Source organism: Camelus dromedarius, chromosome 21 (assembly GCF_036321535.1).
Source record: "Camelus dromedarius isolate mCamDro1 chromosome 21, mCamDro1.pat, whole genome shotgun sequence".
Lineage (NCBI taxonomy): Eukaryota > Metazoa > Chordata > Mammalia > Artiodactyla > Camelidae > Camelus > Camelus dromedarius.
In genome coordinates this window covers 34249351-34376164 of record NC_087456.1, presented here as the reverse complement: position 1 = coordinate 34376164, position 126814 = coordinate 34249351, and the positions used below count along the sequence as shown (strand labels likewise).

General features: G+C 39.4%; 2 protein-coding genes and 1 long non-coding RNA gene across 7 annotated transcripts; 2 read left to right on the top strand and 1 right to left on the bottom strand.

Annotated features, from left to right (window-relative positions):
* The first annotated feature begins 27197 nt into the window (after positions 1 to 27197).
* ZBTB41 (zinc finger and BTB domain containing 41) lies at positions 27198 to 63326 on the top strand. 2 transcript variants are annotated; one of them, XM_031438350.2, is made up of 11 exons: positions 27198 to 27289; positions 27846 to 29085; positions 37673 to 37880; positions 38585 to 38654; positions 40439 to 40586; positions 42536 to 42665; positions 44312 to 44407; positions 45768 to 45874; positions 47480 to 47585; positions 49813 to 49901; positions 57138 to 63326. In XM_031438350.2, the coding sequence occupies exons 2-11, from the start codon at positions 27963 to 27965 to the stop codon at positions 57791 to 57793; spliced, it is 2733 nt and encodes a 910-aa protein (XP_031294210.1). In that variant the 5' UTR covers positions 27198 to 27289; positions 27846 to 27962; the 3' UTR covers positions 57794 to 63326. The 2 variants fall into 2 exon arrangements, with proteins under 2 accessions (XP_031294210.1, XP_010980487.1); XM_010982185.3 differs by lacking the exon at positions 27198 to 27289 and adding an exon at positions 27336 to 27652.
* Positions 43314 to 68027, bottom strand: LOC135318804 (uncharacterized). Of its 3 annotated transcripts, XR_010377178.1 has the most exons (4): positions 67832 to 68027; positions 63969 to 64177; positions 56062 to 56315; positions 47582 to 48419 (listed from the first exon to the last, which is right to left on the bottom strand). It is a non-coding gene; the product is annotated as an uncharacterized LOC135318804 (long non-coding RNA). The 3 variants fall into 3 exon arrangements; XR_010377180.1 differs by lacking the exons at positions 47582 to 48419; positions 56062 to 56315 and adding an exon at positions 43314 to 43709 and having other exon boundaries at positions 67832 to 68026; XR_010377179.1 differs by lacking the exon at positions 56062 to 56315 and having other exon boundaries at positions 67832 to 68026.
* A 146-nt stretch (positions 68028 to 68173) lies between these two features.
* ASPM (assembly factor for spindle microtubules) lies at positions 68174 to 119584 on the top strand. 2 transcript variants are annotated; one of them, XM_031438351.2, is made up of 28 exons: positions 68174 to 68618; positions 75001 to 75144; positions 75303 to 76797; positions 80024 to 80128; positions 80562 to 80708; positions 81650 to 81895; positions 82137 to 82204; positions 84236 to 84377; positions 85858 to 85988; positions 86499 to 86674; positions 87193 to 87338; positions 87423 to 87508; positions 87951 to 88172; positions 89407 to 89614; positions 89719 to 89861; positions 89971 to 90099; positions 95707 to 95901; positions 100164 to 104432; positions 106739 to 106905; positions 108280 to 108376; positions 109465 to 109647; positions 110891 to 111043; positions 111936 to 112127; positions 112596 to 112788; positions 112917 to 113071; positions 114492 to 114668; positions 115357 to 115526; positions 119304 to 119584. In XM_031438351.2, exons 1-28 carry the CDS (start codon positions 68322 to 68324, stop codon positions 119404 to 119406), a joined length of 9939 nt encoding a protein of 3312 aa, XP_031294211.2. In that variant the 5' UTR covers positions 68174 to 68321; the 3' UTR covers positions 119407 to 119584. The 2 variants fall into 2 exon arrangements, with proteins under 2 accessions (XP_031294211.2, XP_031294212.2); XM_031438352.2 differs by lacking the exon at positions 109465 to 109647 and having other exon boundaries at positions 68175 to 68618.
* The last annotated feature ends 7230 nt before the right edge of the window (positions 119585 to 126814 follow it).

Here is a 126814-nt window from a genome sequence, read left to right as displayed (position 1 = left end):
TTCTGGTAACTGTCTTGGCCCACAATTATTATAATCTGGCAACTCTCAAAGGAACACCCTCTTTTTCTGTCTGTTTACTCTCATCTTCAGAACACGGTTCACAGACGGGTCAATTTCTTCATTCATAAACATACTCTCACAACTCAGATTATGGTTGTTGATAAAACGGACAGAGTTCTGGAGATTATTTAGGGGCAGTTTTTCTTCATAAACCTAGAGCCCGTTTTTAATCCTGTTCATGAATGAAATTTATATCTCCAGGGATTTCTTGAATTTTCACTTTACTGTAATTGAATGCAATTATGTTTGCTTATTTTTACATATACTTAAGGTAAATACTACAATATTTTTCTTCAGATTAAATTGATCCAAGCCCTTAAGACTGGATAATCCTTGGACGCTTCAAGGAAACATCTGTTAGTGAACATCAGATGCCTTATTCTCTCGGGCTAGTGCTGGACCTGGCCTTCCTCTGCTGTTAAAACTGGTTACTTGTTACCCTTTAAATAAGCAATTTACATTTCAGATTTTGTTTAAAACCTGAGCGCTCTCCAGGCTGAGTGAGTGACAATGCCTAGGCCACTTGATAGACTTGGGAGGATGTGAACAGCTCCCGGTACAGAATCGGACGGTATCAGGAAACTTTCTGTAAAGTTGTGTTAGTTATGAGTGTCACAAATTAAAGAGAAAATGAGAGGTTTTCCAAAGACAAAAGTATCAAAGATAATAAGTGGCTGGGAAAACATATTCAGCAAGGAATGGCTGAAGAAACTATATGCTGAGCTTGACAACAGGAGAATAAACAGACAGAGTATCGAATACATGGGTGAACAGGCGCTGCCACGCGTCAGACTTGGGGTATTTGTTGGAGGAAACCTTTACAGAAGACCTAACATTTAAGCTGGATGTTCGGGTGTGAGCACAACAAATACACAGAGGGACCATGGCGTCTAAGGGCTTCTTAAGAAAAGGGAGTGTGCACAGGAATAGAGGCCTACAGTGGTTGGCAGATGAAGGAACTGAAAATATTCTGATGTTGCAGAAATACGAGTCTGAACGGGGCGACGTCAGCACATAAAACTCCGTAAACCACAAGATCAAGGGACTTTAACTCTTAACATGAAGAAAGGAAACCACTTACAGGTTCTGAACAGTGAATCAGCATAATTAGATTTGCATCTGGGAAGGAAGCTCCGGGGTCCTGTGGCAGTGGTTGGAGAGGGCCGACGAGAAGCATGGACACCAGTGGAAAGGGCACTGTTGGAGCCCACAAGAGAGGTGATGGGGCCCGAACTAAATCAGACAGTGGGGACAGCAATCAAAAATGGAATGAAAATAAACCAGACAGATCGAAAGGACCGGGGTAGAGAACCACGCAGCAGGAAAGCTGTCCTTTTCCAGCTCAGGCACTTGGACGGACAGTAATGTGCCCACAGAAGTGGAGACCACAGACAAGGGCTTCCAAGCGAGCAGCAGCAAGCGCTCTCCCCAAGCCAAACACATTGAAACACACGCATTTAGATAAAACACAACTTCTGTAAAAATACATAGGTAAGCTCCAAAAAACGAAAAATAAAGAGAGGAAGATATCCAATTGGGATAGAAATCTCCTGCCCACTCTATTGTTTAATACTCACAGAATCTCTGCAAAATATATGAAGTTATCCTGATTTGACAAGTGGCAAAAGAGAAATTAAGAGATCCAGATTAAATATATAATAAGTGATAGACTCAGATTCAAACTCAGTTTCGTCATTCTGCCGTCCTTAATCCTTGTTATGATGGTGCTTACTTTTAATCATACAAGTAAATTATAAATGCATTCTTGTAAAAATACTCTAAAAAATCTTTGATGAATACCAGTCTCACACTCCACCTCAGAAGTGACCGTTGTTACTGTTGGTGAAGATTGTTTGATACCATTCTAGACTATAGGTTGACAGATAAATAGCAGACGGAGAGATAGAGAATAGAAAAATTCTTCAGCTTCTTTTCATTTTTCCTTTTTAAAGGATGATATCATGCTATGCGTATTACTGTATTACTATGCAACGTGTGTTCCTCCCCCAGCATCATGTCCTGGGTGTCCCGGCACACTGTTATATCTGTCTGGCTCGCATGTTTAGTGGCACATGGTATTCTGGAATTTGGATGTACCACTGTTTCTTTCTTTTCTTCTGGGCATCAGTGTTGTTTCCAATTTTCTTTATGCAAACAATGATTTAACAATAATCATTTTACACACTTTTTTGTACAAATGCACATCAGTTTCTCTAGGATAAATACTAAAGGCAGTAATTTGGGGGGTTTGATTATGTTCATTTTTAACTTTAACAGATACTTCACAAAACGAGGTAACCAATTTCAACTCTTCTCAGCTGTGTGTGAAGGAACCTGTTTCTCCACATTTTCCCCAGTATTTGATAACATCAAAGGGTAAAACGTACCTAAGTCTCAGTGGGGAGGGGAGAGAACATATGAAACAAGATTGGCCATTTGTTGATGAATTTTGAAGCCGACTATTGGGTATGTAAATGTTCATCATACCATTTTATTCTACTTTTACATAGGTTTTTAAAATTCATAATCAAAATTTGAAATCTTTAATTTGAATATTTTTCATACTTAAAAAGATTGAGCATCTTCTGAATATCTGTGTTTTCTCTTCAGTGATTTGCCAACTCATATTTGGTTCACTTTTTTACTAGCTTTTTAAAAATTTTATTTAATTGTAGAATGTCTTTATAAACTTGGCTCTTAATTCTTACTCTCCTGTAAGTGTTGAAAATACTTCTTCCAAAATGATTCTTTTAATTTTGCTTATAGTTTTCCTTTATGAAGTTTTAAAAATGTATCTGTCTTACACATGTTTATTTATCTTATTTTTTATGACCTTTCATTTTTGTCTTATTGAAGAAACGACTACAGGCTTATTAATGTAGGATTTGGTGTCTTATTCCAACATTTATTTTTACTTTTAAAAAATAAGTTTATTAAAAAATTTTTTCTTTTATGACTTTAATTTGTATACAATCCATTTTTATGAATGTGTAACTTATAAATTTAATTTGATTCTGACATAGCCAATGGTCCAAAAAACTCCCATTAAATTTCAAATTTGAAACCATGTATAAAACTCCCATCTGAACATGAATCTGCTTTATTTCACTGTTCTTGTGTGTATTTCTTTGCCCGTGAACTGAGTTAAAGTTAAAATAAGTCTAGTATGTGGTCTGGTAAGCCTGCTTGAGTCTTTCTTTTCAAAATTTTGCCTTTTCTTGCACAATCTCTCTTCCAGGTTAATTCTATAAGCATCTTGTCAATTTCCATTCAGCGGTCCCTGTTTGGATTTTCATGGGGATTGCATTCATTGTATAAGTTAATTGACGGATAATTTATATCTTTTCAATATTGAATCACCCCATATCTGAATAACCACAGAACATTTAACAACAGTATGTCACTATTATATGTCAAACACTTTCTCAGGCCTTTGTATATATTTTTTCTTTTAATCTTCATCATAGCACTATAAGGTGGATTCTAATTTCTGCCTTTATACAGATGATAAAGACACAGATTCACCTCGCGTCAGGGGTCACAGTCACTCTGGAAGAGAAGAGAACGTAAAGTAAGAAGGGGGAAGGCCAATACGCCAATGTGTAATGATTAGAGGGTAAGTCAGAGATTTAAGAGGAAAACCAGGAGAACGTAGGGCAAAGGGAGCAAAGACAGGAAAGAGGATCAGGAGGGGGAGATGGTGGACAGTGAAAATGCTGCAGGAAAGCTAAGAGGACCCGAACTTGCCAGTTGGCTGCAGCAGTAAGGAGATTTTTATTGACCTTGGTGAGAAGAAGGTCAATGGGGAATTGGGACAGAATTCAATTCTCACTTATTTTTACGAGCAAGTTGAAAGTTAGAAAGTAGGGATAGTGAATGCAAGCTACACTTTTCAAAAATCTGGTTGTGGACAGTGTTGTGAAAGAGAAACAGAGACAAAGCACTATTAATTACTAAACTAGGGCACACCCAGTACCAATGCCAAGGCTTTCTCCTTATTTGGTACATTAAATCATATGGGAAGCATTGTCAAATGAGCGGTGATAAACCTTCTTAGCTTATATTGTATGGGTAAATGCTATTAATATAAATATTCTAGAAATTATATGAAATTCATAAAATTCAGATATGCCCTAGTGTAAGTCAGAATTTTAGTTATCTTAAAATACTGCATGTCACAAAAATAACCAAATTTCTTTGTCAATTGCATTGTAATCAGATCTCTAACCATGCCTTTTTAAGTCTTTTGTCATTTATAGACCATTATTATTTTACTCTAATGCTTTGGCAAAAATACTTCATCTACAAGAAGATTCATTGAAAGGATTTTTTGACAAGCACTGGTTCCTGATAACCTTCACATCACAGCTGGGTATGCACTGGGTAACCAGCTAAAGAATCCTAATGAAAAACCAGATGGCTTCATAAACTGCTTACAAAAGATCAAGATTGACAAGGATTAGTTACCTAGGGCTGGGTAACAATTTTTATGACTTTATGTCTCAAATATTAGTGGCTTTAATCTTTGTTTTCCAGATATAAGAAAACCTTTCCCCTTAAGCTAATGATGACTTGCAGCAATTTGGTAAATTATACCTTGGTAAGAAAAATTGAAGCATTTATCTTTCTCTCTATCTGATCCCTCCAGAATTTGGAAACTCTGAGCACTTATCCTTATTTTAATGGCAATATACTTATTTGGGTAAGCCCAGTATGTTCTTATAACAGGACATAATGGGAAGCAGGGGCTTTGACTGGAATGTCTTATTTGAGAATATGCCTAGACTTAGATATGACCAGACAGCTTTAAAGAACTAAGGTGGACTTCATGGAGCCATAAAGCCTCTTGAAAAAACAACCTGGTACCTTGCTTACAGGGTTCCCAGGAGCCTCACCAGGTAAATAAAGAAGGTCTCTTCCTGGCAAATGCAGGAATCTCAAAATATCTTGAGGACTCCCTATTGAAGAGAGGGCCCACCACAAAATTACTGAATACATTAAAATGTACTGATGGGTGTTGCTGAGTTCTGCAAAAGTTTGAGTGAGAGACATTTTCTAGAATGGCAGAGAGAACCCAAATATAAATTTGAGAAGTCACATTTAATAAGATAGAGGCAATTACTTAATTAATTTATTGGCAGATATGAACTTATTTATTCAAACCCTGTAATTGCCTTGAGAAATTATTACACTTCATAAAGATACATAAAGACATCTTCTTAAAAACTGATTTACTGAGTTCAGGTGGCAGTTCTGGTTCTACTTAATCTGTGTCCCTCCTCAGAAATTGAAACAGATGAGGCCTTTTTGCTCCCTCTCCTCATTCACTCATCACCACCACAGGAAAGTAGAAATAATGACAGAGCCCGGGATTTGAGTAGGAGAGATACTATGAGAAAAAAAATTCTGTTCCCATCATAAATCATTCTGACGCCACTAAGAAAAGACCACGGACCATTCTGAGAAGTTGTTGCCACTGACATCAATACTAATTTCTAAAATCTTGGCAGACCAAAGCCTTTAGCACCCTATGGTAGTTTTTTCCTATCTCTTGCTGTAAATAACAACTGCAGAGAATTTTGTGTGCATCGCTCATGACAAGCGGGGACAAGGAGGGCAGAGGGATTCCTGTCTGTCCCTGGTCCTCAAGGGGCCCGGGTCACATCCCAAGTTAATGGTCCTAAGGTCCAGGAGCCTGCCGTCACCAGACAGCTTTTTATCAAACACAAATGCCCAGGCTTTCTCCCCATTAACTATGTTTATATCTGTAAATCAATGTTTCTGCTTCCTGTAGAGGGGGAGATATTTTTGAACAGGGAGGCTGACGAAAGCACAGTGGAAACTCAGAGTTTGGAGCCGTGGTCACCCACAACTTTTCCACCATCAGCGTCTCTAGGACATTCGGGGTGAGCTCTGAGAATATTTCTGTACATAAGTACTGGAAAAAAACTCCCCAAACCTCAGATCTACGATTCCAACTTGACTGTAAGTGGTAGCAGAAGCTACCAGCACAAAGGGCTGTTCACTCGTCACAATCTTGATAGTTTTAGCAAATGAAAGTATAGCCTTAAAAATTCAAATCTGCTAAGAAAAAATTCAAGACACATTTGAGTAATTTTAGTTTGCCAAGTGAATCTTCGCTTTGCGAAAGGATAAACTCATATACTGTTTTCCTTCTAAAAGTGTTATATATCTTTTTTTTTCCTTCCTTAATAAAACATATTTTGTGTCAAGTGTGACAGATGGGAACACTCAAATCTACTTCTGTTGTCATAGTATTCAGAATCATTTGTCAAGTCCCAAACATACACCAGGTTTTAGGAAAACAAAGATAAACTAACCCAGTTGCTTACGTTAAGAGCACATAATAAGGAGGGAGGGTACAGCTCAGTGGTAGAGTGCATGCTTAGCATGTACAAGGTCCGGGGTTCAATCCCCAGTACCTCCGTTAAAAATAAATAAATAAACCTAATTAACTCCCCTGACTAAAAAACAACACAAGAGCACATATTGGTGTAGGCAACCACGAATTAGAACATAATGAGATAAATGTTTTAAAACATGTTCAAAGTGCTATGAAAGCATGAATGCAAAAGTGACGAATTCTGCCTGAAAATTCCAAGACAACTTCCTGGAAGAGATGCCAATTTAGATGGACTTCTTAAGAGCAGGTAAAAGTATGCCAAGAAACAAAGGTATTTAAGACCCAAGAGAGGGCAGAATATATGAATGCATTTGTGGAATCAGCGAACAACTGAGACTGGCCTGACCAAGGGATGCTGAGAGGGAAAGACTGCAAGGTGTGTCTGGGAGAACTTGTGACCTGGAATGTCATGTCAAGCAGTCTGGAGAGTCGAGGGAGGATCACAAGGAAGGGAGCAATATAATCAGATGAGCGGCTAAAATTTAAGGGTGATAATTCCAGATGTGCTGTGACGAATAAAATGGGACCACCTGGATAACAGGGGCTGTGGTCATCTGAAGCAGGAAAAGGGGGGGTTCAAACCATGGTCTGTAGACCAACTCTAAACAGCTGCCTATTTTTATATCACCTGCAAGCTAAGAATGGGTTTTTACATTTTTAAATAGTTGAACACTCTTAATAGAATAATATCTAACATCTAAAATGTAAAGATTATATGAAATTCAAATTTCTGTGTCCGTAAATAAAGTTTTATTGGAGCACAGCCATGCTCATACGGTGGAAGAGTTGAGAATTTACCACAGAGACCATAAACTCCACAAAAACCTAAATTATTGATGACCTAGCCTTTTACTGAAAAAGTCTCCTAACTTTTGGTCTAGAATGTGAACAAACTGGATGGCTAGGTCTGATAAGAGTTATGTTCAGAGAGACTCTACCAGCATCCCCCTAAAAATATTCATGGTTTTGGATATTAACCTAGTTCAATTTCTGGTGACTGATAAGCACCCTGAATAGAGAAAAATACCACGAGAGAATATTGGGTAAGCTGGCAATAAGCAGATAACCTAACTCCTTTTTCCCAACATCACAGAACCAACTGAAATAATTTTTTGTTAAAAAAATTAAAATATTAGAAAACCCCATACTGCACTGAAAGTGTGGGGAGGAAGCTAGTTCTATGAGACAAACTTCAAGGAATTTCTAACAGAATGTTGGGGTTTTTTTAATTGAAGTATAGTCAGTTATAATGTGTCAATTTCTGGTATACAGCATAATGTCCCAGTCATGCATATACATACATACATTCATTTTCATGTTTTCATTAAAGGTTATTATGAGATATTGAATATGGTTCCCTGTGCTAGACAGAAGAAGTCTGTTTTCTATATATTTTTATATATAGTGGCTAACATTTGCAAATCTCAAATTCCCAAATTTATCCCTTGCCACCCACTTTCTCCCAGCAGCCATAAGATTGTTTACTATGTCTGTGAGTCTATTACAGAATGTTTCAAAAATGAGGCTAAAAAGGTAGCCAGGGAGAGTCAAGCACACAACTTCCATTCTGGAGAAAGGGGCTATTTGTCAGCAAATAAGTAGAAGAGATATTTTGAGGAATCGTGATTAAAAGCACAAGGCTTGATATCAGCCAGTCCTGTCTGTAACTCCATCTCTGTGACTTCATTCATTCAATGTATATTTAATGCGTTCTGATTGTATACCAGGCAATTACCTGATATTGTCCAAGCTTAACATCTCTCAGCCTGTCTCTTAAACAGGCACCTTATAGGTTTACTGTAAAATAAAACAACAGCATCCCCGGCACTCTACAACAGGGATGACAACGAACACTCCTCCGGTGCTGCCCGTGTGCTCAGCCTTGCCCCAAGCATGTCAACATATGAATTTGGGAGAACACAATTCACCCAGAACACCTGCCTAAATCAGAGCCTCCTCTTTATAGTCTTTCCTCAGATACCAGGAAAATACTCCTCTCCTCTGTCCCATCATCAGAGATGGACTTTTTACAGTTGTATGTGCTATTGTTTTATTAATCTCAACCTTCTGTACAAAACTGTAAGCACAATCAAAACTGAAATTAACTCAGTGGCAAGTGGAACATCATTCGTTTGCCCACTCAGTGGGTAGTTTCTCTGTGCAATGAATGGCCTGGGTTAGGTGTCAAGTATCGAGCAGCATGCAAGTCAGATGCAGTCCTTACCCTCGTGGACCAGGCATTTTACTAGAGAAGCAGAGGACAGATGCGTAGATACACAGATACACAGACACGGAGTAGACAGATACCTAGGTGCACAGACTGATGAGAGAGAGAGGCCATGAATGCCAAGTACAGGGACAAGAGACGCACTGCTGAACAATGCTAGCAAGTCCATTTTACTTTCTGCCCGAGTTTTTCCTTTTGCCCTATAAACATTTAATTCCTGGCTCCTCCAGCCTTTGCTCCTTGCAGGCTTAGGCGCTAATTAACAGTCAGCAATGAAAGTCAAGGTTATTGGTACACTGGAAGCTGTCTCTGTCTCTGTCTCTGTCTCCCCACCAGCCCCCTCCACTGTGTAGTGAGATCCAGCACTAACTTTCTGTTTCTAAATTCAATCTCCGGTTAAAATGTATGATCCGAGTATTTAATGGAATGCTAAAGAACTCTTTTAAAAAGGATAAAAATTACTTATGAACGTGATCATAAAATTCTCCAAAAGATATTGTGAAAAAGCAATGTGGAAAATAGTGTGTATAGTAAGCAGGTAACATTTGTGTTACAAAAAGAAGAGATTGTAATCACATGTGTCTACTTAAATATGCATAAAATATCATTAGAAGAATTAAAAAGAAAAATCAGTAACTTTATTTCACTTTGGGAAGGACACCTAGGTGTCCGGGGGACAGGAGTGAGCCAGGGATTTTTTTATAACGTGTTTTTTTATGGTTACATTTTTAAATTTTGAAATTGGTTAACTATAGTACTTATTTAAAAACTAGATTAAGAAAAAGTTTCATGATTTCTGTGGCTTTTAATCACGTTTTGTTTAAAAAGTAACATTTTGTTTTAATCCTGTACCGGAGCTTAATTGTGGTGAAGACACTTCAAATCAATAATAAAGATATAAATTACAGTTTAAATGTACCTATCTGCAGGGATCTCCTGAATTTGCAAACATGTAGACAATGCTGACTGTACCATAATTTAATCTTTACCTGATTTTTTTCACCATTTATTTTACTGTCGTTTTCAGAAACATTAAAATGTAAGATAATAATAAATTTATTACAAGAGATAGAGCTTTTTTAAGGCTTAGCCCAAGTGTCCCCTCCAGGGGGCTTTTACATGTCTCACTGAATTCCTTCTTATCATTTGGTGTTTCTGTTTTTGCTTTGTTTTGTATTTGAAATATTTACCACACAACCGAGAGTTGGCTACAATAATCACCATTTATCTAACCCTCATCCCGACCCTGTATGTCACCATTTTCCTACTTTACAGATAAGCAGACTGAGGCCCAGAGTAGCTAAACAATTAAAAGAATTCAAAATCACGTAAGTCTGACTCCAGAGCCTGGATGCTTCCCACTCAGTTATATTTTGTTTTCTGTAATTTCTAATGATTTCATTTGCTAATTTTGTAACAAGTTAGCAGTGAGCTTTCTGCAGATGGGAAAACTGTCAGTGCTCAGTTTTGCCCTTCACAGCACCAAGCAAAACTCTAGGAACTGAACTACTCTTCATAAAACGCTTTTACATGCTGAGGGCATATTTTGTAGAAAATTGTGACATCTGGGAAGAGTCATTAAATACACATATATAATTAAAATGTGAAAATATCTTTCCAGGCTTCAAATATATGCAATTTTGATTGATATGAATGCAGTAATCCTTTGGGTATCACAATATTTAAAATTTTATACTTAAATTATACTTGTATTTAAAAATGGCAATATTTCCAAGAAGTGACAACATTTCTAACTACTAGATAGTCTGTAGCAGCATATTCCCCTGTGCTTACAGGTTAAAGTTGACCTAAGCACCCACTCACGGTCACTTAGATTACCTGAGGTCCAGATTCATGTGATGACTGCTTTTCCTGAGTTCCAAAGTTTAAGCTGGTTTTCTTTAGCGTGCAAACTTCCCCTGAGCATTCTGCATTTTACAGACCAAACAAACTGGTTCCAAGCAGACACTGGCTATCCTCGGGGGAGCTCCTGAAAGCAATGGTGTGTGGTACAGCTCTGCTTACTTTTGATGAATTCCTCCATGAAGAACATGTTTTCCCTCCCTTGCCTGCACCCGATACCACCAGGGAGCAATTCCACTGTCACTGATGAATGCTAGCTAGGTCAGACCTTGTCAGCGCAGATGAAAGTCTTGTGATTAGTATTCTGTACCTTCTTACTAATGAACCTTCTAATCAGGAAATCTGTCTGCACTTAGAATCCTCTTCTAACTGCTAAGTGCCCTTGAAAGGTTAGACAAGTGGGAAATAGTAGCATTGTTTTGGTTCGTTTTGTTTTTTCTTGCAACATGTCTTTCAAAATTAGTTATGATTCTGAGGATTAGAGTTGGTTGACTTTGTGACAGTCACAGCCTTGGTTATACCATTCCAACACACAAACAGAAGTTACAAAAGACACAAAAATTATGTATAATCACAATGAGAAACTTTTCTGCAAATATTCAAGTTTTGAGGGGAACATTTTGACAGTAGAAAAAATATTTGAGTATTTGTACCACACTTTGCTAGAAGAACATTTAATTGGAAAAGTTATATGTGAAAAAGATTTTGCACTAAGAAGCATAAAAAAAGGAGTGACTTCGAGCTCAGTGTTAAAGGAAAAGTTACTCAGCATAACCTGAGTAGCTTTTGGCTTAAATGCAATAAGGTATATGGTCTTAACGGCACGAGGATGCACTTGTGACTGCTTCGGATCAATCATACACCTCATTCAATCTGACAGCAGCAGCTAGAATGTGCATCATTATTTTATGTATCTCCAAGAAGAAAAATGCTGCCAGTCTAACTATGACAAGGTATTGATTGCAAGTCACATCAGAGATGTTAAAATGTAGGGAAAATATATTTCTTAGAACTGATGAAATAAGTACTGTGAAATATTAAGTATGTAAAAAGCACACAGCCCGAGTGCAGGAGTGCAGGAACCCTTGTATACTAGCACCGTCTTTGCTAACCAACATTTCAGCCAAACCTGTGTTCAACAGGGCCCACACCTGAGCAGAGTCCGTCTGAACTTACACATTCTTCCTTCTCTGTTTTGATTGAGGAGGTTCTCAACACAGCTCTGTCAATAAAATTCTAGTAATTCATTTTGCTATGTGATCCAGAGGTCAGCAACTTTTATGACGGATCAGATGTGAAATATTTTAGGGTTTTTGAACCATACATAGTTTCAGATGCAACTACTCACCCTTGGCCACTGTAGCCCCAAAAGCAGCCATGAACAATTAAAATTTTATTTACAGACACTGAATTTTAAATTTCACGTAGTTCTCATGTGTCATGAAATTTTATTCTTCTTTTGCTCTTTTTTCAGTCACTTAACAATCTAAAAATATTCTTGGGGCCTCTTTCAGGAAAATGGGATAGAACTATATTGTCCTTGTCCTTCTGAATTACAACTCAAACCCCTGGACATCATGTATATAAAGCAGACATAAGGAGACACTGGAAGACAGAAGACAGCAGACTGGCTCGTGGATTCAGGGCTCAAGAAACGAAACGATGATGAGCTCTTTGGGTGTTTTTTGTTGTTGTTGTTGTTCTTTTGGCCTTTTACATCCCAGACATACACCCAAAGAAGCCAGAGACTCAGAAATGCTGAAGGGTGCGGACAAAGGTCCAGCAAAAGCCTGCTCTCTTCAGTCAACGGTCCAGAAAAGAGGCAACCTAGCAAGGCAGACATGTCACGACTGATCAGACGGCCAATAAAAAGGAGTTCCATGCACAGCTCTGTGCCCACCAATGTGGTAACTTAGATAAAATGGGCCATTTCCTTTAGAGACACAAAATTCAAAATCCACACACGAAATAATAAATACTCTGAACAGGCCTATATGTATTAAAGAAATTGAATCAATAATCTCTAATAATAATCTTCAAAAAATAAAAGCACTATGATCAGACTGCTCTACTGGTAAATTCTACCAAACATTCAACAAAGAAATGATGCCATCTCTCTACAGTCTTGGCCAGAGAATAGGAAACAAGTCTAACACCTAACTCATTCTACGAGGCCAACCCTACACAGTGTCTAAACCAGGCATAAACATTAGGGGAAATGAAAACCACAGGCCAATATCTCTCATCAGCATAGATGCAAAAAACTTCAATGCTAGCAAATTGAATCAAAGATTACAAAGGTAAGATTTATACAACACGACCACAAGGGGTTGGTTCCACATATGCAACCCTGTCTCAACATTTGAAAATCAATGTAATCCACTATATTAAAAGGCTTTAAAGAAAAAAAAATCACGTGGGCCTATCATTAGATGCAAAAAAAGCCCTTGACAAAATGTAACTCCAGTGCGTGATAGAATCGCTTAGAAAAATAGGGACGGAGGGAAACGCCTTTGACTTGGTAAAGAGCCTCTGCAAAAACCGCACCGCTAACACGACCCTTAATGATGGAAGATGGAACGCTTTCACCGTGAGATCAGGAACAATTTCAGGAGGTTCACTCTTATATCTCTTATTCACCACGGTGCTAAAAGACTGAGCCAGTGTGATGAGACAATAAAAGAAATATAAGCCGTACAGATCACACCTGCACAAGGGGTACCGGGCTGCTTCTCAAGTTCCCCTCACAACACACAAGGTTATCATCACAGCCGTGTTTCTGTCCGTGATGCGTCTACACAAGAGCCCCTAAGAACACAACTAGGTGAAAAGGCTGAGGAGTCCACGCGGAGCCAAAGCTAGAACCAGGGCATGGCTTCAGGCTTAGCCTCACACAAAAGAGGAAAAGTCATCCTGAGAGTCACCAGAAGGGTAGACGAGAAAAGGATTTTATTCAGAAACTCCAGTAATTAATAAATGTCTGTTTTTATTGAAAGGCTCTTTGGATCAGGTAACATCTGAGAAGAAGGGATGGCTCAGTAGCCTGGTTTCTAAAGCCCTTCTCCTTGCAAGTTACTTCTTGTATCCAGACTCTCACTACTTAACAAACTACTTTAAAACGTAGGTACTGAGACACCAGAAATTGACAAACATTGTAACCTGCCTATACTTCAATAATAAAACATTTTTTAAAGATTAAAAAAAAACCTTAAACTCTCAAAAAATAAAATTAAATTTTAATTAGAATAACAATCATTGATTTAACTTGCAAGCCCGTGGTCTGAACCCCTCGGCTTCTCTTCTGGCCAGCTCGTGCCTCCTCTGCACTCAGCTGGCGGTTTGGCTGGTGGGTCAAAGCTAAGATCGTCTCACTCATATGTCTGACGTTTGGCGGCTCACCCACTGGGGTTGGCGTGGGTAACCGGGCCGTGTGTCTGTCATCACAGCAGGTTAACATCGGCTTTGTCACGTGGTGTTCACAGGATTCCAAAACAGCAGGTGAGCCAGCCACAATGCAGGAGCGAGTCTGAAACCTCTGAAGCCCAGCCTTTGCTTGGTGATCAGGTCTAATCACCACATCAAGATGCTGACGGCTCTCCCTGCCTTCTTGCCCCCTACCATGAGAAATCCAAATGCCCAGCAGGCAACGGCAGCTTAGAGTTAATGAGACCCAAAGGAAATGATTCGCTCTTTGAAATGAGGTCCTCAAAACACCCTTCTAAGTCGCAGAGTTGCAGGGACAGAAAGCACAAGTCCTGTCCCAACGGGGTCTCCACAAGGCAGGCAGGTCGGGCCACACATGCTTCCACCTCTTGGTTCCGCCAGATTTGCCCAGTTGGGGACACAGGACCACATACTCTCACTGATTCCAATTGTGCACTGTGTTCTCTGGGAAGAGGCTCCACTCTTGCATTGTAGATAAGCTCACTTCTGAGCTGTGCTTTTGGGAGACTTTCCCATCATTCTGTCAGGCCAGCGGCTGCTCAGTGACACAGGGCGTGATGTAACCGGTATGACCTGTGGATTCCAAGGGCACACGCCCCTCCTGCCCCACAGGGGAAAGGCCTGCGTAGGTTCCTCAGAGAAGGTTTCAGCGCTGTTCCCACCGCCGTCAGCTGGACCTCCAGGGGCAGCAGCACTGGACTGATGAGCCTCGGTGAATGAACTCACCTTTCCCACCTTTACTTCCCTCATTCGTTCTTCCCGCTCCCCGTGTGTCTTCCCCTAGGTGTCTTCACTGTTTGTTTGCCGCTTCTCCCAGTTTTAGGCCATTTTGAAAGGATCTGATCTGAGAAGGTGGGAGAGGAGCAGAGCCAGCTAGAGGCTCTCTCTGTCCGGCTCCCCTCCTGAGGTCACAGCTGCGAGTGGCTGGACTCGCGGTGAGAGGTGAAGTGAGGGGGGGTCAGAAATGGAAACTGCCACCCCGTGCTCATCTTCCCTTTGACCGAAAGCTGGCTGCCTGACCCCGGAGGGCTGGACTAAGAGATGCAGAGGCTTCCACTTTGTGGGGAAGGACTCCCACTCCTCGCAGACCAGGCTGGGTCTGCCCTGGCCCAGGAAGACACTCCGCGGACCCGCTTTATGCCTTGGGATCCTGCTGCCACAGGACAGCCGAGCAAGTCCAGACCTCGTATACATTTCGGAGTCAGCTCACAAAAGTTTTAAGTATCATATTTGTATCATTTTATGAGTTTATAAATGCATGATTTTAAAAGGATACGCTGGGAATTGTAATCTAATTATTCAGTATTTGAGATAGAATCTGAAACCTCTTTTATAAAAACATTTTATAAATGTCCTGTGTTTGTCTTGGTATGGGAACCAGTTCTAAACTGTTGACAGTGTATACATTTTACACTACCTCCTGTCCATACTGGAAAAAAAATCTAATTAATAGCAGCTAACAATTATCTAACACTTAATAGTGTGCAAAACACTGCCACTTTTATCATTTGATCCTCGTGACACTTTTATAGAAGACATTAGCTAATTTTACTCATTAAAAACTTGATCCTCCCAGAGGTGAAGTAACACATCCAAGTTTTCTTGTTAACGAATTGCAGAACCAAGATTTGACCTAGCTCTCCTGACACTACAGTCCATGATCTCTACAGGTTTACTGATACCTTTCACTTGGCTACATGATTTTGGTCAATTTTTTGGTCATCTGGACCTTATTTTTCTCTGCAAAACTACAGGGAGTTTTTAATTGATTTTAAAGGATATTACCAGCCCTATGTATCATTTTAACTAGTCTTGGCAGACATGGAACTGGATAATTCTTTTTTAACCTACAGGACCAACCATAAGTGAAGAGAACTAGATATAATCAACACCTGATCAGATTGAGTTCATTTGTCACATGGTGATTCTTTCCCAAGACTGAATCTAAACCTGAGTTATAACATCTATCCTAACACTTATATATATTGAGGTCATAGAAAAATAGAAAAAAATAATTTTTTAATAACTACTGTGAATGTTTCCTTTGGAAATCATCTTAGTAAAAAAAAGAATTAAAAATCTAAAATTATTCAATATTAAATTATTCTAACACTAATTCAAAAAGATACATGCATCCCAATGTTCACAGCAGCATTAGTCATAATTGCCAAGATATGGAAACAACCTAAGTGTCCATCAACAGATAACTGGGTAAATAAGAGGCATATATATATATATACACACACACACACACATATATGCATACCGTGGAATACTACTCAGCCATGAAAAAGAATGAAAATTTGCCATTTGCAGCAACATAGATGGACTTGGAGGGCATTATGCTGAATGAAATAAGTCAGAGAAAGACAAGTACTGTATCATATCACTTATATGTGGAATCTAAAAAATACAACAAACTAGTGAATATAACAAAAAAGAAGCAGACTCACAGACATAGGGAACAGACCAGTGGATCTCAGTGGGGAGAAGGAAGAAGAGAGAGGTGCGGGGTAGGGGTCAAAGAGCACAGGTCCCAGTCCTGACACCTCCACTTTACTGAGTGACCCTGAGCAAGTTATTTAATATCATGATTCAGTCCCCTCAACCATAAATTAGTACCTCTCAGCACGCTGAAGAACTGAATGACTTAAATGACTTAATACATACAAACCACTAAAGCACTGTGCCAAATACATCATAAGTGCTCTGTGTCAGATGGCATTATTAATAACCATATTATGTTGCTATTGTTATTATTACACGTGGCAAAGCCTTAAAATCTGTATGATAGTCTATCTCCCATAGACCTTTGCTCATCTTCTAATCTAGAGTAAAGTGTTATGTATTTTTATCCCCAGACCTTGATTAAACCACAGGGAAAGCCCTTAAAACAAACCTCATTTAGTCTTTTCCCCTAAAATGAGAGGCAAGTAGCAAGTTTAAGGAGTTGTCAGCAGAATTTAGGCTTGAGTCTGAGCAAAGAGGAAATGCCTGGAAACTGGGAAGTTTGGGAGTTTCTTTATAGAAAATGGATTTTTTTTCTGTGTTATCCACATTCTTTACTGCAAAATCATGTTACTCATCTCATAAAAATACTTTTTAACTTATTGGACCTCAAGAAGAGTACACCACAGTACTCTTCTTGGGCACAAAAAGGGAAATGCCATCTGGCACAAAGTAAAATATTTTAAATAACCGACAACATAAAATCAAGTCATAAGTTATTACTTGAGGAGAATGAGTTCCACAATCAATTTTAAACCATAGGTAGAAATGATCTTTAAGGAAATGACGGTGTAGGATGAAGCAAACATGTTATCACCAGCTCAGTTAAACATTCACAGTGAAAGCAGCCTGAAAGGGTCGTTGATGGCCTCACGGTAGGGTCACACCTAAAGGCTGAGGTCTGGTGTTGACTGAGGATCAAAAGATACACAACACGGGCTTTTAAACCTTGTAAAAATCTATAACTGTGATTGTGATCAAAGGCAGCTGCAAAACAGAGGCTTACGGGACACCGAAGTCCCTTCGCTCTCCTGCTCTGTCACCCTGTCGTCTCTCCTCAGGGTCCAGAAGGGTGGCTTGAGCTCCAGCTGCTCTTCAAGTCAGCACCGCAGGCAGGAGGAGAGAGTGAGGAGGAGTAGGTGACACAGGTCACAGGCCTGATTTCTTAGACTCCCTGGAAGCCCTGCCCAACACTTACTCTTAACACTTCACTGCCCGCTGGGTTACGTAGCAGAGCGTACTTGAGAGCGCACGAGACCAGACAATGGAGTCTTTTTTTTCCCCCACATTATTTTTAATTAAAGTCTAGTTGATTTACATGTTGTATTAGTTTCTGGTGTGCAGCACAGTGATTCACATATACACACACACACACACACACACAAACACACACACACACACACACACACACACATATACTCTTTTTCATTACCGGTTACTACAAGCCGTTGAATATATATTTGTTGAGGTTGTTGTGAGGATTAAATAAGTTAAAAATGGAAAGTTAATCTCTGCAGAACTCTGCTGAGACCCAGTTGGTGTTCAATAAATATTGGCTACTATTATAATTTATGTATTATTAGTGTTACATCTAAGGCACACATTATCTAATAGACTTCACACTATACAAAGGTATATAATAAAAACAAAAAATTCAGTTAAATGTATATATTATTTTATGCTAATTAAATTTGCATTTAATTTAGATCACACATTTTTACTGTGTGTAGAGTCTAAATGATCTATATTTTATAGAGTATTTTAAATAAATATAGACTGCTATAGAACACAACTGCAAAAACTTCATAATAATATAAGCAGATTGTATTTCCTTTTATTATGAATTGTTTGCATATATTTTTGCAGTATTAATAACCAAGAAATCATACATAGTATGGAAAAAAGAGAACAGAAGAATAAAATACACTTAGCTTAAAAATCATTTGATCCTAATTAAATCGTAAGTATATTATAGAATAAAGCCCAGATTCCCATTAGTGAAATTTCATTTATTTAAAGTTTCATAAAATCTACTCAGCATTCTACATTAGTGACTTGGAAATAATTAGCTCTCTGATATTATTTGTAAAGTACACTCATGAGAGGAAATGTGGAAATATTGATATATTGATGAATTGCACCCTCCAGTGGGGGAAAAAATGTTTATCCGTAAAAACTTAGTGTGTTTCTGCATTGCAGGTTTAATATATTCAAACATGCTTTTACCTACAAATTTCACTGTAATTATGTTTTAGGACCTGCACTAGTGCATATCTACTGCCATTTATTTCTTCTGCGTCCCCAGGAAGCTGCTCTTAGTTTCAGAGTTTATTATGTACACAGGACATTTATGTTGGGAAAGTAAAATAGCTTTAAAGGAAAAATTTAAAAAGAAAGGTAAAAGATAAAGTTGGACATGCACATGCATATATTGAATATTTTCTAAAAGAATAGCATTTACTCTGTCTTTGATGTAGAAATATTTTAGATATATTATACCATGTCATCAGGCAAATGTTTCATTCTACCTCAAAATACATATTATTTTTTCAATGTGACAAATGTGAATTCACTGCTAGTAAAATCAGTTTTCCGAAAGAACTGAAAGACTGAGCACATCTCCATGCTTTTCACTCTAATCTGAGAAGCATAAGAGCAGACAAAAACAGGATGTAAGAGGTATGTTTTGAACACAAATCAGTTTGACTCCAAAACTGAACTCCTTGCCCAGCGTATGTGACATGCTCTGACTTTGGAGTCTAAAGTCTGTAAGAGTCTGTAAGTACTAGGACATTGTCTGACACCTTTTCTTTATGGTAATTTATTTCATTTTACTTTTCCTCATTATAAAAATATGTGTTCATTCCCTCATATCATTCACAAAAATAAACTCAAAATGGCTTCAAGACTTAAAGATAAGACAAGACACAATAAACCTCCCAGAAGAAAACATAGGCAAAACATTCTCTGACGTGAATCTTAGCGATGTTCTCCTAGGGCAGTCTACTCAGGCAATAGAAATAGAAGCAAAAATAAACAAATGTGACCTAATTAAACTTATAAGCTTTTGCACAGCAAAGGAAACCATAAGCAAAACAAAACAACAACCTATGGAACGGGAGAAAATATTTGCAAATGATGCAACTGACAAAGGTTTAATTTCCAGAATGTATAAACAGCTCATACAACTTAATAACAAAAAACAAACAACCCAATCCAAAAATATGTAGAAGACCTAAGCAATTCTCCAAATAGGACATACAAACGGCCAATAAGCACATGAAAAAATGCTCAATACCACTAATTATCAGAGAAATGCAAATCAAAACTGCAATGAGGTACCAGCTCACCCCAGTCAGAATGGCCATCATTCAAAAGTCCACAAATGACAAATGCTGGAGAGGCTATGGAGAAAAGGGACCCCCTCCTACACTGCTGGTGGGAATGCAGTTTGGTGTAGCCACTGTGGAAAACACTATGGAGATTCCTTAAAAAACTGAAAATAGACTTACCACATGATCCAGCAATCCCACTCCTGGCATGTATCTGGAGGGAACTCTAATTCAAAAAGATACATGCACCCTAGTGTTCACAGCAGCACTATTTTCAATAGCCAAGACATGGAAGCAACCTAAATGTCCATCAATAGATGAGTGGATAAAGAAGTTGTGGTCTATTTATATAATGGAATACTACTCAGCCATTAAAAATAATTAAATAATGCCGTTTGCAGCAACATGGATGGACCTAGAGATCGTCATTCTAAGTGAAATAAGCCAGAAAGAGAAAGAAAAATACCATGTGATATCACTCATATGTGGAATCTTAAAAAAAAAAAAAGAAAGAAAGAAAAAAGAGGACAGTAATGAATTCATCTACAAAACAGAAACAGACTCACAGAGATAGTAAACAATCTTATGGTTACCGGGGGAAAGAGGGTAGGAAGGGAGTTTGAGATCTGTAAATGTTAGCTACTATATATAAAAGTAGATAAAAAAAAAACAATTTTCTTCTGTATAGCATGGGAACTATACTCAATATCTTGTAATAACCTTTAATGAAAAAGAATATGAAAATGAATATATGTATGTATTTGCATGACTGGGACATTGTGCTGTACACCAGTAGTGACACATTGTACCTGATTATACTTCAATTTTAAAAAAAAGTTATTACCAAAAAAAACCCAAGAAACCTTAAAAAAATACATGCTTATAATAGAAGAGTTGAAATATTTTTTTGAAAATTAAAGAAAACATTACATCACCCCCCAAACTAGAGAGAATTTCTGTTAATAATTTGGTGCAACGTTTTCCAATCTTAACGTGGTATAATTTTTTTATACATGTGACCATATCATATGAACAGAAAGTACTCTTTTACACATTAAAATTATTATAGAAGCATTTTCTATGCTACTACAATTACAAAATGAACATATCACTTTTATTGAGGTATAACCCATGTAACAAAAAGTTTACCATTTTAAAACATAAACGTCAACGATTTTTAAGTGTATTCACAACATTGTAAACTATTACCACCATCTAATTTTAGAACCGTTTCCTTACCCCAAAAGGAACCCTGTCCCCATTAGCAGGCAATCCCCATCCCCCTTTTCCCTAGCCCCTTACAGCTACTAATGTACTTTCTGTGTCTGTGAATTCCCTATTCACTTCATATAAACGGAATCATACAATGTGGTCATTTATATTGCACATCTTCCTTAGCATAATTTTCAAGATTCATCCATGTTGTTACCTCTATCAGTACTCTATTCTCTTTCATGGAAGAATAATATTTAACTGTATGAATATACCAGATCTTATTTATCTATCAGCTAATGGACATTTGGGTTGTTTCCACCTTCTGACTATTATGAATCATGCTGCCATAAACATTTGTGTACAAGTTTTTGTGTGAACATGTGTTTTCAGTTCTCTAGGATATATACCTAGGTGTGGAATTGCTGTGCCCTACGGTAGCTCTGTGTTTAACTTTTTGAGAAACTGACAAAATGTTTTCCAAAGTAGGTGCCCCATTTTATGTTCCCATCAGCAAGGTATGAAGGTTCCAGCATCTCCACACCCTTGCCAACGCTTGCTGTTATCCGTCTTTTTCATTATGAACATCCTAATCGGTGTGAAGTGGTAGGTATGTAAGTGTGGTTTTGATTTGCATTTCCATTCATTCTATGACGCTGAACATCTTCCAGTGTGTTCATTGGCCTTTATATATCTTCTTTGGAGAAATGTCTATTCAAATCCAATGCCCATTTTTAAAAAACTGGGTTATTGTGTTTTATTTTTTACTCATAAGATTTAAAAATACACTCTGTATACTAGATCCTTATCAAATTCATCATATGCAAATATTTTCTCCCATTCTGGGACTGTCTTTTCACTTTATTGACAGTGTCCTTTCTTTTTCAGTACTTTTATGAGATGGAGGGCTTGAATGTCACCTTCCAATCATACTTTTCTTACTTTCTTTAAATCTTCTCTGTTGTTTCCTGCAGAAACTAACGGAGCCTGACTACCAGGCTGAGCTCCAGCCCCAGCATCATAATGCAGAATTCTGCAAGGTGGACTTGAAGTCAATGGAAAATAATAAATGGCACATAGGAAGGTAAGAGTTCCTATAGGTTTATCAGTTATATGTTTGTTTGTTTCTTATAGAAATAACTTTTGAAACTGTTGAATCTCTCTATTAAGTGGTTGTTTTCCCATTTTATTGATACTTGTTCTCTGTTGTCTCCAGTCTTCTAATCTCTTTGGAATTTGGGGGAGGAGTAATTTCTTCAAATTAATTCATAGATCAAGGATTTTCAGTCTTCCTTCATTCCTAGTCTAAGCATTTAAAGTTGAAATTGCCTTCTAAACATGATTTTAGCTGGATCACATTGTTTCGATATTTTTTTTTTATTATTCAGTTCAAAATATTTTCTAAATTTTATTGTGATTATTTTCTTTTCTCTTGGGCTACTTACCTATTGGCTACCCACATACTAATGGATTTCCAAACATTTGGGGTTTTCAGGTTATCTTTTTGCACTAATATGTATTATAATAATGTTATATTTAATGTATAAAACATTATACAATAGTTTATCTTTTAATGTAAGTAAACAAAATAGTATATAATATGCACACACCTATAGATAGAAATTCATAAACATATAAAATATATACATAATTTAGTTCAGGCGTACATATTGGGAATTGTTGCATCTTCTTCACAGAATGCAAACTGTATTATTGAGACATCCTTCTACCTCAAATAACTCATTTTATGTTAAAATCTACTTTAATATTAATATAGGTGCAACAATCTTTGATTAGGATTTGCATAGTGCATCATTTCCCAAATATTAACATTTACCTTTTCTTTAAATTTAATTTTTGTCTGTAATAAGTTTTTGTAGTAATCAATTCTATACTAGCAAGTTTTTGTCTTTTTATCATCCAGTCTGTCAATCACTGTTTTTTTAATCGAATGATTTGGTCAATTTACAGTTAAGTAATTAATTGCTACATTTGGTTTTAAACCTATCTTACTATATTTTTCTATTTGTTTCACATGCTTTGTTTCTTTTTCTCTCCTTTTCTTCTTCTGGATTCTTTTTTCAATGTTCAATTCCCTCCCCCTCCACACTAGCCTGTTTATCAAACGTTTGTTTAATTTTGATTTTAGTAGTTACCCTAGAGATTACAACAAACACCCTTGAGTTATTAAACTTGTGTAAGTTAGAACTTTTAACATGCTGGACAACACAGGACCTTAGAAACTCTTTAATTCCATTCAATATATCTTGCTTTTTGTTATTATTTTGTTAACCCCACAGTCATTTTTATCACTATTTTCACAGTAAATATTTATTTAGATGTATTCATGTTATTTTTTATTCTTTCTTTCAATACATTGCCTCTATCTTATGATCATTTTTTCCTTTTCCTAAAAGTCTCTACTTAGTATTTCTGGAACTGTGAGTCTTCAGTTAATGAATTCTCTTGGCTTATTTCAACAGGTTTTTACTTTTGCTTCTTATTTGAAGGATCTGTTCACTGGATACTAATTCTAGTTATTTCCTCTGAACATCATTAAGATATAATGAAGATGTTTCTTGATTTCCAAGGCTTCCAATGGGAAGTCAGCTCCGGTCTAATTTTGCTCCTCTAATGCCAATACTCTTTTTTTCCCTATGGATGCTTTAAAATGTTTTTCCTTATCTCCAAACTTCAGCAGTTTTACTGTGACAAACCCAATTTTACTTTTCTTTGAATTTATCCTGATTGGAGTTCCTGGTGTTTCTTGAATCTTTCATCAACGGGAAATTCTCAGCTGCTGTATTTTAAAATACTGTCTCCTCCTCATTCTCCTCTCCTGCTGCTGTGGTTCTATTGAGATTTATGTTTTGTCTTTTTCGGTGTTCTACATATTTTTCTCTTTTCTGTATTATCCATTCTTTTCCTCTTTGTGTTTCATTTTGGATATTTCTTCTGATTTATCTTTTAATTCAATAGTTTCCCTTCAGCTCTTCCTAATCTTATGTTAAAGACATCCATTCTTCCTAATTTCACCTACTCTATTTTCCTGTTCAAGAATTTCTATTTGATTTTCACTTCTTTGTTGAAACTTTCAATATTCTGTCAATTCCTTGAACATATTACTCATAGAGTATTGGTCCAGTAACTTCACCTTCTTGATTTCCTGTGGATCTGTTTTGTCTGTCTGTTTTGTCTCTTACTCTCGGAAATGTCCTTTGTGTTTGTGTGTTTGATGCTAGATACTGTGTATTAGAAATTAATGAGTTAAAGAGTCTGGATGATGTCATCTTAAGACAGAATTTGGTTTTGCTTCTGGCAGGCAGCTTGGCTAAGAGAAGCAGCAATTCCTGATTGCCTTTCTCAAATGAGGAATAAAAATGTTAAGGGGTTCAGTGTTATGGTGGGCAGTTTATTTCTGGTCCATTCTTACTCACTGGTGAGGACTTTCAGAGTCCCAGCCAAAACATGGGGTGTTTATTAGGGCCCTTCCTTGTTTGGGGTTCTTCCATTTCAGTGTTTATCTCCCTGCCTCATCCCATCGGCCTCTCAGTTGCTTTTTTCCAATCAGTAACTGCTTTTAGGCAGAAGGCCTCTGCTCCCCACCCTACACCTGCCCCCAAAGCCAGGATCATCTGTTTGAGCCTCTTTTTCTTGCAGATCATGAATTCCTCACACACAACCTTGGTAGCTATGCCATGCATTCAAAACAGAAGCTTTTGTTAAAAAAAAAAATTAGTGCTAGCTGATCACAGCAGGAGAATTGGTTCAAGCTACTTAATATACACCATTGCTGATACTGGAATTCCTCCACGCAAAAAATTTTAAAGTTTATATGGTTGATTTAACAATTTTTTCCCCTTAATTGCTTCTGAATTCTGATTCATGGTGAGAGAGACCTTCACCATTTTACTGTTATTTAGAAGTTTGTTTGCCTGTTGTTATAGTTCTGTCATGGTTTCAGTTTTTACACTGAAACTGTTGATCCATTTGGAATTTGCGATTTGCTGAGAAGTTTATATACAACTTACTTTTATTTCTGATGCCCACCTCTTTATCTAGACTGATTTATTGGAATGTCTATCTTTTTGTCACAGACTTGAAAGTTTACCTTTTTAATATAGTAAGTTAACCTGGGAATTTGGATCTCTGAGCTTTCTATTTTTCTGTTGTTTCATTGTATGTTTATGAGTCTGTGACATTTTTTTAAATGACTTTATAAGATTCTCATGCAATACTCGACACATACTTAGAGGATATAATTTGATCAGTTGCAATATACATATACACTACTGAAACTGTCACTACAATCAACTAAAGAAATCAAATCTTCTTGCGCCCTTTTAAAATCTATCACTAACTCTGATGCCACCAGCTGTCACTAAGCAACAGATTGTCATTTTAATGTGCAGTTTCTAGACTTTTGATAAATGGAATCATGTAGAATATGCTCATTTTGTCTTTATTCAACGTGGCTATTTTAAGACTCATCCACATGGTTGCCTTTGGCATTAGTTGGTGCTTTTTTATTGTTAAGTAATAGCATTCTATATCTTTGTTTATACATTCACCTGTTGGCTTTCTGCCTCTTTGCTTTCCTTGTGGGCCTCCACCCCACTAATACTTCCTCTGACAGAAACTTCTGACACCATAGGGGCATGGATGTTGGTGCTTTATGACTGAGGAAAATATAAAGGCATTATTTAGTTTTATTTTCTGACTGTTCATTGCTGGTGTATTAGGGTTCTCCAGAGAAACAGAACCAACAGGACAGATAAAGGACAGACAGATAATTTTAAGGAATAGGTTCACATGATTGATTCTGGGGGCTGGTAAGTTTGAAACCCACAGGGCAAGCCCGCAGGTTGCAAACGCAGGTTAAGAGTTGTTGCTCCAATCTTGAGTCCAAGTACTGCAGGGCAGCAGGATGGAAACTCAGGCAAGAGTTTCTATATTGACGTGTTTGGGAGAACTACTCCCATGGAAAAGCGCAGTCTTTGCTTTTAAGACCTTCAACTGATTGGATGAGGTCTAACAAAGGTTCTTTCCTTGAGAAAACTTTAATCAGGCGCCCCTAAATTCTCTTCTCAAGTAGGCTCGGCTGTGTTTGCCTGTGCATCCCTCAATTTTACCAAGAATCCTGCTACGTCAGTTTAGCCAGAATCCCCCCTCACGACTGTTGTCTCAGTTTTCATCACTGGCACGCCAACATCCCAACCTGCTACCAGGCTATAAAGTCCCACTTCTCCTTGCCTAGAATTGGGCCCAATCTCTCCCCTAGTACGGAACTCCACTGTAGTAGACCCCCATGCATAAAGTTTGCCTTACCGTTCTTTAACAAGTGTCAGGAATACTGTTAACAGGTCCATCCACAGGGGAATGGGGACCGGGTTCACCAATCTGGTCACCCGTCCTACGTGGTTTCAGCCTCTTAGTTTCCTCGTGTCTGCACACTCACAGGACTAGGACCTCGCTACTAAAACGCTGGTCCTCGGAGGCGCAGGATCACCCGGGGCTGTGTCAGAAATGCACAATCTTAGGCACTGGCTCCAAAAGTTATCCTCGTGGGTTTTTTTTTCTTTTTGTTTCGGTTTTCTTTCCTGTCCTACTAGCTGTATACTTATATGTACACTTTTCAACGATTCCTGTGGACAGTAAGAAGTGAAAAAATAATTTCAGGAGCAGCTGCGTTAGCTGTTTAAATCAGAAAAACAACGAGACAGCGCCCAGCGCGCTTCCTCAGAGCAGAGCGGTGTGCGCGGCGCCGCCCGCAAACTGCCGCGCGCCGCGAGGATGCTCCCCGCCGGTGCCGCGGGGCCTCCGCCCGTTCCGACCAAGCTCCGCGTCAGCCTTCCCCGTCCCAGGCCCCGCAAGGCTGCCCGCAAGGCTCCGACCGGCTCGAGCCCGGTGGCCGCGCAGCGGACCCCAGCAAACGGGGCCCCGCGGGCGGGGCGGGTGACGGAGCATGCGCGCGGGGGACGCACATGCGCAGTGGCTGGCGCAGGGCCGCGCCGAGTGTCCCGGCGGCCGCGAGGCTGCGCGCGGTTGACGTGTTCGGTGGCGGCGGCGGCGGCTGCGGCGGCAGCGGCCGGGCGCGGGGAGGGGAAGGGCGGGCCGGGCGGGGGCGGGGGGCTGAACCCGGAAGTGGGTCGGCGCCGGAGCGAGCGCGCCGGATTGGAGCTCGGCGGCCGGGAGCCAGCGGGGAGCCCTGGGTTCCCGGTAATGGATCCGTGCGTGGGGCGTCCGCGCGGGGGAGCGGGTGGGCCGCGCGGCGGGGGTCCCCTCGGCCGGCGGGGCCTGCGGGGTGCCTGCCCCGGGCACCCAGCTCCGGGGCACCCCGCTCTCCTCTCCGCGCCCCTCCTGGGGCCGCCTGCCGGGCGCCTCGGCCCGTGACGCTCGTCGTCCTCGCCCTGCGGAAGCGTGTTGACGGGGACGCGGACTCGGCGGCCGCCAAGGCCTTATTGTCACCCTCCTGGCACCCCGACCCCGCGAAGGTGGCCGCTCCACCTGCGCCCTCGGGCCGCAGGGCGCCGCCCTCCCCGACCCTCCTTCCTCACCCTGCTCCTGAGTCGGGCCTGCAAGGTGCGCGCTGGCTTCCTTTAAAATTATTCTTTTGTTGCCTGTCTTTCCGAACCCGGCCTCCCCGTTCTCCGCCCTGAAACCTTAGCGGCGAATGAGTGCAGGCGGTGACTGTCGCAGTGTCGGCATCCCTCGGGCAGGGTTTGTGGGGTCGCTGTGCCCAGGGGTGTCTTACGTGTTCTTACTCTCTCCGCAGACCATGAAACCCTCGGGCGCGCCCCTTCCCCAGCTGCTGGCCAGGACAGTCTAGTTCTCCGTGGTCCACCCCGTCAGACACTTATGAAGTTTCTTGTTCTGGAACTGTTGTAGTGCAATGAAGAAAAGGAGAAAGGGTACTTCACATCTCGACGAGAAGATCCACCTAGGCTATCATAAAGAGTCTGCAGAGGGACATGTCTCGGTGGAGTGTGGCCCAGTAACCTGTACTCGCTCCACCGAGAGACCGGCTCCCGAGGGTCTTCACTGTTACCAGGAACTGCCTCCCTCTCCGGACCAGAGAAAGCTTTTGAGCTCTTTGCAGTACAATAAGAATTTGCTGAAGTATTTGAACGATGATAGGCAGAAGCAACCGTCTTTCTGTGACTTGCTTATCATAGTGGAAGGGAAGGAATTTAGTGCCCATAAAGTCGTCGTTGCTGTTGGCAGTAGTTACTTTCATGCGTGTTTGAGCAAAAATCCAAGCACTGATGTTGTCACGCTGGATCACGTAACGCACTCAGTTTTTCAGCATTTGCTTGAATTTCTTTACACATCAGAATTTTTTGTGTACAAATATGAAATACCTCTTGTGTTAGAGGCTGCAAAATTTCTGGATATTATAGATGCAGTTAAGCTGCTCAATAACGAAAATGTTGCCCCTTTTCAGTCTGAGCTAATTGAAAAGTCATCACCAGAAGAAACCCTCAGTGAATTGACTGGAAGACTATCAAGTAATCATCAGTGCAAATTCTGTAGTAGACATTTTTGTTATAAAAAGTCTTTGGAGAATCATTTGGCTAAAACCCATAGGTCGCTTTTGTTGGGGAAGAAACATGGGTTAAAAATGCTGGAGAGAAGTTTTTCCACAAGGAGGTCAAAAAGGAATCGGAAGTGCCCCGTGAAGTTTGATGACACCAGCGATGATGAGCAGGAAAGTGGCGACGGGTCCGACAGTTTGAATCAAGGCAGCTTTGAGAAGGACAAGGCAGATAGAAATGATTCTGAGGATCCTGGAAGTGAATATAATGCTGAAGAAGATGAGCTAGAGGAGGAAATGTCAGATGAGTCCTCTGACATTGAAGAACAGAGTGAGAAAGACCAGAATGATGGGGAAGAAGAGCCCGAGGCCAGGGATTCCGTAGGAAGCATTCAGGAGGTGTTGACCCCTGTGGTCATCCAGAACAGGAACAAAAAAATACTGCAGTGTCCCAAGTGTGATAAAACATTTGACCGCATAGGTAAGAAAAGGAGGCTTGTTTCCTGTCTCTTGTAACTTACTCTTCATGGATATTTTAAAGGTGGTAATTAAACACTAACCTTTGAAAGTAACTTTTACCAAGAAAACTTAAGTAGGGAGGATATTTGATTTTCAATATGTATTTTATCCTGTTACTTTAAATTTGTTGATTCCGGAGTTAAGTATTTATATTACCCTTTATTTTCTCTTCGTCACGTCTCAGCAGTAGATGACAGATCATTAGTTCATGTGTTTAGTATGAAAAATTCCAGTGTCAGTAGTTACGAATGTAGAGCTTTGATTTATATGCTAATTTTAATTTCATTGAGTCATTATAGAAAATTGAATTAGGTTATATTAGATATAATTTAATCATTTGTATACTGTTTCCCCTTGAGCATGGTAATATGTGACTTAGTCACTTTTCCAGTATCCAGTACTGTTCAGAATTGGGATATTTCAGATTAGTCTAATATATAGTTAAGAATAAAACTGTCCTAAATGTGATTTCATTCTGTAGGCAGAGACTTTAGGGAGTGTCCTAATAGTATTCTTGGGTTATTATAATAATGAATAAGTCAACTTTTTCTTTATAAAAAAGCATATGTAGGAAATGTCTATACCCTTAAGTTAGAAATTTATCGGTGAATATTTAATTTCAAGAGTTAGTATTTGCTGGTAAGATAATTTTTGGAGGTGTCTTCCATGGACTTTCTAATGTGAGCTTTTAAATGACAACAGTTAAGCTATTTACATATAAATCGAAGTTATGAAATTGGAAAGAGAATTCTACCATCTATGATGATAAAAGGAACAGATAAGTGTAATTCGACCTTGTAAAATTACTTACACAGTTTAATACATCCCCACGTGTCTCGCAGCTTTGAGGTGCTTGTGTTATTGGCACAGGTGGACGTTGGTTATAGGAGGTATTGGTGATCATTTGCTCTCAAAATATTCGATAGTAGGAAGTATGGCAAAGCAGTGGTAACCTCTTTTTGCTTTTTATTATGCCTTTGAATATTTTTCTCTAAATCAAAATACTTTTGGCAATCCAGTTTAATAATTATTTGTACTATTTTTACTGTGCTTGAAGTTCCATACAAATGAGTAAAATAACTTTTTGAGTAACTCAGTCAGTTGGGAGGGCCTGTGTGTACCACTCAGGCTGGGCACGTGCTCTTGTAGAGCTGTGAACATGTACTGGGAGGGTAGAGAGAGGACAGCATTTTTAGATTGAGATGCCTGAGAACATTTCATCTTTCCAATTGATTCTGCTTTTTAAGACTGTAGTCTGAGCATCTTCTTTGTGTATTATGCCTTAATTTGACCTAATTTGACTTGAGATGTGTGAGCAGTGGTTAGTTTGCACATGACATTGATCAAGAAATGTCCTGTTGGACACTAGGTCTGCGAGATGCTACATGAGAAAGGGTTCTGTGTTCAGGTAAGACTGGGAAACTATACACAGTCTGGATTAACGCTGTCAAATTCACTAGTAAAGAAACCTGTTAATTTCAGTTAACTTGGCATTTCCTCAGATAATTTTACTGCAAGACACTTTTGGGGAAACTCCCAGGAGAGTTCTGTGCACGCAGTTGAGGAAAATACTGCTCAAGATTGAAGTCCTGATGGACTGAGAAGGTGTTTTGCAGCTTTTTTAACCGAGGTCAGCTCAGATAATCAGATAATTGTGGGACTCAGTAGGGCACCTTGTAGGCTTATTCCCAGCCTCCCTTCTGAGTGTATTTTACATTATACCCCTCTTATCCAGACCGTCTTTTGCTTAGCCTCCTTGGGGCTGCTGACTTTTCCCCAGTAGAGGGAGAGAGAGTGAGATTGTGATTTTATCACACTGGTTGGAAAGTATGAGCTGGGATGACGTCAGACTGCCTGCATTTTTGAATTCAGGTCTTATGTGAGTTACTTAACCTGATTGTACTTTCATTTCCTCACAGATGGAGTGGGATGATGCTAACAGTACCTCCTCATGGGGGTGATATTGAGGATTAAATGGGATAGTTCTCGTGAATCACTTAAAATATTGTGTGAGATTTGGAAGGTGTGCAAGGAATGCTAGCTGCTGTTAGTAATCACTGGTAATTTGTGAGTGTCTCTACTATACAAATACAAAATGATATATTCTCTGTCCTCAAGAATCTTAGAGATTAATGAGTACATGCAAAAACACAATTATATTACAATAAAGATTATCTTACCAGGATAAGTGCAGAGGACTAGAGTAATTAAGAAAGATTTCACAGAGCAGGTAGCATTTGAGCTGGGACCTAAAGAATCAGGAGGAACTTACTAGGCAGAAGGACCAACAATTGTTGTGCAAAGGCACTGGGGTAGTTGTATTCTGGAAATTGCTAAGGGCAGCGTGATTTCAGGTGGGCAAGGAAGTGAAATGTGAAAGTGACAAGCAGTAAGGATTGGCTAGTAAGCAGAGGTCAAGTTCTGAATGGTTTATATGCAATATGCAGGAGGCTGGATTTTATCCAGTAAGTGATAGAAACGAGAAAACTTTGACAAAGGAAATGGCAGCCTGTAGGAGTTCTAGAAAGGTCACGCTGGCTTCAGTGCAGGGAAGGAAATTGGAGAGGACCAGGGAGTGTAGAGGCTTGGGCAGGGAAAATGAATGCATTGGGAATGGGATGTGGGATGAGGGTGGATCAGAGTTGCACTGAGTGTGGACTGCAGTGGGCTGGTGATGGATACAGTGAAAAGCATGTGCCGATGGCAAAGACCCATGTTTCTTCAGTGTCCTCCTGTATCATCTCTGTCAGAAGTCCTGCTCTTACACAGCTCAAGGCTGCTGTCCAGTCACCCTCATATCACCCACATTCCTTTCATAGGATTTTAAAATGCCCATCTCGATTTTGAATTGTTATTTATCTATTTCATTGTGAGCTTGAAGGTTTTGTATCTCCGTTTTGGTTGGTATCCTTTGTAATACCCCAGGTCATTTCAGAGAGTAAGTTTTAGTTAAACTCTTGTGTGATTGAACTAAGTTGAAAGGTTGACGTCTGACTCTGGACTTAACAAGCCTTAGCTTGCTGTCTCTGAGTGGGTAGATGAGAGATAATCAATAAGCCCTGAGACCTTCTGCTGGAACTATTAGCTCCACAGTATGTATTTTACTAATTTAAGTCCATCACTTTGGATCTTTTATCTTTTCTGGTATATTTAGTAGTTGCTCAGTGAGACTCCTGATCCAGTTATATTTTTCCTTAGGCCACCAGCTGGCCTCCACTCAGCCTATTCTCATGCAGACAGGAGTCCTTTGACCTTTTCCTCTTTTACCAAAAACCTAGTGGGTGAAACGTTGAAATAGGGAGAAGATGACTGTTGGGTAAGAGAAAAAATTTGGATAATTTATCTTTTTTGTCATTCTTACTAGGAATTAAAATCTATCCTTAGATTTCATCTCTTCTAGAGGTAGAAAATGCTTTGTAACTTAAAAAAAAAAATGGGACTCACTACAATATTTTGACAGATTCCACTTGGTTCTGAATCAGGAACAGTTGTTAACAGTGGCATAATTCTCTACTTTAAGGTTAAATATTTTAGTTAAGTATTCTTTAGGGTATGCCAAATTAATAAATTCAAGGTATAATTTAAGATTTATCATGTGAGATATATAATGAGCTAATTTGTAAAAGCTCCATACAGAATCTGATAGTAATTTTGCATGACCCACATGGAATGAAGCAGAAGGTCAAGTTTCTTCATGTGAAAATATTTGTATTTTCTGTCTCCTCATTTGGGACACAGTTCCTGCTGGGACTCCATCCAAAGAAATGCTGTGGATGAAATTTCTTAATATTATGTGTTTTCTATTGGTGATCAAGAATGGTTGGTCATAGTTTAGTATTCTGTGAAGGAATAATGGGTTTCTTTTTTAATTGGAACTTTATTTGATAACTTTGAAGAACGTTTGATTTATACAGTATTGGAATCCCGCGCCCACTCCATAAAAGAAGAAGAAACAGTTGTAGAGGTTTCTTCTGAGAGATGTTTATGCTGAAGAGAGCCCACCCACGTCCCTGCCAGCTGATTTAAACATGAGGTTTCTTTGGACCTTTACCTGACTTTCGGGTTCAGCATTCCCTCAGAAGCTGTGTCTCGTCTGTTGTTCAGAAATTCAGATCCATGTGGATCACAGGCACTACCAAGCCTCTCTGCATGAAATTTGAATTAATAATACAACAAATTTTTTTTTTACTTCAGGGATTCTGAATGTTATAATGAATTATTCAAATTTATGTATTTTCATTGATCTCCTTGAATTTTGCTCTATTTATTTTAAATAATTTTTTTAAATTTTGGCTATTTTGGTTTAAATGTCCGAACATTCTTTTTTTGTTGTCGTTGTTAAATCTTATGAAATCTATTGTTCTGTCAGGAAATGGAAATTTAATAGGCAGAAGTGGTTTTCATTTTTAATTTAACTGCCATTTGATGGTTTTAATTTTCAACTACCTGTAACTTAATTTTTATTTGCAAGCAAGCAAAAATATCTTGACTTTAAATAAAGGGAAAATTCTACTAATTGTTAATTTAGCATCTTTCCAGCAAAGACATTTTTGTAGAAAATAAAAGATTTGGTGAAAAATTTTTTTAATAATTTTAGATTTTTAAGTTCCTCTTCCTGTTCACTTGGGTATAAAAATCAAGAGACTTGTACTTTAGGGAGTTAATAAGTTAGCTTTCAGTCTTGAGATTCTGTGCTAAGCAAACATAGTCAGTCCCCAGGTAAGAGTGGTCCTGTTCAAAAAGTCACTTATAAGTTAGTCACTTAAAAATCGTACTGTATACTCTTGATTTACTTATCATTTCTCCCACAAGTGTGTATGTATCATTTACATCATTTTAAAAACAAGTTTATGAAAAATGTGGAATGTGAAAACTTTCACATTGAAGTAAAACTTTTTTTTTTTTAATTCTATACAGTGACCCCTATCTTTGTCAAGTTAAAATTGTGGGTTATTAGTACATATTGATGATGTTTGGATTCTGTACCTTTTCTCATATCCAGTAGATGTGTAACAGATGTTAAGGAACCCTGTGTAAGCATGCTGTGTTATAACAGAGACTGAAGTCAACTTAGAGAACATTTCTCCAAAGACATTACGTTATAGCAGTGATGGGCTGGTTATACCCTGCAGAAGGTGATAGAAATCAGTGCTTTTCCAACTTTTTTTAGATGATTCAAGGTCAGAAATACATGTAGTATTATGCATATACTTATTTTTATATGTATATGTGCTCATGCATACATTGAAGCAAAGTAATTGCATGAATCCAGTATGAATGCACTCTGATATTTCCTACTCTGTTCTGTTCCCTTTTCCTCCCCAGTGCTAGTTACAACCCAAAGAATTGATTTTATGAACACCAGGGACTTTTAGTTTGTAAAATAGCGATCTAAGCCAGTGTGCAGTTCACTTCTTGTTTTAGAGAACCTACTTGCTATTTGTGGTGTTTGTGAAGAGTCATCACAGACACATGAAAACACCTCTCCCCCAGGGAAGCCCCGTATTAGCTCTGGTCCCTTGCCAGCGGAGAAGGTGGTGGCAAGGTTGGGGTGTACACACACCTGTGTGGATGGCAGTCATGCCCGCAATGGCAGAGAGAGGACGAGGAGATACTGGGCGTTTTTAGCAGTGGCCGGGGACGAAGCCAAGTTGTTGCAGGGTTTGCGGAGAGCTGCAGTGCCAGTTTGATCTGTTACAGCATATTCATAAACCAGGTGTATGCATATTTGCATTTGAGATACAGCTATGTGTCCATCCTGTGGCTAGTAAGCCTAATAATAATGCTAACAACTAGTATTTCCTAGTGCTTGCTATGTGCTGGGGTGTTTTAAGTGTTCTGTGTATATTTATTTGTTACTTCTCACAGCCCTGGAAGTGTTAAGAACTCAGGTAGACAGAGGTTGAATAAACTACTAGCTGGACTGAGATCACACAGCTAATTTAGTAGGTGCCCAAACATTGAGCACGTTGCCTGACTGCATGCATATAAAAGGTGCATAGATCATCAAATGGTCTGTGCGTAAATCCCTAGTGGATTTTTATCGTACTTTTGTTCTTCTTTGCTTATGATTGTCATCCTTCCACCCAACCTTGAAGGGAAGGTTCCCTTCCCTCGGTATTCTGATGTAAGTGCAGTGCAGTTAATTTTTAGATAATATACTATGTGTTTATTAAATTGAATCATATGTAGTTATATACAATAAATTGGTAAATTAATTTATTAAGTAGACGAGTAATTATGATCATCTATTTTTCCTCAGTGGCCTTGGAATATTTTGGGTTTTTTTCTAATCTCCATGGTTTGTATAGGATTTATCTTTTTTTCTTTTAAGTGTATGGCCGAAATGCTATACTTTCACGTTAACTTTGGCCTGAAGAAAAATATATACATTTATTTTTTCAGGACAAAGCAAAGCTAAGCTTTTCATTGAAAACTGCTCTTTATATTATTAGTATTTTTTCTTATTTTTTGTTGCCTTTTACTTCAAAGTTGACATTTTTATTTTAAGCCACTAGATGTGCACGTTCACAACTTTGATGACGGAGTAATAGTAATAGCCAGCGTGAACTGATAGCATGTGATTGGTTAGACACAGTTGTAAGCATTTTATGTGTATTAATTCATTTGTTCTTACAACAATCCTCAGAGGTAAACACTGTTATTTTGCTTTTATTTTTATACATTCTTATTATCCCATTATTATTTTTTCAGATGAGAAAGATTTGAGGCTAAAAAAGGTCACTTGTCCAAGATCACATAGCCCGCAATTTAAAGTCAGAGTTCTTACTCATGTGCCTCGATCCAGGGTCTGTCCCTCTACCTGTGATACTGTTCTGCCTCTGTTATGTAGAAATTTATATTCTAAATAATGGTGTAAAAGAATTTTAGTCTCAGAAGGAATATAAACAAATATTAAACCAAAGTGTATCCTTTTATTTCATTTTTTATTGTAACTTTTCCCTTTGGACAGTTTGTATGAAAATTTTTCTTCTTTTTATGTTTTTATTGAATTGTAGTTGATTTAAAATATTGTGTTTCAGGTGTACAGCAAAGTTATTCAGTTATATGTAATTTTACTTTTTAAGATTCTTTTCCATTATAGGTTATTACAAGATACTGAATATAGTTCTCTGTGCTGTATGGTAAATCCCTCTTGTTCATCTATTTTATATATAGTGGTGCATTTTCTGTTCATCCAATACTCCTAATTTATCCCTCCTCCCACTTTCCCCCTTTGGTAAGTTTGTTTCTTATGTCTGTGAGTCTGTTTCTGTTTTGTAGATAAGTTCATTTGTATTATTTTTTAGATTCCACATTAATGATATCATATAATAGTTGTATTCATCTGATTTGCTTCACTTAGTATGATAGTCTCTAAGTTTATCCATGTTGCTATAAATTTTTTTAAAGGCTGAGTAATATTCCATTGTGTGTTGATACCTACATCTTCTTTATTGATTCATCTGTTGATGGACCCTTAGGTTGCTTCGGTGTCTTGGCTGTTGTAAATAGGGCTGCTGTGAACATTGGGGTGCATGTGTCTTTTCAAATTAGTTTTCGTCTTTTCTGAATATATGCCCAGGAGTGAGATTGCTGGATCATGTGGTAGTTCTATTTTTAGTTTTTTAAGGAACCTCTATACTGTTCTCCGTACAGGTTGCACCAATTTACATTCCCACCAACAGAGTAGGAGGGTTAAAATTCCTTGATTGTCCCCACAGGATATACTTGTAATATTTGTACAGCACTCGGGCATTCAGGACATAATACTGATCTCACATTAGTTAGCCTCTGGGTATCTGTGCATTATCCCTGTTCATTTTGTCCTTTTCCTGCTTTCCTTGGTACTGCCCATATGTGTTGGCTTCAGTGGCTTAGTTTTAAGCATGCAGTCAATATAGGTGACTTACTTGTGTCCTAATGTCTTGTAAGTTGGAGAAGTCTCATGTCAGTGGGCTGTAGTGACATATAAATTTTGTTGAGTATTCTAGATTTGCAGTACCCTTTCCAGATTACTTTCTGTGGGAAGAGAGATGAAAATATGTAAGATACATAACATTATATTGCCTTTTATGATATTTTTAAAAGGCCTTTCAAATCTGAAAATTATTAATTCATGGACATACATGGTGAAAGTAAAATATTAAAATTCTAAATTTTAAATGAAGAGTAGATCTTTTGCTGAAGGTCATTTTTAAATTGGGGTAAAAAAGACATTTCAAAGTCTTATTTAAGTTCAGAGAATTTGCCAACAAAATTTTAAGAAAATTTCCCCAAACTTTTGATTTTTAAACTGTGTAAACATGAATAATTGTTTTTTTAAAATGCCATGTTTTTGAGGAAAAGGTATACTCTGAGCAGTAAGCTCAAAGCAATAAGGTTTTAAGATTTATCAGACAGACAAAGCTAGGTAAACTTTTTTCAAGTTTGGGTGTGGATGTGTCTGTTAAGTATACTATTAATCTTGAGATTTTATTCCACTGTCAAATTTCAGTCACTATGTAGTAAATGTACTGAATTTAATTTTGATTTCTATCTTTTTGTAGGGAAATATGAGAGCCACACACGTGTTCATACAGGTGAGAAGCCCTTTGAGTGTGATATTTGTCACCAGCGCTATTCGACAAAGTCTAACCTAACTGTTCACAGAAAGAAGCACAGTAATGAAACAGAGTTTCATAAGAAGGAGCACAAGTGCCCTTATTGTAATAAACTTCATGCAAGCAAGAAGACTTTAGCCAAGCATGTTAAGAGGCAAGTATTATCTTGCTTCCGTAATATATTTTATTGTGCTTTCTAATTTAAATACATAGTGAGCTGAAAACATCTATGGAGTGCTTGTCTCCAGTTCTTTCTAACATTACTACAGATTTATTAAGAAAAGAACAGCAAATGTTGGTTTGTTCATATTTTTTACAAATGCCTTTGAGAAATGAAGTTTTTTTTGATGTTGAAACAAAAACTATATACTATAGATGTTTAAGGTACAGCCTTTTCATTTCCTCTGTTTTCTGTCTTGGGTTTTGGCAAGTATATTTTCAACAGATACGGTTTTAGAATGCTAGGAAACTTACTCCTCATGCTTAACTTTGCATTTAGTGTTTAAAATTTGTGAAAGAAAATGCTTAGTATGGTATTGCATATTTAACTTTGAGGAATAAATTTACTAAAATGTGGACTAAAACAAATCCAATGAGGATTGTCTGTGAATAGATAGGTCCTGTACATATTTAAAATATGATTACACTTTACTTTGACTATTTCTGCATAACTTCAGGCACACACATTCATATATTAAAATGATACTGATACTTGTGTTCTTAAAGTGCTCACATGTGCCTGTCTCTTTAAGAAAGGAGTCAGTGCCTAATTCTTGTATCACTGTCAACATATCATATGGAGTATTTTCTTAACTAATATGATCTTTTCCTAATAATATTTTAATTTTTCTCTTATAGATTCCATCCTGAAAATGCACAAGAATTTATTTCCATTAAGAAGACTAAGAGTGAAAGTTGGAAATGTGATGTAAGAGATTTTAATTTGTAATAGAAAACCAAATTAAATGTAGTGTGCCCTGTTGGGAAAGTAATTAGATTTTAAAGTAATATAAACTTAGCTTATGTTACTTTTAGAATCTCTCTTTTATACAATGTTATCCTAACATTTTTGTAAATTAAGCCTGATATGAGTTAGTTTTTTGATGATGTACTTGAAAAATAGAAATCTTAGTTTTTTATCTTTATCGTAATCACTATACCGTGGTTTTATATTTGTCTGCATAAACTGTCACATTACTGTTGCACAGAATATAAAATGTTAGAATTTTCCCTGCGTTTCTGGTTATCTGTTGCAGCGTATCACACCACCTCAAAACTTACCAGCCTTAAATAACCATTTCATTGTATCTCATCATCTTGTGAGTCAGGGATATAAATGTGGGCAGGATTTTGCTAGGTAATTCTTCCGTTCCAAGTGGTGTCAGCTGATGGATGGTCTGTGTGATTTGGTCTGGTTTGGAGCTGTTTCCAAAGTGGCTCACTCACGGGGCTGGGAATTTAGTGCTGGTCGACACCTAGGAGCCCAGCAAGGACAGCTGGCTGGGGACCCCTTCCTGGGGCTACCTGAACCTCCTTCGGGCATGGCAGCGAGGTTCTGAGTGAGTGCGTGTTCCAGGAAGCTGAGGGAAACACTGGAAGGCCTTGTATGGCCCAACCACTTCTAACATGGTCTGTTGGTCAGACAAGCCACCCAGCCGGGGAAGATTTAAGGGGAGTGGAATTCGTTTCCATTTTTCAGTGGTAAGAGTAGCAAAGAATTTGCAGATATTTTGATTCTGCCACATCTTCTAAAGCACTTTTTCATTATTTAGGTAAATATTGTTTAAATGAATCACCAGCTGTCATTCTATCTTCCTTACTCCTAGACTTCGATTTATATATGTGGCAAAATTCTTAACCGTTTCTCTGATTTCAGCTTCTAGGAATTGAAGTTAATTATTACTTATTTGGATCTACATAAGGTGGTTTCTTCTCCTTACTAAGTTGCATCATCCTCAGCTGTAAAATGATAATAATCATCATATCAATAATCTGTCTCTGAGGGTTAGTCTGAGAAATAAGTAAAACCCTCTGCGTGTCAAGTTAACGTTGTACCTGGCACGCAGTCTGTGCCGTGTCATCGCAGCAGCCCCTCCTCCCCCTTTCCAAATCTGCTGCCTGCCATATTTCCTTAAAAAGTTGCGTCTTTTCTTTCTGACCACTTCAGGACATAAATTTTTAAGCAATTTTTCTGAAATTTCTCATTCCTATTCCTAATCAGATATATGGCAAGCTTGATAAAACCTTTTATTCATGACATGTAATTGATTTAAAACATAAATTTAATGGATTTAGAAATATTGACTAGGATTAAGATAGGAAGATTACTCTTAGCCTATTAGAAATGTAAAGCATTGAAATTCAGCCTCCTTTAGTACTAATTTCAAATAACTGTTTTAGTTCGTTTGTTTGTGGGGGTAATTAGGTTTATTTATTTTACTTGGGGTACCGGGGATTGAACCCAGGACCTCAAGAATGCCAAGCACATGCTCTGCCACTGAGCTCTCCCTTCCTCCCTAAAATAATTTCTTACTGTGACTTCTCCAAGGCATTTTTTCTACATAATTAGTTGATTACAATTTTGATAAGTTTTCTCTGTTGGGAGAAATTTCTCTGTAATGATTTGAATTTTTGTCTTTATTTCTCATCATGAGCTTTGTATTTTTATTTTAAATTCAGGTTCCCTTATGTTGTGTATGCATTTTCTTTTAGATTTGTAAGAAATCTTTTACTCGGAGACCACACTTGGAGGAACATATGATTCTACATTCTCAAGATAAACCTTTTAAGTGTACCTATTGTGAAGAACATTTCAAATCACGATTTGCACGATTAAAGCATCAAGAAAAGTTCCATCTGGGTAAGCAGATCACTTTTCTAGAGCAGTCATAGCAGTTACTGGTAGTCATGTCAGGCTGCAGGAGGCTGCTGCTGTCGGACCACAGAAGGCAGTTGCGTTAAGTTGGGAGAAGAGCTGGATTTGCTGCCCTTCTTGGAGATGAGTAAATATGGGGGGTTTTTGTTTGTGTTTTTGGTGGCAGGTGTGTTTGTGGTCGTAACTGTATTTACTTACAGTTGATTGTTGGATAGGTTTGTGAGTGGCTGGGAAAGGCGTTTTTGTTTTGGAAAAACTGATTTTTCCGAGAATGTCATGAACTTAGTGTATTTGGAATTCAGTGCTGTATTTGATGAATTCTCTCCCTAATGCCTATGGCCAGGGTGGAGACTTGTGTTCCTAGTGGCAGCACAGTTAGGTTACAGGTATGACAGTTAATCCCAGTAATGAGTTACTGTCATCCCAAGTGGCCTCTTTGCCGTCCTAGTCAGTGTGTTTACGCAGGCCTGCGAATACGATGGATGACATGAAGCTGTGGCAGGGGAAGCTGACGCAGCAGAAAATAAAAAATGTAAAAGAAAAATATTTCTGCACTATTAAAGAAAGTTAAAACAAATTCAGTTAAAATTAATTAACAGTGAATACACAGCTGTACGCGTGGGAATGACCTGATGCTTGGTCTCTGGGGCCGCAGAGCTGCAAGATGGGCAGGTGGACTTATTAACAGCAGGGGCTCCTTAGGCACAGTCTAAGCTAGTAGCGTCACATGACTGACAGAGAATGAGGAAGGTAATTGCCTCGCTGACTTTAAACTGACCTGGAATACTGCGTGCATTTATGGATACCACAGCCGAGATGGATATTGACATGTATTCTAGAGTCAGGGAGTATGGCAACATAGGGCCTTAAAATCGCGGCACCTGGAAAACTTTTGAAGGACCTTGAAATATTTTGTCGGGGAAAAGGAGACAGACCACCTGTCTTCAGATATTTTCAAGGCTCTGTTGTGCAATAAGAAATACAGTTGTCCCTTAGTCTCCATCGGGTATTGGTTCCAGGACCTCCCCAGATAGCAAAATCCAAGGATGTTCAAGTCCCTTATGTAAAATGTGGGGCTGGGGCTGTTTGTATATAACCTCTGCACATACTCCTGTATACTTTAAATCATCTCTCGATTTCTTACAATGCCCGATATGACGTAAATGCTGTTTAAATAGTTGTAAGTACAATGACGTGCTATGTAAATGGTTACCAGTGCAAAGCAAATTCAAGTTTTGCTTTTTGGAACTTTCTGGAATTTTTTTTTCAAATATCTTCTATCTGCATTTGGTTGAATCCACAGATGTGGGGTGGGGCAGGGGGCACAGCAAGCCAACTGTATTTCTTCCACATATCCTTTGCCTTCCTTTCGGTTTGCCCTTGGTAGAACTGTCTTCTCCCCATTGTTTATTTTGTGAAATTATGGTGAAATTTTAAATCCAGCTAATGTCAATATTACTGTGAGAAATCTGTGTTTAATTGTATAAGAGTAAACAGAAATGTGCCACAGCATTTTCAGTCTGGATAGTATCATTAAGAACTTTTATTTGTAAGGAGCAGCAGAACATTGTCAAACTATGACCTCTTTTAAGTCCTCTGTTTACTCTTTGAAAGTTTCTCACTACTTTGCTTCCCCCCAGGTTTGGAGTGTAACACTTTCTACTTTGTCCCAGTCTGATTGCAATTTATGAACTCAGCTTACTCAGCATTTGTTGTATTAGATGCCTGGGGCCACGCTTGGCCCTTGGGATGCAGAGACGATCGTGCCCTGTCTGCTGGGAATAAACAGTCTAGAAGCGAAGAAAAAACTATAAATAAATAGTTGAATGTGTTGTGATATATATTTACTAGCAGTAGTAGGTGTGAGTTTGTCACATACATATTAAATTTGACTTAGTGTCTATTCATAGATGCACACCATTTTTTCCTTTTAGGTCCTTTTCCGTGTGATATATGTGGTCGCCAGTTTAACGACACTGGCAATTTGAAACGCCATATAGAGTGTACCCATGGTGGAAAGAGAAAATGGACTTGCTTTATCTGTGGAAAATCAGTACGGGAAAGGTGAGGAATTATCTAAACATCCAAAAAAATCCTGGTACTGTATGTATAAGTAATTAGTGAATGTATTTTATGGAATTATGCTTTAATTTGAAATTTAAGGCTAAAAGGAATTATGTAAAATGTTACAGAAGGTGATATGAAGTCAGGATTTGCAGATTTAGATGGTGAATTTAACATGGGTATAAACATAACGTAGGCCGGGGAATGGCGACCACAGGATGTCAGTTGTGCAGCGTGTGTCCGTGACGGTATTGGGTCCACACTCGCAGTGGCAGTGACCCAGCATGTGTTGAGGGTTGTTAGTGCTAAGCTCTCTGCTGGTGTGTTTCCTCTGTTAGCTAAGGGACAGAATGCTGGAGTAGGTCTGACGCAAGAGCGTTACGTTTTTACTGTGCTAAGAACACTGAACACAGGAACTACCCCCTTACCGAGTGTGTGAGCACACAGCGCGGTGCTGACGACACAGGCACGGAGTTGTGCGGCGCATCTCTAGAACTTACTCACCTTGCACAACTGAAATTTTTGCCACTGCACACAACTGCCCACTTCCCCCTCCCTGGCCCAAAGTTTCACTGTGTTCTGCGCCCATGCACCGCCTGCATGCTGAAGAGTTTCCTGCTGTGTGCCTGGCTGCTTGGTTTGGCTGAGGATATGCGCTTCATTTCACAAATAGAAATGTTCTTTTTTGATCTACCCGTGAGAAACAGAGGTGGGTCATGGTGCACCTCAAAGCCAAATATACACAGCAGCCTACTCACTTTGGCCCGTCTCTGCCAGACTCCCCGTGCTGGGTCCGCCCCAGCCAGTCAGATGCTCCGGTCATGGTGACCCCCGTGCGGTCGTGGTGACCCCCGTGCGTTGCAGTATTCAGTCAGGACCTGACCCCCTGGCGTGCTGGGAGCACAGGGGAGCTGCAGCCGGGCTGACGGGGAGTCGCTGCTCGTGCCGCCTCGTGGGCCCCTCATCAGTGGTGGGGATGTGGTTGGGTTTGTGCTCGCTACTCAGTCTTTCAAAAACATGCAGCGCATCGTTTAGCGGTATGTACTGTATAGGTCGTAAAACAAAAAAGAAAGGGGATACTTACATAAATGGTTATTTCTGAGAGAGGGCCACGGGGAGGGTGAGATCAGGGAGGAGCAGGTGGAGGTGTTGTGAGGGAAACTGCAAGTATCTGTAAAGTTGTATTTGCCTTAAAACAGTCTTTTAACAAATTTTGAGCACATGTTTGAAAGAAACAGTACTGATAAACTGGATTTCTTATATATTATTAAACTCTCTCCATTAAAATTTACATGAGTTTTACCTAACTCAGTAGTGACAATTGAGCATTTCTCATTTGTACTTTTTTGGACATTTACTTAAGCTATATATTAAATCTTTGAGCAAAACAATAGCAAAGGAGGCCAAAGTTAAATTGTCTGCCTTTTTTAAGGAGTCAGACATAATAAACATGTTTCTGTGCTGGTGCAGATGATCCAATTAAGAGCAAAAACATTGTAGGAAAAAGGGGACAATTGCATAGTTTTCTGTTAGCTTGAACACCTTTCTAGTAAGCTTGCTGGAAATCTGTGTTTAATATGTACATTGGCATTAAAAAATCTGTAGCTAAATATATATATACGTACATATGTTTTTTTTAAATACAGAACTACTTTGAAAGAACACTTGAGAATCCATAGCGGAGAGAAGCCTCATCTTTGTAGTATTTGTGGGCAGAGTTTTCGTCATGGAAGCTCATACAGGTAGATCAAGCCATTTTTAGCCCCTATATTAATTAAGATAAAATTGTATCCCCATTTCAGTTCTGTTTCCTTATCATTGCATTAGTTGTTTGATGAATTAAAACATGTCTTAGACCTTAAGATGAGCAAAGGTGTGCAGAAAACTCTACTGTATAGACTTGCCCCTACATTAGAACGTTTAATATTTTCTTCATTCTGTAGTATAAAATATTTTTAAATCTTTTCTCATCACTAAGTTTGCTGAATGCTTTACTGTCTAAGTCATTGTCATTTAAATATTTACTTCATGACTTTTCTTTGAATCAAAATTCATTAAAACTCCGGTGTTCTAAAGCTGGTGAATTTTTTCAGTGCTAATTATCAAAGAATATTTTGGTATAAAAATATGACAAAATTGAAAATTCTGGGATTCTCAATTTTAAAATGTCTTCTGTGTGTTAGTTGTAAATTACATAATTATTTTTAAAGCTGAATGCTGACCACATTTTCAATCTTTGAAAAGTTTTTAATGAATAGATGACTACTTACTGTTAGTGTACCATTTTAATTTTTATTGTTCTTAAGAATTTAATTTTTAAACTTTCATTTATTATTTACCTCTTTTTAAGATTAAACAGAAAGCTTCCCCTTTAAACGTGTGTAGTCCAGTCCGTTTACTGGTTTCAGTCAGAGTAGAATCGATACCTGTTCTGACACCTTGTATGGGAAGGGTATTTGTTTCTTAGAATATACATATAGATGGAAGTTGTGGGGATAAAAATAATTGAAGTTAAGTGAATTTTAATAATCTGTCCTTTATAATAACCTTTCATAATCTGTCTCTGGGTTACTATAAAATGAGCCACACTTTGTTTGGTTAGTGTGAAGCAGTAAAATAGAATTGTCAGAAGGTTGAGTAGTGATAAAATTGATGTAACTTCTCAACTGTCAGTTTATAAGTGGTATCAGTTGTCCAGAACAGGACTAATTCTTAATAAGTTACTGTCCTCATATGTTCAGTCACTGTGCACTTCCCCCATTTGTGGTTCTGATTCCCCCAACTCCCCCCACCTCCTGCTCCTGCAACACCCCGGTCAGACGGATGACGACCCTAGGCGGTGGGTTCCGCGAAGTAGATTTAGGATCTTAAAAGTCAGGAAGAGTGGGAGCATGTGCCAGATATCAAAGTGCTTTTTTGAAAAAGGTGAGTAGGAATCCTGGAGTCAGGCAGTGAACGTGGGAAGGACCTGAAAGTCAGAAATGAAGTGAATAACAGATGAGCGTGGTTGAGTAAAGGGCCCAGCTCTCGTTACTTAGAGTTAATCAGGTTTTTCCTTCTGTGTCACCAGTGTCAGTTGTCTTCAATTTTTTTTCTTTGTAGACTTCACTTACGAGTACATCATGATGATAAAAGATATGAGTGTGATGAATGTGGGAAAACATTTATTCGTCATGATCACCTTACAAAGCACAAGAAAATACATTCAGGTGAGGCATGTTTTGTAACGATGTTTCCAAAATCCTTTTCAAAAGACCTGAGGATATACCACATCATGTTTATGTTGGCTGTAATTTAAATAATTCAGTATTTGTAATGCTGATTCTAAAAACCTTTTCTTAAAAAAAAGCATCTGAAAGGGACATAATTTTGTGACATGTTTTTTGGACACTGTCATTTTAATCATTTGGTTACCTTTTATAATTACAGACTGTATTTTAAAGTTTGTTTTAATTAAATTCTCCAAATTTGCATTTTGCATATTATGTGGATATGTGCGGTAATTGCCGTTGGCATTTCTCTGAAGGGAGAAGCCAAGACATTTCTCATTTTAATTGGATTTGAAAAAAGTTAGCAAAACTTAGACTTTGAAGAGAATTATCACAATGTGGGTGTTAAAGTTTATGATAGACTAGTGAAGTTTGAAGCCCTGTCTTTGGAAGAGTGCCTTAATAATCCTGATCAATTTCAGATCTTTGTACTGTGTTTATAATTTTTGTACTCTGGGGATTTCTTTCATATTTTCCCCTCAGACTGATGCTCAGGAAGTGCTAAGAGAGCCAGCTCTATGAGCACAATAACGGGAGAGAGCCATCTCTGTGCGTGCGGTAGAACAGGTGATTATTACTATTATTATCGTCAACAGTTTCAATATAGTGTGCAGTGGGTGTGATGTTTTCTCAGATGACCCTAATGAGGCAGGTTGCGGTTGTTGTTACCACTTTTAAGAGATGCTAAAGGCCTGATGATTTTTTTACTGGAATTATGCATTTTCATTTTCAGGAGGAGAATCCTAAATTGCTGATTCTAGAGGTCACATGGTTTAATCGCATTCAGGTATTAAGTTGAGACAGTGGTTTTTAAAGGCCAAGTCTTTGTAACAATATAAGAATAGAAGTGACAAATTGGACTCATCTAGAACTTTCCTTTATATTTGTGTTTTGGCTCATTGCAAATGTAAGAAATCCCCACAGATGAAAAATCTTTTCAAAGTAAAGTACAGGGGGAGGGTTAGCTCAGTGGTAGAGCGTGTGCTTAGCATGCACGAGGTCCTGGGTTCAGTCCCCAGTACCTCCATCACAAAAAATAAATAAATAAGCCTAATTACCCCCCGCAAAAATGTGAAGTACAAAGATCTGAAACTGTTCAGGTCCTTTTTGTAAACAGTACAACAGCCTCATCTTGATTCAGTGTTTTTTCATTGGAGGTGTTTGATATCCAGACTGTGTCTTCCTAAAAAACAGTCCCAAGTTTTGAAGTCCTTTCATTTATCTTACTCTGTTACACTGAAAGTCAAGGTTTGAGGTCTTCAGCAAGAGGCTACTGATTCCTTCTCCAAGTGGGAGATTCCTTTTCCAACATCCATGAAAATAAGTACAGATTCATTGAGGAGGTGTGTGTGTGTGTGTGTGTGTGTGTGTGTGTGTGTGTGTGTGTGTGTGTGTGTGTGTGTGTGTGTGTAGGAATATAAGGCAAACAGCCCAGATAAAGGGTGGCTTTACTTCTACCATGTTGTCTTACTGTTGGATAATTTGTTTTGGGGGGTTAAAAAATACTGAAATGTATATCATAATCAAAATATTTGGGTCTTTAAGGTGAGAAGGCTCATCAGTGTGAAGAATGTGGAAAATGCTTTGGTCGTAGGGATCACCTCACTGTTCATTACAAAAGTGTACACCTCGGAGAGAAAGTGTGGCAGAAGTAAGTGAAGAGGCAGAGTTTCTCATCATTATTACCTTGGATAAGTCTGAGCTGGAGGGAAGTTACAACTTGTCTCATAGTTGATTTTGTTTATCTGGGGGTGGAGTAACCAGTTCCTTCTCCAGCATCTGTCGCTTCCCTGCAGACCGGAAGGAACTGAATGAAGCATATTGTTCATACTTGTTTTCAGTTGATTCAAAGGCTAGGAGGTGGAAGACGTTGAAATGAATGACTGGTATAAAATCTTGGCATTCTTTGGGAATTTCATTTATGTTTGCTTTCAGTGGCTCTTGGGGAGCTAAATATAAATAAATATACAACCTATATGTTATGCTTAGTATGACAGTCATTGGGAAAAGTTTGTAGTCAGAACTTAAATCTCTTTTTAATCACATTAAGCATTTAAAATGAAATGGTGTTTTATTTGAAGGAGGCATGTGTTGTCATTGAACATCAACTTCTTGATACAATTTAGACATCCAGGTTTAACCGAGATTAGTTGTTGAGTGTAAAATATTCAAAGAATTCATGTTCTTGACTAATATTTGGAGCAAATGGTAAATAATAGACATGGTCTGAGGTGCCAAGAAACTGAGTGTAATGATGCCATGATCCACAAAATACACACGGTATCTAAGTGTAGTAAATGGTAGACCCCTTTGAAGAGGAGTAGGGAGTGTTGATTTGTGTTTTTTTTCCATTTTCATGTATTAGTTGATTGCTTCTTTCAGTGATGCACTCATTGAATCAGAGTTCACTGTAGTCACTGAACTCTTGTGTTCATTAGCCGCCAGGAGCGCTGCTCAGAGATGGGGTGGAGAGGCAGGCACGAGGCTGTCGGGGCGGGACAGGAGAAGGCCAGCATTACTGGAAGAGCGGGCGTGAAGTACAGCTGCAGACCCACTTGCTCCAGAGATTCAGTAACTTTTTTCCTCCACCCCTTTATACCCTTTAAAATTATTTAGTACCCCAGGGGCTTTTGTATGTATAAATTATAATATGAAAATTGTATTACTGTTTAAATAAATTACATAATCATATTAGGAATTAAAATGAGAAAAAAACAAGTACTTATTTATTAATTCATTTAAAATAATAGTGTATACATCACATGCTAACATAATAAATAGCAATTTTGTGGAAAGTAACTACAAAACAAAAATAAATATAAAAGAGCAGCATTGTTTGACATTTTTGCAAATCTCTTTAATGGCTTAATAGAAGACAGGTGGATTGTCTTATGTGCTCTTATGTGTTACTTTGTTTGAAGTAAACGAAGAAAATCTAGCTTAGTCAGACACATAGTTGGTAAAAGGAGTGCAGGAGGATCACAATTTTACAGCTTTGTAGAAAATTGTGGATGTGACTCTTTGCTCCTACACCAAAACTAAACAAGGGGTTGTTTCTTCAAGGTAGCTGTAGGCTGGAATCTGAAACAAGATTACTCATGTTTCCCTGATCTGTCACATTCAGCCTGTTGGTCTGTCTTTAGTCTGAAATGGATTTTTAACTTACATATAATATTGTAATATCATGCGTTCGTCATTTGGAAGATACGGGTTCCCTGATTTAGGCAGATTTTCCCCACGTTAGCACATTTCACAATACGGGGTCAGCAAATCACATTTGTTAGTATTACCTTCAGTCCCTCAGAAAGGAGAGTTGGGAGGCTGTCCAGATCACAGGGGCAGATGCAAGTTTTCCAAACTTGTAACGTTAGCTTGAAAACTCAAATTTTATCATGGATGACAGATAATGTCAGTTTTTCCCTTGAAGTGACAGGCTTACTTCATTTAACTTTTGAGAAAATATCTGCCAAACACTCAAGTCTAACTGTACTTTGACGTCCAGTCTTTCAAGTAAAATGGTATTTCATGAAAGGAGGGCCCCTTCAGCTCACAGCTCGGTCTCACAGGCACCTCTGAGACAGTGTCTGGGGTGCAGTAAAAATTCAAAAGTTCAGTGAGTTAAAGCTTAAAATTAAGTGGTTTAGAGTTGAAAATCTAAGGACATCTTTTTATAGATTTGTTTGTTGACTATAACTGGAGGAGGAAGAACCAGAGATAAGGTTGATACTTAAAAAGTATTTCCATGTTCCTTTGGAGCTCTGTGCTTTAATAATGTGAGAATTATATATGAAGTTGTCAATGAAATTGTAACTTATTTTTATTAATGTTATTTACTAAAGTTACATTAAAAAATTTAAACCTTTTTTTTTAATTTTTAGATATAAAGCAACCTTTCATCAATGTGATGTTTGTAAGAAAATTTTTAAAGGCAAATCAAGTCTGGAAATGCATTTTCGGACGCATTCAGGTAAAACCTAATGGGTAGTTTATTATATATTTTTATGTAATTTATTCAAGTAATATATGGACATTTATACTTTATTGTACTTAATGAAATAGTTCTGTTTTTCCCCCAGTAAGATTTTTATTTATTAAAGCTGATATCATGAATGGGCAATATTCTGGTCTTCTCTTTCTTATATAAGCTTCAGTACTTTTGAATATCATTTTGTAGAATTTGAGGAAGATTTTTTCCTTGGGAATTTTTTCAACTTTTAGTTCTCATTTTCCTCTTTTGTGGTTGTTTAGATTCTTCAATATCTGTTTGACTCTCTGAAGACATCTCTTTTATTTTCTCCTTCTTTTTTAAAAGAGTGATTCAAATATGACCTCACTTTCTTGCTTACCAAGTTACCGCTGTGTAGTTTTCCTTTTCACGTGGTCAGTTGTGATTGACAGGTAGTTGCAGCAGAAGGCTTTGCTTCAGCTGCTTATCCAGAAGTTACCGTTTCTAATTGTTTTTCCCCGTGGCAGGGCTGCCATATTTTGAAACGTGGATTGTTGGATTTTTTTTCTTATATGTTGTCATAGTTCTTGTTTGACTTCTCATGTAAATTAACAATTTGTAAAATTTTCTTTCCTTCTTTTTAAGAAAGAAACTCATTTATGCATTTATGACTGCTTTGTTTTATATTTAGTTTGGATTTAGTCAAGCTGTTGTTCTGGAAGAGAAGAATTGATTTCTTAAATAGAATGGGAAATAACTGGATTTGGGCGATTTCAGTAGCAGAGTTGCAGTTAAAAATTTATTACTGATGTAGTACTGCTGTTAAAAATAAAATTACTCCTCCCCTCCAAATGAAAATGTCATAATTTGGGGGGTACATAAATAGGAGTGTAAAATGAGGAAACTATATTAATGCTATTCTCCATATTAGTTGTAAGTAATACGCCTCATAAACTCATGATTTGAAAGTGATGGTGAACTTAAACAAAAGTTAATTGGAGACCACTGATGATTTAAGAATTGTAAAACTATAGGAATTACATTAATCACACCTGGGTTTATAAGTGCATTAAGTTTTTTGAAGACATTGATTTATAGTAAGTAGTTGATGACCAGTGACACTGGAATTTCCATCTCTGGGTAGCTCGCAGTTAGTTGGAATTAGGGACAAGTCCCTCAGCCCATTTAAAATTCAGGAAGTGAGCTCTATTACAGGATAAGACAAAGCTTATGGCAGTTAGGAGAGGGAGAAATTGTTTAAAGCGGGGTCAGCTCATTTTCTCTGGTAAAGGGCTGGTTAGTAAATATTTAAGGCTTTGTGGGTCAGTCTCCATCACAGCCACTCAGCTCTGCTGTTGTAACATGAAGCAGCCATAGACAAGGTGTAAATAAATGAACGTGGCCACATCCCAGCATGTAATTTACCAAAACAGGCAAGAGGCTGTATTTGGCTTTCAGGTCATAGTTTGCAAACTCCTGATTTAAACTGCAGCTGGCTCCCCAGACAGGACTTCACAGAGCGGCTGTTGCAAGAACGGGGTACCATGTCCCCAAGCCCATTCCTGAGGTTTATAGGTCCAGAAGCTCAGGTTTCTATCTGTGCATTGAAAGTCACAAGCCTTGTGACGAGTGCTTCACAGTAACCACTGCAAGCAGACGCGCCATGTCAGCCTGCTGTTTACCACCTGGAGAACGAGCTACTGACTTGTGCTGGCCAAGGTGTTCATTTTGTCTTATCCTGGAAGCAGAGGTGCTAAATGTATTCATGAGAAGGAGAACTGCTAAATGTAGTTACAGGATACAATTAGGTAATGACTATATGGAGTCATTCAGTGAGTAAATAGTGAAGGGTGCCACGCCCTCTTTCCTGCTCCCACGGTGCACCTCTTCGGTGACCAGAATGACCTGGTTCCCCAGGTTCTTTCAGTGTGGATCCCCTGAGTGCACTGTCTGTACTGTGGATTCTTCTTTTGTGGAATCCCCTTAACCAAGCTCCATATGGACTTTTCCCGTTCTTTGAAAGAGGACATACTCCTTTTTAGAAGAGGTACAAATGGATTGGTTTCAGTTTTGGCCAGGTCAGTACCCTTAAGTGTTTCAAATGAGTAGATATGATCAGTGCCTAGCCCAGGACTTGCAAACAGTAGGTGTTTAATAAATGTTCAGTGAATGAATTTATCAAATTTTCCTGTGACTACCCTCTAATCTAGTTTATATTTTCCAACCACACAATTAGAGAAATTCATTGGGAAATGGATATAAGATTTTCTACAAATGCCTTACTCTAGATCATCTCTTACAAGTTTTGCCTGAATGATTCTCAGAGTAGTAATTGAATCTATTCTTCAGCAGTAGTCTTGTTGAGACATAATACATTCAGTTAAAATGAATGTAAATAAAGCTAATACATTTAGGGCTTGATTTTCGACTGGGCGGAATTTTTATGCTGTTTTTATGGATGTGTAACACAGTACACGAGTGAATTTTTATAAATGAGTGCTTCCATGTAAGCACCACTCAGGTCAGGGTGTAGGACGTTACCAGAACTCCGAAAGCACCCTCCCGGGCCTCTCCGGGTCAGCAACCTCCTTGCAAAATCGTCATTATTTTGACTCAATATCATCAATAATTAGTTTTCTTCTTGGAACTTCATATAATAATGGAATCATATAGAATCCACTCTTTTGTCAGGTTTCTTTCAGTAATATCATGTCTGAGATTCATCCATGGAAGTACTTTTTTTAATTTTCATATGAATATATCAAAATTTATTTACCTATTATACTGTGATGGACAATTGGCTTGTGTTACTTGGGTTTGTTATAAATAAAGCTGCTCTAAACATTCTTGTCCGTGATTTTCCATCACGCATGCACTCATTTCTCTTCTGTACATGCCGTTTTTTTCTGTAACCTTCTGAAGATTTATTTTAACTTATGTATTTAGATTATGAACTTTCTCTGATTTATTTTTGTGTTTATTATTAGGTAAATGTCAAAGTTCTTCTGGGTTTGTTTTGTTTTGTTTTGTTTTGTTTTTACTTATCTAATGGCCCCAGCACCACTTCTTGGAAAGATCATCCTTGCCTCACAGCATTTCACTGGTATATTTGTTTTAAATTAAGTGATCACATATGTGTGGTTTGTTTCTGAACTCTCTTCTGTTCCATTGGACTGTTTGTATATCCTTGCACCACTTAAATTACCATGGCTTTGATAACTTGTAGTGTAAGTCCTCCAGCTTTGTTCTTTTTCAGTGTCTTTCTTATTCTTTTTCCTGTAAGTTTTTTTATGAATTTAGAAACAACTTCTTAATTTCCAAACACAGACACTTTCTGGGAATTTTACTAGAACGTCATTGAATCCATAGTTAGTTTTTCCTTAATTGATTGTCTTCACTATATTGAATCCTCCAATCCATGAACACAGTACATCTGTTCACTAATTTAAGTCTTTTAAAATTTTTCTTAAAGATGTTTTGTTTTTAGTGCGGCTATCACACACATCTTTTATTAGATTTGTACCTAGATATTTAGTGTTTTTGTACAAAATTGTGGACTATATTTTTTCTTTCGTTTGTTTTTGATATACAGAAATGAAGTTAAGTTTGTATATTGACTTTTATCCAGTGACTTTGCTAAGTTCTCTTACTAATTTTTATAGGTTAGCTACTTTCAGATTTTCTAAGATACAGACTGGCCATCTGAGCAATCACAGGTTTACTTGCCTCTTTCAAGTCCTCGCATACCCCACCCCACGCCTTACTGCTTTGGTTTGCAGCACAAGTGGTGTATTGATAGTGGAAATCCTTGTCTCCACAGAATAGCTTTCAATATTTCATAACTAAGTATGTATTTTATAGATTTTTGTAGATACTCTTTTTCAGATAAATCACCATCTATTCCTAGTTTATTTACAGGGTTTGTCATGAATAGGTGTTGGATTTTATCAGACTTTTTCTTTGCTTTTATTGAGGTGATCATGTTTCTTTTTATTACTGTAATACACTGATTTTGTTTTTGTTTTGGGTTGTTTTTTTTTTTTTGGTCTATGTTCATGAGACATATTGCCTGTTTGTTTTTCCTCGTTGTGTCCCTGACAGATTTTGTTATCATGACTATGCTGGCATCAAAAAATCATTTGGGAAATAATACATCTCTTTCAGTTAATTGGAGGAATTTATATAACATTGGCATTATTTCCTCATTAATATTTGGAAGAATTCACTGATAAATTCCTCTGAACTTGTTTTCTTTGGAGAAAGGTTTCAATTAAAGATTCTTAAAAAGTTACAGAGCTGTCAGATTTTCAATTCTTGTTTCATTTTTAAGGAATTTTGTTTAGTCTAAAATATCAAGTCTGCTGGCAGAATTAAGAGTATCATATTATTTATATTTTTAAGGATGATAGGATCTTTAATGATGAACTTTTTTCATTCCTATTACTGGTAATTTGTTTTTTCTTTCTGGGAATTTATGGATTTTATTAATATTTTCAAAGAACTACTAGATTTTGTTGATTTTTTTTCTCTTTTATATTTGTTGTATATTTTTTTCCTGTTTTCTCTTTTTTATTCTATTTTATTTGGGTTTAATGTCTGTCTTTCCCTTTCTTCTTTTTATGGATGCCTAATAATTAAATTTGGCATTTCTTATTTCTTACTGTATGTATTTTAAACTTCTAAAGTGTCTCTAAACACTACTTCAGTTACATTTCACACCTCATTTTATATTTTGTTTTTATTATAATTCAGCTAAAAATGTTTTCTAATGTCTTTTCTGATTTTTTCTTTTTATTTGTGATTTATTTTAAATTGTATTGCCCAATTCCTAAATGTTTTGGGATTTTCTTGAGTATTTTTATGTTACTAATGTCTAGAAATTGATTCCACTTTTGTCAGAGAATGTATTTCATTCAGATATTCTGCATTCTTACTGATATTTTTGTCTACTAATTTTGTAAGTTACTGAGAGACCTATGTTAAAATCTCTACCCAGTTTATTGCAAATTATCTATTTTTCCTTTTGAGTTCTTTGTTTTGTGCTCTGTATATTTTGAGGATGTGTTATTAGATATGTACAGATGGTTATATCTTACTGTTGACTGGCCCTTTTCATCACTGTAAAATGTCCCTCTTTATGCTGGCTAAAGACACATAAGCTCTCTTTGGGGTAATATTTATACAGTATATTTTTTCTTTTTACTTTCACTCCTGTGGACCTGTATTTGAGATGTGTGTTTTTGGAGTATTTTTTATTATCTATTATGATATCTCTTTTAATTGGAATGTTTACTTCATTCAAATTTCATGATTTCTCATTTATTTGGGTTTAGATGTATCATGCTGTTTGTTTCCTGATGCTTTTTTTCTTGTCTTCATTTCCTTGTAATCATGAAGTATTTTTATTACCCATTTTTCCTTCAGTTTGCTTGTTAATTCTATGTTCTTTCAGTATTCTTTCAGTAGAGCACAGTGTATGTTCTTAAATTATGAGTCTGTCTTAAATCAGTCCTCCATCCCTTTCTAGACAATGCAAAGACCCTACAACACCCTCACCTCTCTTACTCTTTGTGCATTGTATGAAATTTAATTCTACATATACTTTAAATCACATAAGACAGTATTATTTTGTTTGCTTTAAATAGCCAATATCATTTGTTTTTAACCATTTTTACCCCTCACTCTTCACTCCTTCCTGTGTGACCATTCTTCTACCTCAAGTCATTTTCTTTAGCGTGCATATCTGCCAGCACTAAATTAAATTCTCTTAGGTTTTGATTGTCTGAGAATGTTTTTATTTTACTTTATGGAGAATATTTGGCTGACTGTAGAACTTATATTAGCAGTTATTTTCTGTCTTAGACTTTTAACAGTGTTATTCTAGTGTGCCCAGATGTGCTTTTCTGATCTTTGCTTTAGGTTTTGTTGTTGTATTTGGTGAGGTCTGTAGAAATTACTGCATCTATGACTTGGTGTCTTTCTTTCATTTAGGCAGAGTCTCAGCCATTTTTTCTTTCAAAGACTAATTTTGACCTATCCCCTCTCCTCTTTCTGGGACTGCAGTTATATGTTTACTAGACTATTCACTTGTCCTATGTTATCTTTCCTGCAAGTAGCTTCCCCAGTGCAAGTTTTTGAGGTGACAGCCCTGTGGGTGGGCTGTGTGACACCAGGCACAAACCTCATGTTGGCTGGGCTGCATTTCTTTCAGGAGTCTCCAGGGAGGAATTTGTCTCCTGCTCAGCTGGGTCACTGGTAGACTCCGTTCTTTGAGTTGCTGGACCAGGACCAGGTTCTAGTTTTCTAACTGGTTGTAAGCCGAGAGCTTCCCAGCTTCTGGAGGCTGCCACGCTCCTTGGGTCCTGGCCCCCTTCCATTTTCAGAACCAGCAGGGCGGGGTGGAGTTCTCTCTGGCCCTTTCACCTTCAGTTATCTCTGCTTTTAAAGAGTCATGTGATTAGGTTGGGCCCACCTGGTTAATCTCCCCGCTTGAAGATCTTTCATCTTGATCACATCTGCAAAGTCCCATCACCGCGCAAGGTAACAGAGTCACAGCTTCCGAGGTTAGAAGCTGTACTTACTCTGCTAACTACCATGGCTACTCCAGGAATTTATGGTGTTTCATATGAAAAAAGCGAAAAACAAAACTGCAGTGTGAGAACCTGACTCAGGAAGAATTGAAAACTGGCCCAGATTCCTTAGTCTTGATTTTGACCTCAGGCCAGACATCAGTATTAGTACCTCTTATTCTGATCCAAAGAAATAGTATTTCAGTTTTTACCCTTCTTGGGTAGGAGGAAATCAAATGCTTTGGTTTTACAACTTTTTTAGGGGCAATAGTGGGAGTAATAGCAAGCAATAATAGTAGTAACAGCTTAGTTTTATCAAGTATTTACTGTGTGCCGGAGTGGTGCCAAGCACTATTGCTTCCTTTTCTCATTCAGTCCTTTCACCAGCTCTGTGAGGTAGGTCAATAGTATTACACATTACAGGTGAGGAAACCATGCTTAGAGGTTGGGGAGCTTGCTCGAGGTTGGCTAGTAGCCGGTTTAGCTAGAATCAAACCCAGATCTTTTTGATGATTGAGCCCATTCTCTATACCAGTTACTATACTGTCTCTACTTTGTGACAGCAGATAGTATTACTGCTTTTATTAAGTTCTTGTAAGTATTCACATGGAAAATTTACTACTTAATTAAAAACATTGTCTTACCAAGTAAGTGCATTTTACGCTTAATTTCATTTGTGTTCATACAGGTGAAAAACCATATAAGTGTCAAATCTGCAATCAATCTTTTAGAATTAAGAAAACTTTAACAAAACACCTGGTTATTCATTCTGATGCCCGGCCTTTCAACTGTCAGCACTGTAATGCGACATTCAAGCGGAAAGACAAGCTGAAATACCACATTGACCACGTTCATGGCATAAAATCTCCTGACGATCCTCTCAGTGCTTCTGAGGAGAAACTTGTATCCTTGCCAGCAGAGTACTCATCTGACGATAAAATCTTTCAGGCAGAAACGAAACAATATATGGACCAGCCCAAAGTTTACCAGTCGGAAGCCAAGACCATGTTACAGAACGTGTCTGCTGAAGTGTGTGTCCCAGTAACGCTGGTTCCAGTCCAGATGCCTGACACCCAGAGTGACCTGGTGCGCCACACGACCACTCTCCCGCCACCTCCTCACGAGATTTTGTCCCCACAGCCGCAGTCAGCTGATTACCCACGAGCAGCAGATTTAGCTTTTCTGGAGAAATACACTCTTACTCCTCAGCCTGCAAATATAGTTCATCCAGTCCGACCTGAACAAATGCTAGATCCTAGAGAACAGTCTTACCTTGGAACATTACTGGGCCTTGATAACGCTACTGCTGTACAGAGTATTTCTAACAGCGAGCATCACTCATGAGTAAATCTCACATTCCACAGACTGTTCTGATGGTTATGCACTAATGGTAGCCTAGAGCTGACGGCTTTTAAATTAGTAGGGCTGCTATTTTTTCATTTTCTCTAGTTTCTCAAGTCCTCAGAACCGATTCAAATCAAGAAAAATCTGTATCTGTTTACTGAACAAATGAATATTTGGACACATTTTGAGGTATATTTGAAATGGACATTTTTGTGATTTTTAAAGATTATTTAGTGCTAATTTTAATGGTTTCTCTAACTTTTCAAAACTATTAGCTGTTGACATTTGAGGGTATTTTTTCTTAATCATCAGTGGAAAGTTTTCTTCTTTAGTCTCAAACTCCTCTTTTCTCCCTTTCCCACCTTCCAGACAAGTGTTAAGGACCATGTAGCCCTTAAGAAAGACCATTAAGGGTATCCTGAGAATTGCAGCTGTTCCTTGTCCTGACTTAAGATTCATTATTCTTCTTCTAGATTTTCAAAAGTTGAAATCAGGAATCTGAATTTATAAGAAGGTCTTGGATAGTTCTGTGTTCTTTTTTCATCTGGCCATAATTTTAGCTTATCACTAGCCTTTGGTCTTTTGACAAACTCAAAGCCAGAAAACTAACTAATGTAAGATAAGCTTGTTAAATGAAATGTAGAATTGAAATGATTATCCAAATTACAGGTTTTTGCCTATGTTTCAGTTATTATGATTAAGAAATGCAAATACAGGTCTAGGCATTAAGTTATACAAGTTGAAAATGTGTTAAAAGCAAAACACGACAGATAATCTTTCAAGGTAAGTTCACCCTCTATTTTGCCATTCATTTCAGAAACGTTAACAATATATATCACAGCATCTATCTTCATCTTACTGTGGGGGGACAGTTATTAATGAAAATTTAATTAACAAGCTACTTTTGGTCTCATTTATGTTGGCTGTCTGAAACTCTGGGAAGCAGAACCTAGAGATTTCATATAGAATTGCTTAGAAAAAGTGCCAAATTATAAAATTCATGTCTAATTAAACTTAAATGTTGTTTACTTTAATTAAAGGGAACCACTACTTGTATACAGATTTACATGTAATCTAGATCTTTATTTTTGCTTTACATATAAGCCTAATGTCTAATTATCCTTGATTTTTATTTTTGTATGAGACAAAAGTTGAGGACTTGGTGAAAGGAAACAGCAGTTAGAGCAAAACCTCACTGATTAAAAATAAATGAAAAAAAAGTCAGTCAAAATTGTAAAATACTTTTAAAGATGTGCACTTTCCATATTTTCAAGTCAATTTAAACTTAAACTAGGATAATATTTCCTGGTAGAGCTGCTTGAAGAATTAGAGAATAGGCAGGGTTGATTTACTATTAGCATGTCATTTGTTTGTAAACTACTGGAAAAGAGCAATTTTAAGAGTTTTCTAACAGTTTTGTTTACACTCCTAATTGCTTTAAGCACTTTTTTTGTGTAAACTGTAAAGTCTGGCTCAGCCCTTGTGAAAAAGAATCACAAATAAAATAATGAAGTTTTAGTGAATAAAATTTAACCACTTAATAATGTGGAAACTTGTTTGCTAAAGCACTTAAGAAATGAAGGTACTTTACAGGAACATTCACCACACTAGTGGAAATAAAACAAAAGAAAAACAATGTTGACAGTTGGGGCAGTTAACCAAAGTAGCTCATATAAATAGTAAAACCAACCCAAGTTTTGCCTCATTTATTGAAGTTTGGTTAGAATTATCCTAGGACCAATAGATTCTTACTTTTGTGTGGAAATGTTCTATCTGGGGTACTTACATGATGGAACTTGACTATATGAGGTACTATTAGTCTGTCTTTCAAATTAACTTTTAAAAATACATGTCATTTTTTATCATAAAGACCTACAAAACTTTTAACTAAAAAACTTAGTACAATGAAAAGAAGTCATATTTTAAAATGTACCCTGCCTTGCACATAAACCAATGTAGAAAAGTTTTGACTTATAAAAAGGCAAAGGGTATATACGTGTGTGTGTGTGTGTGTGTGTGTGTGTGTGGTACATGACATGTTTGGTAGCAGAAAAAGGGTGATGCATTTTTACATTGAAAAGAATACTTTGCTTTTTGAAGGTATTGACTTTAGAGTTCTTTTAATAATAATCTCCTAATGCTTTAAACATATGATTTGATTGTAGGAATTGGTTTACAGTATAGAACTTTCCTGGAATACATCTCTTATATAAAGTGAAACATAATTATAATTAGTTATTACTGTACATAACTTAAACTTGAATACTGGTTTACTGTTTTCTAAAATGCTTTCACAGTTATCTCACTAAACCTCATAACCAGCTGAACTAGCGAGGATGTGCTGTATTCCCACGTGAGAGGGAGAGAATCTGAGGTTAAGCCCTCATCGTCAGTAAGTGGCAGAGCGACTAGCGGGGAGGAAGTGGAGCACGAATGAATGCTCACCGTGTGCGGGGTGCTGTGCTTTCTCCTGTAGTCTTACGCAGTCTGGGAGGCAGACAGTGTAATTCCTATGATGAAATAATCTCAGCAGATGAACAAACAAATCTGCTGCCTCTAATTTCCAAATTAGAATAGAAGAAATTTTATAGTTGTGAAAACCTCATGGATTTGGGCAAACTGAATGTATGTACGTTTTTGAAGTGGCACAAAAAATATGAAATGAGGCCTGCTCTTTTCAGTTAACCTTTTGTCATATTTGATTTGGAGTATTTTGGACAAATGCTCCATTAGGTCTAAAATCCATTAATTCTGTAACTGTCCTTAAAATTTTGAATCTTGCAGCTAAGTTTAGCCTCATTCAGAATTTTTTACTTTATAAGCATAATTTATTGTTTTAAATTAATTTTGTAGCTGATAGCAGTTAGCACTTAATATGTAAATTGAATAATTTATCAAATGTAGAAATTTGTTAACATAATCAGTTTTTACTTAAATGCACCAAAGATTTTTAGTAGGTATTAAAATAGTTTAAAAGAATTTAAATTCTTTGTTGTTTGAATAAATATTTGTCCAAAGAAGCACAGTTGAAGTCCTAGGATTATGGATTTTTTTTAAAAAATCATTAGCTTGAATACTAAGATTAAGTGTTTGTGTTTATGTGTGTAAGAATAAGAACAGAAGAAAATACTCTGGGAATAGTCATACTGACAAACCAATTACAAGTAAGCATATGCAGTTTTCCTCAGTTTAATTAATTGAATGTTATCTTTTAAGTGAACACTATTAAATGCTAATTAATAAGCTTATTTCTTACACTACACTGTTAAAATAATTTTGCCTTAGATTTTTTTTTAAAGACAAGTTGAAGATTTCTTTGTAAGAAACTCCGTGTATTTTTTGCAGCCTGAAATACCATTTAAGATTAGAGTTTGTTCTTCATGCCAGCAAGATTTCACCAACAACTGTAAAGGCAGTGATCTTTGCATATTTTTAAGTAATTTAGTCTTTTATTGCTGGGAGAAGACGAGTAGCAAAATAGGGATTTAAACTGGTGCTTTATTAAGTGACTTCCTTTAAAGTAATGGTAGGTCATGAAGTAGGTACACTAATAATTTTCTCTCAGCCTTAAAGTGTCAAAACATCTTTGCACAGTGACTCTAAGCTGTTAGTTAAGGGCTATGATAAGTATTTAAATTTCATTGGTTTTCACTCTAAAATTGCAAACAAATTACAAACACCGTTACCTGTTACGTGTGTGAGTGTGCCTCTCTTCCTAGCAGATCACTCCCATGTGTCCTTGGTCAGACGTGGAGCATCACCTCTTTGACAGCATCCATTTATGTTTGCCCAGTCTTCTCTGGGTTTGATGCTTCGTGCCTTTTCAGTGTGCTGTAGTTGCGTGGAGTTGATGCTGGCTAGATTGTGCTGGTTAATAAATGATTAGGGTTGTTTTGTTGTTGTAATCGGTCTTATGTTTGTGTTGCCTGCTGGTCAGGCAACACTTTTTTTTTTAGGTTGCTTTTTGTTTTTATAGGAAATTAGGCACCAAGTACTAGTGTGAATTTTGTTTTTAGTCTCTGCTACTGTGGCCTTTATAGTTACTGTGAAGCCACACTGGGCCTGTCTCTAGATGCTCATCAGAGGACTCAGACAAATAAAATAAAAGGAATAGTTTGTTTACCTCTCCATCTCCTCCTCCCTTCCCCCCTTTTCTTTTCAATAATCAGCTACCAACCACCCAGCTCTGCATTGAACAACTTCTTTCCCAGTTTGCCTGAAACTGAACCAGAGGTGAGGGTTTCAGATGAGTCTCTCATTAGAAGCAGCAAGACTCAACCAACAGACAACTTGAGTCGATGAACTAGGGAAACATTAGGACTTTTAAAGTCATGTTTGGATTATTCTAAGATTCAATGCCAAATTTAAAGTCACTCAAAATGTATTTTTTAATAAGGAACAAGTAGCATTTCTAAAACTTTTCATAGTGTTACAGTAAATGTTATGTACTGTTAGACTCAGTAATGGGTAACGTGAGAAGAATTTCCTAGTAATTTCTAGGAACCAGAGACAATTCTTTTTAGATCCTCCCCTTTCTTTTGCACATTCCTCAGTCGGTCAAGTCTGCAGAATCTTTTTGGGGGGATCGTTCCCTTATTTCCTCTTAAATTATTTCTACTTGAGGCACACTTCCTGCTCTTCCTCTTTGGAAGTGGCCTTAATAAGGCTGAAGCCACAGGGTCAGGGTGTGTGGAGGAGGGGAGGAAGGTTCGGGGCGGGGGAGCCTGTGCTCCACTCACTCTTCATCTTTCAACTTCATGTGCATTGATCTTAAGTCTGTGACTTTGAAAACTCCCTGAACAATTTAAATTTGGCCTCTGCAACCGTACATATAAAGAGAAAATAAGAATTATATTCCAAGAGTAGAGGCTATACAAAGATGGACACACCCCTTTTGTTCTGCTTTTTCCCAAATTCTTAGGTAAGGAAGTAATCTCGGTGCTTGCGTTACTGTTGGAGATTCTAAAACATCTCTTGAATGAAGAGCACGTACACTTATTGTTACTTTGCTCTTTGCTTTCCTGCTTGTGTTAAAGTTGGACAGTGTACTGTGGTGTAATCACAAAATGTGTATTCCTCCCAACAAGCGGACTGTTTGCTTCCCTGTGCATACAAGTGTACTACAAGTGGCGAGCGTGGCTGCCCAAAAGTGAGCACAGAGGTGGGCCTCTGGCTGCTCCACGCTGTGTAGCACCTGTTCTCATTGCGGGGTTCATGACGTGCATTACAGTGGAAATGCCTTTGAACTTACTTTCCAGTCTCCAGCCCTAAGTTTTGTTTTCAGTCATTAAGGACTCTTAAAAACAATTACAAAGATAACTCTAAAATATCAAAATTCATTATTTTGTCAACTGTGTGTAAAGTATCTTGTGACTTTATAGATATTTTGGCTGTCTCGTGTTTCTTGAGTACAAATGTCTTTATAGAAAAATTCAGTTCTCTGTGAAGACTAGGAAGTGTATTGTATACTGAGCTAGTTCTTTGTGTTGTTTTGATATTTAAAATAAATATAAATTTCTTTGGTCCTAATAAAGCATCTCTCAGTTTTACTGAACAATTTCACAGCATGGCAATGCAGTACTCTGCCTACCTCCTAAAAACTGAAGGAAAAGACCACAGAACACCAGACACAGAAAACCAGTGTCTGGGGCACAGTTACTAAAGTTTTATTTATTTTTCATAAGCTAGATATCATTTTGAAATATTTAATATATTTAATGAATAACTTATCAAACTATTTAATGGTTTTTAAGTGGCTAGTTAATATAAACTCAGGTATTAATAGTGACTGATACGCATGAAGCAGTCACATGCTGTTTATGGCTAGAAGTCTGCAGCAGCAAAACCCCACTAATGGGCGACTGCATGTAACAGTGATAGGGGCCACTCTTACCCCACCCTCTCATTCAGGCACCACTGCTGCTTTAAGGCATGAACAGTGTTCCAGGACAATGCCCAACCCTGCCCGCTGGGTCTCCATCCACACCATCCACAGCAGAGCCTCAGCAGGCAGCTGCTTCCAAGTGTTAGAAGACCAGTTACTCCTATAGGCAGGAGCCCGTTTCTGCAAAGTAAGTTTTCCCTCTGGAGGCAGTGGTGTGTGGGACACTTAATTCTCTTGCTGTGTAACAAATGAGACCAAATTTAGAGGCTTCAATCAACAGACATTTCTCACCTCACGGTTTCCGTGGGTCAGGGCTGAGAGGCTGAGCCGGGGCTCTGGCTGGGATCTCTCGTGAGGTCGAAGCCCACTGTTCACGGGAGCTGAGTCTCCAGGGGCCGTCCCAGAGCAGGCTTGACCTCCAAGCGCACTTCTGGGAGGTGGTTCCTCCCCACACGACCTCTCTCCCCAGGGCTACCTGGTGATACACAGCTGGCTTCCCCCTGCGGAAGAAAAAGAGAGAGTGAGAACACAGCCAGGACTGAAGCTGCAGTCTTTTTATAACCTAATCTAGGAAGTGATATTGCGTCACGCTGCCCTGTGACTCACTGAGTCCACACCACTCAAGGGACACAAATTAAGCTTCCCCTCTTGAAGGGAGGTGTAGCTTAGACTTTTTAGACACATTTTGAAAACCACCACAGATTCACTGGCTCTAGAGAAAGCATTCTACAATTCTGTGGGTGTGGGGGGGGGGGAGTACAAGTACAACAGTGTATACTCAGAAGATGCACCTATCCCAGAGAGGAAGGTGTCACCTCTTCCACGATAGAAAGGGTTCACTGTAACCAGCATGCCACAGGTAGCAGCTTGGTCCCACTCGGGGAGGGAGTCATACTGGGGGTTCAGCACTGGCCTCTGGTAACGGATCAGCAGTGGCACATCAGCCCAGCCTTGGTAAGGGGCAGACAGAGTCTAAGCTCTTCTATAGCCCCCATCTCTGCTGCCACAGCCACTTCGTCCATGGGTTCCCCAAGCAAGGAAAGAGGCCGACGTCCAACAGGACAGGTTGTCTTATTTGCCTGATTTTTGAGCTCCTTTGCCTTGGATCTCTGATGGGCATTTACTTGGGAAACAAACTTCTTAGCTTGCTGTCCCTCGAGGGGCCCTTTTACGTGCCTCTCCTCCCCGAACCTACTAGACACCAGTTTTACATTTTGTTTTTTCAAAGCTTGGACCAGCTGGCCAACCTGTTAGCTGTTGCCCATGAGTGAGCAGAGAGCTTCACCTTAGACATGTCTTCTTCCTTCCGAAGTGGACTAGATGCATCACCATCCACAATTGTGCTCACCTAGCGTATTCTCACCTAACCCTGGGAGGAGGCCCAAGTGTGGCTCTATTTGCATCTGGCCTCCCATACACATCCATCCATAAACCAGGCTTTTTCTTCCTTTATGAAATGGCCACAAAGAAATCTCCAATTTTCCCGAGGTACAGATTAGAGTCAGCAAAGTAGTAGGAGGAGATAGCACTGGACCCAAGTTGTCTGTGCAGCTCGTGAACTCAGGGACTGCTCAGCCCTGGGCTGGTATGTCCCACTTTGACGTGATAATAGAATGTTGCTCGCCTTATCAGTTATATGGTTCTCCAGATTAGACCCCTGGTCAGCAAACTACTTTGTAAATGGTCGAACACTAAATATTTCCAGCTTTGCAGGCCATATGATTTCTGCTGGAACTATTCAACTCTGCCGTTTCAACGTGAAAGCCGTCGTGGATAATATGTACACAAATGTGTGCCACTGTGCTCCAATAAAACTTTAGTAGGCTAAAAATCTCAGATCCTCACATTTCTTGACAGCTATTTCTTACTCATCAGATTTAATTAGCAAATGTCATCAGTATAATGAAACTGTACAGGGGGCTGTCTCTCCTAGGAAGAGAGCTTTGCGTAAATGGGGAGAATTACAAATTCTCACCTTTTAAATTTTCCCAAATATCATACTCATTCCCAGGGTCCCACTCCTCCCCTTAGCTAAGAGAGCTGGCAGGGCTGAGTATGTAATCAGTCTGCCACATTTGCCATCAGACACGTGGGCTCAGTCCTTGGCCACATCTTCCCTAAGACCACAGGAAGTGAGGGACTTCTTCAGTTTCTGTCCACACATTCTTGTTCTCAAAATACGTTCTTAGTGGTACCCTTGGATATTCATAGATTTTCATTTTTCTTCCCCTATGTATGCACTCTCTTGTGGTCAGGTGACACTCTAAGCTTTATAATCATGTGTAAATTGTTGCCATAGCAACTGTGAGCCTCAGACACTTGATCCTGAATAAACTGCCTTTCACGTGCACTTTGTTCCCTGCTGCCACCTCTGATAATGTAAGGAATCATGATGCTACCACATCCCTAAAGTCATCATGATGTGTTTCTCCCCAGCAAGAGTTTATCTGTGGGCTCCTCAAACAGGAGCCACCCAATTCAGAACTCTCTCTTAAGAGGTAATTTCCTAAGGCTCCAGTTTGAGCTAGGGTCACTAAGGAAACGGTCCCCAGTTTAGTGCAATTCGAGGAAGTTTAATAAAGGGACTATTTGCAAAGATGTGACTGGGATGCAGGGAAACAAGCAGTCGTGCAATAGCCTGGGACCAGTAACAACATGGCATTCCCACACCCGCATCCCCAGAGAGGGAACCTCTCTAGGTACGTGGGACTTTTATGTCGAGATGTAGCCAGCCTAAAGGGGGGAGGGGATGAAAGTACCTTCACCTCCCCCTCTGAAGCAAAGCAGAAGCCACAGAGTAAGAAACTTTATGGGTGTAGCAAATAACACAGATCAGCATCCCACAGCAAAGAACAGGCTGGAAAAGGGTGGAGGGGGGAAGTGGAGGGCAAATTTAAAATATCCAATACAGTTCATTCTGGTGGGGTTTTTTTGTTTCTTTTCTTTTCTTTTCTTTTCAATTGTGAGTCAACAGCATTGCTTTAAGAAGAGAAACTAGGAGGGGAGAGCATATATGAACAAAATGTGTTATCATGTTAAACAGACTTGAAACAAACAATGTCTTAAGCTTAAGAGGGCTTACATTTGCAATGTTATTTTGACAAATAGCATTCACAATAGGAAATATGAATATAATTTAAGTGTATTTGAAATTACTCTAATTGATATTAACATTTTGCTGAAAAGTTATGTAGTAGTTTTTCATTGAGCATCAATCCTAAAGGATTTTTTTTTTGTTAAAAAAAAAAGCTCTATAAACAATTTGGTTTAAATATTGTTAAGGTAACAGGGTTCAACATTAGGTCATGAGGCACTGAGGATTTTTAGGGCAGTGAAACTATTCTGTATGATTCTTTAACGATGGATATATATCATTATACATTCATCAAAATTCACGGGCCGTACACCACCAAGAGTAAAAGCTAATGTAAACTTTAAAAAAAAATAGGCCAAAATGGGTGTCAGTGAATATAATTTCATATGTCACCGTCCTCGTGTTGTTTTTCCACTCAGGGACGTTCCTTCCGACACACTTCACGCACCCACACACATCCCACCTCATTTTTTAAAGCTCCCTACTGTCTTTAGAGTCAGTACGGCGTAGTGGGGAAGAGCAAGACTAGCCCAACCGGCCGTGTGCCTCTCCTGGCCCTGCCACTTCCTAGCCGGCTTGGACGCCCGGCATTGCTCGTCTGTAAAACACAAATAGTGGTACCTCCCTCACAGGGCTGAAGTGAAGGCTGAGATAAACATGCAGAGGGTTTAAAACACTCTGGCAAAAAGTAATAGCAACAGGTAAGCTGCGATCATTATTATCTGATACCTACAAGTAAAACTAAAACCAAGACGTTATTCGTCAAGGGCAATGCCTGTCAGAACCATCACTGACGAGTCACTGGGATCTCAGGTTTCGCCGGTTGACCTAGTTTTGCTCCCAGTATCCCGCGGTAAGAACCCGCCTGTAAAACTACTGCGGCCCTGCTGGGGTCAGTCACTGAGGTCAGCACGTTCCCACTCCCTGTACATTTAATTGTCCGCATTTCCCCCACTGCGGCCCCAGGAAACGCGGGGGGAAAGCTCGGGAACGTAACCCCGGGCCGGAACTTGGGGGAAGAGGGAGGAGCGAACCCATTCTGCCTACTTAACGGTTTTACCTAAGGCTGTCCCGGCAACCGCAGTGACTGCTGCGTTTACTGTGGAAGTGCTGTTACTCTCTTCCCTTCAACCGACAGGTTCACAAACCGGCAGCGAGGTTCAAGTCTAAGCCCGGGTCTCAGAGGCGCCGGAAACCGCCGCCATTCTCGCCTGCTGCGCAGAAAGCGACGCGCGGCGTCGGCACGTTTAAATAAGGCGCCGTCGTCTGATTGGCTAGGCGGATGCTCGCTGATTGGTCCCCCGCGGATGTGGGCGGGCCCTGACGCGCCCATTGGCCGAGGCGGGAAGTTTAAACCGAGCGCAGTGCCTCTGCCGTCCGCTCCTGAACTGGAGTTTGCGATTCTGTGGGGCCGCTGCTTCCCCGGCGTCCCGGCCTCCGGACAAGAAAGGGGGCGAGCTCGCTCCAGGTCTCCGCGGCTCCCCCGAGGGGACGCGGTCGGCGTTCCTGTAGGTGCCGCTCGAAGAAGCCTGGCAGGGCCCGAGGCCGCCATGGCGACCCGGCGTCGGGGGCGCGGCTGCTGGGAGCGGAGCCCGCCCGAGCGGAGGCCGCCGGCGGGGCTGCGGGGCCGCCGGGCCGAGGAGGAGGCGGCGTCCCCAGCGGTCCTGTCCCTCAGCCACTTCCGCAGGTCGCCCTTCCTCTGCTTCGGGGACCTGCGCCTGGGCGCCTCGCGGACACTGCCTCTGGTCCTGGACAACCCCAACGAGGAAGCGGCGGCCGTGAGCCTGTCTCGCGTCCCGGCCGCAGAGCTGGGCTTCCGAGTCTCTCCGAGCACCTTTGTGCTGCAGGTAGGGGAGCTTCGGGCGGGCCGGGCCCCGCTGCCCGCGGTTTCCCGCCGCCTCTCGGGAGGGGTGGGCTCGGGACTAACAGGGACGACAGACGCGCGGAGGAAAAAGCCAGTGCCCTCCTGTAACTCGAGGTGAGCACCTGTCCCAGGTGCAGAGAATGCCGGGTCTAGGTGGCTTGGCGCTGACAGCTCGTCCACGCGCGTGCGCGCAGCGTCCTTAGACGCACTCTATAAGCCCTCAGTTGCAGAGAAGCATTTCTCATAGACTCCGGGCCTTAAGAAAGTTTTGGGTTCTAGAGTAACAGATGGCACTTTTTAAATTAATATTATCTGTCCAAATATCCAAATATTTAAGATAGCCAGGATTACCTTGGTTAGAGTAGAGTTTTTTAATTGCTTTCCATTTAGTCATCTTAGTATGTAATTTACTTTCCATAGGGAAACTTGACCCCCTGTAGAGTCAGGATAGCTACCTATTCTGGAGAAAGAGTGAGCTTTGTTTTTGCTAAATGTCTGTAGCCAACAAAACCAAAACACCTCTTCAGGGTTATTTTGAACAAGTATGGAGAGTTAGTCATTTAATCTATTTTCCCCCCTTTGCTGTAGTGTAGTTTTAATCGTGAATCTGATTTAATTTCATGAATGTGTTTTTCAGGAACTTCCTAGGTAGCTTGTCTGCACTGCATTGGCCAGAGTAATGCTCCCATTCCTGTAACCAAAAGCCAGATAATTTGATTTGTTATTTTGACTGCTGTGGTCTTTCCACTGTACAGAACCTCTGAAGGGGGGGGGGGGCGGGAGGAAGGAACACAAACATTAGCTGAGGGCGACTCACTCCTTATCTGAATAACCACTTCACAAGGCTGTGAGAAGAGGCTCTAACCTGAGGTCCACTGACTTGTGCATAAGCAGTGGTTCAGCCACACTTAAGAACCTGTCCTTCTCTATTTTATAAATGCTTGCTTTTCTTTTCATAGAAAGATACATACTTTTTTCTATCTACATAATACTTTTACATGTTCTTTTTTAGTTTTGTGGAACTAAAGTGTTTTTTTTTTTATAATTTACACTTTTATAGTGTAAAATTTCACAGATCTTATTTTTTAAAACCTTCTGTGTCTGATGGTTTATGGTTTCTGCTTTAAAACAAAACTTTTATTAGGTGTTGCTTTCACTCAGCTTCAGGTTTGAGTGCTGATTCCACTCAACACACCAAACCATTAAGATAATACATACAAACATGATGTTTATTTTTTACAAGTTCTTTTAAACTCTGTTGCCTTATTTAATCCTCACAACAAACTCATGGAAGCATTGACCACATTTGGAGAGAAGGCAACACTGTCAAAGGGTCTGTGTCTGATGGGTCAGGGCCAGGCAAGGCAGCAGGCAAGTTCACGTCCTGAGTCTTCTGTGTGTCTCTTTTCTCATCTGTAACCTGGAAGTCTTGCCAACGGCAGCCGTGCAGGGTGCTCAAATGAGAGAGCTTCAGGCAGAGGTCTTGACTCTGTGTCCCGGATAAATGTTCTCCAAATTTTTAATGAGGAAATAAAAGGGTAAAAATACTTATGCATGGTTTTAGTCCGAGCAATTGACAACTAGGATTCCCATCCAGATCTTGTGGTTTGAAATGCCATGCACTTTCCCTTATACTGTTATAGGCACGGGGCATGATTCTTTCCTAAAGATGTCTGTCAGGAGGATGAGGGGGAAATTCGAAGAACAAGAAGAAGCTCCATCAAACAGCCCCTAAGGGTCTGGGATGCTCTGAGGAGACCAGTGCTTGTCAGACTTAAGAGTGCGTCAGAACCACCTGGAGGGCTGGCTAACCTGCTTTTGGGGCTCCACCCCCAGACTTTCTCATGCCTTAGGCGTAGACTAGGGCTACAGTTTGCATTTCTAAGAAGTTCCCAGGTGATGCCTGAGCTACTGGGTCCAGGGCCCGCCTTTGGAAAACCAGTGTAGTGGAAAAGAAATATTAGAACATCCCTTGAGTGAAACACCTCCCCCACCCTTGGTGAAGGAGCACGTCACAGCGACAAGCAGCGTGTGTCTGAGATCAGGGCAGCCACTTGCATCAGACGTGTCTGCGCTGCTTGTTAATTAAGGGAGATTTCTACTCACCACTGCAGAATTACTAACGTGAACTTCTGGGGACAAGTACAGAAAACTGCATGTTAAACAGGTTTTATGTACAAAGATAACAGCTCAAGAACCACAGAACTTTACTAGGTAAAGTGTTATATTTGCCAAAAAGAGAGAGAAATTCACTATTAGTATAAAAATGAATCTACAAGGTTCACGTACCTAGGCCTAAAAAGGAATGAAGGTCAGGAGACTGTCAGTGGGGATATGTTTTGTGGAGCAGGGTTATTGGGTAAACTATCTGAGGAAAAATTTTAAATGAAATTTGGGGTTTCATTTAATCTTCTAAACATTTTGTTAATTGGACAGTATTGGTGTGTTAGAATCTCCATATGACGGCCGTAGTGTATGGGGTTGGTTGGTTTGTGTTTGAACAGAATAACTTGGGTCTTTTTGAGGACATTCAGTTAAAATCGCCACCCACCCTACTGAATGGGGTTGAGCTCCGTGGCGTTTGCTCCCTGACTGCAGCTGAAACCAGCCATTCGAGGGCCCCGCTGCAGCATCCCTCGTGGGGAGGGCTCAGGGCAGGGTCTGGGGTCTTTGCTTCTCACAAACCCCTCGAGTGAGCTCTGCAGCCTGGGCTGGGAACAACTCAGGTAGATGCTCTTTGTTTCACAGGCCCCTTGGTGCCAGTTGTGGAAATAGAAGCTCCTGCTACAGACGAGTAGGGGCTGTAACGTGAGCTTCTTGTGCTTCTTTAAGAAAATAAGTATCCTGTCTTCTGTCTGCAATGAGTTTGATGCTGTTTTGGTGTCACTGAAAGACTTGGCTGAGCTTGCCCTGGCTCTTCCCAGGCTCCTTCACAGCCAGGTTTCTGGAATAGTTGTGTTTCATTGGACGTATGGCCACAAGGTGGCGGGCCAGCTCCATTTGACAACAAGCAGCTTCAGCTAACTGGCTACCCCTGTCACTTTTCTATCTGTCACTAGTAAAAGTGTGTCACCTTTCTGTAAACCAAGACCACAGAATCTTAGGACTAAATGGAAATGCATGAGAGCATCTTGTTTATTGATTGTCAACCTTTGTTTTCATCTTCTCCCAAAGGAGGAAGATGCAGCCCACATTTTTCATTGTAATTCTGACTCTCCGGTGTCTTTCAGAATGTACGTAAAAGAGTAACACTTGCAGCAGACTCATGGCAATGCCTCTGTTCAAAAAATTAATAGTGATGCATATCCAAGAATGTCATTACTGAAGTTAACAGTGGCATATTTAAAGGAAAATAAGTAACAGATCTGTTCCTTCATTTATTTTATTTGAGTTACTAAGAGTTTAAAAGCAAGGGGGAGTGAATAGGGGAAACAAATGAGGATTTACAAGGAGTAAAAAAGCAAAATGCTTTATCTTTATGTTTAACTCAGTTTTTACACCTCTGAGAGTATTTGTCTCCATAATAGATGAAGTTTTGTTGATAGACTCTCACTGCAGTTCAGAAAGCAGGTATCAGTTATATAAGTCCCTTTAAAATTCTCTCAGAACTAACTTGGTCTCACTGCCTCAGTCTATAGATTGTTATAGATTAACTAAGGACTTCCTCATGGGGAGGTGGATAAAGAAGGAGGAGGCAGGGAAAGGAAAAGGGAGTGAACACTGAGCATCTTTTTCCAAATGTGCTCACTTCCTGGGTTAGCGATTTAAGCTTTCAATTAGAAATAAAAAGACTAGAACTACATTTTGGTATGCCTTAAATAAAATAGGCAAACAAACAAACAAAACAAAATGAAACCTCTGCAGCCACAAAATGTACAGCTAAGTAATGTTATTTATAATATTCAGATATGCTAAAGAGATTACATATATACAGCAGTCCTCTGCTCATCTCTCCAGCTTCCTGGATTGCAGGTCATTTCCCCCTCACTAGTTAATATTAAACCATGCTGGTCCTGTATCTGTTCCTGGAGCTACACTAGGCAACGTCTTGTATGAGGCCTGTGCACATGCTGTATGTTCTGCTAAACTGCTCCTCCCTTAGCTCTGTCTGTCCACCTCATTCTTGTACTTTGTCTTAGCTTAGACGTTACAATCTCCTATCACCCACTCAGAGATGATAGGTCCCCTTCACTATTTATTGCTCTGAATCTCAGACCCTTTTTTGTTTCATTGGTAACAGTACTTGGAACTTACATTTTTGTATATGTCTTTTCACTTAGATTTTGTAATTTCTTTCATTGGAAAGAATAAAGAAGCCAGAGACCATGTCGATTTTTCATTCATTCAAGAATCTTGTCACTTAAATATTTAATGTGTGCCTACTATGTGTCAGGTACTATGTGTACCATTAGGCACTCGATAACTTACTTGTTAAATACCAGTAACTCTTTAGAAGGAATGCCCCCTCTTAAAATGTCCTATATATAAATTGAGAAGTAGTAAGAGTTCACACTCTTGAATTTATCCTAAACAGAAATTTCATTTGAATCTCAATGAGAAAGAATTTTGATAGATATGCCGATTAAGTCAGCTATACAGGCGGACCTCAGAGGTATTGTGGGTTTGGTTCCAGACCTGCAATAAAGCAAAACTCACAACAAAGTGAGCCACGTGAATTTTCTGCTTTCCCAGAGCATGTAAAAGTTTACACTGTCATCTATTAAGAGTGCAATAGCATCATGTCTCAAAAAACAATGTACCTACCTTACGTTAAAAAGGCTTTATTACTAGAAAATGCCAACCATCATCTGAGCCTTCAGCAAGTCGTAACCGTCTTGCTGGTGGACGGTCCTGCCTCAGTGTTGATGGCTGCTCACTAGGGTGGTGGTTGCTGAAGGTTGGGGTGTTTGTGGCAATTTCTTAAATAGGACAACAATGAAGTTTGCCACACTGATAGACTCTTCCTTTCAGAAGTGATCTCTCTGTAGCATCAATGCTGTTTGATAGCATTCTGCCCAGAGAAGAACGTCTTTCAAAATTGGATTCCATCCTCTCGAAACCTGCCACTGCTTTATCAACTAAGCTTATGTGTTATTCTAAATCTTCACAGCATCTTCACCAGGAGTAGATTCCATCTCAAGAAGCCACTCTCTTTGCTCATCCATAAGCAGCAGCTTCTCATCCATTCAAGCTTTATGGTGAAATTGCAGCAATTCAGTCACATCGTCACAGGCAGCGTAGGTTTGGTATAATTCTTTTGGGCCCTGGGACTTCCAGAAGAGGAAATTGAGCACTGGCTTCACCTTGAAGCCACTGTCTGCACTAGCCCCTAAGGAGAGAGTCAGCTGGTCCTTTGAAGTTTTGAAGCCAAGCACTGACTCCTCTGTCACTGCGGAAGTCCAAGGTGGCATCTTCTCCCAGTAGAAGGCTGTTGCACCCACACTGGCAATCTGGTTCAGGGCAGCACCTCCGTGAACCATCGTGGCTGGATCTTCTGGAGAAGCCGCTGCAGCTTTGCGTCAGCACCGGCTGCTTCACCCAGCCCTGAAACTTCTATTTTAATTTGTTTAAATAAATAAAACAAAATTTGGCTTTTTTCCTCTGAAAAACAACAGACACAGGGTTTGTTTTGTCATGTTAGGGTTTTGCATTTGGCAAATTCCCGCCAGGCTGTGGGTTGTAGATGTTAAAGTTTAAACTCTGGGCTCCGACTGTCCGGGTTCTAATTACTAATGGTATGACTTTGACAAAGAAAGCTTTCTGGACCTTGATGAGCTCATCTGTAAAATGTGCGTCATCACAGTCCCAGCTTCCTAGGGATGTGAGGGTGAGGCTAGTTCTATTAGATACCTGAGACTATGCCTGGAGCATAATAAGTGTTTGACAAATATCAATAACAATGATGTGGATTTCAGAGAAGTTCACAGGGAACAAGGGGTTTAGTTGATCATCTTTACATTTCTTTTTGGAAAAGTCTTTTCTGACACAAGCTCATTATACTTGAAATAGAAGTTCTGTACCTATCCTAAGGAAGTAGAAATACATGATTAAGTTGTTAAAAAAAAAAAACCACTGAACCAAAATAAAGTGATTTGGAGACTGTTTCATTCCTTCATATACAATTGAGAGTTTATTATAATTTTATTTTGTTGTGAGCCTTGTTACTACTAGTAGCTGATTTCCTTATAATGAAATGAGATAAGAGTAGGAAAATATACTTGACGTGTTAAATGTCATTTGGGTGTAGAGTGCAGGTGACTGACGATCATTAATCCTCTACTGTAGTCTAAATGGTATACAATATGTTTTGGTTATTATACATCACTACTGTCACAGTCATTTAAAATGTGTTGTTTTTATTACAGCCTAAAGAAAAAATTGTTATTTCTATTACCTGGACACCTTTGAAAGGAGGCCGAGTAAGAGAGATTGTGACATTTCTTGTAAATGATATTCTTAAACACCAAGCTATATTACTAGGAAATGCAGAAGAGCAGAAAAAGAAAAAGGTAATGTTTTAATCACTCTGTAATTTACTTTAAGAAAATAATAATATGTAAAAATTATTTTGATAACAGTCTTGAAGTGAGTAACATACATAATATTTCTTATTTAAAGGTAATACTCAATAGCTTTCAACAAACTGTCTGTTTTGCTTACTTTGCAGAGGAGTCTTTGGGATACCATCAGTAAGAAGAAAGTGTCAGCTTCCTCAAGTCGTAACAAGGAGATTTCAAATATTCAAAATGTTAATAAAACATTTAGTGTTTCCCCCAAAGCTGACAGAGTTAGGAGCCCACTACAAGCCTGTGAAAATCTGGCCATGAGTGAAAGCTGTTCCCCAATAGAAAACAATTCTCTAATCCTTGAAGGAAATAAAATACCTATATCACCTATTAGTCCCGCATTCAAAGAGTGCCATGGAGAGACTCGCGTGCCACTCTCTGTGCGTCGGTCTACGACCTACACGTCCCTTCCTGCAGCTGAGAACGGGGGGCTGTTGGAAGTAGCAGGTGCCAACGTTTCCAGAGATTTTCATTTTAATGAGAAAGTCCTAACTGAAACTTCCTTTGACTCCGTAAATAATGTCAATGGCCAAATTGAAGAGAATAGTAAACTAAGTCTTACCCCAACTTACTCTTCAACTTTGAACGTTACACAAAGCCAAGGAAATTTTCTAAGTCCAGATTCCTTTGTGAATAATAGCCATGCGGCTTATAATGAACCAGAATTAGTGATCCATCTTTCACCAGATACGTTTGTCAGTGGTAATTCAAGGTCTGTACATTTGGAATCAAAAAGTGTACATGAAATTTACCAGACAATTTTAAGTCCAGATTCTTTCATAAAGGATAATTATGGACTAAATCATGATGTAGAATCAGAGACAATTAATCCAACTCTATCCCCAAGTCAATTTGTAAAAGATAATATGGCCTATGTGTGTATATCTCAGCAAACATGTAAATTATCACCATTATTAAATGTAAATTCTCAGGCCTCACAGTCTCCTCAAGATGGGAGAAAAAATGAAGTTTTACCTGGTATTCCTGAATGTCAGGGTTCAAAATCTCCAAAAGCTATTTTTGAAGAATCCAAAGTTTTAGAAATGAAGTCAGACTGTTACACTTTTAAAAAACAGGATCAGCCTAAATTTTCTGTAGTTCAGGTTATTCCCAGTCACGGCCACAATAAACCACTTAAGAGACGTCCAATACTTTCTGCCACTGTTACTAAGAGAAAGCCCACCTCTGCCAGAGAAAACCAAACGGAGACTAATAAACCAAAGGCAAAAAGGTGTCTCAACAGTGTAGTGGGTGAATGTAAAAAAGAAATAGATGATCAAAACGAGAAAGATGATTTTCATCCTTATCTTCCAGCTACAGATCCAATGCTAAGTAAACCTAAGAATTATAAAAATGTAGTAACTCCTCCCCCAAAGATAGCTTCAGTTGCTCGTAAAAGAAAGAGTGAGGGAAACACAGGAGGTGAAAATGTAAGAGTTACAGTCACAGAATACACAGAAGTGCAAGAAATCAAAAGGATCCACTTTTCTCCTGTGGAGGCTAAAACCTCAGCTGTTAGAAGCACGAGAAGAGTGATAACGTCCACCTCGCGTCGTGGGCACAACAGGGGGAAGCTGGACCTGAAGAAGAAGACTGGTAAGTCTTGCTAAAAAGTCTTTAATGAAGGTGTACCATGAAAGGGCATATTTTCTGCTTCTTTTGGTTTACTAAGTTGCTGTTGGTCGGCTTGAACTCACTTGTACTTTTTATTTACCCATTTGCTTAGTGCAATGTAGTGTGGGGCTGAATTCTGAAGTCAAGTGTTGTGATCATGTTCTTATTTAAACTTTTGATGTTTTGTTCATCAAGATTTCTCTGCATTAATTTCTATTTTAAAAAAAATTGCATTGAAACACGTGTCTGGATTACCGAGGACCCCCCCGCCCTGCCAAGTGTTGCCCCAGCGGAGGCACTTCACGTGCCTCGCGTTGGTCCAGGCCCTGCTGCAAAGGCCCAGCGAAGACCTGGCCTCGTCTCTGCATCTGGGAGCGCAGAAGAGGCCACTGCTCACCCCAGGCTCCTGGGGACATCGTTCCCCTCACTCCTAGATATTTTACTCTTTTTGATGCAATAAAAATCTTTGATAGTTTCTTCTTAGTGTATTTAGTGTAAATTTAGTGTTTAGTGTGATGCAGCAGACTTTTGTATACTGATTTTGTATCCTGCAACTTCACTGAATTTGTTTATTAGTTCTAATAACAGTATTTTAGTGGTGTCTTTAGGGTTTTCCATATTATAGTATCATTTCATCTGCAAATAGTGACAGTTTCACTTCTTTCTTTCCAACTTGGATTCGTTTTATTTCTTTATCTTGCCTCATTGCTGTGGCTAAGATTTTCAATTCTATGTTGAATAAAAGTGAGAGTGGGCATCCTTGTCTTATTCTTGACCATGTATTCTTTTCTTAATTTTCATATCTGTTGTTTTCTCACTAACTCAGATCTTTCACTGATTTCAAGTACTCTGTTCTCTGATGACTTTTCCCTCTTGGTACATTCCCTTAGCAAATCTGAATGCAGCATACAACATCTCATATCTACCTGTTAACTACATTTGTTTGCCTGCATTATTATTTCCTATAGAAATGTTCTGACCAAATAACAAATCCTTTGAATATAAAGGAACACATCTATTTTGATCTCCTACAAGATGTGCAATAAATGATGAATGAACGACGCAGTAAATGAATGAGCAAATAATCCATTGATGTGTTGACACTTGAACTTGCAGTTTGTTTGAGGTGGCCAACGAGCTGAGCTGAGCCTCTTTGCAAGGTTTAAAGAGGATTGCACACATTGGATGTCTGATTTATGAGCATGGTAACTCACTAAGAGTGCTTCTGCCTTCTTTCTGTTCTGAAAAACTTAAGAGGGCAGAGAGAGAAGTCAGTTTTTCAAGATGCATTCATTCAACATTAAGGTACCTACTATGTTCTAGGCATTGTTCTAAGCTCTGGATACAAGGAGAAAAGACCATTCCTGCCCTTGAGTTGCTCCCAGTCCTCTGAGCAATGCACAGGGAATCAGGGAAGCACAGCAGTGGAGGCAGTTTGCTTGGCTTTATGTGAATGACTGGAGGTTCCCATAAAGTAAAACGGTTCCTTGCAGAAGGACCAGCTTCTGCAAGGCTTCAAAATGAGGAACTTTTCCTCGTATTTTTAATCTTTAAATATGTTAAAATGCAAAGAACCTTATAACCTAATCAATATTGTGTAACAATTTAATCATGTTCCTTATTTTGACAATTGGCACAGATTTGCAATTCTTCTGAATCAAAGCTAAGCAGACTTTCTCTACAGGTTCAGAAAGTAAATATTCAGGTTTTGCAGGACATGGGATCTCTGTCACAGCCACAGAGCTGGGCCACTGTAGAAGGGAGGACAGCCACAGACAGTGTGTAAATGAACGCTGTGTGCCGATGCAACTTCATGGACACCAAAACCAAATTTCATGTCATTTTCATGTGTGATGAAATATAATTGTTCTGACTTTTTTCAACTAGTATTTATAAATGTGAAAACTCTTCCTAGCTTACAGACTGTCCACAAACAGCTGTGGGCTGAATTCTGTCCTGGGCCTGAGCTTGCTCTGTTTGTCTCCTGTTGCAGCAGGAGCTGGTGTAAACCTGCCTTTGAGGCAGTGAACTGCATTCGCTTGGGTTATTTGCCTCTGTGACTTTCACACGCTTCCCTTTGTAGGTACCACCCATCATCTACTTTGTCATCTGGGGTTCATTCTGCATCACTTGCCTGTCAGTTGATATTAAGTCTTGTGAGTTCCTGTGTGAAAATCACTCTTCTCTGATTTGTCTGCACTACTCATGTGTTCATTTGAATTCTCATCGGAGCTAACGTAGGCCTCTGGGATAGCTTCCTTTTAGCTTTCCATCTCTGTCTTGACTCCTTTCATTCCACCGTCCACACTGTCTTCTAAAGTATGTATAACAATGTTACTTCCTAGGCTTAAATCCTGCCTTGACAAACCAGGTACTTCACAGAGTGATAGTGCGGGCCCTGGAGCTGGACGGTCCAGCTCTGCCACTTACTAGTCTGTGTGACCTTGACCAACTGGCTTAGCTCCTCTAAGCTCCAGTGTCTGAATTCCATAAAATTGGTGCATCTCTCATAGGTTGCTGGTGACGATCACGAGGCAACCTAAATTACAAGACTCTGATTGTGCCTGGCACAAAGTGTTCAAATAGCTGCCACTGTTATTTTTAATATGATTACACTCTTTTTTCCCTCTTTCAGCCTCTTTTTGCCTTGATTTTTAAATTTTTTTATATGCGTGATCTTGGCTCCGGCCACTTTGCAGTTCTGACAAAGGCCCTGTGCCTGGTGTGTAATGTCCACTGCTCGGGTGTCCTCCCACCAGGAGCCTATCCTGCCTTTTAGGTGACGTCAGCGCTCCCCCTCCGTGTCCTCCTACCCCCTTATATGTAATTCTCCTTTACATAGGATGTGGTGGTTCTTCCTGAACTTCTGCACTAGACTGAAGACATCCTGAGCTCTGTACCGCATCTCTACATCCTGCATCTCAGCACCTGGCACAGAGTCTGCTGTACATAATAAACACACAGTGAACTGGCTGCATCTGAATCGCAGCTTCTATAAACACAACATAAATGATAGTTTCTGGTCTGTAACTTCCAGACGTAGGTTTTACTGCCTGAGTTCATAGCATAGTACCTGGCACTTACTGGTTATTCAATATTTGCTAAACGATATGATTGTGGAAAGCATAGATTTTAACTCGGTGGCAGTTCATTTGGGAAATTATTTCATTTTTTAAATGCTATCATTCTGCTTTCTCATGTATTTTAGATTCATTAGGATACAGAACTCCTAATTCTAAAACAATCAGAAGGACAAGACCCATTGTTCCTGTGGCGCAGTCTAATTTGACCTTCATAAAGCCACTAAAAACAGGCAAGTATTTAATATCGTTAAAGTCTACTAAAACCTGACATGAAGTGAAGTTGTTTTTTTTTTTCTGAAGTGAAGTTTTAATTGCATTTCAAATGGAAATGAGTTGGTACTTTTTTTGTCAAATAAAAGCCTTGAAGAATTGTTGAAGTGTGTATTCAGATAATAAGTAGGATATTTTCTCAGACGCTAATGAAATTGACTCACATTACTTGGAGCTTTTCAATAACCAGGAAGCACTGCCTTACATTTTCTCTTTTTACTTTGACTACATTTTATACCCAAAATGCTTTCAACCATTTCCAGCAAGTAGTGGAAAAGCAAACATTGTTCAGTGTTTTAAAGTTGGTTTTGCTGATTAAAATGGTCTTTTGCTATAGAGTGTATAATAATTTAAAGGAGAATTTCTTGTGCAATAACCTGATTGTGTTCTTAGGTATTCCTAGGCACCCAATGCCGTTTGCTGCAAAAAACGTGTTTTATGACGAACGCTGGAAGGAAAAGCAGGAACAGGGCTTTACTTGGTGGCTAAATTTTATATTAACGCCTGATGACTTCACTGTGAAAACAAGTATTTCTGAAGGTAAACATCATTAATGCTTAAATTAAATGATACTCTTGTTTTACGAGGTCATTTCTAACATGACTTTTCATTCTTTCATTATACGTATTTGTTTATTGTATTGTAGTGAATGGCATGGTTCACTAATCCATTGACGTGAATGCTCAAGGCTGTGTGGGTGAGAATTTTGTGCTGAAAGTACCAAACTTTACTTTTTCTTTTTACTTTCCTTTCTCACTCAGCAGCTGATGTGATTCTAGCCTTTTGAGTGACTGGGTGCTATTCTAATAAAGATGCAGTCTGAGTCAACAGCACATCATGACTGCCTAGAAATCCAGTTCAGTGTTCGCTGCATTAATAAAGTGTCACGTCCTGGTGAATCAATTTAACCGTCTTGTGCGGCCTGATCACTTTAGGGATGTTGTCTCCACCATAACGTAGTTTAAGACGTGTGTAGGCACGTGTATAATTATGAGGAATCCAAAAAAACAGTTGATATGGGGACTTTTTAAAACATCTCAGTGTCTGTTCTGGAAAAGAGAAGACTCGAGTGCAGAACCAGCTGGAAACACGCTGTCCGCGGAATGCTTGGGGGATCTTCTCCTGCAAGAGAAGGAAGCATCGCCTGGGCTGCTGTCCCACAGAAGCTGTGGGTCAGTTCAACTCAAGATACGGAAAAACCCTTTTAATATTTAACCTGTCAGAGCACCGCACAGGCTAACTTTAAGAGGACGGTTTCTCCACTGTGGCAGAGTTCAAGCAGAGACCGCTCTGTTTTGTTAGAGAAGCATGTCTAGGGTTTTTACACCAAGAGGCTCTTTGATTAGATGATCTCTAAGGTCACTTTTCTTTTCCAAAAGTAAACAAAGCATGATTTTTAGTTCTCTTTAGAGAAAATGTGATTTTAAAATGTATAAAAATACTGTTTAACCAGAAACATTCTTTCTTTTGTCTTTACCCAGTAAATGCTACCACTCTTCTTCTGGGAGTAGAGAGTCAACATAAGATAAGTGTCCCTAGAGCTCCCACCAAAGATGAAATGTCGCTTAGAACGTACACTGCTCGGTGCAGGCTGAACAGATTACGCCGTGCTGCGTGTCGCTTGTTTACGTCTGAGAAAATGGTTAAAGCTATGAAAAAGCTTGAAATTGAAATTGAAGCTAAGCGGTTAATTGTTCGAAAAGACAGACACCTCTGGAAAGATGTGGGTAAGAAGATTACAGAAATCTTGCGCTTACTTCTTTAAAAACACGCTAGAAATTTTGTATTTCAGAGTCACATGTATATATAGTTTGCCTTGGCTGCCTAAAATCTCACATACTTAAATGTGATAATGTATATATATTGAAGAGTGGAATTATACTTTATTCAAATTAACTTTGTAAGTGATTATCCTTTTTTCCGCTGATTTCTCTCCCTGACCTCACTTGCCTTTCACGTGCATTTCAGGAGAACGGCAGAAAGTCCTGAACTGGTTGCTGTCATATAATCCTTTGTGGCTACGAATCGGCCTAGAGGTAAGTACACCTTTCTGGTTTTGAAAAAAGATATACTTTTTTATTATATACTTTTAATAGACTCTTTAATAAAATATAGTTCTACTTATAAAGTCATTTGGTTAGCTTAACTGATCTTTCAGTATGAAATTTAAGGTCCTTTAAGAAATGCTCATTAGGTTAATAGACCATGTCATTATATGCTATTGCCATTTTGTTATGTAGCAGTTTTCCTATCGGTTTCTTATATATGTGTAATTTGATACTGGATATAATAACAAGTAGATTAAGCTCCTTTGTGAGTATTTACCAATGACGATACTAGGCTGTTTTAAACCTGTATAAAACCCAAGGAGGTGTGTGTCATTATTTCCACTTCACTGACAAAACAGAGGCTTAGATGTTAAGTGACTTGCTGAATGCCAGTGACTGGTCAGGATTTGAATTACACCAGTCTGGTGCCATTGGAACCATTCTGATGGAACCCTGCTCATAAAAACATCATTGTACTTTGAGTTGTTCACATGTTGCACAGTTCCATAATATTTAGAATGCTAAAACAAACTGAATTAGAAAGCCACTAAGAGTTGCTGTTTAAAAAAATATATGCTTTTATTAAAATCCGTAGTGTTTCCATTTCATTTAGTCTTACTGGTAAACTCATATTTCCTGAAGGCTTTTTGCCTTTGTCATGAGGGATGTCTTATTCTTACTTCAATTTATTGTAGGTTTTGTAATAGAAAACTCTTTAAAACTGAAAGGAATCTTTACAATAATCTAGCTCTTATTTATCAAGAAATGGAGGCGCTGAGAGAATGAATGATGAGCCTCTATGGTCGCCCCGCTTGACAGTGTCATTGCTACAATTTCTTGTTTTAATTCTTATTTCAATTGAATTGAATTTCAATTCAATTTATTTTTTTCAATGAATGATTAATTAGAAAATTACATATCAACTGGCTCTGCTTCACATGTCAAGTAATTCCAGAACCTCAGTTAAAGTAGAATCTCTCTTTTTTGGGACATAGCTTTTTTGTGGCAGAAGTAAAAATTGGGGAGCTAGGTAGAAGCCTGCAATGCCTTTCAAAGCTCCTGCTTAGATGTAGTGTGCGTCAGTACCACCCGTATTTCTGGCCAAAGAGCATTATTTGGCCAAACACTAATGAGGCAGAAATATTTATTCTCTCACAAGAGACACAGCAAGTCTATGCCATCTGGTGGGAAAAGGACCTTTTAAAGGGAAGGGAGGGATGAATAACTGTGAATAAAACATTCTCCCTTACCACCACACTTTAGGGTTCCACTAGTAGGCATGGCTTTTAAGGATCTTAGGAAAGCATCAAAGGCCAAAAAAAAAAAAGTAAGTAAATCTAAAATGTCTCTATTTTGGCAGGTATTAATACTTTGCCATGCTTTTGTCTAGTTTTGTCAGTGTAAGTTTATGGAATATAATTTGATGTGTTGATGTGTTTTTAGTTTTTTCTAGAAAGTGGCTTTTAAAATCAATAATAATTAGTGTATTGATGTTAAATTAATGTCACATTAAAATCATTAATTATATACAGATCTGCACATCCCAAGTTATTATCTTAGTTGCCTTACAGATGGTTTTCCATTTGTTAACTATTAGACAATTTAGAATTATTCAGGTGTCTGTTGTGCCTTCCCGATGTACTTAGGGGGAAAGTTGTAATTATGATAATTACTATAATAATTTGTACTTAAATTTGAACAACGGGCCCACATTTGATAGTTTTTTAACTTAAAGGAAGAAATTATAAACACTGCTTGTCACATGATTTTTAAGAACTTATCTTAGTCCTGAGCATTTGTCTTTTTTCATTGTGAAGTATACCATATACACTAAAAATTGCACAAAACATACATGTTCAGTTCAAAGAGGTTGTTGGGCAAGTCTCTCCATCACTCCCGTGCTCTTTAGGAAAGGGAGTGTCTCCAGTTTCTTAGAAGAGCGTTGTCTGCCCTTCCCTCTGCATCCCTGTGCTCCTTTGAGATAACAGAGCCCTGACTTTAACTTGAATTTCTTTTTAGACCATATATGGAGAACTCATCCCTTTGGAAGACAACAGTGATGTCACAGGGTTGGCGATGTTTATTCTGAATCGCTTACTTTGGAATCCTGATCTTGCAGCGGAGTTTAGGCACCCAACTGTTCCTCATCTGTACAGAGACGGCAAGTAGCTCCGCCCCAGCCGCACTCTCCCTGCGCTGTGCTGTCTTTCTTCTTGTCTGTGTAAGCCTCACCCTCCAGAGAAACCGATGTGAGTGGGTCTCTCCTTCCACTGCCCTCCCTTCCTGACCCCAGCACTCCCTGTCATTCCCCAACACTTCAACACTGCAATTACGTTTGCCTGTTGCCTTTACCCACCCTGTCCTCCCAAGCAGGCTGCAAGCCCCATGGAGATCAGAGCTGTTTCGGTTTGCTACTGTACATGTGGCACCTGGGCTCGTGCCTGCACATAGTAGGTGCTCATTAAATATTTGTTGTTGGAACACTTAGTGTCTCTGTGCCTCTGTTTCCTCCATGAATTGAAAGTTATTACATGGTACCTGCCCCACAGAGTTGTTGTGAGTATCAAATGAATTCATACATGTCAGACACTAAGAAAGGCACATTGTGCTTACTAGGACTGTGTTTCTAGCACATTATTACTATCATACTTTCAGGTAAAACTTGTGTTTTTGGTTTTGTTTAACTGAGGTGTAGTTGATTTACAGTACTATAAAGTTTCAGGTGTACAATGTAGGGATTCACAGTTTTTAAAGGTTATACTCTACTTACAGCTTTATAAAATATTGGCCCATGTTGTACAGTGTATCCTTGTAGCTTATTTTATTTTACATACAGTAATTTGTACCTCTTTATCCCCTTCCCCTATCTTGCCTCTCCCATCTTTTTTCTCCCCACTGGTAACCACTGATTTGTTCTCTATGTCTGTGAATCTGCTTCTTTTTGTTATAGTCACTAGTATGTTATACTTTCTGGATCCCACATATAAGTGAGATGATACAGTATTTGTCTCTCACTGTCTGATTTACTTCACCAAGCATCATATCCTCCAAGTCCATCCACGTTGTTGCAAGTGGCAAAATTTCATTCTTTTTTGTGGCTGAGTAGTATTCTATTGCGTGTGTGTGTATCTGTGTGTATGTATCTCACAATTTCTTTATCCATTCATCTGTTGATGGACATTTAGGTTGCTTCCATACCTTGGCAGTTGTAAGTAATGCTGCTATGAACATTGGGGTGCATGTGTCTTTTTAAATTAGCATTTTCATTTTCTGTGGCTCTATATCCAGCAATGGAAATACTGGATCATATGGTAGTTCTATTTTTAGTTTTTTGAGGAACTACTATACTGTTTTCCATAGTGGCCTGCACCAATTTACATTCCCCCTGCCAAAACAAACAAGCAAGCGAACAAACAATATCAGAAAAAAAAAAGAAAGGTTAATATGAGGATTTTTATAATCTTATAAAGAATTCCAAGATAATTTGACTTTAAAATATAAGTCACATCTCAAGAATCCTTAGTAGAAATATGCAGACTAAAAGCAGAGCAGAATAAATAAATACAGAAAAATAATTTCAAATAAAAAAAAACTATCTTACACAGATTAACTTGCTTTGCCCTTTTTGTACTTCATTTCAGGTCATGAAGAAGCTCTGTCTAAGTTTACACTGAAAAAGCTGTTGTTGTTGGTTTGTTTCCTTGATTATGCGAAAATCTCCAGACTGATTGACCATGACCCTTGTCTCTTCTGTAAAGATGCTGAATTCAAGGTACAGTTTTCATTTTATATTTTATGTTTCACATGTAAGACTTTTGCTTGCTTTATTGTATATTTTCTCCTTAGAAAAAGTGAGTTTCCCGAAGAACAGTTCTCTGGAGTAGAACAGGACCCCCTCCCTGGTGAGCCCTACCAGGAGCTCTGACCCTGCCTGACTCGGTTGATGCTTCACCAGCACATCATGCTGTTCTTAGCTTCGATTTGAGAATGATGGAGCTATGTCTCTGAGGAATTAATTTGGGGGAAATTTTCTTTCCTAGTTTAGTATGTTATCAAATTCCTACTAATTTTTAGAGTAGTATTAATTATGAGCACTTTCTTAAAAGTCTTAAATTGGAAATAGATTTGCATCGTTACTGTATAATATGAAACTGACCATCTTTTTATACTACTATTAATTTTACTTTATTTCTATATGCACAGAATGTTTTGAAGAATTTGCTTTTATTGTAAATAAAAGTCTAACACTGGACTATAATACCTGCCACTCGTTTCTCCATAGGCTAGTAAAGAAATCCTTCTGGCTTTTTCACGAGACTTCCTGGGCGGTGAAGGTGACCTTTCCCGTCACCTTAGCTTATTAGGATTACCTGTGAACCATGTTCAGACACCATTTGATGAATTTGATTTTGCTGTTACAAATCTTGCTGTCGACTTGCAGTGTGGGGTGCGCCTCGTGTAAGTAGGAGAAATGGAGTTATTTTGCTCAGTGGAATAGACTAAAATTTTCTGGAAAACACTTTTTTCTGTACATATACAATCTTTCTTGCTCTTCTGTATAATGAAATAAATTTAAGATTTTTAAAAGTTGGGATAAGTTCAGGAGAATGGTGTCAATTTTAGGTCTAGAAACCTTGTCTCCTCGCCACGTTTTTTTTTCCCTACTGGCATGTAACAGGGTCTTAGTAGGGACTACTGATGCCCCAGAATATGAACTGGGGAAAAGCATGGAACTAATTAAGCTATCAAATATTTAAGTAACACTCTATGTGGTGACAGTGGGACATAAACTCAGAGTGTCTTGCTCCAGGTCACACAGTACTTCCTCACGACAAACTGGAATCCTCAAAACTTACTTTGGCGTGACTACAGTGAGTGACCAGTGCCTGCTTTGGGTGATACTGTATTTAAATGAAATTCATCGTTCATGTATGTTGTTATCTAACAGTTTCATAAGAAAATTCCTCTATTGTTAGGCGAATCATGGAACTTCTCACACGAAACTGGAATCTCTCAAAGAAACTCAGGATTCCTGCAATAAGTCGTCTTCAAAAAATGCACAATGTTGACATTGTTCTTCAGATTCTCAAGTCCCAAGGAATTCAGCTGAATGATGAGCATGGTAACAATTGAGTAAAGATAAAACCTCTCACTGAAAATTGATGTGTCCATATGCTGTGCTTACGGACTATCTTCCCATCTGCAGGAAATGCAATCCTATCTAAGGATATCGTGGACAGGCACAGGGAGAAAACTCTGGCGTTGCTTTGGAAAATAGCCTTGGCTTTTCAGGTATTGTACATTTGACACATTTTGTACTTCATATTATCAACTTTCAGTATTGATTTATAAAAGCATTTTTCATCAGATAAAGTAACAACAGTAACTATTAATTACTATTTTATTTAGTCCCAGGAACTGTGATAATTACTTTATATATATTCCAATTTAATCTTCATGGTGCTCCTGTAAGGTAGCTGTTATCATGACTGCCTAGGGGAGGAAAATGAAGTTAAGGTGACATCACTGACAGGAAGCAGAGATGAGATTAGAACCCAGGCATGTGTGGCCGCAAATCCCACGCTCTTAACCACTTACACATTCCATCCCTCCCACGTAGATGGTGTTTGCTTTAAAAAAAAAAAAAAAAAAAGATAATAGAAGACATTAGCTTCTGTGGATCAAAAATAATGCGTGAAAAAATAAAGATATCTATCCTCCTTTTGTATTTCAGGTGAATATTTCCCTTAATGTAGATCAGTTAAAGGAAGAAATTGACTTTTTAAAGCACACACAGACCATGAAGAGAGCAGTGTCTGCACCGCCAGGCTGTTCTGATGGCCGTGTCAATCAGGAGAAGGACAGAAGGCGCAGCGCTTACCTTGAACAGCACAGTGAAAGCACAAAACTCCTAATGGACTGGGTGAATGTTGTCTGCGACTTCTACAATAAGAAAGTAAGTTTCTTTGTTTTTGTTTTAGCCCAGTTTCTTTAAATAAATTTTGGTTAAAGTCAATTACACCTAATGCATAAAATATTTTCTTTAATTTCTTAAACGATTTAGTTGATATATATAAACAAACATTTCCTGTAATGAGTAAGGGATTGTCGCCTTCCTAGTTTCATCTAATCTGCCACCAAGTGTATAATGCACAAATATTTTACATATCACTAAGGAAAAAAACGCCCTAGTTGGGAGTCTTAATAGGAGATACTTGAATAGAACTGGTGCACCCAAAGGATCATACCCGTTATAAAGCCAAATGCAAATACACCCACCGTGCAGAAGGGGGCACTAGGGACCTCGTCCCGCTGTTGGAGGTGGGGAGGAAAGGAATCTTACATAATCATTTGTTAGATTGGTGCTGCGTTTCTGTATGAAATGCATGTTAAGTATAAACACATGAAGATGAATTGTCCTGACACACATCAGTAGAAAAACTGTCAAATATATAGATAAATTCTATGTTTTAATTAAGTGCTAGAGTCTTGAAGGCTCTAGGGGAGAATGTTCCATGGCTTTCTCTCTTTTTTTTTTCCATTTTCATATTCTTTCTTCATTAAAGGTTATTACAAGATATTGAGTATATAGTTCCCTGTCCTATGCAAAAGAAATTTGGGATTTTTTTAAAAAATCTATTTTTATATATAGTGGTTAACATTTGCAAATCTCAAATTCCCAATTTATCCTTTCTCACCCCCATTCCTTTCTCTTGACTTCCAGTGTTGCTGGCAATCTTTAGCTTTCCTTGCTCTGCAGACACTTGACTCCAGTCACTGCCTCTGTCTTCACACAGCATTCCCCCTGTGTATCTGCTCCATGTCTCTCCTTTTCTTATAAGGACACCAGTCATACCGGATTAAGATTCATCTTACTCCAAGGTTATCTTAACTACTTAAATCTGCAGTGACCCCATATCCAAATACGATCATATTCTGAGATACTGGGAGGAACATAAATTTTTGACAAATGCTCTCCAACCCAGCACAATAACATAATCAAATTCTATTTTTGAAATAGCTAATATTTTACAGGTGAGAATTTGGCTATGAATGTGGTATTACACTAGGTACTAATAGGAACTGATGAGATAGTCTTAGCTATTAAAAGGAAACAAGGACTACAAAATCACTGGTATCTTTCTTATTATCTAAACACTGTTAATTATTTGTCTGATATTCCCAATCAGGTGGAGAACTTTACAGTGTCTTTCTCAGATGGCCGTGTGTTATGTTACCTGATCCACCACTACCATCCTTGCTACGTGCCTTTTGATGCTATATGTCAGCGTACGACTCAGACCGTGGAGTGTGCGCAGACTGGCTCAGTGGTGCTAAATTCCTCGTCTGAATCTGATGAGAGTTCTCTGGATTTGTCTCTTCGAGCATTTGATCACGGTTAGTCCCTGATGGTTGATTAACTTTCCCAGTTTTCCTATTGCCCTGTCTGGTTTCTGGCCTGAGCAGTCTAATCTAATCGCTCTCTCTTACCTGCATTGCAGAAAATACTTCAGAACTATACAAAGAACTCCTTGAAAATGAAAAGAAAAATTTTCAGTTGGTCAGGTCCGCAGTCCGAGACCTTGGTGGAATACCTGCTATGATCCAGCATTCAGACATGTCGAACACGATTCCGGACGAAAAGGTGAGTGGAAGTTTCTTAACCGACAGTAGCTGCTCACAGAAGACGAAAGGGAGCTGTGCGTTCTCTGTCTCACGGGAACTTCTCTTTTCACCTTTTATTTTTGTCTTAGGTGGTTATTACCTATTTGTCATTTCTCTGTGCAAGGCTTTTGGATCTTCGCAAAGAAACGAGAGCTGCTCGACTAATACAAACAGCTTGGAGAAAACACAAGCTGAGAGAAGATCGAAAGCGCCATCAGGTACTCCTCAGGGGCAGAAGCGCTGTGATGTAAACTGTAGGTCATAAGACGTCAGCTGGCTGATCCCTGGTGTTGTTTCTGTTTTACCGACATTAGAAATTATTGAGGTGATTTTCATAGCTGAGTGTTTGGAGGTGGGGATGAATATTTCTCCGAACTCCTGATGTTTCCTTCATTCAGTATTTTCTCCCGCCTCTGTCCACACTTCTCCTCAGTCCGCTCCAGGGAAAGTAGAATAATGTATTTATCCCTGCTGTAAGTGTGTGAAAAGTAAGCCAGGGATGCCTGACTGCCCCTTCCCTCCTTCCTCTCGGCCTCTGCCCTGCCTCCAGGAAGCAGACGTTTTCCCTTAACTTCTCACACTGTGCTCTGGGAGGCTGGACCTCCACCAGAGCCCCTGGGGTGTGGCTGGACCTCCACCAGTGCCCCTGGGGCGTGGGTGTCACCTGTCTAACTCTGCAGTGCAATTAGCCAGCTCACTTCCTCTGCCGTGAGTGAAACTGTCTTCCAGGTTATCCTTTACTAGTTTAAAAGTGGCATTTTGGTTTCCATTGTTTTATTTCTCAAAATGTTTAGGAACTGGGCACAGGGAGAAGGATGTTACTTACTGTTTCCCTTTGTGACCCCCGTAGTATGAATATATTGAATTAACATAAAATAAGTGTTTTCTTGAGTTCTGAGAAAAATGTCATGTTTAACAATCTGGGAAATGGTCTCTTTGATGACATTGAACAAACTATTTAAATCCTTTTATCGCCCTACTCTTTCCACTAATAATGCTGTATTTACTTGGAAAAATCAAAATAATAGCAGCAGCATGCTTAATAAATCTTATCAGATATTAAAGAACATATTTCACCCAAGATTGCTCCTCAGTTCTGAATTGCAGTGCACTGGTGATAAAGTTCTCAGTAGCTGTGTAAAATAGCTAAATTTTGGCAGCCCTTCAGCATGCCCTGTGTTCTCTCCCACCATATCAGACCTGCCAGCATCACTAACTGAAATAGCTGTGCTCTTGCCCCACTCGAAGTCTTGGTAGTAACTTTTGGGCGACAGGCAGTGACTTACGCTCACAGGTCGTCTTCTCTGCTGCTACGTCCTCTGTGCCTTCTCTTGCCCCTCATCTTCCTGGGATCTGCCTCCTTGCCCGCATATCTTTGGAGGATAACTTGTACCTCTGGAGGCTTCTAGGAGAATTGTTTTAGTAAAGTTTTCAGGGAAGACATTCTCCTGGCTAGTCCTCAAATTATTTCGTTAATTCATTACATGGCATTAAATGAGAGAGTTATAAGATTTTAAGAAACAGGTATCAATTAATTTTTTTTGTAATGAAATCTGCTTAATTTTCTGCTCAGGATAGTCTTGTATTAATCACATATTAATTGCAGAAATTTCTTAGCTTTTTTCTTAGCTTTTTTTCTTAGCCTCACAAGATCCCTTTTCTTGATTTATTCCTTTGGTCCAAGTATTGGAAATTTCCTTTTTTTGAAAACCACTGCTTCTCTCCTTTCTCCAGGTGACCATGCTCCTTATACAGTTATACTGAGGTGCGTCTGTACCATTTCATTTGCTGTTTGGAACATTAAACAGCAGGCTCCTTTCATATTCTCGTAGAAGTATTATAAACTAGTAAGCATATAACCGTTACCTTGTGGTAGCTATTTTTCAAGTTTTATATTTTTCTTTAGTCATTATTGTAATTTATTTAAACCAGAAGTGTGAAAATAGAATGGTTCAAGCTCTTGTAGTGATGCGGCTGGTGGCCCAAATTACCTGATGAATAAAGCAGGCCTGTCCAAGGGTCCCCAGACACATTCTACCTCTTAGTTCTTCCTGAGTGAGTAGGCACCAACTCCAAAGCAAAGTAAATCCTGTATTTGGCCCATATACAAAGCAAAAAAATAAACAGACAGACAGGGAACAGGTTGGCTCAGCCACAGTGCAGGATTAAATAGGGCATACAGGCTGCCTCAGAGTCAGTGACTGCAGGTATCGGAGCTTCGGCCATTAGTTTATGTAAGTTTTCAAATAGTTGCTAGTTTTTATAGTGTATTTGGCTCTTTGGATCTATCTGCCTTCCTTCTGTAGCTTCTCTAGTGTCACCTACGGTTGCTCCACATTAGTTTGCCAGAGACTCAGATGATCTACAAACTGAGTTAAGTTTCATTTTATGTCAGCTGATTGCATCCAAAAATGCCCCCGGAGCTTTTTCTAAGCTTCAGACTCAAATGCTACTTTTGAACAGCATCATACTTTTTTAAGGCAAATAAATGGGGTGCTTTTTCTCCCCCGAATTGTTTTTTATTGTAAATTGTGATAAAGAACACATCATAAAATTTACCATCTTAACTGTTTTTAAGTTATTCATATTTTTTAAGTTTGCTGAACACTATGATTCAGTAGGATTAAGTATATTTACATTATTATAAAACAGATCTCCAGAGATTTTCCAACTTGGAGAACAGAATCTGTACTCATTAAAGCACAGTTCCCCATTTCCTCCTCCCCCTGTCCCTGGTAACCACTTTCCTATTTCTATTTCTACAAATTTGGCTACTTTAGTTACGTAATATAAGTGGACTCATACAGTATTTGTCCTTGTGTGACTAGCTTTCACCTAGCATTTGTCCTCAAGGGTCATCCATATTGTAGCCTGTAGCAGAGTTCCTTTCATTTTTAAGGCTGCATGGTGTTCTGTTGTGTGTATATACCACATTTTGTTACCCAGTCATCCTTCAATGGGCATTAGGTTGGCCGTTGTGAATAGTGCAGCTTTGAACAGGGGTGTACAAACATCTCTTTTGGACCATTTTCAGTTCTTTTTTTGTTTTATATGAATTTTTTTGTCTTTTTTTAACATTTTTTTATTGAGTAATAGTCATTTTACAATGTGTCAAATTCTAATGTGAGCACAATTTTTCAGTTATACAGGAACATACATCTATTCATTGTCACTTTTTTTCACTGTGAGCTACCACAAGATCTTGTATATATTTCCCTGTGCTATACAGTATAATCTTGTTTATCTATTCTACATTTTGAAATCCCAGTCTGCCCTTTCCCACCCCCCACCCCCTTGGCAACCACCAGTTTGTATTCTGTTTCTGTGAGCCTGTTTCTGTTTTGTATTTTTTTTTTTTTTAGATTCCACATATGAGTGATCTCATATGGTATTTTTCTTTCTCTTTCTGGCTTACTTCACTTAGAATGACATTCTCCAGGGACATCCATATTGCTGCAAATGGCATTATGTTGTCAGTTTTTATAGCTGAATAGTATTCCATTGTATAAATATACCACATCTTCTTTATCCAGTCATCTGTTGATGGACGTTTTCAGTTCTTTTGGATCTCTACCTATGAGTGGTATTGCAGGATCATATGGCAGTTCTGTTTTTAACTTTTTGAACCACCATACTCTTTTCCATAGTCACATATTACAGTCCCACCAACAGTACACGAAGATTGCAACTTCTCCACAATTCCTGCCAACACTTGTCATTTTCTGTTTGTTTGTAAAGTTCAGAGATACCTCATTTTGATGTTGATTTACATTGCTCTGATGATTAGTACTGTTAAGCATCTTTTCATATTCTTGTTGGCCATTTGTATGTCATCTTTGGAGAAGTGTCTGTTCATTTGCCCATATTTTAATTGAGTTATCTGATTTTTTTGTTGTTGTTGAGTTGTAAGAAATATTTATGTATTCTAGGTACAGGTTCCTTAATAGATATATGATTTACAACTTTTTTTCAATATGTAGGTTGCCTTTTCACTCTGTTGATTGTGTCCTTTGAGGAACAAAAATTTTTTAAGTTTGATGTAATTCCATTTGTCCACTTTTTGCTTTTGTGCTTCTGGTGTCATATTTAATAAAACATTGCTAAACCCAATGTTATGAAACATTACCCTATGCTTTCCACTAAGAGTTATATACTTCTGAGTTAGACATTTAGGGCTTTAATTCATTTTGAGTTAATATATGTATACTGTGTAGGATAAAGATCCAGCTTCACTCTTTGGTATGTGGATATCCAAACACCAGTTTTTGCAACACTGGTTGTTGAAGAGAGTGTTCTTTTCCCATTGAGTGGTCTGGGCATCCTACTTAACGATTATTTACTCAGTTACATGGAGTTTATTTCTGGGCTGTCTACTCCGTAACATTGGTCTACATGTCTGTCTTTATGCTGGTACCGTAGTTTGATTATTGGAGCTTTGTGATATGTTTTGAAGTTGTGGGTGTCGAGGGGTGTGCTTTTAGTCTGGATTCAATAGCCTGCAGGCCACAGGCTCACAGGGGCACTGCAGTGATGTCAGATGGCTTAGTCAGCTCATTGGACATAATTCCTCAGCCAGATTGTGGAACCATCTAGTCTTTTATCACCCAGAAATGACCCAGTATATGGCCCTCACCATTCCATAGTAGCTGGCTCAGTTCATTAACTGCCTTTTTCCTCTGCTAGAGTAGCAGTTTGATCCCCTCCATAGCTGCGTTTTCATTCTGTAATGAGATACTAACAACTGATAATAATTAGAATCTGTGGCTAATTTCTTTGTGGAGCCCCCCCTTGCATGGTGGGCTGTCCCAGACAGCAAAATGCTGTAAGTTCTCAGACACACTATCAGTTGTTCCTTTCCACATGATCCCAGAGGAATAATTTATATTCTAGTTTCCAATTCAGGTGAACCGAAGTGATAAATCTAGCCTTGAGGAGTATAGCAAAGTGGTAAAGAGCACAAACTCTAAAGCCAGACTGCCTGCGTCAAGTTCTGGCTGTCCTAGCCAGTGGAGTGTCTGCTTGACCATGGCCCAGAGAGAGAAGTACTGGTCATCTGTTTTTGTGGTTGTAGCCGGGTTAGAGGGATCATTCAGGAAGTGCTCAGAATAGTGCCACAAGCCTAGTATTTAATGTGCTGTTATTCATAGTAATTCATTAGAAGTAAGAGAGATGTGCAGGGTACTGACCTCTGGTGCTTCCGGGGCAGCTGACGCCCCTGGGGCCACGGATGCAGTGGGGCAGTCTTGACACCACTTCTCACAACCCAACATTCTGCTCTCCTGAGCCTCTGTGGCCGAAAGCCACAGTGTGTTCTGTGCTGAGGTGAATATTTTGAATCTCCCTTTTTGTGAATTCCTTGTTCAAATTGTAACAAAGCAATAATACCTTCTCCTCTAAGGCATTTTGTTTACCTTAGGGTCTCTTTCTTTTTTTTTTTTTTCCCTCCTACAATTCATCGCTTTCCTAAAAATCAAGCATGAATTCACTGCACCATAATCTGAGAAAAGTACCACAGTTAAATTGCCTTTATATTGATTACTGAGGATCTGTGATAAATCAAACATGTCTGTGATCTTATCTTAGGATGATATTCCCTAGGAATCTTTGTTTCATCATATAAGTCTCATCTGCAAGTCTACCTATCAGCTATTTCAACATGCCCAGAGGTACCTGCACTACAGAGATGAGCATGTGACACAATAAGTCTGGGGCGTATTTTATTTCCAGTGTCAATTTGATTAATACTTAACAGATGATTTTCTTACAAATAATAATTTAAGATTTTAAGTGATTAAGTATTTAATTCATATTTGCTTTTTTTTTAGGAGAGAGACAAAGCTGCAAGAATTATTCAATCAGCTGTAATTAATTTTCTAACTAAACGACGATTTGAAAAGGAGATTAATGCGGCGTTGCTCATTCAGAAACACTGGCGAGGACTGTTAGCAAAGAGACAATTGTTAATGTTAAAAAAGGAAAAACTAGAAAAAGTTCAAAATAAATCAGCATCCGTTATTCAGGTATGGTATTCTGAATTTTAAAAGGTTTAAACATTTTTAAGGATGCCAATAAAACATGAAAAAGTTTTAAATTATTATACTTCTGGTACTTTAACAAATATTTGATACCTCCGCAACCAAAATGCCTACTTTGCTCTGGACAGCAATCTAATTCTGTACCCTGACCCGTCTTCTTTGTTTTACCTTCGAGGTTTGCCTTCCACTCTGTGGGTCATGCAGTGCCATTCTCCCTTATGTATCCGTCAACCCAGCCAAGCTCTCTTTCTATCTTTACTATGAGTCCTGGAAACTTCTCTTTGGGGATAAGTGTGCACGTCTTCCTCTCCAGCCCACTTAGTTGGCACATACTGGAAATATTACTTATAATCAGTTTATAGAATACCTCTGTTATTTTTCTACTTAGTAAAAACAAAAAGAAAGAAAGAAAGAAAAGTAACATATCTTTTCGCATAATGGAGATATTCCTTGCATCTATATGCTAGTTTTCGATACTAGATTCTGTTTTAATAACATCAGAGAGATGTACTATTTAAATTTACCCTATGTAAATGCCATTGAAACTTCATCCCATAATTTTGTCTATTTTATAACTTTGGAGATTTTTTGTTTCTGGCTACTACTACTACTGTTAGTGAGAGACTCTGATTCAATAAATGATCTTTCTTTGAACCTTTCTTAAAAATGTGAACTATTACACATAGAAAATTGCACACAACACAAATGTAGAGCCTAATGGTTTTTCACCTGTGTAACCACAACCTGGGTCAAGAAATGCCAGCCTCTCAGAAGCCATTTCTCAATCAATTAACTCCCCCAGCCCAGCCCAAGGCAGACACTATCCTAACACATGCTGATCACGCAGCTTTCCTGTTACATATCTTCCTTAAACAGTATCCTATTGTCTTACCTGTTTTTTGAATTTTACATGGATCGGTTCAGACAGTGTAAATTCTTTTAATCAACATGATATTTGTGGAGATTTACCGGTGTTGTTAAATGTAGCTGAGGTTTAACTTTCATTTTATAACATTTTACAATTTATCTGTTCTGTTGTTGATGGGCACCTGGCCTTCTGGTTTTGAGCTGTTCTGACTAAAGCTTTCATGAACGTGCCTTTTGGTGTGAAATATATTCACTCTGTTTGACATATACCCATGAGTACAATTATTTGTCTAAGGTTATACGTATTTCAGTTTTAGTAGATACTACCAAAGAGTTTTCTAAGGCGGTGACAGCACCAACTGTTCATTATGCTTGGAAATTACCTCTTTGATTTTAGCCATTCTAGTGGTTGTATAGTGATAATGAATGACATGGAACATCTTTTCATACTGAAAATCTTCTTTGGTAAAGTGTTATTTCAAGTATCTTTTTCTTCAATTTTTTATTTTGATCGTTTGCCTTCTTGTGGATTTATAAGAGATCTTTGTATGTTCTGGTTATTAGATCTTTGTTGGATATGTGTGTTGTAAATATCTTCTTCCAGACTATGATTTACAGTTTCATGTCTTTCCAATGAAAGTCCTTAATTTTCTTTTATGGTTAGTGGGTTTTTGTAAACCATTTAAGGAGTGTTTTCTTAACGTAAGGCCTTGAAAATATTTTCCTGTTGTAATCCGAAAGCTCTAATGTGTTGTCTTTCACATTTAGATCTCTCCTGAAATTAATTTTTGCATGTGACTTGTATTAGGTGCCATTTTCCTTTTGTATATATGGCTATCCATTGTTTCAGATACATTTTACTGAAATAACCATACTTGCCTCACTGCCGAGCTACCTTTGGCATACGTCAAGTATTCTTGTGTGTGCGGTTCTGTTGGTAGAAGCTTTTTCTATTTCACTGTTCTTTTTGTCTACCACTGAGCCATGTACTTACTCTAGCTTTACATGAAATCTGGATGTCTGGTAGCTGAGTCCCCCTTTGTTTTTCTTTAAGAAGTTTTTAGCTATTCTAAGGCCTCTGCATTTTCATATACATTTTGAATCCGAAGTTTAAGAAGTGTTGGAATTTGATTGAGATTTACTTGAATAAGTCAGTTTAGTTAGTTAGAATTGATATCTTTAGCTACTGACCATGGTATATTTATTTCCTATCTAATTAGACCTTCTTTAAATGTCTCCTAAAATGGTTTTATGGTCTGATGCAAGAGGTCTTAAATATCTTCATTTGTTCCTAGGTATAACATATATGTTTTTTAATTTAAATTTTAAAAGTTTTAACTGTACATTGATCAATATTTTAATTTAAATTCTTTAATTAACACTCAATGAAATGCACTTTTCTTTTTTTGGTGTGCAGTTCCATAAATTTAAACACATCTGCAGATTTGTGTAATCACCACCTCAACCAGGATACAGAACAGTTCCATCTCCCAGGAAGATTTTTGCATTCCATTTCCTTGTGGTCCTTTCTCTCTCCACACCCAGCCCCAGGCAACCTAGCTCTGTCCACCATCACTATAGTTTTGCCTTTTTGAGGATTCATATAAATGGAGCCATCCTTACTGCTGAGTAGTATTCCAGTGTACGGATGTACCACAGTTTGATTATATGTCAGCCTGTTGAAGGATATTTGTATTGTTTCCAGTTTTAGGTGATTTTTATATCATTAGGGTAACTATCTAGGAATGGGAATGCTGGGTCATTTGCTAAGTGTATGTTTGGCTTGATAAGATGTCACCAAACTGGTATCTAGAGTGGCTGTCCCATTTTGCATTTCCACACCCAGTGTGCATATCCTCCATATCCTTGGCAATGCTGATCTCAGTGTTTCTTAGCTGTTGTGGTAGATGTGTGGTGGTGCCGTAGCTTTAATTTCCATTTTCCTAATGGCTATTGATGTACATGTTTTCAAATGCTTAACTGCCTTTTGATCATCTTCTTTACCAAGTGTCTGTTGAAATCTTTTGCCTATTATAACTGAGTGCTTATATTAATGAGATTTGAGACATCTTTCTATATTCTGGATGCAAGTTCTTTGACAGTGACTTGCAGCTGTTTCCTCCCAATCTGTAGGCCTTTTGCAGAAAACGTTTGACGGTCCTTGACCTTGGTGAATGTTCTGTGTACTTGAAGAGAATGTGTATTCTTTTGTTGTTGGGTGAAGTGTTCTATAAATGTCAGTTAGATCTACTTGGTTGATTATGGTTGACGGTACTTTCATATCCTTCCAATGTTCTGTTTGCTAATTCTTGTACTAAGAGAGCAGTGTTTAAGTCTCCAACAATAATTGTGGGTATGTCTTTCTCCTTTTGGTTTTATCCACATGTGTTTTGAAGATCTTTTGTTAGGTGCATACACATTTGGGATTGTTCTCTTGGTGAGCTTTTTTTTTTTATATATATCATGTAATGTTCCTTTTTATCCTCTGTAATGTTCTTTGCTCTGAAGTCTACCTTGCTATACCATCACTATAACCACTCCAGCTTTCACTTGATTGTATTTGCGGGGTATATTTTCTCCTTCCTTTTACTTATTAATTGCTTACCTCATTATATATGACTTGAAGTCCTGACAGCATACAGTTTTTATGTTTTGAAAATCTCAGTCTTTTAACTCATGATTTAGACCATTTATATTTTAGATATTTATAGATATGTTTAGATTTTGGTCTGTCATTTTATTGTTTATTTTCTGAGTGTTACCTTTCATTCTTCCCTTTCCCCTTTCCTGTCTTTTCAATAATCTTAACACTTTTTAGTGTTACATTTTAGTTTGTTTTCTTTCTTTTTAGTTACTTTATTAGTAACACTATCTACACTGACCCTTTTCTGAATTTGAAGATTTTACAACCAACCAACTAAGGAGAAAAAAAAAGAATGGAATCTGCCACTCTGAGCACGGAGCCTGCTTCACTTTGTCCTGCTTCTCTTAAGGCAGCTTAACAATTCTTTACATGTGTACAAAGTGTAGCGCCATTTTGCATAAATAAGTCATTTTGCATAAATAAGCTTAACTGTAGTTGGGTAAATGTCTTAATTACTTCTGCATCTTTTCATCTGAAGAGATGTGGTGCACACATCATTTCTTGTCAGCTGAAGGACAAGAACAAAACCACGGTGGACACATGGTAGAGGTATAAGGCTGCACCCATGTAGGAGCTCAATTATAAACAAAAGAAACAACAATCTTCTTAAAATATACTGCTTTTAAATTTAATGTGTTTATTTTTTTTAAAAAGTTAGAAAAATTAATACTTTAAAAAATGTTAAGTATAGAAAGTTGTGTCTGTTTTACTTTGTGTCCTTTCTTACCTTTTTCAGAGATGTTGGAGAAGATACTCCAGTAGAAAACAGTTTCTGAAATTGAAACATTATTCAGTCATCCTGCAATCTAGGATAAGAATGATAATTGCTGTTGCTTCTTACAAACGATATCTTTGGGCCACAGTTACAATTCAGAGGCACTGGCGTGCTGTTTTAAAGAGAAGGCACGATCAAGAGAGATACAAAATGCTAAAATCATCAGCCCTTGTAATCCAGTCTACGTTCAGAAGATGGAAGCAACGCAAAATGCAATTACAAATAAAAGCTACAATAACATTGCAAAGAGCTTTTAGAGGATGGCACGTCAGGAAACGCGCCAGAGAGGAACAATCTGCCGTGGCCATACAGTCGTGGTATAGGATGCACAGAGAATTACGGAAATACATTCACATTCGATCTTGTGTTGTCATCATTCAGGCAAGATTTCGGAGCTTTCAAGCCCAAAAGTTATATAAAAGGAAAAAGGAGGCTATCCTGACTCTCCAGAAGCACTGCAGAGCGCACCTGAGGGGCAAGGCGGAGCGCGCCAGCTACCTGCAGAAGCGGGCGGCAGCCCTCCGCCTGCAGGCGGCTCTCCGCGGGATGCAGGCGCGGCGCCTGCGCAGACAGGTCAGAGCCGCCCGGGTCCTCCAGTCGTACTGGAGAATGAGGCGCGACAGACTTCAATTTCTAAACCTGAAGAAAGCTGTCATCAGATTGCAGGCACACGTAAGAAAACGTCAACAATTGCAGAAATACAGGAGGATGAAGAAAGCCGCTCTTGTAATTCAGGCTCATCTTCGAGCTTATATTTCCGCCAAGAAAGCTCTAGTATCTTACCAGAGGACACGTTCAGCTGTCATTGTCCTGCAGTCTGCCTATAGAGGGATGCTAGCCAGAAAAGAGTTTATTCACATCCGCACATCTATTATAAAGATTCAGTCATATTACCGGGCTTATATTTCCAGAAAAAAATTTCTGAGGCTAAAACATGCTACAGTAAAGTTACAATCAGTGGTCAAGATGAAACAAACGCGCAAACAGTATTTACATTTAAGAGCAGCTGCGCTAAAGAGAGAAGAATGCGAGCGGGTGTCCTGCATCAAACTGCAAGCATTTGTCAGAGGGTACCTGGTCCGAAAGCAGGTGAGGTTGCAGAGAAAAGCTGCCGTTTCCCTGCAGTCTTATTTCAGGATGAGAAACAGGCGGCAGTCCTACCTGGGAATCCGTAAAGCAGCTGTCGTCATTCAGACTCACTACCGCGCGTACAAAGCACAGGTCAGTCAGAGGAGGGACTTCCTGCGAGTCAAAAGAGCCGTCACTCGCTTGCAGGCCGCTTACAGAGGTTACAAGGTGCGCCAGCTAGTCAAACAGCAACGGAGAGCTGCCCTCCAAATTCAGGCTGCTTTCCGGGGCCGCCGTCAAAGGGCGGCATACCACGCTGTGCTTCGGTCCGCCCTCAAGATTCAGAGATGGTACCGGGCGCGCAAGGCTGTTTCTGACACAAGAACATGCTTTTTAAAGACAAGGGCAGCTGTGATTTCTCTGCAGTCCGCTTATCGCGGCTGGAAGGTTCGGGAGCAGATCAGACGGGAGCATCAAGCGGCCGCGAAGATTCAGTCCGCTTTCAGAACGGCCAAGGCCCGCAAGGCGTTCAGGGCGCTCCGAGCGGCCGCTCGCGCGGTCCAGCAGCACCTGAAGGCCCGGGCGGCCGGGCGGAGGCTGCGCACCGAGCTGGCGGGCCTGCGCCGGGCGGCGGTGGTGCTGCAGGCCGCGTGGCGGGGCCGGGCGGCGCGGCGGCGGCTGCAGAAGCAGCATGACTGTGCCGTGGTCATACAGGCGCACTACCGCATGCACGCGCAGCGGCGGGAGTGGAGAGCCGTGAGGAGAGCGGCCTGTGTGATTCAGGCGCGCTACCGGGCGTACAGGGCCGGAAGGACACAGCGTCACTGGTATCTGAAAACGCGAGCCGCGGTAGTAATCTTACAGTCGGCCTACCGGGGTGTGAGAGTGAGGAGGGAAATGAAGGAGCGCCACAAGGCGGCGGCCACCATCCAGGCGAGGTACAGAGCTCACCTAACCAAGAAGAAATATGCAACCTGCAGAGCGTCAGCTGTTACAATTCAGAGGTGGTATCGAGATACCAAAATTGCGCACCGTCAGCGTCAGGACTATCTGAATCTCAGGAAGGCAGCAGTGACAGTGCAAGCTGTTCACAGAGGTGTTAGAGTGAGAAGGCAGATTCAGCGTATGCACGCGGCAGCCACCTTTATTAAAGCCGTGTTTAAAATGCATCAATCACAGTTGAGATACCGGGAAATGAGAACAGCAGCTGTGGTAATTCAAGTCAGATACAGAGCGCATCATCAAGCTAAAACTCAGCGCGCAGAGTACCTGACAATTTTGAAAGCCGTTATTCTAATTCAGGCCAGTTTTAGAGGAGGCAGAGTTAGGCAGACCCTGAGAAAGATGCAGACAGCAGCGACGCTCATCCAGTCCCACTTCAGAAGACACCGACAGCAAACTTACTTTAATAAGTTAAAGAAGGTGACAAAAACGGTGCAGCAGAAGTACCGGGCAGCGAGGGAAAGGAACGTACAACTTCAAAGATACAACAGACTGAGACTTGCCGTAATCTGCATTCAGGCTGCTTTCAGGGGGATGAGAGCCAGGAGACACTTAAGAGAGATGCACTCAGCCGCAGCTCTTATTCAGAGGAGATTTAGGACTCTGATGATGAGGAGAAGTTTCCTGTCTCTCAGGAAAACTGCCGTGTGGATTCAGAGAAAATATCGTGCAAATGCTTGTGCAAAGCATCACCTACAACAATTCCGACGGCTCCAACAGGCAGCCATCAAGATCCAGTCGTCGTACAGAAGGTGGCTGGTGAGGAAAAAGATACAGGAGGTGCACCGGGCTGCCACCGTCATCCAGGCAGCTTTCAGGACGCTCAGAACACGTGCCACCTTTCAGACTTGGAAACGCGCCTCCATTCTAATTCAGCGACGTTACAGAGCGTACAGAGCTGCAAAACTGCAACGAGAACTTTATGTCAGACAAAGGCGTTCTGCAGTGGTCCTTCAGGCTGCATACAGGGGGATGAGAGCAAGACAGCTCTTAAGGGCAGAACACAGAGCTGCTGTCATAATACAAAGCACATACAGAATGCACAGGCAGTATTCTTTCTACCAGAAGCTTCAGTGGGCTACAAAATTAATACAAGAAAAATACAGAGCAAACAAAAAGAAAGCTCTTCAACACAACGCACTCAAAGCAGCAGCCTGTGTGCAAGCGGATTTTCAGGATACGATCGCAGGGAAACAGATTCAGGAATGGCAGCTTCAGGCTGCCATCACTGTTCAGAAGCATTTTAAAGCCTTTAAAGTTAGGAAGCACTATCTCCACTTTAGAGCAAAGGTGATTTTTGTTCAGAGGAGATACAGGGCGCTAAGTGCGGTGCGCACCCAGGCAGCCGTTTGTATACAGTCCCATTACAGAGGTTTTAAGGCACGAGCCGGTATCCAGCGTATGCACCTGGCGGCCACACGAATTCAGTCATCCTACCGAATGCACAGGGCCAAAGCTGATTATCAAGCAAGGAGAACGGCGATCGTGGTTATACAGAATTATTACAGGTCATATGTCAGAGTGAAAATGGAAAGGAAAAGGTTTTTAGCCGTTCAGAGATCTGTTCGAACTCTGCAGGCCGCTTTTAGAGGTATGAAAGTTAGACAGAAATTAAAAGACATGCCCGAGGAAAAGACGGCAGCCCTCACCACCCAGCCCGCGTCCTGCTGTTCTGGACCTGAAACTCGGCGTGAAACCGGTCAGAGCTCAGCACTTGGGAGTCCCAGGCTGCGTGGGGCCCCTCTCACTGGTCCTTTACAGGAGGCAGAGCGTTGTTCTCAAAGAAAGGCTGCAGTTACAATTCAGAAAGCTTTCCGTAAAATGGTCACAAGGAAACTGGAAACACAGAAGCGTGCTGCCGTACGAATTCAGTCCTTCCTTCAGATGGCGGTGCAGCGGAGAAGGTTTGTGCAGCAGAGGAGGGCTGCTGTCACTCTACAGCAGCGCTTCAGGACCTGGCAAGCCAGGAAGCAGCTTTCACCTTACAGAGAAGCAGCAGTGGTTTTAAAAAGTCACCACAGAGCCTTTTTGTCTGCAGAACATCAAAGAGAAGTTGATTCACAAATAAGGAGCAGTGTCATCATTATTCAAGCTAGAATGAAAGGATTTCTACAGAAACGGAAGTTTCAGAAAATGAAAGATAGTGCCATAAAAATCCAGGTATTTGCATATTTAAATGTAAAGCTTTCATTTTTTTTCTTTGACCAATATTTCTTGGAATTTATAAAATGAGTTTAAGCAGGTTAAAGAACAATGCTTAGCTTACATAACCATTTCAGTTATCTTCCAAAATGGAATATTTTTCCCAGAGTAAGTGACACTTAAGTTGAGATGTCAAGCTTAAGCTGAAGGGTGAATTGGAAATAGCCAAGTGAAATGCATCAAAGGAATGTGCCAGCTCTAGGAGATCACATGGAGCTCAAAAATGAGACACAGCGTGGACGTGCGATGGAGTGATGTGCCACCAGGCTTGCAGTCGATGGAGTGAGGTGTGCCTAGCTTTGTAAGGCCAGAGAAAGTTTGGTCTTTACCCTCTGGACTAAAAAGTTCTAGAGGAGTTTAAGCAGGAGAAGAGCGGAATCATATTTTATTTTTAAGAAGTTACTCAGGCAGGAGCATGGAAGATGGACTGGAAGGGGAGCAGGCCTGGGCACTAGGAGGCTGCTCGCTGCAGTGGGGGAAAGCAGGCCACAGTCTGGTAGAGGCAACAGTGGAATTATGAGGGTCATTGTGAGTGGGGGATAGGGTTACAGGGAGCTTGACAAGGAACCGAGCCATACTTAGGGCCTAAGTAACTTGGCAGATGGTGCCGTTCACTGGCGCAGAGAGCAGGTTTGGATCCTAGTGAAGAGTTGAGCTCGGGGTGTGTGAGGTTGAAGGACCCAGTGCACACACGTCCAGTGGGGCAGCTGGGTGTGTTCATCCGGAGTTCGGAGGGTAGCGCAGGTTTGGGGATGTGATTTCTGCATTGTTGGCACACACTGGTGACTGAAGTTGTGGGAGCTGGTGGTGGTGGTCCCCGTGTAGGAAGGGTGTGTAACACGGGTAAAGGATAAGGACCTAGGACTGGAGCCCTGAAGAACGTCACAATTTAAAGGATGAGAAGCCAACACATGGTATTAAGAGGCAACAAAGAAAACTGTAAGATTATGGTGTAAAGAAACTAAGGGTAGAGGAGAGGTATACTCAAATTCCAAATGCTGTGGGAAGTTAAGGACTGATAGGTGTTAACAGGATGTGTCAATGAGGGTTAGATTCAGCTAAAATGGTGGAAAAGCCAAAATAACAGTCCTATGAAACATCAACTGTTTTTTATGTAATTAAATTATAAAATTACCTGTTACACATCTAGTTTTCAACATATACGGTAATCTCAAACTTTAGCACACATTGGAATCACTTTGGAATTGTTAAAAATACTGGTATCTGGCTCCCACTATGAATACTAGTACGTTGGTATTCAGGTTTGTTTACATAAATGCCAGATAGAAATACCCTGAGTGAGTTCAGGACGTCACAAGAGACGTTTGACCGCTCATGTAATTCTTGCCTGTTGACTAAATCTAGAACCTGATCCCCACGGAAGGCGCAGCTGCCGTATTTCTTGTAGGTGTTTTGAAGTCAAATAGACTCGGGTTCAGATCTTGACTCTTGCATACTGGCTACGTGGTAACAATTCTCTTCTTTCTCAACATTAATTTCTGTAAAATAGAGACCTTAATCATCTCAGAAGATATTTGTGAAGATTCAGTAAGATACCTCTGCCACTTATTAACCTTGGACATCAACAAGTTATTTTAGGGGGGGACCAACTGCTCTGGGCCTTCATTTTCTCTTCTCTAATTTAGAGATAATATCACTCACCCATGTTATTGTAAGAGCTCCTAGCGCTTAGCACAGTGCTCAGCACTTAAGAAGTTATAGCTGTCACTGAAACCTTCAATCATGGTGCTACAAGGTTGCCAAAATCAGAAAATCTGATGGTCCTCAGAGAGACGGATGCTCTCGGGACTCTGCAGCAGGCTGGACAGAAAACCCAGGAGGCATCTGAGGTGGATGGGGAGGGAGGTGGGAAGGATTCCGATTCCGTCCCTGAAAGTAGAGTGGTCAGTGTGTTCATTTCCCTTCTGTTCTTTCACAGGGGTGGAGATGGTGAGGTCAGTGCCCATATCTTGCTTTCCAGACACTGTGCATATCTGACAATTTAAAATATCTAGTTGTATTAAGCTTAGCGGGCAGCCAGCCACAGGGTGTGTGGTGAAGCAGCAGGTGTTCACCTGGTGAGCCCCGCTGTGTCAGGAGGGAGTGCTTCTAACAGAAGGTCATGGTGTGACCATTCCAGCAGTTGACCTTGCTTAACCGTACATTAACTCTTTTCAATAACTAATTTTTTTTTTTTTTTTTTTTGCAATTTACAAAAATTTTGACATCTCATTGCATGTTTGTTACATTTCTGTGTTTCACAGACTGTGTGGAGGAGACATAAAGCCAGGAAGTATTTATGTAAAGTGAAAGCTGCCTGCAAGATTCAAGCCTGGTATCGGTGTCGGAAAGCGCGCACAGAGTACCTGGCCGTTCTGAGCGCCGTCCGGACCGCTCAGGGCTGCGTCCACGCCAGACTGCAGAGAAGACGGTACTGTGTGCGGCAGCCGAGTCTGTACAGAGAATGACACTTCTCCTTGATGTGTCTTTTAAATAGTTGCTGTGCTTACTTTGTATGGTTGGTTTGTTGGTGTTTTCTCCATTAATGAAACAGAATATATGCCTAAGACAGCCTTAAAAAATATTCAATCAGATTTGATTCATGCAGGTTCATAAGGGTAAGTATAGGCATGGAGGCGTGGGAAGCAAATAAAATAATCTAGTGAATCTTGGTTTCCTTATTAGGGCCCTGGTTTCACTGGTTTGTTTTGTTTGTTTATTTAGCTATAGGCAACACTTGTTTCTCACTTTTTTTTTTTACTTTGTATTCTTCCCTGTACTCTACGCGTAGTGATGCAGACCTAATCCCCAACTTGCCTCAGTTAATTCTGTTTCCCTATTCCTAGTCCATTTCTTTTAAACACATATTCAGAAGCTCTTGCCAGATTGTCTATATTATTTTTGACTTCATAGTGTAATAATTTTTCTTCAGTCCCCAGAACTGATGAATTAGTGTATCAGTGACAATTTTAAAGATCATTTTAGGAGAGCACCCTAGTGTTAGAAGAGTTTCTTGATCAATTCCATAGATAGAATCAGGGCTTATCAAATAAAAATATAGTTGCCACACTCCACTATTAAGGACCGGTATCCAATTTTCCTGAACCAAAATACCAAATTTTTCCCATTGACAGCCTTATTTTCTAAGAAAGGTGGCAACATGACTTAAGTTAATCTTTCCACTTTTTCCATGAACAGATCAAACAGCCTGTCCTTTCTCAGTTACCTCTTCCCACTATTTTGATGCCTAAAGTTTAATCTCCAGCCCTCACAACATGAATTTTTCTCCAATTCTGTTTACAGAATATTTTTTTTCAGATCTTTTGATGGTGCCCATCTTTCCTTTCAAACGAGCGTACGTTTCTCATCTGCCTGACGCTGGCCCACCCTCCCAAGCTCACTCTGTGACCACCCTGTCTGCTCAGACTCTTGCAGCGTGGACTCGGGTTCATGCTCTGCCGTCATTTGCACACCACCCCTTTATCTAGGCTTTGTCTACATCTGGATGATCCTGCTTCCTTCTGATCCTGTTCAGAATCTTTTTTCATTGTGGAACATAGTATTTCCTGACCACTGTAATTACTGCCAGTTGTAAAACTTCTTTTGCATTGTGTTAACATGTGTGTGTGTTTGTAAAATTCTGATTGCTAGAACTTAAGTATAAATTATATTTTTCCACTTTTTTATTCTCTCATTGTCTTTCTTATTTTTTCCTTCTCCTCTACTATTTATATGGGGGGAGGCAATAATACTTTCTGAATAAATTAAAGTAATTTGAAATTGCTTTCCAATAATCACTTTTTAGGTTTTTGAATATGAGAGCATCCACAATTATCATTCAGAGAAAATGGAGAGCTATACTTTCTGGAAGAACAGCTCGTGAACAATTCTTAATGATGAAAGTAGGTGTTAAAAAAAACTACAGTTCATTTGTAAAGAACTTCTTTAGAAAACAGAAAACAAATAAGTCAATAATTATACATTTATCTTAAATACATCATTGCAGTCAATTAAAAATTATATTCACTCGTAAAAATACATTTGTGAGTATTTCTGTTTATATATCTGTATTTATAAAATATTCTCAAAGTGACTTTTAGAATAAATAATTTATTTGGAGAAAGTCATTAATAGATGTAGAAGTATGCCTGTGTAAGTCAAACACGTAATAATATACTCTTTAAGCCACAATTAGTGATCTGTTTAAAATATTTAACATCAGTTTTTAGAATAGCTATAGTAGCTATGATCTTTGATTAAAGAAATAAAAATTAAAATTATAAACTTCGATGCTCAGGTAATCACAATGTGTGATTATATAGCATTATTATTATTGTGCCTTGTGTTATATATTTACCAATTGGATCCTCATAATAACTCTATGAGGTACTTACAGTTAGCATTCCCATTTTACAGATGAGTAAACCAAGGTCTGGAGAGGGGAAGGGTCTTGCTCAGGGTCAATCAGCTAGTAGGTGGGGTATTATGTTGTAAAACAAACCTAGTTTCCATTTCAGTTCAGATACTTTGTGTGTCTTCGTATTTGATTGTAAGGATGGCACAAGTTTGAAGAATCTAGAATGTGCTGGGGGCGCGCTGTGGTTCTCGAAGCTGCAAACAGCTTCCCTCATAGCTGCTTGTGATGCGCATTCCGTTCTCTGGAGTGTAGCTGGCTTTTTACCAAATGCATTTGTCCTGTCGTGACATTAGTCCTTTTCTCATTCACAATGAAAAGTATCAAGACGATAAAAGGGGAAAAGCTCCAGGTTTGCACCTTCATCAAAACTTATTTTTAGCTCTAGACCTCGATGAATTCCAAAACCACACACCACCACCTTTTCTGGTGTGTGAAACATGACATTCTTAAACTAAAAGTGAAAAAAACAATCATAATTACACCATCTTATTTTACAAAAGGAAATTCAAGAACCTCAGTGGGTTGAATTATTATTTCTATCTATTAATATCACTTGCAAATTTTTCCTTATAGAGACATCAGGCTGCTTGTTTGATCCAAGCAAATTTTAGAGGGTATAAAGGAAGGCAGGCCTTTCTCCGGCAGAAGTCTGCTGCTCTGACCATACAAAGATACCTACGAGCCAGGAAGGCGGGGAGGTGTGAAAGGAGGAAATATGTTGAATTAAAGAAATCTGCGCTTGTTCTGCAAGCACTGGTACGTGCTTGGTTAGTAAGGAAAAGGCTAAGTGTTTTTAAGTAGAATATCGCAGTCTCATGAAGAGAAAATATTTGATGTTAAATTGTGTTAAGAAATGTGAGATTTTGGAGGATAATCTCAAAGCTGATATAACCACTTACTTGAACCCACTCAGCTTCTGCAGGGCCCCGTGTCACAAGGTCATGGTGCCAGAGAGGTCTGTTCCATGAGCCCACTTCCCATAGATGCCCACTGAAAACGCAAGATACACTTTCTCTTGTGTAATAAATCTTCACGAGGGAGCTGAAAGGGGCAGAAGGGAGGCTCCGTGCGAAGGAGGTTGCTACTCAGGTCGCCTTTTGCTTTCTGAGGGGGTGTGACCGTTCCTGGGGTAACTTCCGCACCTTCAGTGAGAGAGAATTCCTCCTAGGGAATCGGCGATGCCTGGGGCATCCAATGTATGAGGCAGTGGCAGAGGCAAAGTAACTGAAGTAAAGGAGAAATCTTTCGTATTTTGTTCTTTTGAGTGTAAGTTGGAACTCTGAAGGCCAGCAGCCACCGTAGAGAGCTTCCGCAGCAAGAGTCTGGTGCCAGGCGTGTGCGCGACTGTCCAACACCCGAGAAGTCGCCTCGCGTGCTTGTCTGCTTTACTATCACCGTCTTCAACAGTTCTGCTTGGAACACTCTAACCTCTTCTGGGTTTAATATTCCTAGACTTCTCCCACTATAGTTAGTACATTCAAAGCCTTAGCCAGGCGTTACTGTGTAGTCTCGTTAAATTCACTGCTATTATTCTTCAGTGAAGTTGCTCAAATATAATTTTGCTTTCTATACTCTGACTTAAAGGTTACACAGTTGAAAATATTGTAAGTGGGGAAGGGTATAGCCCAGTGGTTGGACACGTGTTTAGCATGCATGAAGTCCTGGGTTCAATCCCCAGTACCTCCAAATACATAACTAGCTAGTTAGTTAGCTAGACAGATAGATAAATCTAATTATCTTCCCCCCTCAGAATAATTTCTGCAATCAGAAATAAATCAGTGACAAATTGTGCACATGAAAGAGGTAAAAAAGAAAAAGAAAAAAATTGTATAGTAAAGAATTATAATTACTTTGAGTTACAATGGAAATAATTTTAATAATTAAGAGTTAATTTCTTATTATTAATTTATATAATTTGGTATTGAGGATATACAAAAATAAACATTGGTTGATTGTTTAAGAGTCAAATATTTGATTGTTAATTTTTTCCCCCTTTTAGACTTTAGAAGAGAAAACCAAGACGAGGCTTCTTTGCTTCACAGCAGCTGCCTTTTACCACCTGTCTGCTCTTAGGATTCAGAGAGCATATAAACTTCACGTGGCTCAGAAGAATGCAAATAATAAACAGGTTAACTCAGCCATCTGTATTCAGGTTAGCTTTTCCTTTGCAATAAAGCTATGATGTAATTTTTGTTTAAAATTATTTGATATTTAATAAATAAGGTCATATAATATTTAGCTTTTGCCATATAGCTGTTAGGATGATTTGATGGAATAGAAATAAGTTAATTTTTTTGGTACAAGGATAAAGCTATGATTATTCGCTCATCTGAGGGTGCGTGTTTCTCTAGATATCCTTGCCAACACGTGGCATTAGAAGACAGATTTTTGTCATTCTGATGAATAGAAAATTATGTCTTACTTTTGCTTTGGATTTCCTTTGACTGCTAGCAATTGTAAAAAAACTTTTTCATATGTGTGGGCTGTTCAAATTCTTTTCTGTGTATGATGTGCTTTAAAAATTTTTTTTCATATGCTTTGCTCGTTTTCCTGTTGAGTTCTTTTTTCTTATGATTACAGGAGTTCTTTATGTATCCTGGATAAGAATCTTGCTTGTATATGTTAACATACTAACATATAAAACATCGAGTTAAAACCAATAGAAGAATGATACGTAGCTTGATAAGACATATAAATTATGAAATGAGGACTGTGGTGTGCGGTGTTAAATTCTCTCTCTCTCTCACGCACACACACACACACACGCGCACACTGTCTCTCTCCTTCTCTCTCTCTCTCTCTCTCTCTCTCTCTCTCTCTCTCTCTCTCTCACACACACACACACACACACACACACACACACTCTCTCTCTCACCCACTGGGGCCTGGAAGGAGCTGTGCCAAGTGAAGTGGAAAAGTCCTGCCCTGGCGGGGGGTGGTTGGCCAGTATCTCAACACAGTGTTCTATTTATTTCATTTATGTATACATACATATATTTTAAGAAACCAGAAGTAAAAAAAAAAACTTCGTATGTTTCAAACAGAGGTGGTTTCGAGCAAGACTGCAGCAAAAGAGGTGTCTTCAGAAATATCATAGCATCAGAAAAATTCAGCATGAATCTCAAAATTGTATAAGCCAGCAAAACAGAGCCGCGTCAGTAATACAGAAAGCAGTACGCCGTTTTCTCCTCCGTAGAAAGCAGGAAAAATTTAATGACAGAATCACTAAAATTCAGGTAACTGCACATATTATGATTTTGGTTCAAGACTGTGATCTGCAATTCATCTACATGATATCTAACATTTAAAAAACACACTCATGTACATTTTAAAGAGCTGAGATTGGCCAATAGAATAATTCATAAACACTATGCAACCATAATTTCATTGTTAAGCCCTCTATTTTCAAATTCCCTAGAAGAAGTTGATGTTGAGAGTTGTAAAAGTATTTTAGCAATTTGAATAGGTTGGGACATCTTGGTCAATTATGCTGCTTTAGTTTATATACAGGAATATTATATGTATTTCTGCCTAGGAAAATTGATTTTTCTATTTATTAGGACCCGATTTGAAGTTTTAATTGCAAAGTATCTGATCACATCATATAATTTGACTGAAAATACTTACTTTGTGGAAGTGGATGTAGATATAAGTTCACAGCGTCAGGGGTTGTAACCTTAAAATTGCTGTGTTGTCTCTTTAAGGCATTGTGGAGAGGGTATTCCTGGAGGAAGAAAAATGACTGCACAAAAATGAAAGCTATTCGGCAGAGACTTCAGTGTGTTAACAGGGAGATTCGGGAGGAAAACAAGCTGTACCACAGAACCGCTCTTGCTCTCCATCACCTCCTGACGTACAAGTACCTCTCTGCTATTCTCGAGGCGCTGAAGCACCTCGGTGGGTTTGTTTGAACAATGTCCTGTGCAGGATAGAAGTGCATTTTCACCTTTGAGTGTACGAAGCGCATTGTGATAATACGATGTCATTTTGCTGCCTTGAACGTATCTCTTGTTTTTCCCTTTCAGAGGTAGTTACTAGACTGTCTTCACTTTGTTGTGAGAACATGGCCGAGAGTGGAGCGATTTCAAAAATATTTGTCTTGATCCGAAGTTGTAATCGTAGCGTTCCTTGTATGGAAGTCATCGGATATGCTGTGCAAGTCTTGCTTAATGTCGCCAAGGTGGTTTTGCTTTTTAATAATGAAATGTTCATCGGTCAGGAAATCTGACCCAGCGGATTACGTTTGTGCTTGTTCATCACTAGAACTTCCATCCAAGCTCAAATTCACCTACTAGGTGCAGGAGTCTCGGGGGGACGTGTATACTCTGTTAACATGCCTGTGCGTAGGAACACTACGTCTTCTGTTTTCATGGTGTTACCAGCACTGATGGCTAACGTATGTTGAGTACTTGTTAACCATGTGCAGTGCTTTTCACACACCATCTAATTTAGTCCTCACATTAATCCTCCAAGGGAGCTCCTATCACTCTGCTCATTGCATAGAGAAGGAGTAGTCATCCTTACGGGAGGTAGGTCCCTTGCCTGAGGCCCAGTGTGATAAGTGGTGGAGCTGGATTGGGGCTCGTGTTCATCTGCCTCCAGAGCTGATGTCCGTGCACCCACTGCACTGAGTCAGCAGCAGAACGTCTTCTGATCATGTCTGGTAAACGTGATGAAGCTACTGCTGTAACCTGGGCACCCTGTAACACTCCAGGTGTGAGGGGGTGAGCCTGTTGGCCTTGGATGGGTGGCAGTTATCTGTGCTAAACTATAATGCGTGCAGAGGAACTGAGATGACAGATTCATCCCCTACACCAGCCTCTCAGCCGTAACGTAGAGGCTTTACCTGGGGGTTTCTCTTTGAGGAGTCGTGGCTGAGAGCACAGACCCTGACGCCAGACTGCCTGGGTTCAGGCCCCAGCTCTGCCGCGCACCACAGGCTACTTTGCCTCTCCGCTTCCCTTCCTTTACCTGTGAAGTGAGCGTAGTGACAGGACCTACCTCTCAATGTTGCTGTGAGGGTTAGATGAGTCAGTCTGCGTGAGGCACCTGAACCGCAGACCAGGCACGTGTTCCGTATTCATATTGTTCTGTTGTTTTTATCTTAGTATCATTAGCATTATCTGTCACCATGCAAATTCCAATATGAAAATGAAGCATGAAAAATATATTCTAGACTAACGATCATCAAATTTATTTTACTTTAAGCAAGCTCACCTTCCTCTCCAGGGTAGCTAATTAAATCTTACCCTATGATTAACTATCACAGATAAGTTACCTTTTTTTGAGAGGTTCTCACTAAAATGGCCTTGTCTTTAAGCTTGCTTTTATGTACATCAAGATGCACATTTTCAGAGATTTCAAATTTGATTCATTTTTTGTGGAACTTTAAAGTAGATTGGGAAGAAAAACAGTAAAATGCAGGTGCATATAAGATGGGCTCAGAAATGAGAACAACGTCAGAAAGTCGTTCCGCGAAGTCCTTAGTACCTGCTGCACGTGGTCCAGGATTTGGCTGTAAGCTTTCATTTTGGTTGGGCTGCTTATTTAAGAGTTTCTGTGTTTGTTATAACTTCTACTTTCCTTCTGTTCTCGTCCAGTATGAGAAAACGGCTTCGGCAGTCTATGAGATGGAAAACTGTATAGACACACTGTTGGAGCTTCTGCAGATGTACCAGGAAAAGCCCGGTGACAAAGTTGCAGACAAGAGTAGAAGCATTTTCACGAAAACTTGCTGTTTGTTAGCTGTTTTATTGAAGACGACAAATCGAGCTTCTGTGAGTGTTAATGTTTCCTTTCTTTGAGATTATTTTTACATGTTCTTAAGTCTAAGACTTTGATACTTTTTCAGTAATTATCACAACTGAAATAGAGTTTTGTATGTGTTCACACCTGCTTTTTGTGCTGATATTGGAGTTGTTATTGTCTCCAGGCATTACAGTCAGCGTAGAGGTGACCAAAGGCCGTGTGGTTTTTATCCTGAGAACAGTGGGAAACCACTGAAGGATTTTAAACACTGGAATATGTTTAAGTTTTAGTATCACTTTGGCTGCTGATTGAAGAATGGTTTGCGGAGAGCATGTGTGTGGATGTGGGGAGACCACTAGGAAGGAGGCAGGTGTAGATATGTGGTGATCTAAACCGGAGGTCAGTGAGTAACTGGAAGCTTTGAAGACATAAAATTCATATGACTTGAAACTATATATATAATAGGTATCTTGACTTTAATGTTTGGCTTTTTATTCAGTATAGGGTTAAGTGTATAATTTTTGAATATTTGCCTTCATAATTGCTATAAATTCATTCATAATTTAAACCAATCTAACTGCTGAACTTGGAGAGCTTGGCTTTTCATTGTTAAAAGTTTATAGTTTACTGCATGGTGTGTTTGTGATTGATTTTGCTAGCATAGAAGATATACAAAATTTACTTCTTACTAGTTTAAAGGTACACTTTCTTTTTTAGGATGTTCGAAGTAGGTCCAAAGTTGTTGACCGTATTTATAGTCTCTACAGACTTACAGCTCATAAGCATAAAGTGAACACTGAAAGAATACTTTGTAACCAAAAGAAGAATTCTTCCATGAGCATTCCCTTCATTCCAGAAACGCCTGTAAGAACCAGAACAGTTTCAAGGTGAGCAGTCAAGGTACCCTACAGTTTGTGTCACTGTCGATTCATTCATTCATCCACTTGGCAAACGTCCATTGAGTACCTCCTGTAAGCAAGACAGGGCGCTTGAGGATGGAGGGACCGCATGTGAACAAGGAAGAACCTTTGGTGAAAAAACAGGAGACAATCACATTAGTTGATGAAGTAATAACCTGCAGCTTTGAGTATTTAGTCGTTAGTCAATAAATTCCTGGTATTAAATAGTTACGTGCTAAGGCTAATAACTAGCTTTTTATCAGCTCTGCCATGTTGTTCCCTTCCCTGCACGTGAGACAAGCTGCCTTGTCAGAGAGGTGCCGAAAGTCCTCGTTGGCCAAAACGTCAGCTTCCAGCTCCTCTCCTGATCACCCTGACACCCGGAATTTCTCCTTCTGGAGAAGTTCTGTGAGGCCTTGCATTAGTGACGCAGCCGCTGTAACAGATTAGCACAAGCTTAGAGCCTTAAATAGCAGTCGCTTGTTCTCCCACGGTTCCTGAAACCGCAAGTTCAAAATCAAGGTGTCGGTGGGGCCTCGCTTTTTCTGGGGCTCTCAGGTGGGGTTCTTCGTTGGCTCATCCTGTCTCTGGTGACTCGGCGTCCTTGGCTTGTTGCTGTGGAACTCCGTCCTCTGCCTCAGTCTTCACGAGACTTCCCCTCCTTCCGTGTCTCTTGTCAGGACACTTGTTGTTGGGTTTAAGGTCAGTCCAGGTATCGAGGATGATTGTAGCTTGGGATCCTTCAGTTAAATTCAGCTGCAAAGACCCTTTTTCCAACCAAACTACAGGTCCTGAGGATTAGGATGTGAATTTATCTTCCGGGGGCCAACCATTCAGTTTACAGCAGACCTATGGAGGTAACAGTGGCTTTAACTAGCTTAAAACATGTAACTTTAGAAGTTTAAAAAAAACAGGTGTTAGTGGAGCTGGTTAACCAAAGAGATAGCACCTTTGCTGTCAGAGCGTGGAGACGTGTGGGGCGGCTGCTCCACTGTGGCCGTGGACTTGGTGTCACTGTGCAGTGTGGAGCCGCATCGGTAGTTCAGGAGAATGACAGTCAACAGGCAGCCACCTGGATGAAGTAACAAAGCCTGTGTTAGCCGCTGGGATGGAGGATAACCAGGGGGCCTGCAGACAGGGTGGCTGGGACGTCACATTATCTCTGGGATGTAACTGTGAGAAGTAAGAGTTGAGGGAAGGACGGGGGAAGGGCTGGGGGAAGGTGAGGATGCTGACCATGGGTTTTGCTTCCAGGAAGCCTGAGGGGCCTATGACATGCATCAGAGGCAAGTACAAACCAGCCATTAGGAAGTCGGGCCTGTGGTTCTGCACAGAAGAATCAGCCTAGAGATTTAATTTAGGGGAATCATTACATTCAGGACTCATTAGGTAACATTTAAAGCCTGGAGAGGAATGTGACGGCCTCAGAAGAAGGGAATACATGGAAAAGAAAGTCCCAAACTCAGCCTAGGGTAACCCCTGTTTCTTCAAAAATCAAGTAGAGAAAGAGCCAGGCAAGAGCCCTGAAAGGGAATCGTTCCTCAGACGGGAAGACACCACAGAGAATGGACGCTGCTGAGAGGTGAGGCTAGCCGAGGGTGAAAAGTGGATTTGGCACCACTGGGGGCTGGTGGCGCCTGCAGATTAACAAGGACCAAAATGGAACACCATGTGAGATGCTCGCAAGTTATTCCTTTACTGTTGTTATAAACCCACGAGTTTACATACAGTGAAATTCCTTTCACTGTACTATTTTCAAGTGTAATATCTGATAAATTTTTTTATGAAGTAGTGGTCTTCTATTGTAGAGATCTCTGGCAGCGTTCTTTCATTAGATGCTATAAAATTAAAAATATTATATTGATTTAAGGTACAAATTTGTTATTATTCGTGAATTCACTTACTGTCCAGAATTTATTACATTGGAACTTCAGCTCTGACTTTACATTCCAATCAGACAGTAAAATTGTGTTTCAAATTGATTAAGTTAATTTTAACTTACTAACAATGATTTAATTGATTTTGATGAACTAAGTTAACTCACATTTAATTTTCCTTCTTCCCTCTCCCTTCCACTCTCCTTCCCTTTCAGAGACTCAGCAGTTCTCCACTAGGTATAAATCCTACAGTGTTGACAATGCACTGTTTCATGACCTGGGTTATACAGCAGTTTAGCTTTATAATTACTCACAAGCTGTATAATAGTTGTAAATTGGTGTTGCACATGCATGTTTTACAGGATAAAAGTAGATCTGCTTTAAATTTATTAATGGGAACCATTTCTAAATATGATTTTTATTTAAGGGCTCAATAATTATAATTTTAATTATGTTTTTAAAACTGTAACACATGAATGAATATATTCTTTCTTTTTCCACTTTGACAGTTAGGTTTTCTGAGATAGAACTCCCAACAGCATAAATGCCCCGTTTCATAGGTGTGCAGTTCAGCGAGTTTTGACAAATGTATTCAGCTGTGAAACCACTACCACCAAGATTCAACACCTGTCACAGCAAAGCCCCCTCGTGCCCCTTTGCAGTCAGTCTCCCCCTGACCCGGAGATTCTGGAAACTGCTGATATGATTGGGTATTTTCAGTTTTGCCTTTTCTGCTTTGTTGCATGAGTAGAGTCAAACAGAATGTAGCTCTTTGTGACGGACTCTTAATTAGCTGAATGCTTTTGAGGTTCATCCGTGTCGGCGCATGGCTTAGATTTTCTTCTCAGCTCCCAGAGTGCTGTTCTGCTGTATGGATATACCACACTCCGGCCTCTGGCCACTCCCCAATTAATTGAAATTTGGATTTTTCCCAGGAAAGAATAAGAAGATGGAAATCGCACATAGTGGTAGGGATCCGTGTGAGAAAGACGTAGGCGCTCCCCTCGGAGGCTGCTGTCTTCTCAGTGAAGTGGGAGATTGTAAACACTAGCTCAGAAGCAGATCTGGGAGGATGTGGAGAGGACCTTTGAAAAGAAGGAAGGAATAAAATAGTCAACTTGGGGAAAGAGAGAGGAAGCAGTTTCCAGGCAATTTCACTCATTGGCATCAAAGCAGCCAGCCTGGCTCTGTAGTTTTTCGTTATCCACGTTCATCTGTCCAGGAACGGAGAAGGCAGAGCTTTGGATTCACTTGGAATCCGCATGGGACTTCCCGGTTGAATTCAGTAGAAAAGAGCGACAATAGAGTTAAGGGCGTTTGCGGAGGAGATTGTGCTGATGGACCCAGGCGAGACAAGGGGGAAGAGGGCAGCGATCTGCCGGGTGGAGGTGGCCGTGGGAGGAGGATGCGCGCGCGGGGCGAGTCAGATGTGGCGCTGGAGCGCGGGAGCCTCACACCGCGCTGTCGGTGCGGGTGCACGTCCTGAGGACGACTGTCTCGTGATCGCGTGCGAAGGGGTGGGCAGAGGGTGATCCGAGGAAAGGGGGCAAAACAGGCAGGTGAGGTTGCTGCCTTTCTGGCCGCGGGAGGCCGACGTTCAGAGGATGGGACCAGAGTTGAGAAGAAGGAGAACCAGGTTTACAAACACTTGAGTTTGGTAGCCGAATAGCCTCAGCTTCCAAGGAGCCAGGGTCATCTTTCAGGGAAGATGGAGAGAAATAGTTTCCAAGTCGGGAAAGGCAGGAATACGAAGCCTCCCACCTAACATGAGAGATTGTGAGGGAGGCGAGGTGTCCAGAGGAGCCACGTTTCAGTTAAGACAAAACGGTAGAGGTAACTCTTTTAAGAGAAGACCTTGATTAATGCAAGGTTTTTATTCTTCTCACAGACTGAAGCCAGACTGGGTTTTGAGAAGAGATAAGGTGGAAGAAAGCATGAATCCTCTAAAAGCTATTCAGATGGTGATGGACACGCTTGGCATCCCCTGTTAGTGACGCAGACGTTTCAGAGTGGGCAGTGAAAGAAGCTTAAAGCTGGTGACACGCACCTAAAGTGTCTTTTGCTCTCTTTGTACAGCTTTTAAAATCTGACTTTGTATTAAACTTAAAAAAGATACATAACAAATAAACTTTATACCCTTGGTTTCTTTTATTTAATAGCTTTACGCATGTAACAGACTAATGTTATAAAATGATTTCAACAGTTATTCATGTCTGTCATCTTAAAATATTATATTAGTCTGAATATAGTCACATTCCTAAAGGCAAAAGATTAGCTTTTTATTCCTTTTTTGTAGGTATATTGAGGCATTTATCTAAAATAAATCTTGGAAATGTAAGACTCTGCCAACTCACTTAGAAGTGAGAAGAGGATAAAATAACCCACAATATCTTGGAAAACATCCTTGTGTCTCCTGACTGACGGGATCACCTAGACAGGCAGGTGAGCCCTTTGGGTAAGTTAGATGAATTCAACCTATCCCTTCATATACTGAAAATCCTCAACTTTGAACTGAGTGGGGTGACCACTGACCTGGGAAGAGCAAGCTATTGCTTATAATGGAAACTTGTCTGGAAACACAGCACGGGCCTGGAAACGACTCAGTGTTGAAACACAACTTGTTATTTTCTGTAGCTTTGGGTCCCTGTTACCTGTACTGAATTATGTGGGCCCAAGGCCACAGAAGCCTGATGTCAGGGCTGTTTGAAATCTGATAGGGTCCCAAAGTCTGTCTCGATATGCGGGCCAAGACCGTTTTTAACTGTTTAAAAGATATCAGTAATAGTTAGAAATGGAGAGACCAGTTAACTACTTACTTAATTAATTTGTTGGAAGAAGGATTAAACCCAATTAGTGGGAAGTTGTCTGAGATTTGGTTAGAATAGATGTAAAGACCTTATTGACATATTAATATACTGAAATTAACTGGAAATTTGGGGGTAACTTTTTTGCCTTTTTTTTCTTCCAATAAACTGGAATTTTCAAGAGTTTCACCTTAACCAGTTTTCTCTGGAGTCTAAAGAATGTTGTGGCCACACAGTGTTACAGTAAAGTATCTTTTTCTTAGTGATAGGCTCATAGCTAAAAGCTTTCTAGTCAGAATTCATCCAAGATGGTTCCACGGATGGAACCAGAATTTCCCATTTCCCCAGGCAGAGTGACAGCCACAGATCAACACAGAGCACAGAGAACAAAGCACGCCGTCAGCCTGCCTAGTCTGGGCTCTCATCAGTCTATAATCAGGCACTCTCTTAAATGCAGAGGGCCCTCAGGGGCACATGCACATCAGAACCAACTGATCCAAAAGCGCACCCCTTACCCAAGTGCTGCTCACAACAGTCCTCAATGGCTGACGCATGTCGGGATCAACTGGCCACAGAAGGAGGATGCCTGGTGCGCTTCCGGTGGGCCGCCTGGTGCTGGAGCTCATCAGCTCATCTCAAATGCCGTTTCCATTTCCACCAAATGGAAGTGAAAACAGGCAGCCGGAGCTGAGCAGGGGAGAGACGCGGGAGTCCCGGGAACAAGTAGTTCTGGCAGACCTTGCTAGAGGCTTCATTTGCAATTAGATGAATACGATAGGTTTTATTTCAATAGGAAATAAGGAGAAACAAGAAACAATTTTTAAAATATTATGAGACATATTTTATAGTATTGATGAGGAAGTGAGGTACAATTTCTCTCCACTTTCAACATTTGTTGAAAAACTTAGAAAAGGCAAATAACTTACTGATATTTCACTGGTTTTATTACATATAAAAATAAGGATATACTGTATTGTTTTATTAAATAAGACAGTAGTTCAAAAAGATATTTGCACCCCTGTGTTCACTGCAGCAGCATTTACAATAGGCGTGATGTGGAAGCAGCCTAAGTGCCCACTGGTAGATGAATGGACAGAGAACATGAAATATACATAAACATATATGTGAATATTACTCAGCCATAAAAAATGAAATCTTGTCATTTGTGACAACGTGGGTGAAGCCAGCAGGTATTATGCTAAGTGAACTAAGTCAGACAAGGAAAGACCAATATTGTATGACCTCATGTGGAATCTAAAAAACAAAACAGAATGAAAACAGACTCACAGATACAGAAAGCTAAAGAGTGATTGGTTGCCAGTGGGGGGTGTGAAGTAGATGAAGAGGATTAAGAGGTGCAAACCTCCAGCTGTAAGATAAATAAGCCATAAGGATGTAGTATACAGCATAAGGAATATGAACAATAATATTGTAATAATTTGGGGACAGATGGTTACTAGACTTGCGTGGTGATCACTTATGCAAATGAGTGTATGCAAATACCCCATCACTATGTAGTATGCCTGGAACTAACACACTATTGTACATGAACTATATTTTAATTAAAAAATAATGAATAAATAAGAGACTTTCTTTGTTAAATGGTAATTAAATTAGAGTAGAAAATTCCTTGTTTTAAGAATATTTAAATCTTAAATTAACAAATCTGAGATATCCAAACATTTTGAAGGTCTTCGAATTTTCTTGGGATGCTTTTCCTGGCTAGTGGCATTGCAGGATTTGTGCAGAATTACACTGGTACTTTGCCCTTTCAGTTTCATTATATGCAGATTTTTCATCATTTAATTCTTCTCCAAATGTGTTTGGTGGCTATTTATTCTTTATAACTTAAAGAGCAGAGAAAATTAATTTCATTCTGTTTTCCCTAGAAATATTTTCATACAAATACATTAAAATGATAATCCTTCATTCACAATGTTCTCACCACATTGAAAAATGGATGTACACACATTTGAGAGAGGAACTAAATATTCAGATCTGTTTTCATGTTTTCAACTTACCTTGTCCCCCAACAGTAGAAATCCATATTAGAAGGACATGAATTAAGAGCAACAGGCTAGATTATTGCAGTCGTGTGTAATTATAAATGGTCCAGCAGTTGTAGTGTTGATCGGAATCCTGCTTTCATTTACAGTTATAAGCATGACTTTGAATCCAGTGCACTACCAGGAAGCTAGTTAACGAAATCCTTTTGGTAAATATCAAAGTTCACAGAGGGTAGTGTGAAATAATTAAATAATGTCTTATCATGTTTTCACATTAATACTCTGAATTCATCACTTGATATTTGAGCATGATAATAGCCATGCACCTTCTTTGCTGTTGCAGTTACTAAGCGTCTGAGTTGGAAGCATTCAGAAATGGACCATTGAGGAGGAGAGGTGAAGCCCCTTGTCCTCTTGCTGACCAGGAAGTCAGCTTTTTCAGAAGACAGCCAAGTGCAGGTCTTCAGTCCTCATTCCAACACAGCCTCAGTCTTGTGGTTATTATAAATTCCTCTTCAAGGGGCACTAAGTATTAGGTTCCCTCTTAATCATCTTTATATTTTTCTAGATATTTTGAAAATCTAGTCAAGAATAATTTTGCCGAATAATGCTTCGTGAAATTTTTGAACAAATTATATTTCAAAATCAATTTATTTAGGAGGGGCTTTAAGACTGGCTACATGAGGAATTTCATATAGTCTCTCCCCAAAAGGTGGAAATAAAACTGGGCAAAATTATTTTTAAAAAATAAGCATTTATAGCTTCTGAAAATTGGTCAAAGAGCATACTGTTGAGAAATATTTATACAGTTAAAAAAAAATTGGCTGCTCCCATCCTCCTCTGTTCCTCTCCTGGAGGGAAATGTCTTCATAGCAGAGCTTGGAAAAATCCACACGCAGTGACACTGCTGAATTCAGTAGATCACAGTGGGAAACGGTTTAGGGAGACGAACATCTCCAGATGACTCCACTTGGGCAGGTGGGAAAGTGGCAGGCCACTTAGGTATTTAACAGGATGCTGAAGAAGTCCTTGACTCTCCTTTTTCTCCCTTAGCCAAACTTTCTTGAATCCCAAGACAGGCCCCTACTTTCCTTGGTAAGGCCTTAAACAGTGCTCCTGATATTGATAAAACTGATATATTTGTTCATGAAGTACAGTCGGTTGCAATGTGTCAGTTTCTGGTGTGCAGCACAATGTCCCAGACATGTATATACATACATGTATTCGTTTTCATATTCTTTTCCATTAAAGGTTATTACAAGACATTGAATATAGTTCCCTGTTATACAGAAGAAACTTTTTAAAATCTATTTTTATGTATAGTGGCAACAGTTGCAAATCTCAAACTCCCAAATTTATCCCTTCCCACCCCCTTTCCCTGGTAACCATAAGATTGTTTACTATGTCTGCGAGTCTGTTTCTGTTTTGTAGGTGAGTTCATGTTGATCTTTATTTTCTTTTTCTTTTTTAAGATTCCACATATGAGTGATATCATATGGAATTTTTCTCTTTCTGGCTGACTTCCCTTAGAAGGATGATCTCTAGGTCCATCTGTGTTGAAAACTGGTATTTTTAGGGTACAGTGTATCATCACTCGCAGCAAAATCTTTTAGCAGTTCCACAGCACATTTAAGGACACTGAATTGGTGTATTAGTTCTAACAGTTACTTGGTGGAATCTTTAAGATTTTCTCTATATGAGATTTTGTCATCTGCAAACAGACAAGTTTACCTCTTCCTTTCTGATTTGGACGACATTTATTTCTTTTTCTTGCCTAACTGCTCTGGCAAGGACTTCTGGTACTACGTCAAATAGAAGTGGTGAGAGTGGGCACCCTTGTCTTGTTCCTGATCTTAAAGGAAACGCTTCTAACCTTTTGCCGTTAAGTGTGGTGGTAGCTGTGGGCTTGTTTTTTTTTATTATTATGTCGAGGTGCATTCCTTCTATATTTAATTTTTTGAGAATTTTTATCATGAAAAAATGTTGAAACTTAAATGCTTTTTTGCATCTGGTGAGAGTATCATCTGATATTTACCCTTTACCCTGTTGTTATGGTGTGTCACACGTATTGATATGCGTATTCAAACCAAACTAGCAACCTGTGAACAAACCCACCTGATCAGTGTGAGTGGTCCTCCTGGTGTGCTCTTGAACTTGGTTTGCTAGTATTTTGTGAGGAATTTTGCATCTATGTTTATCAGTGGTATTAGGTTTTAAGTTTTCTTTTTTGTAGCATCATTTATTTAGCTTTCATATTAGATTAATGCTGGCCTGAAAATAAGTTTAGAAGTCTTCCCTTCTCTTCAGTGTTTTGGAAGAGTTTGAGAAGGGTTGACATTAATTCTTCTCAAAATGTTTGGTGGAGTTCACCAGGGAAACCATCTGGTTCTGGGCATTTTTTTGTTGGAAGATTTTGATTACTAATTCAAACCCTAATTTGTTATTGGTCTGTTCAGATTTTCTATTTATTTGTGATTCTAGGTCGTATTTTTCTAGGAGTTTATGCATTTCTTTTAGGTCATCCAATTTGTTGGTATATAATTGTTTATAGTAATCTCTTATGCGCTGCTGTATTTCTGTTATATCTGTTGCCACTTTTATTTCTGATTTTATGCATTTAAATCTTTTTTCTTAGTCTAGCTAAAGATTTGTTGATTTTATCTTTTTAAAAAAGCAAGTCTCAATTTTGTAACCTATGATGATTGCATTTACTTCTGCCTGGTCTTTGCTCTTCCCGTCCTGCTAACTTCGGGACTGGATCGTCCTTCTTTTTCTAGGCCCCAGTGTGGATGTTCTCACTTGCTATTTTAATACCTAATTTTATGTTTGCAATATTTCCCCAAATAAATTGTAAGCTCACTGGTTTTGTCTGAATGTCTAAATGTACTGTTCAATATGGAGAAGGCCATATAGTCATCACCGCCATTCTTGAGCTCATTAGTCTGTTGATAAGTAGTCTAGTATCAGGGACTAAGGTAAAAATAGTTAATATCGTCTTGGTACAAGTTTAATGGTTTAATTTGTTTTAACATATGCGTGAGAAGATACAAAGTTGAAAAAAGAAACTCGTGTCAGTTTTATTTTCTTGCAATAAAGTAGTGAACAGCAGAAAAATATCAAAAGTGGTCTTAGCAAGAGAGTAAGCGTGGTGGCTGGCTGGGCGGTGGCCACACGCTTGGGTGGCAGTGCCTGTTTACGCACACCTGGGGCAGCCCCCCACCCCCTCCCAACACACCGCTCGAAACGGTGGCATTGACATATCTGCGCTACACCCTATTTTATGCGTAAAGTCGATGATTTCCTCTGTTCTTGCATAATATTTTTGTCATTTTCAGCTTTAACTGTATGTGATTTTTATTCATGTTTTCTTCAGATATTATATATGGATCTGAAAGTAGAAAAATATATTAAATTAATTAATAATCATAATCTTTTTTATGGACTAATAAAACATCAACCTGATGAATATTTTAGGATAAAATAAGATTATGAAACAATCTAAATAGCTAATTTTAAAATGTTTAGTCTTTTTATTGAAGTATAGTTGATTTACAATGTTTCAGGTATACAGCAAAGTGATTCAGATATATCTATATTTAATATATATATATATATTCTTTTTCAGATTCTTTTCCATAATAGCTAATTTTTGTTAACATTAGCCAAGTACTATTTTTAGCACCTTGTAAGTATAAGCTGTATGAAACCTTACAACGTCTTCGTCGAGTTGTTACTCCTAGTTCATACACTAGAAAACTAGTTACGCTTTCCAAGGTCACACAGCCTTTTAGGTGGGGACGATAAACGTGGACCCAGCAGTTCAGCTGGAGAGTCTTGACCGTCTGTCTAACACATGCAGTGTCCACAGTAGTGACTGCACACGGAGCAAGGTCATGCTAAGCTATTCTATGTGGTAAATGGCCCTTTTTCCTCCTTTCCTCGTTCAGCTAGCAGTGGTTACAAACACTCCAAATTTATGAACATTCCACCATTTTAAATCTATGTTTATATTTTTCTCTTATGCCCACAATGTGGAAGAACCACAGAAAATCATAATCTTTCTAAAAGCTTTCTATTAAAATGCAACTATATATATACATTAATTATACAACATTTCAAAACATAATCTACAAGCATTTGGTTGTTGTTAAAATTTACTTTTTCCTAATCTGATGCCCCCTTAGGTGACCAGCTCACCGCTGGGTAGTCCTGCGGCCACCAGCCTCCAGGGAGGCTGGAAACGTCCTCTCGCTGGAAAGGCACGTCTCCAGATCAGAAGGGGATTTTCTAACACTAAATTTGGGGGTGGGGGACAAGCAAGGGTTTGGTGTATTAAAATACCACATATTGAACACTTTTGATAGCAACTGTACTTAAATACGGTAATTGTGGTTTCATTATATTTGAAAACATTGTTCTGGGAAGGGACCAGGAGCTTCACAAAACTGCCAGGAACCCACAGCAGAAAATAGATCAAGAACGCCTTTATCTGGTGAGTTCCAGACAGAGACCACTCCACCCGCTGGGCCCCACGGGAGTTCTTAGGTGGCGGTCCAGCACGGAAAATGGACAAGCTGATCATACTATGT

Coding starts and splice junctions, on each gene's coding strand:
- ZBTB41 (XM_031438350.2), top strand. CDS start 27,963: ATGAAGAAAAGGAGAAAGGGTACTTCACATCTCGACGAGAAGATCCAC. Junction 29,086..37,672: donor TAAAACATTTGACCGCATAG/GTAAGAAAAGGA, acceptor ATCTTTTTGTAG/GGAAATATGAGAGCCACACA. Junction 45,875..47,479: donor GCACAAGAAAATACATTCAG/GTGAGGCATGTT, acceptor TGGGTCTTTAAG/GTGAGAAGGCTCATCAGTGT.
- ASPM (XM_031438351.2), top strand. CDS start 68,322: ATGGCGACCCGGCGTCGGGGGCGCGGCTGCTGGGAGCGGAGCCCGCCC. Junction 80,709..81,649: donor GAAAACAAGTATTTCTGAAG/GTAAACATCATT, acceptor GTCTTTACCCAG/TAAATGCTACCACTCTTCTT. Junction 84,378..85,857: donor TCCTCATCTGTACAGAGACG/GCAAGTAGCTCC, acceptor ACTTCATTTCAG/GTCATGAAGAAGCTCTGTCT.